Below are 144179 nucleotides of genomic sequence, written 5' to 3' on the forward strand. Positions count from 1 at the left end.
CCGATATCGCGCGGACGCCTCTCCCCCGGCCTCGGGGGTGTGAACGTGTGTGAGCGAGAACGAAGGCTCCGAAAGCTGGCGTCTCTGCGCAGCAGCTTCGGGTCCCGCGGCAGCAGCAGGCGCGGCAGCAACCCCCGCAGCGGCAGCAGCCCCAGCGCCGGGAGGCCAAGGCCAAGGCCGGGCTCGGCGCCGCTCTCGGAGTAACAGCCGCGGCTTCGGAGGCTGTGGGGGCGCAGCTTCCTCCGGCGGGGGGCCTTCGCGTCGGCGGCCGCGGCCGCGGGGCCTCTGCTGAGCGCCCGGGGTCACCGTCCGCGAAGCCCGGCGGCGCGGCCCTCGTCCCCCTCCCCGCCCGTCTCCCCGCTCCCGTCAGCCGTCCTCTCCGCCGCCGCCTCTGCTGTTCCTCAGGCGGCCCGGCCCGGCCCGCCCGCCCCGCGTCCCCTCCGGCCGGTGCCTCTCCCCCCCGGCGGGCTGCCTGCATGTCTTTGCTGCCCTCAGCCCCGCCGCCACCGCCGCCGCCGCCTCCCCCGCCGCCGCAGCACCAGCACCAGCAGCAGCCGCCCCGCCGCCGCCGCCGCCGCCGCCGCCCGGACCCCGGCGCGCTGAATGCAGGTGAGGAGGGGGCGCAGGCCCTCCGCGACCCCGGTCCCGCGCGCCTGGCGTCCCCCGCCCCCCCCCGGCCCGCGAGCGGGGTCCGGGCCCTGCCTGTCGCGGCGGCTTCCCTTCGGGGCGGGCGGGAGCGAGGCCCGCCCGTGGGTGTTTGTGTTTGCGTCTGCGGCCGCGGCTCGGAGGGGAAGCATCTGTGGGGGCCGCGCGCGCGCGCGCGTGTGAGTGTGTGTGTGTGTCCCGGCCGCGGGGAAATGGCTGCTGCTGCTCCTCCCGGGCCAGACGGAGAGAATGAGGTAGAGTGTTTTTGTGCCTCCAGTACACCCGGAGTGCCGGGAAGAGCCGCGCGTCCCCGGGGACATGAGGTGGGAGAGGGACAAATGCGCGTGTGGGTGCGCGAGTCGGGACTCGGGCGGGCGGGCGGGGAGGCGGCCCGGGGACCCAGAGCGAGTGGGTGTGTGTCGGGCGTGGGGCTGACCCGCGTCGCTGTCGGCGGCGGCGGAGGTTCCGGGGTGTGTGTGTGTGTGGGGGGGTCCGCGCCCAGGGCCCGGGACTCTGGGGGCGGATTTCGTGTGTCCGGGACCCCCGAGTGGCGTGGCCCCCCGGTGTGGCGAGGCTCCGGGTGCTCGCCGGTGGGAGCTGCCCGGCCTCGGCCCGGCCGGGGAGGGTGAGTGTGCGCGCGGCGGGCGCCGGGCGGCCGGGCCGGGAGAGCCGCGGGTCCGGGCCGCGCCGCTGAGCCCGGGGCCCGGCAGGAAGCGCGCCGGCCTGCTGCGCGGCCTACCCGCCTCGGCGCCCGCCTCCCGCCAGCCTCCCGCCAGCCTCCTCCGACGCCTGCCGGGACGCCTCCCGGGACGCCGGGCCCGCGGGGGCCCAGCGCGCTGCCTCGGGCCTGGGCAGGTGAGGGTCGGAGGCGGGACGCGCCGATCGCCGTCGCCTCGGCCGCCTCCGCGTCTGCTGAGGAGAGGCGAAGGCGTGTTTTGGCGTTGGAGCTGCCAGCCCCGGCCCCCGCCCGCGGTGGGACCCGAGGGAAAGTGAATGCAAGCGGTGCCTCTCGGGGACGCGCGGCTCGAGCTCGCCGCTTCCGTCTTTCCCCGGAGGCGGGTGGAAGGCTGAGGCGGGCTCGCCGCCCGCGTCGCGGATGCTCTCGCGGGGAGGTCCGTGCGCCGCTTTTGAGGGGAGCTTTTCCTTGCGAGGCGGAGGAAGCAGGGGAGCCCGGCTTCCCGGCCGCCGCGCTGGGGCCCGGGCGGTTTTGTGCGTTCGGAATGGTTAGATCTGCCTCCTGGGGAGAGGCGGGAGCGCGCCGCGCCGGGCGGGTCGCGCGGGAGAGGAAGTTCCCGGGGCTGTCAGCGGCCCCGACCCGGCCGGGTTAGCGGCCGCGACGGCTGTGTCGGGGGAGCCCGGCCGAGCCGTGCGCGCGCCGGCAGCCGGCACTACGGTTACCCCCGCGCTTTCTGTCCGGGTCTTCCGTGTCCGGCCGGAGCGCGCGGACCAACAAGTGTCGCTCACCGTGTCCGGAACCCGAGCGAGTAGCCTTTCTTGTGGACCCGGTGTGTGCTCTCGGAAGGCCGCCCGACCGCGGTCTGGGCGGCACTGGGCTGTGAGGACACGGCTGCCGGGAGGTGGGCAGTGCCCCGTGGACCCCAGCACAGATGCTTTCGCGAGGTTCCCGCTCATCTGCTGTACCGCGCCCTCCGTCCGTGTGCGCGGACTGAGCTCGTGCAGCTGCAACCCCGGCGTCTCGACCAGATGATCTTTGCGGACCGGGCTCTGCGGAGTGGCCGGCAGCTCCGGTTCCAAACCCGGTCTCCCAAAGCGTGCCAGGCCGCTCGCTGGGAACGCCGGCGGAGGGACGCGGAGGAGCGGAGAGCTGTCCCCCGCGACGACTGCGGGAGAACAACGTAGGTGGCTGCGTGGGAAGACGGGCTTGTTTCACAGGCCTCGGAACTCTGGCTGGGCCACTTTTCCTAGCTGTTTGACCTTAGCAGGTCTGCAGACCTCAGTCATCTGCTCTGTAATAAGGAGATAATACATTTATAGTAAGGTTGTCCTGAGGGTCGAATGAGAAGACACGTTTGGCACATAGTAGATGCTTAGTTAAATATTCCTCCTCCTGCAGCCCTGGTTGTGGGCACCGGAAACCGTTTGTAAGTCCAAGTAGCCATCTGACAGCTGAGAGCAATTTTATGTAACTGTAGGTTAAAAATCAAGACAATAGAACATTTCACAGTCCTTTGGTAATATCTAAGTTATATATAAACAACTTTTAATGTTGTATTTTTTGTCTTTCATAGAAACGAGACTGTTACTAAAGTGGCCTAGTATATTAGTTTATAGAGACTATCTAGTCATACTTCTTGTTCCCCATATTTTTGAATAGGCTATCTCTCAGTTTCACTGCTTTTTATGAATTTTGGCTATATACCCCTAGAAGAAATTGTTTACACTCTATGTAGCACATATATTCCAATACAATCAAGCATTAAAATGGATCAAGAAACTAGAGTCTAATTTACCTTTATAGATTCACAAAGAATAGTGCCCCAAAAATTGCTGTGTAATTCTTTTAGTTCACATTGACTGATTTGGTAAACATAAACCTCTTCGAATATTTTCCTGAATGGTTTAAGGAAAAATCCTCAGTTTTCAATAGTTTTTCATTTTTATTCTGTGTGGAGTAGTAAATGTGCTGTTCATTTAATTTTAATTGTATTCTGATGGGAAAAAATAATGGAGTTTAGTGTAAAGGCAATGGAGAGGTTAAGAAAGGATTTTTTCTTTTTTTCTTTGGTGAAGGCAGGGTGAAGAGAATGTGGGAGGAGTTTCATTGGGTTAAGTTTGTACTATCTCTGTTTACTGATGACACGTTTCCCAGTTAGGCCTTATTTTTATTTATATCAGCAATATTAAACTTTAAAAAAATCTGTAAAGTACTAAAATTTTAACACTTTTGTGAAGGATAGTAGGGAGAACTTTATTAGAACGCAAAATGTCATGGTTTTACTAAAGTATGTGTCTTCTGAGTATGTGTGCATTTACAACAAACAGAATTATCTGCCATATGGTTGTATTTGAAGGAAGAATTCTTACCTTAAGAATTATAGATGGTAATAAAAGTAAAGAAATAGATACACTGAAAATATGGATAGTTTTTAATACTTTAAGAACTATAAAATAGAAATGAATTTTGCCTTTAGCTAGATATTAGATATTACAAATTAGACATTTATGAATTACAATGTTTTAAAATACTTTGTATTTTTTCCCAAATTTTTTAATTTGGAAAATTGAGAAGACATTTCTTTGTAATCATGAAATCATGAAAATATACTGAACTAAAATATTAAGACCTGTGGACAGTAAAGTTTATTAAGAGTGGAACTTTTAATACTGTCATTGTTTAAAGTAATTATGTTACAAAAAAATCAAGGTGGAAAATTGTTTAGATTTTAAAATTTAGTGTTACTTAAAGGGCTTTTAAACAATCCTTCCAAAATAACCCTTACAAATGTCTTTAATTAGGGGGAATTGAAATACTTCAGACTTTGTGCATGTCTTACTTTGGATAATGCTAATTAGGTAATAAATACACCAGAATTTCAGTGGCTTAACAGATGTAAGTTTGTATTTTGCTCACATGTAACAGTTCTCTGCAGGTGTTCCTGGTTAGCAGGCTTGTGGCTTTCCTCCATGTGGCGTTTGAGGGACCCACACTCCTTAACATCTATGGCTTTGGCATTCTTGAGGGCCTTGGAGCCTTGAATGTTACTTACAGGCCATTTCTTAAGAACTACCAGACTTAAAGTGACAAACATCTGCCCACATATGACTGGTGAGAATTTGTCTCAGAGCCTTATTTGAATGTGAAGGGGATAGGAATGTAGTCCCCGGATGGTGGACAGTTTAGGGCATTTCATGATGTTGTTTTAGATGGTAGCATATATTTATGAAATTATGTCAGAAAGGTGAGTTATAATCTTAAAAATTGCTTTCCATCTTCAAAAAGTAAAATTGGGGCCGTGGAGGTAGGAGGGTGAGAGAAGGAAGGAGTTAAAGCCACAAAGGAGGAAGAGCTCTCTTCTATGAGTTTGAATGACAAGTGAAATCTATCTGTTTAAGGATTCAGATTTTATAGAGAACATAACAGTTGGATTTTATAACCTTCAGTAGGTCTCTCCTTTACTATCTAGCTATCAACTGTCATTGTGATCTGCTGGGTTCTGGCTCCTTGAGTTTTTCTCTTTATACTTTGAAATCAGTTGACCTCAAATTTCAATTTCTGGTTTAGGGTTTCATGGGAAACACGGTTTTGAATTCTCACTTTCTCTTTAAGATAAATTATTATTATTACTTTATACTTTAAGGAAATATTTAGGTGGACCTAACTTGTTTTATTGTTTGCTGTAGCTGTTCTTATAATTCTAGAGTCATTTTATTTTAAAGATTTTATTTATTTATTTGTCAGAGACAGAGGGAGAGTGAGCACAGGCAGACAGAGGTAGAGGGAGAAGCAGCCTCCCTGCCGAGCAAGGAGCCTGATGCGGGACTCGATCCCAGGACGCTGGGATCATGACCTGAGCCGAAGGCAGCCGCTTAACCAACTGAGCCACCCAGGCTGACAGAGATCACAAGTAGGCAGAGAGGCAGGCAGAGAGAGAAGAGGAAGCAGGCTCCCTGCTGAGCAGAGATTCAGGGCTCGATCCCAGGACCCTGGCATCCCAGGACCCTGACCTGAGCTGAAGGCAGAAGCTTTAACCCCCTGAGCCACCGAGGCGTCCCTCTAGAGTCATTTTAATTAATATATGCGAGATTTCCCTGAGAACAATAAAATCGAGTAAACAACAAAGGTTTAATTATTAACTTGTGCTGCTGTTTCATGATAAATGCTACAACTTTCTTTGATTAACTGTGCTGACAGTGAGACTCTAATATATTAAATCAATTTTATCTCTGGACAACTTCAATTTTAATTGAATCATAACTTATTCTTTCATTACCTAGCATTATTGTAATGTGAAACCTTACCTCTATGTTCTCCCTCACTTATTTTTATTCTGAACAGTTTGGTTAAGTATCTGAGGAGTTTAATATATATCTGTATTCCTCCAATGGAAGATTTTTGAGTAGTCTTGTTAACTTCTCCATGGTACAGATTGTTAATATTTTGTATTTTGAAAATTGACGCCCTTATTTGAGGGCCCATTCCATATCCATTATTATACTCGGTTCTAAAGTATGAAAGAAGTAGAAGACTTGTAAAGCTTGTAGGTTATGCGGAAAGGAGATAAAACATATAATTTAGTTATTTCAAAAACAATGAATGAACAAACCCAAGTCTCTACAGTATAAACTGTTTGTAGACATTCTGAGAGAGAGTAACATGAAATGGAATGGTGGGTGGGCCAGGGACTACTTAAAAAATTGAAAGGGTTGTTTTTTTTTTTTTTTTTGGTAACAGCTTTTTTGAGATAGAATTCACTTAAACCATAGAAGTTGCCCATTTAAAATATGTAACTCAGTGGTGTTTAGTATATTCACAGTTTTGCAGCCGTCATCTTAATTTTAGAACGTTTATATCACCTGAGATATAAATCCTGTATCCTTTAAGAATACCCTCCCGTACACCTATACTGCCATACCCTTATTTCTGGGCAATCACTGATTTGCTTTCTGACTATATATGTCTTTTCTGAACATTTTGTACAAATGGAATCTTAACGTAATGTCTTTTATTACAGGCTTGTTTCACTTACCCCATTTTCATGGTTTCTTTTTTCTTTTTTTTTTTTTTTTTTAAGATTTTATTTATTATTTGACAGAGAGGGACACAATGAGAGAGGGAACACAACCAGGGGGAGTGGGAGAGGGAGAAGCAGGCTTCCTGCTGATCAGGGAGCCCCATGCGGGGCTCAATCCCAGGACCCTGGGGTCATGACCTGAGTCTAAGGCAGACACTTAATGACTGAGCCACCCAAGTGCCCCCATTTTCAAGGTACCTCATTCTTTTTATGGCTGCATAATATGCCATCATACGGATATATATTACATTTTGTTTATCAGCTAATGGACATTTGAGTTATTTCTCCTTTTTGGCTATTATGAGTAATTCAGTTATGAACATTCATAGACAAGTTTTTGTGTACATAGTTTCAGTTTTCTTGGGTATATGCCTAGGAATAGAATTGCTGGATTGTATGTCTCTATGTTTATTTTCTCTTTCTTTATTTTTTAAAGATTTTACTTTTTTAGTAATCTCTGCACTTAGTGTGTGGCTCAAACTCACAACCTTGAGATCAAGAGTCACATGCTCTACAGACCAAGCAAGACAAGTGGCCCATGGTGCCTCTCGTGTTTAAACTTTTGAGGAACTTCTGTTTCCCAAAGCATCCTCACCATCGCACGTCCCTACCAGCAGTGCATGAGGGCTCCAGTTTCTCCACATCCTTGTCAACATTTGTTACTATCTTTTTGATCAAGGCTCTCCTCGTGAGTGTTAGGTAGTATCTCATTGCAGTTTTGATTTTCATTTCCCTGAAGAGGCTGAGTGTCTTTTCATTTTTTTATTGGCCATTTGTACATATATTTTTTGAGAGGTATGTATTCATATCCTTTGCCCATTTTTTGTTTGTTGTCTATCTTTTGATCACCGAGTTGTAAGAGTCTTTTATATATTACAGACACAAATATTATAGATACAAATATTTCCCCAACTTGGTGAGTTATCCTTTCACTTCCCTGATGATGTCTTTTAAAGAATAAAAGTTTTAAGTTTTGAAGAAAGTCTAATTTTTTGTTGCTTGTGCTTTTGATGTCATGTCTAAGAAATTATTTACTAATCTAAGGTTGTAGAGATATATCCTTCTGTGCTAAGAGTTTTTCATTTAAAAAAATTCATAATTTTTTATAAAGATTTTTATTTATTTATTTGACAGAGAGAGATCACAAGTAGGCAGAGAGGCAGGGAGAGAGAGAGGGGGGAGCAGGCTTCCCGCTGTGCAGATCGCCTGACAAGGGGCTCGATCCCAGGACCCTGAGATCATGACCTGAGCCGAAGGCAGAGGCTTAACCCACTGAGCCACCCAGGTGCCCCGAGTTTTTTAGTTTTAACACATATTTAAATTTTTTGATCCATTTTGAGTTAATTTCTGCATATGATCTGATATAGGGAGTCTAACATTGTTTTTTGCATATAGATACCCAGTCCCAATACCATTTGTGTAAAAGACTGTTCTTTGCCTATTTAATTGTCTTGTCATTTCTCTCAAAAATAAATTAACAATAAACAGAAGGTTTATTTCTGGACTTAGTTTTATTCCATTGATCTCTTTGATTTTCCTTATACCAAGTACTGTCTTGACCACTATAGCTTTGTAATTGAGAAGGGGGAGTCCTCCAAATTTGTTCTTTTTAAAGATTGTTTTGGCTGTTTAGGGTGTTTCCTATTTCCATATGAATTTCAGGATCACCTTGTCAATTTCTGCAAGGAAGCCAGCAGGAATTTTGATGGCAGTTGTGTTAAATCTGATCAATTTGGGGAGCATTGCCGTCTTAATAATACTAAGTCTTCCTACTCACAAACATGGGATCTTTCCATTTATTTATTTTCTTTGATTTCTTTCAACAGTATTTCGCAGTTTTTAGAGTCTAAGTTGCTGCATTTATTCCTAAATATTTTATTCTTTTAGATGCTATTATAAATGGAATTGTTTTCCTAATTTTTTGAAGGGGTTCATTGCAAGTGTATAAAAATACAATTGATTTTTGTCTGTTGATCTTGAATCTTGCAACCTTGCTGAGCTTGTTTATTAGGTCTAATATTTTAGTTCATCCCATCGCATTTTCTGTGTAACAAGGGTCATGCCACCTGTAGATAGTTTTTACTTCTTTTCCAATCTGGACATGTTTTATTTCATTTTCTTGTCTAACTGACTTGGCCGAAACCTCCATTACATTGTTGAAAAGAAGTGTGAAGAACAGATATTCTTGTCTTGTTCCTGATCTTGGGGGAAAGCATTAAGGCTTCCACTATTAAGTATGATGTTAGCTGTGGGGTTTTCGTAGATGCTCTTTGTTAGGTTGATGAAGTTCTGTTTCTAGTTTGTTGAGTATTTCTCTCATGAAGGGATCCTGGGGTGTTAGGGTTGAGTTTTGAGGGATATGAAGGAGGGGATTACAAAATTGAAGATACTCTGTCAAGTCATGTGGTAGGTAATAATGCTTAACTTGTTTGAGAAAGAGGAGCTAGCTTTCACCACCTCCTTTTCCCTCTCCCTTACTGCCTTCCTTCCCTGCTCCTTTAGTGTCCTCTAACTGCCTTCCCATTGCAGTTATATATGTATGGATGGATGTGTATGCCATCCATATATGCATTTGGAGGTCTCTTAATTTGAAGATTTTTATGGATGATTCAGCTTTCTTGAGGAGTGGAGAATATTGTTTCTTTTGAAAAACATTTAGTAAAAACTTTTTTTTCTGATTACATTGGTAGCTAGTTTGGTGGGAGACACAGTTAAGCAGAAAACTAAATCATAAATGAAGAACTAATCATAGGATTAAAAAGATGGAAACACATTTTTGTAATGATTGACTGTATGGTTAATGAAGAAGTCCATATTTACCGTGAATCTGTCAACTGACTTTTTCCCAAAATATTTCAGCATGAGTGGTTTTGTTTTTTAAGTTTTCTAAAAAAAAACTTGATAGCTTTCTTGAGAAATTCTGTTCTGCAAAGTAAGGTTATGTTTCATTTGAAGTGGTGATTACCCTTTAATTTTTGGAGCTTTAATTGTGTACATTCTGATTATATGTATGTGTGTGTGTGTGTGTGTGTGTGTGTGTGTATATTTTAGATTTTACTTATTTATTTGACAGACAGGGATCACAAGCAGGCAGAGAGGCAGGCAGAGAGAGGAAGGGAAGCAGACTCCCCGCCGAGCAGAGAGCCCAACGTGGGGCTCGATCCCAGGACCCTGGGATCATGACCTGAGCCGAAGGCAGAGGCTTTAACCCACTGAGCCACCCAGGCGCCCCCAGATTAGAAAATATATTTTGAAAAGATTTATTTCTCCTCATGTTATACATTGCAGAAGTTAAATAATTTTGGGTTAGCCAAGAGTCTTCCTGTTTACAAGTCAGAATTAGAAAGTGGTAATAGATTTTTTGTTTTGTATTCTCTTTTGTAGCAGGATGTATTTCATTTTTTTTCCAGACCACATTAAAATCTCATTACAGATTAAAATGTATTTTTATTTTTTTTTTGAAGAATAGTTCACTTTGTTCTGTGAGGGACTCATTCGTACTGAATAGATGCCAGGTGTTTTGGGGCTTTCAGATTGTTTATTAACAGAAGAAAATAGTGACACTAATTGGCGACACAAAGTTGAAGTTACAGCACTTTATCTTCTTATATTCATCTTTTGCAGAGAGAACCTCTGTCTGTAATCTTACAGTTTAGAATCTCTTTCCCTTCCCACGTTACTTAAATAGATTCCCTAAATGAGTAACCTAGATCAGTTATGTAATACCAGTTACAAATACTACTAAGAGAATAGAACTAAATATAGGGATACTAACTGTAATGTCTCTCTGTACAATGACTTTCTTGAGATCTTTATGTATATATTCATTGCCGTCTGATCATAATGTTTATATTTAAGGCCAGAAAACTGGCAAGAGTGTGTCTGCTGTAGGTTCCTGTCAGTGCAGTCTTCTGCGATTTATGCAATAATATATTGTGAAGATACAGAATATACAGAATATGATCTTGAAACAGCACAAGGATTTTAATCACTTTAAAGTATATTTTACTTAATAAATATTAAGTCTGTACTGGCTACGAGCTGTTGTATTCAGGGTTCTGGGCAATAAAGTTTGGAATGTAATCTTTTTTTTAATTTTTATTTTTTTAAAATTAAAAAAAAATTTATTTGACAGAGAGAGATCACAAGTAGGCAGAGAGGCAGCCAGAGAGAGAGAGGGGGGAAGCAGGCTCCCCGCTGAGCAGAGAGCCCGATGCGGGGCTCGATCCCAGGACCCTGAGATCATGACCTGAGCTGAAGGCAGAGGCTTAATCCACCGAGCCACCCAGGTGCCCCTGGAATGTAATCTTTTTTTTACTAAGAAATGGAACAGATATTTATTGGACTGCTGAGATCTAAGGATTGTGAAAAGCCATCCCCTTCCCTTAAAATAGTAATCTGAATTAGTTTTCATGAAAATCCTGTGGAGTATGATTATCATTCATTAGGTGGTTAATAATGTGAGCCCTTGGATCCTTCACTTCCTAGCTCTTGGGGAAACTCCCTTCTCCATATTTCAGTTTGCTCATGTGTGATGGGAGATAATGATAGTTCTTGTCTTGCAGGGTTGTTGTGAGGATTAAATCAAGTATATCTATAAGATGCTTAGAACAGTAGTATGTGGCACATCCTTAGTAAAAAAACAAAGCTTAGAACTCAATATAATTTAGCCATTTCTGTTTCTTATTATTAGGATCCATACAAGTTAAAAAACAAGTCCTAAGTATTGGTGAAATCAGTGTTTAGAATAGGATCTGTTGGACTCCAAAATACTTACTCTTACACTACTTATAAGGGATCTAAGCCCCCAATAAATAGAAAGTCTAAGCAGAATATGCTAACTAACAAAGACCATTAAGTGCTGTATCATAATCTACAAGGATGAAGACGAGGTAGAAGTTGATCTCTCCGTATGGTTAGGAGGAGGAAGGAAAGGAAAAAGGTAGTGGACACTGTAGCATCCGTCTTGCTTGTTCTCCCAGCATCCATTATTGCTTCTTTAACTTCTGCTTCTTTGTATACACTGTCAACAGAGAAATCATTGCAAAATTCATTTGACGGTGGTTAAGTTTTCTTAAAATCCTTCAGTAATAGTAATAGTTACTATTTTTTGGTTACATCCTATGTGCTAAGGACAGGAGTTGGTGTTATGTAAAGGGCCTTACGTAGTAAATATTTTGGCCTTGTGGGTCACATTAAGATCTCTAACCTATATTCTTTGTTTTTTATTTTTTATTTTTTGTAGTTTTAATTTTTTTTTTTACCAATACTTTAAGATCGTAAAACCATTCATTGCTGGCAAACCAAGCTGTAGTTTGCTGACCTCTCTACTAGGAGATTTACATGAATTCTTGTTAGAATCCTGGCAAAATTTATATTATTAATCCCCGTTTTATAGTTGAGCATACTGAAGCTCAGAGAGGCAAATTTGATGAACCGCACATAACAAGGAAATGATAGAGCTCAAATTCAGATTTAGGTCTTTGGAATTCCTAAACCTGTGTACTTTCCAGGATATCCTGCTGCTGCTTATTTTTTTTAGAAGGAAGTGGAGATTTCATAAGATTATGTGTAAGACCCATCATGATCTTGTCCTACTGTACTTCTCCAGTTTTATCATTTTATTACTCCTCTCTCCTGAACATACTTCCTAGGCTTGCCATGCTGAGTGAGTTACAGCTTGGTCTATGGTTTGTATGTGCCTACAGTACTTTACACGTGAGGACCTCATTAACTTTTTAAATAATTTACCTTATATTATTCCTACTTGAGAAATCTTGCTTGATGATACTTCAGTCTTTGTTTTACGTTCTTTCTCTGTGCTTTACTAGCATCTTGTGCATTCCTTTTTCATAACCTTTGCCATATTGTCTTGTATTTACTTGGCTTCTGTTTCCACTTTTCCATTAAACTGTGAGTTTTTAAGGGCGGAGATAACTCCATGTGTAGCCCAACTGTTTGTAGGGGTTAAACCCCTACTGTGTATCAGTGTACCGAGTGTTTAGTATATAGTAGAGTCTTAGTTACTGTTTACTAAATGAATGAATAATCAAATGGGATTGCAAATGGTAGAAATGACATCAACAAATATGTAGTAGGAGAAAGGCCAAGTCCAGCTTCAAGTATGAGAGGGAAATTGAGTTAATTTCTGGTTAACTTCCAGAGCTTCAGTGACAATAAGGAGGCTGATAAGGCAAATTGGAACCTGATTATTAGGGAGGGGTTTGAATGCCTAGGTAAGGAATTTTAGTTTTATCCCGTGTTCAACACTAGAGCAGCGGGTGGTCTTTCACATCTATAAATTGAGATTCTCTTCCTAATGCCTGAATTTTGTTACAATGTTGTTTTAGATGATACTTTATAGAACATAGCTATATATTACTTTTGATTAATAGTGCAAGTATGGTTCTAGAATCTCATAATTACCAATATGACTGTTAAATGCACTGGTAGCATTGAGTGATTTTGAGCAGGTTGGTGGCAGTTTGGAATAATTATTTAAGAAGATTATATGGTTGAGGTATGCAGAATCAGTTGAGATTAGAATGGAAGGAGGGAAGCTTTTTTTATTTTTTTAAGATTTTTTAATTTATTCATTTGACAGACAGAGATCACAAGTAGGCAGAGAGACAGGAAGTGAGAGAGGAGGAAGCAGGCTTCCCACTGAGCAGAGAGCCTGATGCGGGGCTCGATCCCAGGACCCTGGGACCACGACCTGAGCCAAAGGCAGAGGCTTTAACCCACTGAGCCACCCAGGCGCCCCGGAAGCTCTGTTTTAAAGAGTTAAAATGTGAAGTGATAAGTCAAGAAATCTCTTCTCAGTTGGGATAGCTAGAGCTTTTAATAAAGTGACAGTGGTGATTCAGTGAAGGAAGAAGTCAGAGATGACTGAGAAACCAGAAGACAATTTGGCAGAGACAATTTGGGGAAGAAAATTATGAATTCTGTTAGACAAATTAATTAAAATTGGGATGATTTCTGTTTTTCCCTGGATTTAGGCACTAATTGCTTTATGCTTGAATAATTAGAATATCCTTGTGATTGGTGGCCCTTCCTGCCTCTAATGGATGAGTGGTATATTTGGATATAGGTGAATGTTTGGTGGCATGGACCCTTTGGCAGACTGGAGACGGCTGTGGAGCCTTTTTTAGAATAATGATTTTAAGTGAATGAAAGAAAATAAGATTAAAAAGGAACCTGTTACATTAAAGTAGTAAAATTTATAAAAAATTTGTGATATATGTGCCTCTTTATCAATACATTTAAATTGCAAGATCTAGTAGTGAGTATAATAACATAATTTTGAAGTAGTGGTACGTACGGATGATATTTTGAGATATCTGTAACAACTGTAATGTGATACGGAAATATAACTTGTGTTAGTGACCAAAATCATAGGTACTGCTAATATCATGGCAGGTGTCTTAGCTCTAATTAAAAGAGGTACTATATTTTCATTAGACATTAATGAAAATGGTGATGTAATTTATTTCTTACGCAAATTTATAGATTTCCTGAGGTTTACGGACCCCCCAGTTTAGTAATCTTTTGCTTGTATTTCCTGGTTTCCATCTATTTTGTGTATTTTTGTTACAGTACTGCCCCTCCCCGCAATATTTTTTCATGTCTGCTTTTGGAAATACATGTCCTTATATAAAAAAAATACTGAAGAGCATAATTTCCTGGTCATCCTATCTCATTGCAATCAAGACTGTTAGTAGTATTGAACCATTGTCTGTTTCTGGGCAATATGTGTATATAACCCAAAAACATATATAAGTAGAATGATTCTGTATACTGTTTTTTACATTTGTTTTCTGATTTAACAGCATATTACAGTCATTTTTTTCCATCAATAGATATGAAGCATTTTTTAAAAAGTGAGAGATCACCATAATATTGAAAATCACTGTTTTAAAATAAACACTTCAGTGGTTTTAGTATTTCACGGTTGTGAACCATCACTTTTTTTTTTTTTTTTGGTGATCTATCACTATTAATTCTAGAACATTTCCATCACCCTCAAAAGAAACCTTATCCTTATTAGCAATTCTTTTTGGCCTATTTCTTCATCTGCTGGCAACCACCAGTCTACTTTTCCTCTTATGGATTTGCCTATTCCAGGCATTAAATATAAATGGAATCATACAATATGTGACTTTTTGTGTCTGGCTTCTTTTCACTTAGTGTAATGTTTTTAAGATTATTTCATGTTGTAGCATGTAATAGTATTAATTTTTATGGCTGAGTAATATGCCGTCATATGGGTATATCATATTTCGTTCATCTGCTCATTAGCTGATAGGGTTGTTTCTACTTTTTGGTTATTATAAATAATTCTGCTATGAACATTCATGTACACATTTTTGTATGGACATCTGTTTTCAGTTCTCTTGGGTATATACCTGAGAGTGTAATTATTGGATCGTATGGCAGTTCTACTTTAATTTTTTGAGAACTGATAAACTTTTTCACAGCTGCAGTGGCAGCATTTTACATTTCCACACATTATGCTTTCTGAGGGCTGAAATGTAATTCATTTATTGATGTCCTATAATTCAGTCCCCTACTGATTGGCAGTTTATTTCCTTATCTTGGACATTTATCAACACTCATGCAGAGAAAAGATTCATACATACACTTCACACTTACTTGTTTATTTATTTATATTTATTTATTTATTTTCAAGAGGGAGGGGGCCTTAGAGGGGAAGGGAGAGAGAGCATCTTAAACAGTGTCCACACTAAGCATGGGGCCCAGTGTGGGCTTGATCTCACGACCCTGAAATCACGACCTGAGCCCATATCAAGAGTCAGATGCTCAACTGACAAAGCCCCATAGGCTCCCCTTTCACACTTTTTTAAAGGATAAATTTCTAGATGTGGACTTGCTGGATTAAAATGATTGCACATTAAAATTTTGATACATCTTGTTGGGTTACCCTTTAGAAATGTATAGAACTATATTCACATCAGCTGTGTAATGGGTGCCTGTTTCCCAAACGTATATTATTAATCTTTCCTATTCTGATAATAAAGTCATATGTTTTTTAAAATTTGCAGTTATTTGATTAGTTGGGGGGCTGTATTTCTTTTCACTTTTTTTGAGCCAGTCTTTTGTGGTTTGCCTGATCATGACCTTTACTCCCAATATTTATGTTGGGGTGTTTACATTTTTTTCTTATTGATTTGTAAAAGCTGTTTATATTTTAGAAACATTACCTCATTTATCCATTATAAATATTACAGAGACTTTACTCCCATTTCTTTTTGATCTTCTGACTGTATGACTTGGCTCTTTGCCTTACAGACATTAATTTTTTTTGTATCATTTAATCTGTCATTCTTTTGTTTTTATGGTCTTGAACTTTAGAAAAGTTTTCTGCGCTCCAAGATTGAAAGATTATTATTCTGCATTTTCCTCTATATATGTTTAGAATTAAATCTGTCACAGTTTAGTAGAAGAATCTTGGATGTTGTGGTTGGAGTCATGTTTCTAGTCACTTATTAACAATGAAGTGTTGGATGTTTTACAACCTCTCTGGTCTTTGGCTTCCTTATTGGTAAAGTGGGAATAACACATAGTTTTAATTTTAGTGACGTTAAATGTGATAATGTGTGCATATCATCTAGCACAGTATTTGAACACAGGCTGGGCATTCAATACATGTTTTCTTACCTCTCCCACTCAAACTCTCTTCCTTCAACCTATTTATAATCTGATTGGGAAGATAGGGAAGGGCAGGTTTTAAGAAATAGAGTGTGGTCCTCAGTTTTTTTAATCAGAGAAATTATATAGGATGAGCTGACTAAAAAGGGGATTGAAAATTGATTTAGTAATATTGAAGTCATTTATGGGGTTTTTTTGGTCATTTATGTTTAAGAATAACGGTTTTCATTAGAGTGATGAGAGAGCCATATTTTAATAGGGTGAAGACTAAATAAAGCCATATGGGACATTATCCATCATTATATATATCTTAGAAAAATAGTTGTAACTCTTCCTTTTTCTTTCATTGTTAGGATGCTAGTAAGAGGACAGGGATAGAAATACTAATACATAGTATATGTATATGTGTATAGACAAGTTATAGACAAGTTATAAATTATAGAAAAGTTTCAGTCACTTTTACTCTTAGAATTACAGTACTCTTAGCACATTTCACAGTTAATCCATCAGACCAGTCAGATACTACCTCTCCATTTGTATTTTATTCTTCTTGGTAGCCCCTTATGGAATTTGTACACATTGTTCATTAAGTTATAATTATTTATGAACAGTGTAGAATATCCTTTGTGTATTTTAGAAAGAGATGGGAAATACATAAATGTTTATAATAATCATTGTTTACATTTTTCTTATCTTTCCTAGAGGATAAGGTTTTTAGGGCAGTGAACACTGTTCTAATAATTGAAATAATGGATATTTGACAGATATTTATAATGCATTTTTTTGACAAATGTTTATAAAGCATTGCACTTTCCTCTTTTTATAAAATAACCTCTAAATAAAGTATCCTTTTCCTGGAAAATTGCTAATAATAATATTTAGATTTTTCTCAAGTGGAGAAATAATAGACATAGATTATATGTAATTGGGGTGTGTTTTTTTTTTTTTTAAGATTTTATTTATTTATTTTACAGAGAGAGATCCCAAGTAGGCAGAGAGGCAGGCAGAGAGAGAGAGGAAGAAGCAGGCTCCCCGCTGAGCAGAGAGCCCCATGCGGGGATCGATCCCAGGACCCTGAGATCATGACCTGAGTTGAAGGCAGAGGCTTTAACTCACTGAGCCACCCAGGCGCCCCTGTAATTGGGTTTTAGGAAATGATATCAAATTCTATTCCTTGACTCTGGGGAGCTGCCTCTTGTTCCTAGTATGTTGCAAGTATACTGTCCTCATTTTGTCAGCCTCAAAAGAAGAAGGAAATTCTGTATTGGTTAGTTTAGGAGGAAGGTAATGAATTTAAGTAGCAAAACAGGAAATTTGTTTCTCTGTGACCTTTGAGTTTGTGAAGTTGGCATTTTGACTGCAGGATTGAAATTCAGAAGAGTTTTATATTTAGTTTGCTTTGTTGCTTTTGCAGAGTTATCTACCTGCCAGGAAAAAAAGTAGGAATCCAAGTTAAAGACTCTGCTACCTTTGTGGGAAATGATGAACAATACTCTCCTTTTGCTGACAAAATCTGGGTATCTGTGTTTTACAATGGCTGGTTTTGCTTTCACATAGGGCCAAAGTATCCTTTTCCTGGAACCAAGCTTGACTGAAAGCCTTTGTAAGTTCTTATTCTTTATCCTTTTAAGCAACTATTTTAGGAACTATTTTAAAGCTGACACCCCTTCCCTTCCAACCTTTTCCGCTTAGTACAAAGCACCACTTTCTTGGCAGTCATCTGTGAGTAGAGTGGTACTCTCCTAGGCATTTATGCTTGCCAGAAAGTTAAGGATTAGCTCTGTTGTTTGATGCTATCTGTTTGGGATCAATGTGAGTCAGCATTGGCTCTGCCTTTTAAATTCTTTCATGATTAAGATGCTGGCACCTTGGAACCCTGTCCTGGATGGAGCTTTTCTTTGTGCCTTATCAAGTTTTAGAATTTGGTTACTAAGGTTTTTTTCTGTTTTACTCTGCTATTTTTTTTCTTTTCTTTTTTTCTCTTTTCTCTCTCTTTTTTTAAAATAGGCTCCATGCCCAGCTTGGAGCCCAACGTGGGGCTTGAACTCATGACCCTGAGATCAAGACCTGGGCTGAGATCAAGAGTTAGACGCTTAACTGAGCTGTCCAGGCACTCCTACTCTGCTATTTTTAATGGAATTTTGTACCTTTAGATATGGCTTTTCCGAATTGTAAACCCTGGTTCTCAGATATATCAAACTAGTTTTAACACCTTTTAAGTGTGTATCTTACTGAGTATATCTGATGCTTAAGCATTTTTATTATGTGGTTCAGGTCAAAGGTATGGGATAGTTACTTTGGGTACTTGCAGACTTTGATATCAGTCAAGATTTAAAGACTTAATTATTTTCTAAATAAATAGAAAAGCTAAAATAATTAGAAAACCTATTCATTATGAAGAGAGATTCATTAGTTAAATTCTTAGCTTTTGATACTATCAGATTCAGTTTTCTAGCAACAGAAACCAGTTTCGTGGATTAGTGTTTATATTTTCTTGATGCATATTCTTAGTTTATACACACATGATTTTTTGCTTCTATACATAAACTCAAGACATTATATTTGTGAAATATTAAATTCTTTGGTTTTATTTATCAGTAGAGATGGAAAGCCTGAAATTAGAAGGTAGGAGAAGGAAAAAAAAGTGAATTACTTTATTTTGTATGAAGTATTAGAATGTTACTTTAGGGTTTCTTTCTTTTTTTTTTTCTTTCCAAATTTAAACAAGTTGGTTGAGTCCAGTTTTTCTAGTGGATTTGTCAAAGTTGTTAAGAAGTCTCAATTGTTGATGTGCTTACTTTCTAACAATGTAGCTTATCTAGGTGATCTGTGATCTTTTTACAGCTGCCCTTGCAATTTGTCTCCTAGTCTGAACATATTTACTCTTGACATATTTACTCTTTGTTTAGAGCAGCAAAGATGTTTTCATTTCTGGTAGGTTTGAAGACACTGCTGTGGATTCTTGTTTATGCATCTTTTAGTTTGCCTAGCAAGTTGATTTAGAATGCTTTTCTTTGGTTAGTACTTCTTACTGATTAGCAGTTTTAGGAGAATGCTTGAAGTAAATTTTCTGATATTAATTGTAGACGTCCTTGTGAATATAGTGCTCTTGCTTTCGTTTTTGCCTTCTCCCACTTAACTTTAGTAGGTTTACTGTAGGAAAGAAAATTCAAATGAGGATTTTCAGGAGTCGGATACAGTGACCTTTGGTGATCAGTATGCTAAGGAGAATGCTGGAGGATAGACAAATGACTTTCCATGTTTATCCTTGAACACATGCCAGATGTATTGGATAGCTCTGTCTTGACTACATAATAGCATCTCGAGTATGTAACAGGGTGGAAACTTTGTTCTCCATCTGTGGTTTTTTTCTTGCTTGCCTGAATATTTTATAGCTGTCTTTTTAAGAGGGATGTGAATATACTCTTGGAGTTAGGCTGACAGTGAATTTGGAGGATAGGAGTACAAATAGAAAAAATTCCAAACCATTTTTTCTTGTTTATTTTGTATCTGTTTTAGTGAGGAAGTAGGAAATGAAAGAAAGGAACTGCTAGTGTGAGAATTCATTAAAGAAATGGGAAAGTGGTTTCTCTTGTATTATCTCTAAGTTTGTTGAATGGTCAGCTGCACAGTAATAGGTGTTATATTTACAGCTCCTCCTGCTTCTCTAACATGAGAGATGATGAAAACTCCGACAACCTAGAATAGTTGTGATATTGGTGAATTAATAATGCATGAAAATTAATAGATGGTACTTTTTTTGAGTTAATTCTTGTATGTGGTATGAGGTAAAGGTTGCGGCTTGTTCGTGTGAATATGACAGTTTTGTTCCAGTACTGTTTATTAAAGATTCCCCTTTCCCTTACTGAATTGCCTTGGCACCTTTGTTGAAAAATTAATTGACCTTATATATGTGAATTTACTTTTAGACTCTCTTCTGTTCTCTCGATCTGTTTATCTTTTTGCTAATATCTCATTGCCATGATTACCATAGCTTTACAGTAACTCTTGAAATCAGGTAGTGTAAACTTTTAATTTTGTTTTTACTTTTCAAAGTTGTTTACCTATTCTAGGTCCTTTATACTTCCATATACATTTTGTTTTTATTTATTTATTTTTAAGATTTTATTTTTAAGTAATCTGTACGCCCAGTGTAGGGTTTGAATTCATGACCCTGAGATCAAGAGTTGCTTCCTCCACTGACTGAGATAACCAGGTGACATCCTCCATTTACATTTTAGAATGAGTTTGTCAATTTCTGCAAAAATTACATGCTGGGATTTGGTTGAAATTATTATACTGAATCTGTAGATCAGTATGGGAAGAATTAACATCTTAACAGTGTTTAATCTTCTGTTCTGTGAAGATGATGCATGTCTCCATTTATTTAGCTCTTTAATTTTTGTCAGTATATGTTATAGTTTCCAGTGTTGAGACTTTGCAAACTTTTTTTTTTTTTTCTAATCTGAATATAGTTGACACAATGTTCTATTAGTTTCAGGTGTATAGCCTAGTGATTTTATAAGTTTTATGGATTATGCTATTTTTCCGCATTTCTTTTCATATTAATCCCCAAGTATTATATAATTTTTGATGCAAAATAGTATTTAAAAAATGTGTTTCTGGGGCACCTGGGTCAGTCGGTTAAGTATCAGACTCTTTCTTTTTTTTTTTTTTTTAAAGATTTTATTTATTTATTTGACAGAGATCCCAAGTAGGCAGGAAGAGAGAGAGGAGGAAGCAGGCTCCCCATGGAGCAGAGAGCCTGATGTGGGGCTCCATCCCAGGACCCCGGGATCATGACCTGAGCCAAAGGGAGAGGCTTTAACCCACTGAAGCCGTCCAGGTGGCCCAGTATCAGACTCTTAATCTTAGCTCAGGTCTTGATATCAGGCTCGTGAGTTCAAGCCCTTGTGTTGGGCTCCATGCTCTTTGTGAAGCCTACTTTAAAAATCAGTTTCTGGTTGCTTTTACTTATATATATATTAAATAATATAGATTTGGGGGGAAACACTAAATAACTTATTAGTTCTTGAATCTTTTTTGTAGTCTCTATAGGCTTTTCTGTATATATACAAACCTGTTGTCTGAGATCTAAGATGAGTTAATTCTCCTCCTGGGCTCAATGCCTTTTATGCTTTTTTCTTGTCTAATTGTGTGGGCTAGAATATTCAGTACAAAGTTGAAAAGAAGTGAGAGCAGACATCCTTGCTTTGTTCCTGATTTTAGCAGGAAAGCATTTAGAGATTAACTGTTAAGTATGATGAGACCTGTAGTTTTTCGTGTTTTTTTTTTTAAAGATTTTACTTATGTACTTGTTAGACAGCGAGAGAGGGAACACAAGCCAGGGAGTGAGAGAGGGAGAAGCAGGCTTTCTGCTGAGCAGGCAGCCAGATGTGGGGCTCAGTCCCCAGACTAGGGATCATGACCTGAGCCTAAGGCAGAGGCTTAACGACTGAGCCACCCAGGCCTCCCCCTTTATTATTTAAATGAGAGTTCTTATTAAAAAGGAATAGTAGTTGGATTTTTCAGAATGCTTTTTAATCTGAATATTAGTGGATTATATGGATTTTTTTTTAAATGTTAGACCTTGTTTTCCTGAGATGATCACCACTTGGCATGATGTATTGTCCTTTTTATAGATTTTATTTGCTACAATTTTACAAGAACATTTCATGTGCTATCTGGTTTTGATATTATGTAATGTTCACTTCCAACTTTATGGAAGAGCCTGTGTAGAATCATATTGTTTCTTCCTTAAAGGCTATCCAAAGTTGAAAACCACTGGACTGTATATGATCATCTGTTTCTACTTGTAAAATTTTAATTCTTTTCTCACTCATAAAGAACAACTCATGTCTTATTACTTGATGAATGGACCTCCTTGGAGATGGAGTAGAAAGAAGTAAGTTAAGTTTTGCTAGGTAAAGCATGGAGCAAGTTGATGTTTGATTTGGATTTTTTTGGTGAAGCAGAATGATTCCAAGGAACTGTGAGGAGAGGGAAGTCAGGATTTCATAGATTTAGTGGTATGCTAAGTGTTGGTTTGGGCTGGTTTGAAAGAGCTAGTTGCTAATTTTTCAGGAATTTTGCAAGGCAGTTATCAAATCCAGCCTATTAAAAATTAAATTACGTAACATAAAATTAAACCATATTAGAAACAAATCCTGGAAACTCATCATCTTCTACTTATTTTGCTATATTTTACTGTTAAAATTTTCAGGTTACTTTTTTCTGAAATCAGTATGATGATACATTATTAGGCATCCTGTTAACAGCTTGAAACCTGCCTTTCAAAATAAGGGTAATTTTGTACCACAAAACCACATGGAGATATTTGCACCACAGAAATAGACACATGCTACAAATAGAGATTAAATTGTTGATTGTCTAGTCTTAAGAAAGTGATGAGGAAATATTAATAATACAGCTTATTATTTTTCATGTATCAGTACAAATCAGTTATGTTCTTAGGAATGAAGAAAATCTCTGCAAATTATAAAATTTTATTTGAATTAAGATTATTGAATAATCAAAAAATAAATAGTGAAGTGTTTTTGGTACTATGTTATTAAAACACCCTTTTAAAAATAATGTTTATGTTTTAGTTGTGTGTATGTATCTATATTCTGGAAAGACTATGGTTTTGAATCTCTAAAAACATTTAGCATTTCCTTTAGATGCATTATTTTTCAGTTTTAAAAAAGTACCGTTACATATATATATATATATGTATATATATATATATGTATGTAACACAGTATTTTTATATATATTCATATATATATGAATAATTTATAGAGGAAAATATACTACATTCATAGCCTACGTAATGCTCAAGGAGAATCAGGTTATTTCCTTAATCAAAATACGGAAAAAGCTTTAGGAGAATATTATGGGTGTAACAGATGAATAAACCTTAGAGAAATTGTATGCCGTAGTATTACTTCTGTGGCTTTAGGCTTTTAATAACTAAACATTTCACAAAAATACTTAAAAATACTGTCTTTGATCAAAGAAAATATGGATGTTTAAATGGACAGTGATCGCTTTACGTAACTCATTAATTGTGAATCTAAGTTCTTTTTAAATTACCTTTCTTATTGGCAGAATTCCTTTTATTTATCTTTGTATTTTTTTATCTTTGTATTTTTTAGAGTACAAGATTGTTATTTATCTTGAATTTTTGCAGGTGTCTCTAGGTAATATATAACTTTCTCGGTATTGATAACATGCTAAAATGAGCAATCAAGCCATGGCAAGATATAGAGGAGCCTTATATGCATATTACTAAGTGAAAGAAGCTGGTCTGATAAGGCTAGATAATGTATGATTCCAGCTATATAACATTTCTGGAAAAGGCAGAACAGTAGATGCAGTCAAAAGATCAGTGCTTGCTAGGGATTAGAGGGGAGCGAGGGATGAATAGAGTACAGAGGATTTTTAGGGCAGTGAAATTCTTCTATATGGTGTTACAGTGGTAGATGTCATTATAGATATGATGAAATCCATAGGATGTAAAATATCAAGAGTGAACCCTTTTGTAAACTATGAACTTTGGGTGATGATGTGTCAGTAAAAGTTCATTGATTGTAACAAATGTACCACTCTGGTGCTGAAAGTTTATAGTGGGGGAAGTTTTATCATGTGGGGGACAAGAAGAGCTTATGGGAACTCTCTAGTTTCTGCTCAATTGTGCTATGAGTTAAAACTTCCCTAAAAAATGAAGTTTATTAATTAAAAGTCCTTTCTTCATATTGTAAGAACAATACATTAACAATGTATAAAAGTGAATATAACTAAATAAGAAAAATTACCCATAATCCTATCATTCTTTCCTACCTCTTTTCATACATGTTGCTACACAATTTGTATATATAGATGTTGTTTTGTTACAAAGATGGGGTTATGGTATATGCAGTCAGTTTTTGTTCTGAGTTAATGATACATCTTGAATGCTTTCCTATATACTTAGATGTTAAATGATTTTTAAAAATTGAATTAGGGCCCATCCACAATTGGAGAATAGACTGTTCTGGTTTATGGAGGGATGCTTTTTACTAAATAAAGATTACCAGTTTTCTGGTTAGGCTACAAAAGTATAAATATCCACACTATACAGATTGCAACTTAATGTTTTTCTTTGGGATTATTTATTGCAGACTGTAAATTAGCACAGATGGTAGGTATTAGAATCAACTGAGAGAATCCTGGGTAAATAATTTTTGTAGTATTTTATATTTTATGTAACTCTGAAAAACTCATTGCTTAAGTCCATGTGTTTAAATAAATAATAGAATTTTCCAGTTATTGTTAAAGGAAACTTAGAGTAGTTATTATCAACACGAAATAGTTATTACCAAATTACTGGTTTTATTGGAAGCTAGTTCTTATCTTTAAAGCAAGGAGAATAATTGACCAAAGTTAATTGTACTAACATTGTATCGAATATATAACCTTTTAGTTACTCTCCTACATATTTTTGTCACCATTTTGAAATGACTGGCATCACTTCCTAACCATCACTTGAGAGTTATTTTTCACTTACTCATATCAGAACTGTCTCCTAAAGAATATGGGGTTTTATTATTTGGTATATTTCTTGTACTCTAATTTCCCATCTAAAAAGAGAATCATGAGGCAACTGAATTTTAGGATTTTTTTTTTCCCCTTAAGGCAGTTCATTTGTCTACCTTAGTTTTATGGAACTGAATTGCTATATTTGATGTATTTATGTATAAAAATTAAATTGCAATGTCTTATTAAATAAGTATTAGACATTTTATGTTTTTAATGCAACCATTCATGTATACATTATAGTGTTTTTCATTAAATACATGTTAATTCTGAAGTTTTTTTTTTTTTTTTAAAGAATTATTTATTTGAGAGAAAGAGCACAGAGTGAGTGAGAACACAAGTCAGGGGAGAGGAAGAGGGAGACTCCCCAATGAGCAGGGAGCCCAACATGGAGCTCAATCCCAGGATCTTGGGAATATGATCTGAGCCCCAGGCAGATGCTTACCTGACTGAGTCACCCAGGTACCCCTAATTCTGAAATTTTTGAATGGGAATTTCGGATGGCCTAATAAACATTTCTAAAATTATGACCAAGTATCGCTGCGTAGGAATTTTTCATTAACTCTCATAAAGCATAAATTTGGGAGTTCATTGTTTCTTCTGAGGTATAAAATCATTCTTTTAGATGAATGGTCAGTCTAGATTTCCTACCTTACGTTTATTTCTTGTAGTTTTTCATATGTATTTATATTTCACATATGTTTTCAAAATCTGATAGATTTATTTTAGAGCTAGTAGATAGGCTAGTTGCTGACCCTAAAGAATCCTGAATTTAGAGGTTATTTAAGTGAAGTCTCTCAATTTCAAAGAAGATTATGAGTACACATTTTAGAATTGGATCTTACGCTAACTGGATCTGTTCACTACATTAATAATTATAATTGTGCAGGCTAAAAGTCTTGGGTTAAATGTGATGACAGTGCTGTTCTGTAATTTGCTTTTATGATGGGAAGTGACAAGAATATTTTTGTATTTCATATATGTATAGGGCTTTTAAGGCATTTATAATTTCTGTAAGAATGTGACAACTGACTCAGTAGAAGATATGGGTCCACTTGGAAGTATGACTAGAAGAAATGCTGTTGAGCAGAAGAAAGTAGAAGGGAATGAAAGAAGGAGGCAACAAGAATTAATAGTATCGTGTTTATTATTAGACTCTCTTATGGCTGGCAGGCATTTATATTAGGAAAACAATCTATTGGAAGGAGTCCGGAAAGCAAAACAGATTTTTGAATTTCCCATGATTTTTTCTCTGCTCTCCTATACAATACAATTTCTCTATACTCAGTGTGATAATTTTTAGCAATCCTTAACTGTTTGTAATCCCCCTCTCCTCTATGTTTTGGGGGCAGGGGAAAGAGAGAGGGAAGGATTTTACTTCACAAATGACCGAGGTCACATAAATCCTGTTGGCGTTTATTAGTCAATAATATAGTTGTGACTCTTTGACATTAAGTAAGTTAATTCCACAGCATTTTACTTATGTAATTTTACTTGCTGGTCAATTAATGCTGATTTTAGGCTAACATATTTATAAATGCCTCGAGGAGAAGTTAGAGATAGGGAAATCCTACATCGTGTTAGCTTATTTTCCTTTTTTTACTCTCAGCACTTTCTTGGATGGTAAAGCAATTTTTTTCTCAGTTTATTAGTTTATTATTTATTAGTTTATTTCCCGAGTGTATTTCTGGTGGTAATGTTACAAGTAATTATAATTAGCCAGTATATCTAGTTCACATCACAGAAAAATTCCCTCATTCCTTTTTCAGTCTATCCCTCCTTCCACCCCTAGCCCCTGCCAGCCACTTACCAGTTCACTGTCCCAATAGTTTTGATTGTTCTGGAATGACCTATAAATGGATTCATCGAGTATATAGTCCCTAAGGAATTGAGATAGAATTGACATATAATGTTCTATTAGTCTTAGTTGTATGGCATAATGATTTTATATATGTATATATTGTGAAATGATTACCACAGTAAGTCTAGTCAACATCCATTACCACATATTTTTTTTTCTTGTGATGATAGCTTTAAAGATCTACTCTCTCTCTTTTTATTTTTAAATGTGCTCTACAGCTGATGTGGGCTAGAACTGATGACCCCAGGATTAAGAGTCTTATGCTATACCTACTGAGCCAGCCAAGTGCCCCTAAAGATCTGTTCATTCTCTTAACAACTTTTAGATGTTTAGCACAAGATTAACTATAATTACTATGTTGTGCATTACATCCCAGGACATGCTTTTTAACTGGAAGGTGTACCTTTGACCTCCTTTACTTATTTTGCCCATCAGTCTATTCTGCATCTATAATTCAGGATTTTTTTTAGATTCCATGTATAAGATCATACAGTATTTGACTAATTTCACTTAGCATAATAACCTTTAGAGGACAACCATGTTGTTGCAAGCGAGAGGACTTTTTTCCCTTTTTATGGCTGAATAAAAATCCACTGTGTTGGGGGGTGTCTGTGTGTGTGTGTGTGTGTGTGTATTACACCACATTTTCTTCATGCGGGTATTTGCCAGTAGATGGACACACAGTTTGTTTGCATGTCTTGGCTGTTGTAAATAATGCTACCGTGAACATGGGGGTGCAGATATCTTTTTGAGATACTGATCTTGCTCCTTTGGATATATACCCAGAAGTGGAATTGCTGGCTCAAGTGGTAGTTCTATTTTTAATTTTTTTAAAGATTTATTTTTTTATTTGGGGGAGGCAGAAAGAGAGGGAGAGAATCTTAAGCAGACTACAGGCTGAGTGTGGAACCCCACTCAGGACTTAGTCTCAAGTCACGACTTGAGCTGAAACCAAGGGTCGAATGCTTAATCAACTGCATCACCCATGCTCCACCTATTTTTAATTTTTTTGAAGAACCTCCGTACTGTTTGTTTTTTTTTCTAGTGGTTGCATCAGTTTACATTTCTATTAACAGTACGCAAGGGTTCCCTTTACTTTGCATCCTCGCCATCACTTACCTCTTGTCTGTGTGATGATAGTCATTTTGATAGATGTGGTGTTGTCTCATTGTGGTTTTGATTTGCCTTTCCCTGATGATTAGTGCTGTTGAGCCCCCTGTCCTGTATCTGTTGGTGTTCTTGAAAAAATGTCTATTCAGATTGTTACCCATTTTTTACTTGGGTGGTTTTTTTCAGTTGAGTTGTGTGGGTTCTTTGTATATTTTGGATATTAACCCCTTATTAGATACATGATTTGCAAATATTTTCTACCATTCTGCAGGCTTTTTCATTTTGTTGATGGGTTTCCTTTACCAAGCTGAAGGTTTCTTTTTTTGATGTACTCCCACATGTTTGTTTTTTGTTGCTTTTGATTATGGTATCAATTCCAAAAATTGTTGCTAAGACCTGTGTCAAGGAGGTTCCAGGAATTTTATGGTTTCAGTCTTATGTTCAAGTCCTTAATCCATTTTGAGTTGTTCTTGTATAGAGTGTAAGATATAGATCCAGTTTCATTTTTTTCATGTGCCTATTCAATTTTCCCAACATAGTTTGTTAAAGAGGCTGTCCTTTTCCCATTGTATATTCTTAGCTCCTTTGTTTTAAATTAATTGATCATATATATGGGTTTATTTCTGGACTGTCTATTCCATTCCATTGATTGACAAGTCTTTTTATGCCAGTACCATGCTGTGTTGATTATTATAGCTTTATAATATACTTCATAGTCAAGGAGTATCTTGTTTCCAGCTTTGTTCTTCTTTCTCAAAATTGCTTTAGCTGTTAGTGTCTTGTGGTTCCATACAAATTTTAGCATTACTTGTTCTATTTCTCTGGCAAGTGCCATTGGAATTTTGATAGGGATTATTTTAAATCTGTAGATTATTTTGGTGTTATGGGCATTTTAACAATATTAATTTTTCCAATTCATGAGCATGGATTATCTTTCCATTTCTTTGTATCATCTTCAGTTTCTTTCATCAGTGTCTTACAGTTTTCATTGTAGTGATCTTTCATCTCCTTAGTTAAATTTTTTCCTGGGTATTTCGTTCTTTAATGCAGTTATAAATGGGATTGTTTTCCTAATTTCTAATAGCTAATGAATGTATAGAAATGAAACAGTTTCGTATATTCTGTATATTGCAACTTCATGAGTTTATTAGTTGGACAGTTTTCTGGTGGAATCTCTGGGGCTTCTATATCTAATGTCGTATTGTCTGCAAACAGTTTTACTTTCTTTACGGTTTGGATGCCGTTTACTTTCCTTGCCTAATTGCTTTGGTTATAACTTGCAGTACTGTGTTCATTAAAGATGGCAAGAGTGAGCTTCCTTGTCTTATTCTTGATCATAAAGAAAAAGCTTTCAGCTTTTGTCATTGAATATATTTGCTGTGGGCTTGTTATATGGCCTTTATTATGGCGACATACATTATACTTAGCCTTTTAAGTATGGTAATAGTATTTTTAATTTAGCATAATGCATTTTACATTCATTGTTTTTGTCGTTAATTCTATCCTTTTTATTACTGAGTAGTATTTCATTGGGTGACTGTACCATAGTTAGTATTTAATTGTCAGTTGGAGGATATTTGAGTTGTTTCCAAGTGTGGTGGCTTATAAATAAAGTTGTTGCAAACATTTATGACAGGTTTTTGTGAATGTAAGTTTTTATTTTGCTTGGCTATATAACTAAGGGTGGAATTGCTGCTTATATAAGAATATGTTTAACTTGGTGAGAAACAACCAAACTCCCTTCCAAAGTGGCAATACTGTTTTGCTTTCTACCGGTGAAATGTGAGAGTATATGTATGTATGCATGAATGTGTGTGTGTGTGTGTGTGTGTGTGTGTGCGCACGCGTGTGTATGCATGCATGCATGAATATATTTATAAAAATATAAATGAATATGTACATGTATATATAAACATACACACAAGGATGGGTGTTGATGTGTCTTTGTTGGCCATAGGTATTGTAAGTTTTTAATTTACTCATTCTAGTAGGCTTGTAGTGATATCTTATTGTCGTTTTAAGTTGCATTTCTCAAATGCCTACAGTTGAGCATTTTTTCCATATGCTTATTTTTTATCTGTGTATCTTCTTTGGTGAAGTGCCTGTTGAAATCTTTTGCCACTTTCTTTATTAGGTTGTTTTTCTTATGATTTTGTTTTGAGAGTTCTTTATATATTCTGGAGTGCTTTTTCAGATTTGTGTTTTGTATATACTTATATTCAGTCCTGGGCATGCCTTTTCATTCATCTTTCAAAGAGGAGAAGTTTTAAATTTTTGTGAAATTCAGTTTACTAGTATTTTTCCTCAATGGAGCATACTTTCTCTGTTTTATCTAAGAAATATTTGCCTAATTCAAGGTCGTAAAGATATTTCTTTTATGTTTTCTTCTGCAAGTTTTATGGTTTTGGGTTTTACATTTAAATTTATGATCCTTGTAAGCTTGTTTATAGTACAAGATATGGATGGATGCTTATTTTTGCACGTGGATGTCAGGTTTTTCAGCAAATGCTGGTAGAACAACTAATCTCTCTGGAGTTACCTTTGCACATTTATGTAAATCTATTGGCTGTATAGGTGTGGTTCTATTTTTAGTTTCTCAGTTCTGTTCTTTCGAACTATATAAGTCTACCCCCTCATCCATACAAAACTGTCTGGATTACTAGATCTTTATAGTAAGTGCTAACATTAAGATAGTGGGTACACACAGGTTTTTATTTCTTTTTCAAAAGTGTTTTGGCTATTTTAGATTCCTCTGTATAAATTTTAGAATTAGCTTGTTGATTTTTAAATGGGGAAATAGTCTGAAGAAGAGGTGACAGAGGACTTGAGCCATGAAGTGTGGATAGGCATTGAAAGAAATGAAAGTGTATATATCATAGGAAATAGAAAACAAAAGTTACACCAGAAAAAGTGGAAAGATTAAAAGGGGAGGAAGAAATCATAGTCCTGGAAAAATTGATGTGAAAATTCTAATCTAGTCTAATTACCTCTTGTTTTATGCAGGGTAATTAGATTGTATTCAGTGTGTTTAGGTAGGTGGGAGGGAGTAATAAGTAAATACAAGAGGCATTAAAGCATAGTGAGTGTTAGGTAGAGACCAAGACCTAATTTGGAATGTTAGCGTTATAAGCTTTGGTTAGTCAAATTGGATGCTGATGAAACAAAATGAAAGTCATCTAAATATTTTGGAATTTTTTTTTAAGATTTTATGTATTTATTTGACAGAACACAAGCAGGGGGAGCAGCAGGCAGAGGCAGAGGGACAAGCAGGCTGTCTGCTGAGCAGAGAGCCCAACACAGGGCTCGATCCCAGGATCCCAGGACCCTAGGATCATGACCCGAGCCAAAGACACGCTCAACCGACCGAGCCACCCAGGCACCCCTATTTTGGAATTTTGAAGTGATTGATTTATAATCCCAGGTCTCTGTTTTTCCTTTTAGTGTTTATTTGTTTTGTGTTGTTGCTCTTGTTTTCTGGTATCCCACATATGAGAGAAAATTTCCAATGTGTAGAAAAAGAGTTATATTCTGATTCTTTTTTTTTTTTTTGGTCCTCATAGTACTTTAGCTGACAAGTAAACTGTGCCTTTACCCCTTTATAGAATTAGAAGTTTCCTTTAGCTATCATTGTGGGTTACCATATTACCTTTAGATAGAAGTATAGCGACTGTTATGACATCTCATTTTCATCCAGGGGCTTTATTGTCATGTATGCCTGTGCATTTTGTTTGGGTAGGTAACTAGTTTGGTTTGGGATTTGAAATAGATTCTTAAGAATAAACCAACTAGAAAGAAAACCTATTGAATTCAAGTATTTTTATTTTTTTAAATTTATCTTAAATTTATTTTTTTAGTACTCTCTACACCCAACATGGGGCTAACCTCATGATCCTCAAGATCAAGAGTTGCATGCTTTTCTGGTTGAGCCAGCCAGCACCCCCAAGTCCAAGTATTTTTAAAGACCTAAACAGTCCTCGTTACTAAACAGTTATCTAAAAATTTGGTTTCTCAATTAGGATCATAGAAGAAATAATGTCTCTGGGTTCAGCAAGTATTCGCTATCACCTTATATTAAATGTACTGGCAAGTTTTAACCCGGTTGTCTTTGGTCTGTTCCCCAGTTTTAAAACTTGCCATGCTTGTTGTGGGACTGTACTCTCTCCACCTGTCCTTGACCATTGTATAGATTACCTGCTAGAGTTGACCCTTGAATGACTTGGAGGTTAGGAATGCCAATCCCCCATATATTTAAAAACTCAAGTATAACTTTAGACTGCCCTAAAACACAACCGGGACAAGCCTACTGTTGACTGGAAGCCTTACTGGTATAAATAGTCGATTAACAGTTATATGTGTTACATACTTATCCTTACGATAAAGTAAGCTAGAGAGAAGGGAATGGTATTTAGAAAATTGTAAGGAGGAGAAAATACATTTATGGTACTATTAAAAAAAGGTCTGCTTAGAAATAGAACTAAGCAGTTCAAACCCAACGTTGTTCAAGGATTAGCTTCATTACCCTCATCCTTTGTGATCAGGATGTTTTATTTTCCCTTTAGTTGTACTCTTTCAGCATAGTGACAAGAGGGAGTAATGCAACTACCTGATAAGAGTGAAAAGGAATTACAAGAAATGCCACATTCTTTATAGCATTGTTTGAAAGTAAAATATATATTCTATAACTTTATTTTTCAAGTAGTGCTATGAAAATGGTATAACCTACATGAGGGCAAAGATGTTGGTTATCTTGTTTACTGTAGAAGTTTTAGTGCTTGGTGTAATACATGGTGGTAGTAGACCTGCAATAAATATTTGTTGAATAAATGTTAAACTGGTCAGAAACATGAAATTCCAAAGATCTGAGATTATTTTTTTTCATAATCATGTGTGATATTACTGTTCTAAAACATGGGTTTGTTTTGCTTTGTTTAGAATAGTGTTTAGTGTTTTGTTTAGAGTGGGAGATACTCATGAAAACTTTGGGGTTCTTTTTGAATGTTTGCATTATTATGATCTGTGGACTTTAGTTGAATATGTCATTGCAGACAAATGTAACAGTATGATCTTACTATGTGTAGTGTTATTTGCTGGGTACTGTTTTTTAATATCAGATGGTGAGCCCATTCAGGGAAGGTACAAATTTTATGTGACAATTATAATGATTAAGAGTTGTATACAGGGGGCGCCTGGGTGGCTCAGTGGGTTAAAGCCTCTGCCTTCGGCTCAGGTCATGATCCCAGAGTCCTGGGATCGAGCCCCGCATTGGGCTCTCTGCTCGGCGGGGAGCCTGCTTCCCCCTCTCTCTCTGCCTGCCTCTCTGCCTACTTGTGATCTCTGTCTGTCAAATACATAAATAAAATCTTTAAAAAAAAAAAAAAGAGCTGTATACAGATGGGGCGCCTGGGTGGCTCAGTGGGTTAAACCTCTGCCTTCGGCTCAGGTCATGATCTCAGGGTCCTGGGATCTAGCCCCACATTGGGCTCTCTGCTCAGCAGGGAGCCTGCTTCCCCCCCTCTCTCTTCCTGCCTCTCTGCCTATTTGTGATCTCTGTCTGTCGAATACATAAATGAAATCTTTAAAAAAAAATAAAATTGTATGTAGTTAAAAATAGATACTGGTGAGGAAATAGACACTTCAGAAATGTTGCAGCTCCATGATTATTTTGCTTCATTAAAGAAGGTAAACTTAGATTTATTTTTTCAGAAAGGAAAATAGTCTTTTTTTTTCTTTTTTTAAAGATTTTTATTTATTTATTTGAGAGAGAGAGAGACAGTGAGAGAGAGCACGAGAGGTGAGAAGGTCAGAGGGAGAAGCAGACTCCCCACGGAGCTGGGAGCCCAATGCAGGACTCGATCCTGGGACTCCGGGATCCTGACCGGAGCATAAGACAGTTGCTTAACCAACTGAGCCACCCAGGTGCCCAGAAAGGAAAATAGTCTTAATGCTTAAGACCAGATGGGAAGCATGGATGTTAGGTGGGTTATTCACTAAATAACATAATGTGTTTCATAACCTTTGGGAATAAATGCCAGTATAAGAACAGATTTATCTGAGAATATTTAAAATGTATAAATCATTGACATCTTGCTCTAAAATGTAGGCAGAAATATCTAATGTGGGCTTAATTTTATCTTCCTCCAGGCTCTTGGGTGACTCAGCTGGTTAGGCATCTGCTTTCAGCTCAGGTCATGATCTTAGGGTCCTGAGATCAAGTTCCGTTTTGGGCTTCCTGCTCAGTGGAGAGTCTGTTTCTACCTCTACCCCCCCCCCCCCAAATGATATCTCTTTCTCCCTCTCTCTCTCAAGTCAATAAAATCTTTAAAAATTGAATTTTGTCTTCCTCCAACTTTGGGAATTTGCCAGCAGTCTTTCTGCCAAAGATTGCTTTGCAAACTGTAGTTGAGATGACCACTTAATATTTGTATGGAAATAAATATGTGTCTAATGATTTGTATTTCAGAGTTGAGTAGTTAGAAGTCTCTGATTCATTATGAAGTGGTCTATGATAGTTGTAGTATTATTTCTTTCTTAGACTGAATTCTAAATGAAATAATAGTAATTGTGGTGAACTATAGACTTGGATAAAATGACCTTAAATTTAGATAGGATGGTGAGAGGGAAGCCCTGGTTTAACAGAAAAAACATACATCTTTATATGTATTATACTGGCTGTTCTTTTTTTAAAGTTGCTCTAGATAACCACTAATAATAGAAGTTCAGTTCTAGCCTTTAATTGTTTGCTCTGATTTGGCTCAGATGAGTTTTTTCGTTTGTTTGTTTGTTTTGGAAGGGGAGAAGTTAAATTGTGTTATTTTTTAGCCTCAGATATAAACTCTGAGATTTGGGATTCCTTAGTAATAGTATATTTGGGTGTATTTCATATATATTTTATAATATGCTATTCACTAAAACATGATATATAAGCATTTTGCATTTTATTTATGGTTTTGGAAAATCCAATTTAAATTTTTCTAGGGAAAAGTAGCTCAAGTGCTGCGTATAATTTTGTTTGTAACTGGGGGCACCTGGGTGGCTCAGTTGGTTGGGCTGCCGACTCTTGATTTTGGCTCAGGTCATAATCCCAGGATCTTAGGATCAAGATTGGGCTCTGCTCACAAGGGAGTCTGCTTGAGGATTCTCTCTCCTTCTGCCCCTCCCCCTGCTCGCTCTTGCATGCTCTCTTTTTTTTTTTTTTCTTAAAGATCTTATTTATTTGGTGCACCTGGGTGGCTCAGTGGGTTAAAGCCTCTGCCTTAGGCTAGGGTCATGATCTCAGGGTCCTGGGATCGAGCCCTGCATCGGGCTCTCTGCTCAGCGGGGAGCCTGCTTCTCTCCTCCTCTCTCTCTGCTTGCCTTTCTGCCTACTTGTGATCTCTGTCAAATAAATAAATAAAATCTTAAAAAAAATTTTATTTATTTGACAGAGATCACAAGTAGGCAGAGAGAGGGAGGAAGCAGGCTCCCCGCCGAGCAGAGAGCCGGATGTGGGGCTTGATCCCAGGACTCTGGGATCATGACCTGAGACGAAGGTAGAGGCCTTAACCCACTGAGCCACCCAGGCAGCCCGCATGCTCTCTCTTTGTAAAGTAAATAAATCTTAAATATTGCTCATCACTGAAAAAAATTGGAGTATATTTTCCATACAGTTTGTATTTAATGAGTTTACATGACGTTTTTTCTGTGTAACAGAAGACTGAGAAATAAACTAATGAGAATCTTCACTGTGTGGTAGTGATTAATCAGTCTTAAGTGGTGGAGATTATGACTAGTTTACTTTTAGTTTACTTCATGTAGGAACGAAGAAGTACGACGTAATTAGATTCTTGGTCCAGGACTGATGGTAACTCTCAGAAATTTTGCAGTAGAATCTGGGGGGGTCATGTAAGTGATACCCTAAGGTTCAGTGAATGAAAAGTGGATGGCAGGTTTAAAGAAACTTATGTAGTTAGCATTTGGGGAGTTAGGTGGGATATTTTTTATAGCGTTGGAACAGGGTTGAAGACTGGGAGGTTAAACAAGCTGTGTTGCGAAAGGGGCTTTTATTGTACTCCGTTACATGAGCAGGATCCCTAGTATAAATTAGGTTGATGTAACAGTAGGATCTTTTGGGAACTGATATAAGATGTAAAAATTAGAACCCATGGAAAAACCAATTTAAAAACCGACTTGTTTCATCAGTTTGAAAAAGAAGATAAGGAATTAGCTGTTAGGCTTTCCAAAATGAAACATTCCTATTTTTTGGATAGAAAAATATCAGTATTTGGATAGAAAAACTCAGTATTTAAGCCTTAGAACGACCTATGAGACTATTGGAAGCCACACTGTCAGTGTCAGCGTTTAGAGAGTTAAATTACATTTGAATTATTTTATATTTCACATTATTTTAAAGTAGGTTTTTGTGGTATGTCTCCAATGTGAAAAGTTGATGCTGAGGAACTGAGGAGGGAAAATAAAGCTGAATAGGAGGCTTCAGTATTAATTGAATTAAGTTCATGTATAACTTAATTAAGTTACCCAAATTTGAATTCTCTACATCTTTGGTAGCATATTTGAAAACCTGATGTTTGAGACAGTAATGATCACCAGAACTATAGACTCTACTAAATTGCTTGTTAGTTAACCCAAATATAAGATGTTACAGCCTTTTTTTTTTTAAGATTTTATTTATTTATTTGACAGAGAGACACAGTGAGAGAGGGAACACAAGCAGGAGGAGTGGGAGAGGGAGAAGCAGGACTCCCGCCAAGCAGGGAACTTGATGCCGGGCTCAATCCCAGGACCCTGGGATCACACCTGAGCTGAAGGTAGACATCCAAGAACTGAGTCACCCAGGTGCCCCTAGATTACAGCTTTAATCAGACTCTCCAAATCTATATTCATTTTGCCTTAAGTGACTTGTATTTTCATTGGCTTCCTAATCAAATTTGAAAGAGATCTCTGACCCCTAATATGACAGTATTAATATTACTTTGGTTTTACATGTAAACACTGGTGAACATTTCATGGATTTGTTTTGCGGGTACAGATTTTGTAAATTTTAGTGGAATTAGGAAGGTGGAAATTTATGAAAAAAAAAAAAAGGTTTTGTAAAGTAGCTGTTTTCAAAATTAGAATTAGAGGGCCAAGAAGATACAGCAATTATTGACCTGTCTAGATTATTAAAATATTTAGGGGAGTTGAATATGTGAGTTAATTACCATTTCCTGGGATTGATTTTTAGAGAAGTATTGACTGAAAATTGTGAGGTGAAAAAGGCAGGAAGAATGAAATGTGGCAGATTTTAGGATTATAAAGCATATACTCTTCCACAAATATATATTAAGTCCCTACTTTGTGGTAGGAACTATATAGCAATAGAAAAAGGATATGCCTCCACACAGAAATAACTCATAGTCCCCTTAAGGTACATACCATGACTAAAAGCCACATTAAGTTGACCTCTGATCCCATGCTCTATCGTTTATGAAAATGATCTAAAATTAATGAAACAGGGTTTTTTTTTTTTAAAGATTTTATTTATTTATTTGACAGAGAGATCACAAGTAGGCAGAGAGGCAGGCAGAGAGAGGAGGAAGCAGGCTCCCCGCTGAGCAGAAAGCCTGATGTGGGGCTCGACCCCAGGATTCTGGGATCATGACCTGAGCTGAAGGCAGAGCTATAACCCACTGAGCCACCCAGGCGCTCCTTGTTTTTTTTGTTTTGTTTTGTTTTGTTTTTGCATATGTTGCTGTCTTTATTTTTTACCCATCTGCAATGTAGTGAATGGATTTGTAGCATGTCATTGAGTTTGGATCTGTTTGATTTGGCTTTGCTTAATCTTGTGTTTTTGTGGAATCTTATATTAGCTTGCAGAAGTACTCACAGAGATACACGTGCCTTGTGCACAGTGGAAATTCTGAAAACCTTGTCATCTAAAAATTTTATTTTAGAAATGGGACACCTAGGTGGCTTGGTTGGTTAAGCACCTACCTTTGGCTCAGGTTATGATGTCAGGGTCCTGGGATAGAGTCCCACATCATGCTTCTTGCCCAGTGGGGAGCTTTTGCTTCTCCCTCTGCCTGCCACTCCCCCTGCTTGTTCCCTCTCTCTCTCTCTCTGACAAACTCTTTAAAAAAGGAAAAGTATTTTACATAGGTTGAATGTGGTAGAAGTCAATTTTTTGTTTCCTGTGGAAAATGATCCTATTCTTTGTGCTGTGCAAAGATCTGGGATATGTATGGGAAATAAAGTATGCATTAGTATTAACCAAATTGTGTGGTAAGATTAAAGCAGAGGGCTTAACCTGGGAACTTGGAAGCAAATTACTGTTACAGGTGAAGAAATCTGGAGAACTTTCTCTTTTCACCTTTTGGTAAAGGGAAAGTGACTATTTTACCTTCAGAAATATGAAGAGTAGATATGGTGTAGGAAACTTTGATTGTGTTCTTATGAGCTAGCTGTATTTTTGAAACAACGAGGATACCACTAATTTTTCTTTATTCTCTGTATGTAACGAATTTCAGATCACCTGAAAGTAAATTCCATTGAATTATAAGTTCTAAACTCTACTTGGAAACACTCCCATATTTAGGCATTTGGTTTTGGTGTGTGTGTGTTAAATATGAACAAAGAACCAACTACAAAAAAAAAATAACAAGGTGATTTACAGATAGCATGCAGGATTTTAATTAGGCTTGGGGCTTTGTCATTTGCTTTTCTTGCTACCTCTGAGCTCAGTTTTATTTTCTGCCAATTATTAAGCAGTAATTCTTGTGTTGGACCCCTTGAATGGTTACTTTTAGGGCCATTTGTCATATGCTTCATACATTGCACACTTGAGGACTTTTATACCTAGTTGTCATCGCTCATGATCGTTTGGTGATTATCCTGGCAGTTACGTGAACAAGATTATATGATATTAGTTTCCGTTAAGGTGTCCATGTAACTCCATCTTCAAATTTGGACACTTTTTAAAAAAACTATTTTTAATTAGTCTCCACGCCCAGTGTGGAGGCCAGCATGGGGCTGAACTAGGACCCTGAGATCAACACTTGAGCTGAGGTCAAGAGTTGGACACTTAAATGACTAAGCCATCCAGGCGCACTCTCCACCCAAGTTGGACACTTTTGAGAGTGAAAAGGTCTTACATTACTTAAGAACATCAGATCAAGCCAAGACTGGTTCATACTAAGAAAATATCATTATATAGGATGCTTTTGACTACCAGTAACAGAAAACACAACCTGAACAACAAGTGAAGTATATTGGCTTGTGTATCCAAAAAACCCAGTGTTTGGGAGCCCTGTGTTATGATTTGGTGGGGGCTCTTTTTTTCTCTATTTTCTAGACTTACTTCTATGGCTGGTTTCCCTTATAATTGTCGGATGGTTCCCAATAGCCATGTGGACTATATTCTTCTTTCATGACTAGCAGGAGAGAGAAGACTGCTCCTTCCATAAACATAGAATGAATCTTAAGCCTCGTGATTATTAGATACTTCTGAACTAATCTCTGTGATAAGAGGAATGTCATGTGTTGATTGTCTTAGATATAAGATATTTGAATATCACTGAGGCAAGAGCATGAATTACGCTGATATTCTTTGACTAGTCGGAGTCCATTCAGAAAACTGGTATAAGGTCAGTCAGTTTAGGAAAGCAAGACAACTAAAGGAAGGAGAAGGGAATGGATGTTTGGAATAGAATGGATGTTTGGGAAGCAGCCACAAAGTTCAGTGTTAAGTCCAGTGTCATTGTTTGCATTTTCCCTTAGGCATCTGTTAACGGAGTTTCTGCAGGAGTCAAACACTGCAGATGTGTTTTCCTTATAGTGAGAATTTGTAGTATAAAATGACTTAGTAACCTGGCAAGGGGAGATAAAAAGAAAACTTACCATTCCATTTTTCTTTTTTTTTTTTCTATAAGACTGTAGTAATTGATGATCATCTTTTTTGTTTGTTTAAACAGACTAATAGGGATGCCAAAGGAAAAATATGATCCTCCAGATCCTCGAAGAATTTATACCATCATGTCAGCAGAGGAGGTAGCCAATGGGAAAAAATCTCACTGGGCAGAATTAGAAATCTCGGGTGAGTGGAATCTTGAAGCATTTAATCTAGGATATAATAGTAATAATGAACATGAGTTGAATATTGTCATATTTATTTCTTTGTTGTACATTTTAAAATATGTGAACCAACTGAGAAAATACAGGATGCAGAAGTACTAGTGTTTAGTTTATCCGTGACTAAATATCTTTATTTCTGTTCATTCTTTTGAGATAATACCTTGGGCCAGGTTGGCATCTGTAATTGAGGACATTGGGAATTCAGTTTCTCAGTAAACCAGGTTCTTTTATATACTAGATTTTGTTTTGGCTATTGTAATTAGTTTTGCAAATTGAAATCTTTGCAATTCTTCTGTCATCCTAGTTTTGGCAGAGTAGGAAATGTAGAGGCTATTGGTTTATTCTACAAATAACTAATCACTATGTTACGTGACCTTTCATGTTTAGGATTTGTTAAAATAGAATATGATTTCTAAAACTTTACAGTCCCAGTCTACTAGTGGAAAAAAAAAAAATCAGACAAACCCAAACTAACACCTGACTAGTAATTCTCGAAATTGTCAAAGTCATGAAAAACAAGGAGAGAGTGAGACTTTGTCACGGACTGGAGGGGACTAAGATATGATGATGAAATGGTAAAATGCTATCTTGAATTGATTCTTAAAAAGGTGTAAAAACTGGTGAAATCCAATAAAACCTGTAAATTAGTAATGTATCAATAAAAGAAGTAATGTATCAATGTTAGTTTCCTAGTTTTGACAGATGTACGATGGTAATATAAGAAGCTAACAGTAGAAAACTGTATGAGATGTATACAGGAACTCTATTATCTTGGTAACTTTTTTGTAAATCTAAAATTATAAAGTTAAAAGTATTAAAAATAGAATATGATTACTGCCTTTCTTTTATGAATTGGTACAATACAGATAATATGTAGAATGTTTTTTTTTCCTCCAGTAGGCTTTCATTTGGAAGTGTTAACCACATTATAGTGTCAATAGCAAGAATTACCTGTACATTTAGCTAAAAGGTAACTGGGTGGATAGGTGATTGGTAATGAGCAGAATGAATATGAGTAGATCCTAATGGATTAACCCAGGGTTTCTGAACTTGGCCCTGCTGACATGTAGGGCCAGACAGTTCTTTGTGGTCGGGGTCAGTTGTGTGCAGTTCCTGGTCTTCACCCACTAGATGCCAGTGGCGCCACTCGTCTCTTTTTTTAAAGATTTAATAGACATTAATTTCATGGTAGACATGATACTGGCATTTTGACAGTGAAAATAGTTATCCAGCAATTTGGGTCCTTAATATGATAGTTTTCCATATAAATGTTTAAATATAAGTTAGTATTAACATACGTAACATTTAAATACATGTGAGTATTAGCATGAAATATTGCCATCTTGTAAAGAATTCCATTAAAACACACATGGGATAAAAGATTGCCATAATACATATCAGTGGAGATCTTTAGGACTGTAATTCACGTAAATTATAATTTTTTAAATTGAAGTAAAGCTGACACACAGTGATACATTAGTTTCATTTGTACAGCGTCGTGTTCAGCAGTATTCCTGGCCTCTACCCACTAGATGCTGGTAGCATTCTTCTAGTTTTGACAACCGAGAATGTCTCCGGATTGCCAAAGTCCTTTAGGGAGTAAAATTGCCACTGATTGAGAACCACTTGATTAAATCCTAGGTACAACTGGAATAAGTTTCTTTTGCCAGAGCCTCTCTTCACTTGAAAACTTTCGGTCCTATAAATACAAAATCCTAGCTGGCACATTAAGCCTGCTTTTATACAGCATAAAGAAACCTGTGAGAGAAAGAACCCCGGACAGATGTAAGCTTGAGTTTACTGGTTGGTAGCTAGCATTTACTGTTTGAGATTTTGTGCCCTCTCTACCTGTCATTGCTCTTTTAATCAAAGTCTGTTATTTCAATACTGATATAAAGTTAAATTCTATTTTACTTTTGTAATGTATATAAAATGATCTTCTTATAAATTATTAAGATAATACACATTTTAGAGCAGCTGTGGCTGGGTGATTTTCCTAGGTTTATATAGCTAGTAAATGGTAAAAGTCCGGACTCTGAAATAGGTTTTCTGATACGTGTTCCATAATTGAGCTGTCGGATGCTGACTGATTGCTAAAGCTTAAAGTTTGACCATTTCACTTGAGTATGTTGCATTTAATGCAAAATCTTAAACCAGATTTGTTAATTACACCATCAGAAATCTGGGGAAAGGTAAGTCCTTTAGGGGTAAAATGGTTTTCTAGTGATCAACCTAAGGTTGGCTCTAAATCTATTACTCTTATCTTTTTTTAAGTTTGTAGAATAACCCAGGCCCAAATTATGGATAAATTGTGCACTACATACTTTTTGTAGAGTATGTAAGAAATACTTTTGTTAGGACTGCACCTTAAAATAAAATTCAAGACTATTCTATCATAAAAGCTTAAGTCAGCCCCGTGTTTTTCTTGAGAGCTTATCATCACCCTGACTCCAAGGGTCTCATTATGGTACATCTCATTTAATGCATGGAAGGTTCATGAGGAAATAATGGTTGTCAGGCAGAAATGGCATGAAATTAAAGAAGGGCCAGGTGTGTTTGGAAGCAATCAAATGGCATTAATACAAAATTAAACGTCAAAGATAAATAGTATCTGTATACATTGTAGTCTTTTTTTTACTCTTCACTTTTTACTTCTTAAAGTTTAGTCTTTGTCTTAGGCGTTGAATTTAATGCTTCAGTATTTTGCCTTTTAGGTAGAGTGCGGAGCTTAAGTACATCACTTTGGTCATTGACACACTTGACAGCACTGCACCTAAATGACAATTACCTTAGTCGCATTCCACCTGATATTGCCAAGCTTCATAATCTGGTTTACCTGGATCTGTCATCCAATAAACTCAGAAGTTTACCAGCAGAACTAGGAAACATGGTGTCTCTCAGGTAAGAAAATATTATAGAAAGGACTTACTATATAAAATTCTACATTTACCAAATAAGAAAATTATGAGATAGTACTCCTCTTACAGGAGGATTTCCGTATGTGTTTAAAAATAAGTGATATAAACTGTCTAAACATGGTGCTTGAGTTGGCTTCCACTGAATATTTCCTTTAACTTAAAGGTTTCTAGCTAGAATGTGCTTATATTTCTTTTGACACACTTGAGGTGGGGTGGGGTTGGGGTTAAAATACTAAGTCTCACTTGAGGCTCAGGTGTGTGATAAGATAATTGTAAATAATTGGGAAAATATTCTGTTCTCGTAGTAACTTTTAGGAACATATCCCTGTTCTGTAAGGCAAAGTATACTTATATATCACAACTCTTAAAGGAAACCTTTAAAACTTGATAATAAGTGGATTTATTTCTAGTCTTTCAGGATTCTTTGAGAATTTCTTCATAGGAAAAAATTGTAGGTCCCTTAAGACCTTGTATAAATGTTCTCAGTATCAACAGGGATTGTTTGTCTATGTTTATATGCTGACAAGTAATTTTTTAAAAATTTAAAAATTTAAAAAATTTAAAAAAATTTTAAAATTAAACATATATATTGTTTTAGAATCTTGCTCCTCACCATCTCCTTATTATATGTTTTTGTTGGTTTTCTTTTCTTTCTTTTTTTTTTTTTTTTACGCACTTTTTAGCTGTCTAATGAGGGGCTATTCATTTCGTCTGTAGTCTGGCCAAAATTTCAAAATCATAAATGTGGATCTTATCTGTATTATCCTATTATCTGTATTATCTTATGTTTTATTTTCAGTGTTTATGTTCTGTGTCCGTGATTATTCATCATAGTATCTTAGTGTGATTACAGTTATCAGTTATAAAAATTAATAAAGGTGATTGGCTTTTTTTTTCCCTATGAATTAGACTGGTATCAAGGATAGGGGTTGTCTTTGGGTACTGAGAATACCTGTCACTCTGATTTGTATCTCATGGACATTTGGGTAAGAGAAAAGGGGATGGATTTAGCCCGAGAATGATATACAGTTCTTACAACTTTTTAATAATCTGTGTTAGAGAATGTGTAAATTATAGAAACACTGTTAACAGTTGTTACACATTTTGTGGTACTTTAATATTACACAACACTTTTGGATTAAAAGTATAAAAAATGCCTTGAATGTAAATGTCACTCATAGTATATTAAGGAAGGTTAAGAAAACAATTATGTATTAATAAATATATATTTATATATTAATTTATTATGCATTATATATTATATAAATACATATTTTATATAAATTTTATATATTTATATTAATAAATTATATATTAATAAAGTTTGATATATTTAAACAGTTTTTATTTATTTATTTTTAAAACAGGGAATTGCTTTTAAATAACAATCTGTTACGGGTTTTGCCTTATGAACTTGGTCGGCTCTTCCAGCTACAAACTCTAGGTTTGAAAGGTGAGTGATTTTTTAAGAGATGACAGGATCTCAGTATTGAAGTGTTTGTGAGCCTTTTAAAGCTAATTTTGGTTATAGTATGGGTCAGGTTTAGCATAATTTTGAGAATGTAAATATGCTTTCTTTTGAAATAAAGTGGGTTTTCATTATCAAATTGAGTTTCAGAATTTCAGCATGCTGCCATCATTTTAATAAACTTGTATAGGGAGGTTTTTTTTTTTTTGTATGTCATGTTTAATTTTCTAAGAAATCTGATATTAGAGGAGATATTTTAAATTTAACATTCTAGTTCTCCCCACTGCCCTTTTGAAGGAATGACTCAATAGAGTAAATCCTAACCAGAATGATCCATGTCAAGTTTTGATAGAGTAGATAAAATAGCATTGACATATCAGATAGGAGAGAGAAAATGATAATGGTAAAATGAACTATACCTAACAAGTTTGATTATTCTTAATAAAATGTATCAATCCACAATATATGCTCCTTGATAATCTCATCTTAATCAGCTTGGAATGAAAGTCCTTCTTAATTCATATAAATACTAAAACTTGTCATAGTTTCCTCTTATAGCATAGGAAGAAGAGTTTATTTTGAATTCAGAGGACTAAATACAGATGTACTGTGTTGGTTAAACATTTTATTCTGTGCTCTTGAGGAATGAACATTAACCAAAGCCCTACAAAGTAAACACTTGTACTATTTTCCTTCTTCAAAGACAGTTTGAGTCTCTGTGAACACGTTCTGTTTGCTTTGCTTATGTCATATAATGGACTATTAAGAATGAAGCTTCAATATGAGTAGAAAGAATCCTGACATTTTTGGTTGAAATGACAGAAATGGTATTAGACTTCTTTGTACAGTTAACCTTTTGTAAATTACATAATTATATGAATGGTCTGTCCTGTGTTCTTAGTTTCTCTCTAGGACTTCATTGATATTTTCTGTTACATATGAAGTGATCCAGAGGATACATCGTAGGTCTAAAATATTTTCTTGAGGTTGAACCCAAAGCAACTGTTGGGTCACTTCACCTTAATCTATGTATGATAAACCTTATTCTTATAAAAATAGTTGAAATAACCAGCTAGAGTTGGAGTGGGAACAGGTCAATTCTTTTCTATTAAATAATATTATGGAATTGTTGTCATTTTTTATAATCTTAGATTCATGAAGTATGAAATTTCACTGTAATACTGATTGTAATAGTTTTTTTGTTTCTAAGAACAACATACTGTTTCTTTTAACACCAATTAGAACAGCTGTTTTCCTCTTGCTAATATTGATGGAGAGCACATCAGTGACAAATGAATAATTTACTGTTGAACTCCGTGATTTACCCTTTGTACCATGTGATGTTCTGAAAAAGCAAATATTACATATCCTGCTGTTTCATAACTCTATTCTGTGTTATCTCACATAAAGATAGATTCCCATAAACTTTATACTAAGCATCAACTGAATGAATCATTCTGAATATCTATTACTTCCTCAGGACTTCATTCTATTTTACTAGTAAAAAATATTTATCCTCCAAGCTACTGTTTTTGCTGGTCTTCAGTCCTGGTGTCATTTTTGTCTACTGAGTCATATTTGTTAAAATCTCTTAGGCTGCTAGTCCTTGAGATTAGGTACCATCTTTGCCTTGTGAACTGTAACTTACCTTTGTTCATGCCAGTAAATAAATTCTTTTCATTAAACTACAGTTTGTTGTATGGTAAATACCTATATGCATTTTTTTCCTCTTCTTTGAGAGTCAGTTTTTCTGGTAGTGCTACTTTCCATTCGGGTGATCTGGTATAGAAAAGCCAAGGACCTTTTAGAATGAAGGAAATGCAGCCATTTCTGCCATTTTTCAAAAAATTGAGATGGTAAAAACAGGATTGGTTTTATGAAGCAATGGAACAAGTAAAATGTCCCTGATGAACATAACTTTATATTCTTAGGAAGGTAAAAATTGAAATAATTTCCTAATCTGTTTTAGTAGCCACAGAGTGGTACTTTGTGTCTAGAAAAGGGGAGGGAGTAGAGTGGAGCATTTAAAATGGCACTGTGACTTATTTAAAAGAAACAATGCACAACCTCGGAGATGCCATTTTGTCTTGAAACTGAAGAAAAGAACACCTTTTTCCTATTTCCTTGTCTTCCCCTGAAGCACAGATAGGGAAATATTGATAGTAAGTTTGATCATCCTAGACTAACAAGCTGATTTCTAGAGATTCTACTTTGACATTTAAGGAGTGTATGTGAAGGCTATGTGCAGTGTTTGAGGAGTTAGGATAAAAAGGCCAATTTAAAAACTACAGGCTTGGCCAGTCAAGTAATTTGGAAATGTTCTGTTAAGTCACTTAAAGGAAAAATCCAGAGTGTATTAATTTTATAGAAGAAGGAAGTAAAAGCAGTTATTCCACAGTTATTTTAAATAATTTAGAACTATGTCTTAAGGTGTAAGGCAATACTTTCTTTGACAGATGGGCCAAAGGGTTGTCCTCACGCATTAAACATTGAAGTTGCAGGTTGTGAACTATTTAGAACTTCAGCAGTTGTAAAGATTTCTAGCTTTCTTCCAAGAATTACTTATCTCCCCTAAAATAAAATGGACCATAGCAGTAGAAACTTCTTTTACTTGTGAAATTTTTTTCATGAAATATAAAAGAATAACGTGTTTTTTATTTTATTTCATTTTTAGTGTTCCAGAATTCATTGTTTATGCTTCATGCAATACATGTCCTCTGTAATACCCACCACCAGGCTCCCCCAACCCCCTACTCTCCTCCCCTTCAAACCCTCAGTATGTTTCTCAGAGTCCACAGTCTCTCATGGTTCATCTTCCCCTTCAATTTCCCCCAACTCACTTCTCCTCTCCATCTCCCTATGTCCTTCGTGTTATTCCTTATGCTCCACAAATAAGCGAAACCATATAATTGACTCTCTGCTTGGCTTATTTCACTCAGCATAATGTCTTCCAGTCCCATCCATGTTGATACAAAACTTGGGTATTCATCCTTTCTGATGGAGGCATAGTACTCCATAGTATATATGGACCATATCTTCTTTATCCATTCATCCATTGAAGGGCATCTTGGTTCTTTCCACAGTTTGGCGACCGTGGCCATTGCTCCTATGAACATTGGGGTACAGATGGCCCTTCTTTTCACTACATCTGTATCTTTGGGGTAAATACTCAGTAGTGCAATTGCAGGGTCATAGGGAAGCTCTATTTTTAATTTCTTAAGGAATCTCCACACTGTTCTCCAAAGTGTCTGCACCAACTTGCATTCCCACCAACAGTGGAAGAGGGTTCCCCTTTCTCCACATCCTCTCCAATACATGTTGTTTCCTGTCTTGTTAATTTTGGCCATTCTAACTGGTGTAAGGTGGTATCTCAGTGTGGTTTTGATTTGAATCTCCCTGATGGCTAATGATGATGACCATTTTTTCATGTGTCTGTTAGATATTTGTGTGTCTTCTTTGGAGAATTGTCTGTTCATGTCTTCTGCCCATTTTTTGACTTGATTATCTGTTTTGTGTGTGTTGAGTTTGAGGAGTTCTGTATAGATCTTGGATATCAGCCCTTTGTCTGTAGTGTCATTTGCGAATATCTTCTTGCGTTCTGTGGGTTGCCTCTTTGTTTTGTTGACTGTTTCCTTTTGATCTTGATGAAGTCCCAAAAGTTCGTTTTCGCTTTTGTTTCCTTTGCCTTTGGAAACATATCCTGAAAGAAGTTGCTGTGGCCGATGTCGAAGAGGTTACTGCCTATGTTCTCCTCTAGAATTTTGATAGTTTCCTGCCTCACGTTGAGTGAGGTCTTTTATCCATTTCCAGTTTATCTTTGTGTATGGTCTAAGAGAATGGTCAAGTTTCATTCTTCTACACATAGCTGTCCAATTTTCCCAGCACCATTTATTGAAGACACTCTCTTTTGTCCACTGGTTATTTTTACCTGCTTTGTGGAAGATTATTTGACCATAAAGTTGAGGGTCCATATCTGGACTCTCTACTCTGTTCCACTGGTTTGTATGTCGTTTTTGTGCCCGTACCATGCTGTCTTGGTGATCACAGCTTTGTAGTAAAGCTTGAATCAGGCAACGTGATGCCCCCAGTTCTGTTTTTCTTCTTCAACATTTCCTTAGCAATTCAGGGTCTCTTCTGCTTCCATACAAATTTTAGAATTGGTGATTCCAGCTCTTTGAAAATTCCATGAGTGGAATTTTGATCAGGATGGCATTGAAAGTATAGATTGCTCTAGGCAGTATAGACATTTTAACAGTGTTTATTCTTCCAGTCCGTAAGCATGGAATGGTCTTCCATCTTTTTGTGTCTTCTTCGATTTCTTTCTTGAGTGTTCTGTAGTTCCTTGAGTACAGTTCCTTTACCTCTGTGGTTAGGTTTATTCCCAGGCATCTTATGGTTCTTGGTGCTATAGTAAACGGAATCAATTCTCTAATTTCCCTTTCTGTATTTGCGTTGTTAGTATATAAGAAAGCAACTGATTTCTGTGCATTGATTTTGTATCCTGCCACATTACTGAATTGCTGTATGAGTTCTAGTAGTTTGAGGGTGGAGCCTTTTGGGTTTTCTATATAAAGTATCATGTCATCTCTGAAGAGAGAGAGTTTGACTTCTTCATTGCCAATTGAGTACCTTTTATTTCTTTTGGTGTCTGATTGCTGTTGCTAGGACTTCCAGTACTATGTTGAACAAGAGTGGTGAGAGTGGGCATCCGTGTTGTGTTCCTGATCTCAAAGGGAAGGAAGGCTGTCAGTTTTTCCCCATTGAGGATGATATTTGCTGTGGGTTTTTCATCGATATATTTTATGAAGTTGAGGGATGTTCCCTCTATCCCTATACTTTGAATCATTTTAATCAGGAACGGATACTGTATCTTGTCACATGCTTTTTCTGCATGTTTTTGTATTCATGAAATGAAAAAGAATAACCTACAATTTAAAGAAAAGATGAATAACTGGATACCCATTATATATTTGCAGTAAATTTTTAAGAAATGCACTTTGAAAATCTGTCAGTTACACATTTTGTGGTACTTTAATGTTGCCAGCATTCTTGGATTAAAAGTATAGAAATATGCCTTCATATAGTAGGCAAAGTACTCGGTTCTGTGTTCTATAATGAGCTTCTAGAAATTGATAAGAGAACAATCTAGTAGAGTGTATATAAGAGGATATACATGAGGCTTTAAAACATAGGAAGTTCATCAACTTATGCATAATAATACAATGTAAATTGGGACTACTCAGCTTTTATTTATTAGATTGGTAGAATTTCAAAAATCTGTTGAATTACTATTGGTGAGATTTTGGGAAATAGGCACAATCACTTCTTGTTGGTATACATCCCCTGCATCTTACAAGTTTCCTGTGTGCCTTTTCATGATTACATTTTATCCCTTTGCCCAGAGGTTACTACTGTCCTGAATTTTGCATTAGTCATTCCTTTACTTTTCTTTCAATTGAACATTGATGAGCACCTACTATGTGCCAGATGCTTGGATTATATATGTAACTATTACCAGTGTTTTAACCTTTATGTAAATAAATGAGATCCTACTGAATATGCTTTTCATGACTTGTTTTCAGCTCAATGTTTTTATGATTCAGCCATGTTCATGCATGCAATTGTAATTTAATTGCTGTGTTGTACTCCGATATATGTATTCATTCCACAGTAGATATTTAGATTATTTGCCCCCTTTTTTGGGCTAATATAAGCAACGCAGCCATGAACATTCTTGTATGTATCTCTGATAGAGCTCCTAGGAGTGGAATAGTTGGGTTGTAGAGATCTGCTTTTACTTCCGGAGCTCTGTTAGGCAATGCCATAATGTTTTGCAAAGTAGTTGTACTGAAGTACACTCTCAAAAGTAATAACAGTTTTCATTTTTCTGTCTTCTTCTCAAAACATAGTATTGTCAACTTTTAAAAAAAGTTTTGTTGGTTACTGATTGTGAAATAGTTTCTAGTTCTCTTAAATTTGTGTTTTCTTTTTCTTTTTTTTTTAAATTAATTTATTTATTTATTTGACAGAGATCACAAGTAGGCAGAGAGGCAGGCAGAGAGAGGGGGGAAGCAGGATCCCTGCTGAGCAGAGAGCCCGATGTGGGGCTCGATCCCAGGACACTGAGATCATGACCTGAGCCGAAGGCAGAGGCTTAACCCACTGAGCCACCCAGGCCCCCCAAATTTGTGTTTTCTTAATTGCTAGTAAGATTAAACACCTTTTCATATAGTTATTGGCCATGTTTCTTGTTTGAAGTTGCTATTGATGTCTTTGCTCATTTTTACTTCAAGTATTTATTTATAGAAATTTTTAAGTTTTGTGTGTTTTGTATTGTAAATGTCTTCTACTCTGGCTTTTCTTTTTGTTTTCTTAGGTATCTTAATGAGTAGGTTTGATATTTTTATTGTAGTTGAATGTAAAAATCTTTTCTTTTATGAAGTCATAACTTGTGAAAGAAATCCTACCGTACCCCACATCAGAAAAATGTTTTGCTATATTCCTAAAAGTTCTATAAAGTTTTACTCTTTGTAGTAAATTCTCTCAGGCATTTGAAATGAAAAAAAAAATTTTTTTAAATTGAGGTGTAGGTGGCATATTAGTTTCAGGTGTACAACATAGTGGTTTGACAGTTGTGTGTGTGTGTGTGTATACACACATTAAAAATGCTCACCACATTATGTTTAGTTACTGCCTGTCACCATACAACATTATTGTAGTATTATTGACAATATTCCCTAATCTGTACTTAAATCCCCATGGTTTATTCATTTTAAGATTGGAAGTTTTTTTGTTTTTTTTTTAAGATTTTATTTATTTATTTGACAGAGATCATGAGCAGGCAGAGAGGCAGACGAAGAGAGAGGGGGAAGCAGGCTCCCTGCTGAGCATGGAGCCCTATGTGGGGCTGGATCTAATGACCCTGAGATTAGGACCTGAGCTGAGACCAGGAGTTGGCTGCTTAATTGACTGAACCACGAAGGCACCCGTGTTTGTGTGTGTGTGTGTGTGTATGTATGTATGTATGTATGTATTAAGAAAGCTCTAAGACCATCATGGGGCTTGTACTTAAGACTCTGAGATCGAGTCCCATACTCTATGGACTGAGCCAGCCATGTGCCCCTCTCTTGTTTTTTTTAGATTCCACATCTAAGTGAAATCATATGGTGTTTGTTTTTTTCTCTCTGATTTATTTCACTTAGCATAATTCCCTCTAGGCCCATTCATGTTTTTGTAAATGGCAAGATTTCATTTTTTTATGGCTGAGTGTTACTTCATTGTATGTATATCTATACCACATCTTTATCCACTCATCTATCATTGGTTACTTGCATTGTTTCTGTATCTTAGCTGTTATAAATAATGATGCAATTAACAGGAATGTGTATATCTTTTTTAAGGTCCATTGATTTCTTCTTCCTTTTTTTTTGAGTATACTTGACACAGAGTGTTATATTAGTTTCAGGTGTACAGCTTAGTGGTTCAACAGCTCTATAAGTTACATTGTGCCCACCACAAGTGTAGCCATCATCTGTCACCAGGTAACACTATTTAAATACCCCTGGCTGTATTTCCTATGATGGACTTGGTATTCTGCTGACGTAATTCATCCCGTACGTGGGGGCCTTCTCCCATGTGTCCGTCGGCGGTTGTCTGGCACCCGCCGCTTTGTGTTTATAGGACTGATTCTGCTTTTTGTTTGTTCATTTGTTTTTGTGTTTTAGATTCTGCCTGTAAATCAAATCATATGGTATTTGTCTTTCTCTAACTTCTTTTGGGCAGCATGATACTCCCTAGGCCCATCCACGTTGTCTGAAATGGCAAGATCTCATTTTGTAACATCTTAGTAATCCATTGTGTGTGTATGTATATGTGTGTATGCATACGTGTATATATGTGTGTAATAGTCCATTGTTTTGTGTGTTTATATGTGTATGTACATGTGTATATACACATGCACACACACACACATACATATACACACTACATCTTATTTATCCATCCAGCTATGGATGGGTACTCGGGTTGCTTCCATATCTTGGCTGTTGTAAATAATGTTGCAGTAAACATAGGACCACATACATATTTTTGAATTAGTGTTTTCATTTTCTGGTAAATACGCAAAAGTGGGATTACTAGAATTTATTGGGTTTCTATTTTTAACTTTTTGAGGAACCTCCATACTGTTTTCCATAGTAGATGTACCAATTTACATTCCTACCAAGGGTTCCCTTTTCTCCACAGTCTTGCTAATACTGGCTATTGTCTTTTGAAACTAGCCGTTCTGACTGGTGTGAAGTGATGGTTCATTGTGGTTTTGATTTGCATTTCTTTGATGATTAGGGTTGTTGACCAACTTTCATGTGTCTTTCAGCCCTTTGTATGTCTTCTTTGGAAAAATGTCTATTCAGGTCCTCTGCCCATTTTTAATCAGATTTTCTTTGGTGTTGATGTATATGAGTTCTATTTATATTTTGGATATTAACCCTTTATAGATATAGCATTTGTGCATATCTTCTCCCATTCATTAAGTTGCTTTTTTGTTCTGTTGATGGTTTCCTTTGCTGTGCGAAAGCTTTTTAGTTTGATATAGTCCCAGTTAATTATTTTACTTATTTTGTTTACCTTTCCTGAGGAGAGAGATTCGCAAAGATATTAAGACCAATGTCCAAGACTTCACTGCATACGTTTTCTTTTAGGAGTTTAATTGGTTTTTCTTAAAGAATTTGTGTAAGATTGAGCTAATGTGTTCCTTAAAATTTTGGTTGAATAATTCTGTAAAACTCTCATTGCCAGTTGTTTCTTTGTGGAAGATATTTAAGTACCACCCCAATATATTTGTAGTTTTAAGAACTATTGAGGATTTCTGATTGTTAATGAGTCAGTTTTGTTGGACTATATGTGTACTATTGGAATTTGTTAGCTTTTTAATTTTTCATGTTTATTTGCGTGAGTGTTCATAATACTGTCTTGATATAGTTTTAGAATGTTCTATTTATAGCTGTATCACCCCTCTTCATTTCTAAGATTGTTTATTTGTGATACTTTTTTCTGATGTAGCCTCCCCAGGGATTTGTCCGTTATGTTATTTTCTTTGAATCAATGTCATCTTTTATTTTTCAAAAACTGGTTCATTTCTGTGTTTCTTTATTCTGTTTTGTCTAGATATAAATTTCCCTTTTTTCTCTTTTTAAGTTGGATATATGGTTTAGTTTATACTTAGATTTTCTTATTTTATATTTATTTTGTATATTATATATGTATAATATATAAATGTATATAATATTATATATATTTATATTTATTTTAGATATGTATAATATATATAAATGTATATAATATTTTTATTATATATATTTATATTTATTTTATATATTATATATGTGTAATATATATAAATGTATATAATATTTTTATTATATATATTTATTTTATATAAGCATTTAAGTAAGGCTATAAATGTGCCTATTTGACCATTTTTGTTTTTGCATCCCACAATTTTGATATGAAGTATTTTCATTTTTGTTTTGGCCTAAGTACTTTTAATATAGGTTATCATATCTTCTTTGACCCATTAGTTATTTAACATTTCCATTCATATATGATTTTAAGTATATCTTTTTTTATTGTTAGCATTAAAGTTAACTGCATTATAGGCAGTTAGGGTAATCTGTATGAATCTATTCTTTGACATCTGTTGATTCATACTTTATGACCTAGTATGTGATCTAGTATGTGATCAATTTTTGTAAATGTTTTACTGCATCTACAGTATGTGATCAATTTTTTATGTGTATCTTTGACATCTGTTGATTCATACTTTATGACCTAGTATGTGATCAGGTATGTGATCAGTTTTTGTAAATGTTTTACTGCATCTGCAAGAATATTGTTTTTCTAATTATTGGGCATAGGTCTATATATTTGTCCATCAGATCAGATTTGTTGCTCAGGTTTTGTATATCTTTACAAATTTTTGACTCTCCTCTCTTAGTAATTAAGGTGATTAATGCTAAAATATCCACTAAAATTGTGGATGTGCTAATTTCCCTATGTAGTTTACTCAGCTTTTGCTTTATATCCTTTGAGATTATTTTATTAGGTATACCATGTACACCTATATATTGCTGTATATTTGCTGTATTGTATATATTGCTATACCTTCTGGCGAATAGAATCTGATATTAGGTAGTGATCCTCTTCCTCTCTTGTTAAGAATTTTCATCTTATGGTCTATGTTGTCTAATATTACAGCTGTGCAAGTTTTCTTTTGGTTAATGTTTGTCTAATATATCTTTTATCATCTGTTTACTTTCAACCTTTCTGTGTACTCATGCTTAGGTATATCTCTTACAAATAGTATATAGCTGGACTTTGCTTTTTTTTTTTCTTTGAAAGATTTATTTATTTGAGAGAAAGTGTGTGTGCAAGCAGGGGGAGGGGCAGAGGGAGAGGGAGATAAGCAGACTCCCTGCTGAGCAGGGGGAGCCCAGGCTGGGACATGATCCCAGGACCCTGAGATCATGAACTGAGCCAAAATCAAGGGTCCAGTGTTTAATCAACTGAGCCCTCCAGACACTCCTGGACTTTTTTTTAATCCATTCTGACTTTATTTTGTTTTTAACATGGGTTCAGATATTTTTATATTATACTATCCTACCTTTTGATACCACTCTTTGTGGTTATGTAGCATGAGATCTCCAACTTGTGATTATTTTTCACATTTGCCTTTATACCTTTAGATGCTTTACATTTCCATATAAATTGTAGAGTCAGCTTATTATTTCTGCAAAATATCCTGCTAAAATTTTTTTTGGGATTGTGATGAACACATAGATCAGTCTGAGGAGATTCAATATCTTAATCTTAGGACTTAAGATTGTGTTTTCCAATCTGCTAATACAGTATATCTCTTCATTTATACAGGTCTTCTTTATTTCTTTAATGCTTTTTAGATTTCAGCATGCAGATCTTATAAATATTTTGCTATATTATACTTACTTGATATTTTTGATGCTGTTGTAAATGATAGTGCTTTTTGAATTTCTACTTACTCATTGATACTATAGAACTAAAATACAGTTGATTTTTTAAATACATTGACCTGGGCTCTTGCAACATCTGTAAACTTTTACAAACTTTTAATATGTGAATAGAGACTGTTTCATTTCTTCCTTTCTGATACATATTGTTTTAATTTGTTGCCTTATCACATTGGCAATAGTATTAGGAGAGTATTAAATACATGTGATGACAGTGCACATCCTTGCCTTGTTTTCAATTTTATGCAAAAACAGTCTCTCACCATTAATTATATCAGTAGACAAGTTTGTTGGTAGATGCTTTTTCAGGTTAAATAAATTTCCTTCTAGTTCACTTTGCTTGAAGGTTTTTGTCATTGATGCAAGTCAAATATGATCCAATACTTTGTGTGTGACTAAGAGGTGATCTTGTAACTTTTTTTCCTGTGTTTATATGTTGAATTACTTAAATGATTTTCAGATGTTGAGCCAGCCTCTCTTCCCATTTTAAAACTGACTTGGTCATTATATATTCTCATTCTAATATATTGAAATGTATTATCTAAATATATACCAAATATATATGCTAGTATATATCTAAATATACATATCCATATGTATCTAAATATATACTATTTTGTTGAGAAGGTATACATTAGTGATCATAAGACATTGTATAGTGTTTTTCTTAAAATGTCTTTGATATGATTTCAGAATACTGGTGACCTCATAAAATGAGTTGGAAAGTGTAACTAACACTTCTTTTTTCTAGAAGAGTTTGCATAACATTTGTATTACTGCTTTCTTAAATGATTGGTAGAATTTTTCAGTAAAACCATATGCGCCTGGAATTTTTCTTTGTTGAAAGGTTTTTAACTACTAATTCAGTTTCTTTCACTGGTAAAGGACATTGAGATTATCCCTTTCTTAGTATAGCCGCTCCCTCTTTTCTGTTTGCATGGCATACCTTCTATTCTTTATTTTCAGTCTATTTGTGTCTTTGAATCTAGAGTGTATCTTTTGTGGACAGTGTAAAATTAATTGTTTTATTCATTTTGCTAATCCCTGCATTTTAGTCAGAGTTTAATCCACTTATACCTAATGTATTTGCTGATAAGGTAGGATTTTCATCACATTTTGCTATTTTGTTATCTTAGTTCCTAATCGTTCATCTGTTTCTCAATTAATGCCTTCTTTTTTTGTGTTAAATGAATATTTTCCAGTATGCCAATTTTATTCCTCGTTTCTTTTGCTGTATTATTTTGAGCCATTTTCTTAGTGATTACCCTGGGGAATTATAATTAACATCTTATTTATAGTAGTCTTAATTTGGATTAATATCAACTTAATTTCAGTAATGTTAAAAAAAACTTTGCGGGCGCCTGGGTGGCTCAGTGGGTTAAGCCGCTGCCTTCGGCTCAGGTCATAATCTCGGGGTCCTGGGATCGAGTCCCGCATTGGGTTCTCTGCTTGGCGGGAAGCCTGCTTCCCACTCTCTCTCTCTGCCTGCCTCTCTGCCTACTTGTGATCTCTGCCTGTCAAATGGGTAAATGGATAGAATCTTTAAAAAAAAAAAAAAAGACATGATTTAAAAAAGAAAACAACTTTGCATGTATATATAACTCCATTCAACTTCTCATTTATGCTGTTACTGTCATAAGTATTATCTTTGTATGTTGTGTGGCCATCAACATAGATTTATCATTATTGCTATATATAGTTGTCTTTTAGATTGAAAAGTGATAAAACCACTAATTATATTTATACTGTCATCATAGATACCTATGTAGTTATCTTTATTGGTACTCTTTATTTTTATCATACAGATTCAAGTTACCATCCAGGAATCCCTTTAATATTTTCTGTAGGACTGATATAGTCACAAACTCATTCAGTTGTTGTTTATCTGGGAATGTCTTAATTTTTCCCTCATCTAAGAAGGTTATTTTTGCTAGATACAGAATTCTTAGTTGGCAATTTTTTTCTTTCAGCACTTTGAATATATCATTCTCCTACCTTTTGGCCTCCATAGTTTTCTTTTTGTTTTTTTTTTTAAAGATTTATTTTTAAGTAATCGCTACACACATCATGGGGCTTGAACCTATGACCCCAAGACCAAGAGCTACATATTCTACTGACTGAGCCATTGAAATCTATCCAGTTTACTGTTCAGATTCTGACTTGTGCACAGCCTCAAGATCAGGAAGAGGTGAGAGCTTAGATTGTTTTTAGGTCTTTCCTGAGCATATGCAAAGCTGCCCACATTTATGGTTTTTCTAGATAACCTGGAATATGTCAGAACTTTACAAAGCCCTTATTGACATCTTACTCCAAAGCTTTTCCTTTTAAGCATTTAGGTTAGTTTTCTGTTTGGCTTACCTGTTTCAGTGACCTCAGGCAGCCATAAGTTAGATCATTTACCAGTAATGATTTCCACAAATGTACGTGCCCTTACACCCTCTCCCCCTTCAGGTGGAAGGCTTTTAGGACTTGGCAGGAGTCAAGGAACTACCAGCACACAAGTCAGATAATGGCTAGTCTTGAGAATGATGTTTTGAAAGGCTCTAGTTCAGTCTTGGTTACTTCAATGGTTTCCAGGCTGCCTTGGCAGTGAGGGCCCAGAAGAAGTCAAACTCAACAAATTACCTTACCCATATTCTGCCATTTTGCTCTTATGAAGGGGCAGATTTTTGGAGGTCCTTACTCTGCCATTTTTGGCTGAGTTTTCTATCTGTTTTGTTTTGAGTGATGTGTGATATTTTCTTTCAAGGAATTTGGTCATTTTTTTCCTAAGTTGTTGAACTTAAGAACAAAGTTTCCTTAGTATTCCCTGTCCTAATGCCTCAAGAACTATTCCTTATTTAATTCTTGATATTTATGAGTTGTGTCCTTTTTTTTCTTGATCAAGCATAGGTTTATCAATTTTCTTTGTCTCTTTTTCAGAGTACCATATTTAGGCTCAGTAGTAGTCTCTTGTTTTTGGTTGTAAATTTTATTGATTTCTGCCTCTTTATTTTTCTTTCTGGTTTCTTTGGTGTTTATTTGATCTTCTTTTTTTAGATTTTTTTTTTCTTTTTAAGATTTTATTTATTTATTTGACAGAGAGACACAGTGAGAAAGGGAACACAAGCAGGGGAAATGGGAGAGAGAGAAGCAGGCTTCTCATGGAGCAGGGAGCCTGAATGGGGGCTCAATCCCAGGACCCTGAGATCATGACCTGAACTGAAGGCAGGTGCTTAATGACTGAGCCCTCAAGTACCCCTTTTTTAAGATTCTTAATATGGAAGTTAAGTCCTTAATTGATATTTTTTCCAATATAAGAATTTAATGTTACAAATTTCTCTCTAGATACTGACTTAGGTTCGTCTTATAATTTGGTAATGTATTTTCATTTTAATTGAAACTTTTTGTGATTTTTATCTTTGAGCCACGGATTACTTAGAAGTGTGATGTTTAATTTCAAAGTACTTGGAGATTTTCTAGTTCTGTTGTTGATTTATAGTTTTTTAATGTCAGTATGCTCTTACTTCATTTCTTTAAAACTTGTTACAGTTTATTTTCTGGACCAGAATATGGTCTGTCTTGGTGACTGCTTGTGTACACTTGAAAAGATTGTATATTTTCCTCAGTATTACATAAATATCAGGTCAAGTTGGTTGATGTGTTTTTCTGATCTCCATCTTTACTGACTTTGTTTATTACTTCTTTTGTTGATAACTAATGGAGGAGTGTTGAAGTCTGGAACACCGTTTTGCAGCCTTTGAAAATACTATTCCACTGTATTCCAGCTTCCATTCTTGCTAATGAATTTTACTGCCATTACCATGTTTTTCGTTTTGTTTTTGTTTTAAGTAATTAGTTATTTTCCCTAATGGGTTTTAAAGGTTTCTGCTTGCAATTGGCATTCTCTAGTTTGCAGTACAAAGTAAAATGAAATCCTTTCATATACTTCTTTGTATACATTGGGCTTCTTCGGTCAGTTTAGTCATTTAAAAAAAAATTATGTTTTGAAAGTTTGCTGTCTTTTTCTTTTAAAATAATGCATTTAAATAATGCATTTCTCACTTCTTTCCAAACTCTTTTTCTGGCTAGGACTTAGACTAGCCATTGTTTATTGTTTGCTGCTGTTGTGTGTCAGAACCTAAAATTTCCTTCAGTTTTCTTGTTTTTTCTCCTTTGTTGCCTTTGTGTTTTCCTAGAGACTCTGAGGCTCATAGTTCTATTTACCATAATTATCTTATTACACAGGAGCAACACTCAAGCGGTTTTAAGATGTGGAAAGAGAGGAAGAGTCCTGTAGTTTTATGATTAGGTCTCAGTCTTTTAATGGGCCTTTGAGGTAGATCTGTTCCTTCCTACTTTCTCTGCCCCAAATCAGGTTAGAGGGGGGAGTGTCGGGTATTTACTTGAGATTAAATGGTAAAAACTGACCTGATTATATTCTGCTAAAATAGTTTTCCTTGCATGCAGGACTTGTTAATGGGGAGCATTATTGCCCCCAGAAACACAAGGGGAATTTTTTTCCAGTTTTTATATTAAAAACCTAGTGGGGCTCTTGGAAATAAAACTCAGGGACCTGTTGGAGGCTCCTAAGATTGGGTGTCTTTGATTTTTTTTTTTTTAAACTCACAAGCTAATTTTCTCCAAGCCTCCAGCAATTTGTCCTTTATGACTTAAAATGTGTCCACTGATCCTAGTTCTATTCCTGGGTTCCTGTATCTGGACTCTTGCTGCCGTTCGGCTGTGATTTTCTGTATTTGCTTGTTTGTGTTCTGACAGCAGTTTGCCTTATGACTTCAATTGTGGGGACAGGAGTGACTAACTCCCAAGTTCTTTATATATTGAGCCAGAGACCCAACTCCTGTTCTTTATTTCTAGTGCTCCAATTTCATACATGTTAAGATTTCTTATCCAATGTATCTATGACTGTCTCCTGCTTTTTATCTTTCTGACTCTTGGTGATGCATATTCGGTAGTTTCTTTGAAAGTATTTTTTTCTGTTCACTAATTTTATTTTTAGTTGTGTCTGATGTACTGCCTAACTCGTTGATCATAGTTTTTTTTCCCCACATAGTACTTTGAGTTATAATTATATATAGTAAAATATCCCAATATTTTAGTATGCACTGTGTCTAATTTTGATAAAAGTATACACGTGTTACCACTGCCTACCTTAAGATATGCCTATATCTTCACACCGGGAAATTTCATTTTTCATATGAAAAATGATCAAATGATCTTCTGATCATTTTCATTTCATTTTCATTTTTCTCTTTCAAGTCATTTGGAAACTGCCAACCAGATTTTCACCACAGTTGGAGCATTTTATACTTCTACTAGCAATATGAGAGTTCCAAGTACCCTACATTTTTCTTTTACATTTTTGGTCAATATTTTTAAATTTTAGTTGTTCTGCTGAGTGTGTGTTGAAGATTTTGTTTGCTTCAGTAGTTAAAACCTTTGTTTCTGGAAGTTCCATGGTTTTTGTCTTTTCAGAACTGTTTGCAAGACTGTTGTTCCATGCCTATCTGACTTCCTCTTTTATTTCTGAAGGGAATATATAAACTTAACAATAGCTTGTTTTTTTTTAATATTTGATACATCTGTACTGTTAGTACTCAGATATTCCTGATCATCATCATGAAAAAATTCTTATTTTCCTCTCATATTTTACCAACTCATGTTTGTACAAGGTTTTCCTTTCACTTAAAATGTCTTCCTTTCACCATATGTAATATAAATATTCTAACTAGGAAGAAAAAAGATTTTTTTTTTTAATGATAGCATTCATTCTTTCTCATATAGGACTGTTTGTCTTTCAGTTAGAATATTGTCTTCAGAGATAAAGTAGAACTTATAAAGGTTAATTCAAGGTGCTGAATTGTGATATTACTTCAGAATTGACTCAGATTAATTATATGTTTATATATGTGATTTTGGCAAACATAAATTGTAGGTATATAGTATAAACAGTGAAATCTGGAAAGAACATTTTTGAAATTTTATGACTATCTTAAAGTATTTCTTTAGATTCACATAATTTCTTTAAATTTATGTAACAGATTAAATACTTTAAAATTCACTTTACAAAATTAGTATTTTATTGTGTACATTTGTCTGTCTTACAGATTTTATTTTTGTGTTCTGCTTTAGGCAATCCTTTATCACAGGATATTCTCAATTTATACCAGGACCCAGATGGAACCCGAAAGCTACTGAACTTCATGCTTGACAATCTTGCAGGTAACTCTTAATGATCAGTCAGTGAACTCTACATGAATTACTACGTGCTAATATGTCAGATGCTCTTTGACCTTTTTTTTTTTTAATAGCTTCTCAGTTTTAGATTTTCTTCTGTTACTGTATCCCATGGTAGTGGGACATTCTTTTCATATACTGAGTGGTTTCTATTTACCAAGCAATATATTAGGAGCTTTAGTTAAATTATCTCATTTAATTTTTCTTAGAATCTAAGAGGTCCGAATTTTTACTGATATTGTACACATGCAAGTTCTGAGATTCAGAGAATAAATTAATTTTCCCAAGTTAACACAACTGATTAATGCCAGAGCTGCAAACCCAAGATTCTCTTGCTCTTAATCACAGATATGTAGTTATTAATTATTTGAATTTGATGGAGATTACATGGATCACATACACTGTACACACTTTTTGTGCATGAAATTACAGTTTGATTCACTACACAGTTGTGGAGATTTTGTGAGCAGGATTTTGATTAAGAACACCAGATCTGTCTGACTAAAATAGTTGTATTCCAAATGGAAATTTTTCTCTGTAAGAAATCTTTTAAGTATTGACACAACCTTTTTTTTGCTTAAGTACTCAGAATATGAGTAAAAGTATGTAGATGCTTAAATTCAGATCTTTTTCTTAGAATAATGTCTTTCTAAAATACAGAATCCTGAAACAGAGCTAGAGAAATCTAGATTCTAGCATGAGGCCATCATCACAGTATGTTGTCTATACCCCCCGCTTTTTTTTTTTAAAAGAGAAGTGTGAAATTTAATTTTTATTTACAGAACATACACTCTTTTTAATTCTCTCTCCATTATAGAAGACACCTACATAAAAATTTTTTTTAAAAAGTAATATTTACAATAATGTAAAACCAAATTAGTATCATGTAACATTTTTTGGCTATAAAGACTAAAATTTGGTGGGAGAGAGATAATAAACTTAAGAGAAGTCTTTTCAATAACAAATTAAGAATATATGGCTAGGGACGCCTGGGTGGCTCAGTTGGTTAGGTGGCTGCCTTCTGCTCAGGTCATGATCCCAGCGTCCTGGGATTGAGTCCCACATCAGTCTCCTTGCTCGGCAGGGAGGCTGCTTCTCCCTTTGCCTCTGCTGCCACTCTGTCTGCCTGTGCTTGCTCTCTTGCTCTCTCTCTCTCTCTGACAAATAAATAAATAAAATCTTAAAAAAAAAAGAATATATGGCTAAAAGTTTAATTTAGCTATGTATGTGTACACTATTTCCTTTCTGCTTTAAAAATACATATCTCCATTCTCTAAATAGATGTAGCCACTTGATCCATTGATAGGTGTATGTGTGTGTAATTTTTAAGGAGTTCTTCATTGCTTTAGATACAAGTCATTTGTTGGTGTATATATTGCTGGTATCTTCCCCCATGCTGTTGTTTGCCTTTCCTCTTTCTTAATTTGTCTTTTGATGAACAGAAAACATTTTAAAGAATTGAATTTATTGATCTTTTCTATTATGGCATTGCTTTTGTGTGCTATTTAAGAATTTTTCCCTACCTCAAGCTCAAGGATATATTTTCCTGTATCTAAAAATTCCATCTTTCACTTGTAATATTTAAAGCTAGTATCTTCCTAGAATTGAAATTTGTGTAACACAGGAGTCAATTTTCATAACTTTCCCATAATACAGATTAAATTGACCTTGAGTCACTTACTGAAAAGACTGTCCTTTCATTACTGCTTTTTATTGCCATCTTCCATCATAAATTGTCATTGTATGTATGGGTTTATTTCTGATGTTTTGTATCCTCTGTTCATTTCTAGTAGTCTTTATGACAGTGTAACAGTGTCTTTAATTATGGTATTTTTATAAAATGTCTTAAGTTTCAGTAGAGTAGGTCTTCCCTCTTGACTTGATTCTGAAGTCTAAGCTAGTTTTAGGCCCGTGCTTCCTTTACCTTGTATTTTCATTAAAATTGTTGGAATTGGCTTTTCAAATTTCTCCCCTCCCCAAAAGATAGGGATTTAGGTTGAGAATATATTGAATCTGTAGATTGCTTTGGAAAGAATTGACATGTTTACAGCACTGCATCTTTTAATCTAACAGTGTTGAATATTCTTTGATTTATTGTGCTTTCTCTAATCTCTCCCACTATTGAGTTTTAGGTTTCTGTGTAGTGGTCTTCACATTTTTTATTACATTTTTTCTAGGTATTGACTTTTTATTTTATTTTATTTTTCTCTCTATAACACATACATTCCCCAATGTCCATCACCTAACAAAGCCTAGGTATTGACTTTTTGATTGCCTCATAAACTGTCTTTTCAGAAATGAATCTTAATAAGGTTATTATTGCTTATTTATGGAACATAGTTGGGTTTTATATATTTATTGATGTTAATATACTTTGCTGAACACTTGTAAATGCCTTTGGTAAATACATATTCAGCCACTTTGCTAACCTCTTTTTAATCCTAATGTATTTTTATTTCAGTTTCTACAATTGTATAATTTGTGAATAATGACACTTTTATTACTCTCTAATTCTTGTATATCTTTTATTTCTTTTTCTTTTCTTATTGCACTTGCTAAGATCACCAGTAGTGAAAGTACTTGCTAAGATCACCACTACTGAAAGTAGTGATAATTTGTCTAATTCCAAAATTTATTAGCTTTTATTAATTAAAATTAAATGTTAACTTCACCATTATATAAGTTAAGGAATTTTATCAGATTAATAAGTTTTCTTCTGTTCCTAGTTTGTTAGTTTCTAATTTTTTAATATGAACAAATGTTTAATTTTTCAAATGCTCTTTCTCTGTTAAGATGAAGATATATTTTCTGTTCTTTATCTGTTACTTTGGTAAATGCATTGGTTATTTTCATGTTATACCACCTTTCTCTTCTTAAAATAAATTCAAATAGGTTGTAATATAGTTTTTTATATATCCCTTTATGCAGTTTGCTAATATTTTACTTAGGATTTTTCACATGTGAGTTTGAGTGAGAGTGGCTGATATTTTCCTTTTCTCACTATCCTTGTCATGTTTTAATAAAAAGATTATACTGGCATCATAAAATTTATTTTCTGTTATTTGAAAGAGTATTTGAGTTTTTTTTTTTAAACATTTTATTCATTTATCTGACATAGAGCATGTGTGTGCATGCATGTGTGGGTCCGAAGTGGGGAGGGCCAGAGAGAGAGGGGGAGGAGCAGGCTCCCCACTGAGCAGGGAACCAGATGTAGGACCCGATCTTAGTACCCTGGGATCATGACCTGAGCTGAAGGCAGATGCTTAACTGAATGAGCCACCCAGGTGCCCCAAGGTGTTCTTACTTCTTACATGTCTTATAGAATACATCTGAGTCTGGGGTTTCTTTGAAGGAAATTCTCAATTACTGATTAATTTCTTTAATAACTATAGTACTGTTCGGATTCTTCATTTCTCTATCAGTTTCTGAAAGTTGTGTTTGTTTTTTTGTTTTGTTTTGTTTTGTTTTTATTTAATTTTTTATAAACATATATTTTTTCCCCCAGGGGTACAGGTCTGTGAATCGCCAGGTTTACACACTTCACAGCACTCACCATAGCACATACCCTCCCCAATGTCCATAACCCCACCCCGCCTCTCCCAACCCCCCTCCCCCCAGCAACCCTCAGTTTGTTTTGTGAGATTAAGAGTCACTTATGTTTTATCTCCCTCCCAATCCCATCTTACTTCATTTACTCTTCTCCTACCCCCTTAACCCCCCATGTTGCATCTCCTCTCCCTCATATCAGGGAGATCATATGATAGTTGTCTTTCTCCGATTGACTTATTTCGCTAAGCATGATACCCTCTAGTTCCATCCACATCGTCGCAAATGGCAAGACTTCATTTCTTTTGATGGCTGCACAGTATTCCATTGTGTATATATATCACATCTTCTTTATCCATTCGTCTGTTGATGGACATCTAGGTTCTTTCCATAGTTTGGCTATTGTAGACATTGCTGCTATAAACATTCGGGTGCACGTGCCCCTTCGGATCACTACGTTTGTATCTTTAGGGTAAATACCCAGCAGTGCAATTGCTGGGTCATAGGGTAGCTCTATTTTCAACATTTTGAGGAACCTCCATGCTGTTTTCCAGAGTGGTTGCACCAGCTTGCATTCCCACCAACAGTGTAGGAGGGTTCCCCTTTCTCCGCATCCTCGCCAGCATCTGTCATTTCCTGACTTGTTAATTTTAGCCATTCGGACTGGTGTGAGGTGGTATCTCATTGTGGTTTTGATTTGTATTTCCCTGATGCCGAGTGATGTGGAGCACTTTTTCATGTGTCTGTTGGCCAACTGGATGTCTTCTTTGCAGAAATGTCTGTTCATGTCTTCTGCCCATTTCTTGATTGGATTATTTGTTCTTTGGGTGTTGAGTTTGCTAAGTTCTTTATAGATTCTGGACACTAGCCCTTTATCTGATATGTCGTTTGCAAATATCTTCTCCCATTCTGTCAGTTGTCTTTTGGTTTTGTTAACTGTTTCCTTTGCTGTGCAAAAGCTTTTGATCTTGATAAAATCCCAATAGTTCATTTTTGCCCTTGCTTCCCTTGCCTTTGGCGATGTTCCTAGGAAGATGTTGCTGCGGCTGAGGTCGAAGAGGTTGCTGCCTGTGTTCTCCTCAAGGATTTTGATGGATTCCTTTCTCACATTGAGGTCCTTCATCCATTTTGAGTCTATTTTCGTGTGTGGTGTAAGGAAATGGTCCAATTTCATTTTTCTGCATGTGCCTATCCAATTTTCCCAACACCATTTATTGAAGAGGCTGTCTTTTTTCCATTGGACATTCTTTCCTGCTTTGTCGGAGATTAGTTGACCATAGAGTTGAGGGTCTATTTCTGGGCTCTCTATTCTGTTCCATTGATCTGTTTGTCTGTTTTTGTGCCAGTACCATGCTGTCTTGATGATGACAGCTTTGTAATAGAGCTTGAAGTCCGGACTTGTGATGCCACCAACTCTGGCTTTCTTTTTCAATATTCCTTTGGCTATTCGCGGTCTTTTCTGGTTCCATATAAATTTAAGGATTATTTGTTCCATTTCTTTGAAAAAAATGGATGGTACTTTGATAAGAATTGCATTAAATGTGTAGATTGCTTTAGGTAGCATAGACATTTTCACAATATTTATTCTTCCAATCCAGGAGCATGGAACATTTTTCCATTTCTTTGTGTCTTCCTCAATTTCTGAAAGTTGTGTTTTTTTGTAATTTGCCCATTTTATCTAAATCTTCACATTTATTGACATAAAGTTGTTCAGAATATCTTTTAATGTTTATTTGATATATAGTGATGTCTCTTTCCATTCCAGATATTAGTTATTTATGTTGCCCTTCATGCATAGTCTTGCCCAGGTATTTATTGATATTTTCTTTGAAAAAAAGAACCAATTTTTAACTTTATTGGTGTGCTCTTATTTTTAATATCAGTGATTTTTTATTTTTATTCCTTTGCCTTTCTTTGGGTTTCCTTTGCTGTTCTTTTTCTAACTTCTTAACATCTAAATCATTAACTTTTAGACTTTCTTTTTTTTCTCAAAGTATTTACTTATAAATCTTTTAAACATGGCTTTTAGCTGCATCCTTCAAGTTTAAATTTGTATTATTTTCATTATCATCCAGTTTATATCTATCTATATATATATAGACATTAAGATTTTATTTCAGAGAGTGAGAGCAGGGAGAGCATGAGCAGGTAGATGGAGAGGGAGAGGTGACTTCCCTGCCTAGCAGGGAGCCCAGTGCAGGACTCGATCTCAGGACCCTAGGATCATGATCTGAACCGAAGACAGACACTTAACCGACTGAGCCGCCCAGGCACACCCAGTTTATATTTTCTAATAGCTCTCATCATTTATTTTTAGATGAATCATTTAGAAGTATCTTTATTTCTAGGGGAGATGTTTTCTTTGTCATTGATTCCTAGCTTAATTTCATTGTGGTCAGAGAGTACTCTAATTGATCAAAAATTTTTAAATGAGTTATTTATTAGCCAGCATATGCTTAATTTTTCTAAATGTTAAGATGCACTGAAATAGAATATGCATTTTGTAGTTATTTGGTATTCTATAAATATTAGTTTTAAGTTTGTTTATTGTTTGAATAAGACATATATTCTTGGTACTTTGTTTTTATTCATTATTTGTAGACATGTGTTAAAATGTCCCCCTTTGTGGATTTATTTCTTATAGCTCTTGCAGGGATCAAAAGGATTGATTTTTTTATCATTATGTAATCACCTTCTTTGCTCCTAGTATTTCTTTTTAATTACATATAATGAGGGTATATTTTCATGTGTTTCATTTTTCTGGTTATTTGAAGTGTTTTATCAGCTCCTGATGCTATTCTTATTACTTTAATATTAATATGGCAAATGAAAATATGTAGCTATGCAAGTTCTTTCTGGTTAGAATTTGCACTGTATACTTTTTTTCTGTTCTTTTATGTTTAAACTTTCTGTTTTCTTATATCCTAGTAATTCCTTCTGTCTGGTTTTATTTGTTCTTTTTCTTATTTGAAGGAAAAACTTAGTTTGATTTGAAATTCTTCCTTTTTATAAGTGCAAGCATGTATAGTTCTTCCTCTCAGAACTACTTTAGCTGTACCCCACAAATTTGGATATGTTTGTATTTTCATTCTGTTTGATGTATTTTTTTTTAATTTTTTAAATTTATTTTCAGTGTAACAGTATTCATTGTTTTTGCACCACACCCAGTGCTGCATGCAATCCATGCCCTCTCCAATACCCACCACCTGGTTCCCCCAACCTCCCACCCCCCGCCCCTTCAAAGCCCTCAGATTGTTTTTCAGAGTCCATAGTGTATTTTTAAAAATTTCCTTTGAGACATCCTCTTTCACTCATTTATTATTTAGAAACATGTTGTTTAATTTGTTCTTTCTGTTATACTTGTCTGATTCCAGTTGGAAAACATAGTCTGCATTATTTTAGTTCTTTTAAATTTTGGGGGGTTTGTTTTACTGTTGGTGAATGGTTCTATAAATGTAAATTAGATTAGATCATGTTCCTTGGGGGTGCTATTCTATTCTTCTTTATCTTTTTAAATTTTTTATCTAGTGCTGTTATAAATACTGACATTATCCTTATCCATTCTTCCATTGAAGGGCATCTTGGTTCTTTCCACAGTTTGGCGACCGTGGCCATTGCTGCTATAAACATTGGAGTACAGATGGCCCCTCTTTTCACTACATCTGTATCTTTTGGGGAAATACTCAGTAGTGCAATTGCAGGGTCATAGGGAAGCTCTATTTTTACTTTCTTGAGGAATCTCCACACTGTTCTCCAAAGTGGCTGCACCAACTTGCATTCCCACCAACAGTGGAAGAGGGTTCCCCTTTCTCCACATCCCCTCCAACACATGTTGTTTCCTGTCTTGCTAATTTTGTCCATTCTAAGTGGTGTAATGTGGTATCTCAATGTGGTTTTAATTTGAATCTCCCTGATGGCGAGTGATGATGAACATTTTTTCATGTGTCTGATAGCCATTTGTATGTCTTCATTGGAGAAGTGTCTGTTCATATCTTCTGTCCATTTTTTGATATGATTATCTGTTTTGTGTGTGTTGAGTTTGAGGAGTTCTTTATAGATCCTGGATATCAACCTTTTGTCTGTACTGTCATTTGCAAATATCTTCTCCCATTCCGTGGGTTGCCTCTTTGTTTTTTTGACTGTGGTCCATATACACTATGGAGTATGATGCCTCCATCAGAAAGGATGAGTACCCAACTTTGTAGCAACATGGACAGGACTGGAAGAGATTATGCTGAGTGAAATAAGTCAAGCAGAGAAAGTCAATAATATATGGTTTCACTTATTTGTGGAGCATAACAAGTAACATGGAGGACAAGGGGAGATGGAGAGGAGAAGGGAGTTTGGGGAAATTGGAAGGGGAGGTGAACCATGAGAGACTATGGACTCTGAAAAACAATCTGAGGGTTTTGAAGGGGCGGGGGGTGGGAGGTTGGGGGAACCAGGTGGTGGGTATTAGAGAGGGCACGGATTGCATGGAGCACTGGGTGTGGTGCAAAAATAATGAATACTGTTATGCTGAAAAAATAAAAAATTAAAAAAAAATACTGACATTATAGTGTAGAAATTCCCAACTGTAATTGTAGATTTGTCTGTTTTTCTTTTCAGCCATGTCAGTTTTTGTATCGTGTGTTTTGAAGGTGTATTGTTTGGTGTATACATATTTAGAATTACTACATTCTAATGTGGTTGTTTGAAACTTTTATTATTATGTAGTGATCTTCTTCGTTTCTAGTATTTTCCTTGCTCTTTAAAGTCTGCTTTAGCTGCTGTTAATATAACCACTCTGCTTTTTTTTTGTTGTTGTTTAATACTGGCATGGTGTATCTTTTTCCATCCTCCTTCAACTTTACTATGTCGTTGCATTTGACATGAGTTTCTTGTAGACAATATACAGTTGAGCCATGTATCACATCTTTATATCTGTCCTGCTAGGATTCTGCTCTTTTAATTTGTATACTTAGATAATTTAATTTAAAGTAATTATTGATTGTAGAACTTAAGTCTTCCATTTTCTTAGTTGTTTTCTGTTTGTTTCCTCTGTTTCTCCTTAGTTTATCTTGTCTTGGTTTCCTGGGGGTTACTTAAACATTTTTTAGAATTCTACATTGTTTTATTTATACTATTTTTGAAACTTAGAGTTCTGATTTGCAATTCTTTTCTTAGTGTTGCTCTAAATATCACAATATACATATTTAGCATAGTCTCCTGATAATGGTGTTTTATCAATTAAAGTGCATTATTGTTGCCTTACTTCCATTTATGTGCCTTTACACTCCCCACTTTTTATTAAAATGTAATTGTCTCTAATCTTTCCTCTACCTACACAGAGTATCACACAGATGTTATAATTTGTGCTTTAACCATTAGATACATTTTAAGAGGCTTGGAAAGGATAATCCATTGTGTTTAGCCCTAATTTTACTCATTGCTTGTTCTTTCCTTTCTGATGTTCCAGTTCTTCTGTTATCATTTCCTTTCTGTTTAGAGAGCTTCCTTTAGCCACTTTTTAAGGGCAGGTCTGCTAGCAACAAAGTTTCATGTTTTTTTTTTTTTAATAACATTTTTATTTCCACTTGATTTCTTTAAAAAAATTTTTTTTTCTAAAGATTTTTATTTATTTATTTGATAGAAAGAGACAGTGAGGGAGGGAACACAAACAGGGGGAGTGGGAGAGGGAGAAGCAGGCTTCCCAGCAGAGCAGAAAGCCCAATGCTGGGCTTGATCCTAGGACCCTGGGATCATGACCCGAGCCAAAGGTAGATGCTTAATGACTGAGCCACCCAGGCACCCTATTAACATTTTTTTTTCTTTTTTTCAAGATTTTATTTATTTATTTGACAGAGAGAGAGATCACAAGTAGGCAGAGAGAGAAAGAGGGGGAAGCAGCCTCCCTGCTGAGCAGAGAGCCTGATGCGGGGCTCTATTCCAGGACCCTGAGACCATGACCTGAGCCAAAGGCAGAGGCTTAACCCACTGAACCACCCAGGCACCCCTAAAAATGTCTTGTTTAAAATAAAATCTTTTTTAAAGACTTTATTTGAGAGAGAGAAAGTGAACACAAGCATGGGGAGAGGGAGAGGAAGAGGGAGGAACAGGCTCCATGATGAGCAGAGACTGGATCCCTGGATTCAGAGATCATGACTTGAGCCAAAGGCAGACACCTAACCAATGGAGCCACCCAGGTGCCTCAGTTTTCCCTTGATTTCTGAAGGGAAATTTTTCAGGATACAGAATTTGTGGGTTGACAGTTCTTTCTTTCAGCACTTGAAAATGTGCCACTTCCTCTGGCTGCCATGGTTTCAGAGAAGAAACCCATTGTTTCCTGATAGGTAATGTGTCTTTTCTCTTTGATGTTCATGAGGGTTTTTTTGGTTTTGTTGTTTTTGTTTTGGATTTCAGCAGTTTATGATGTCTCTTCATGTGGATTTCTTTCCATTTATTCTACTTGAAGTTTGTTCACCTTCTTGAGTTTGTAGGTTTATGTCATTTACCAAATTTGAGACATTTTAGCCATTATCTCAAAATACATTTTAAGCCCACATTCTTTCTTCTCTCCTTCTGGACTCTGATGATACGAGTCATAGAACTTTTATTACAATTCCACAGGTCTCTCAAGCTCTGTTCATTCTCTGCCCACCCCCACCCCCAGTTTAGTTTCCTTTTTACTATTCAAATGGAATTCTCAGATTCACTCTTTTTTTTTTTTTTTTGGTTGTCTTTATTTTCGTGCCCTCCCAGTGAGTTTTGTTATTTTGATTATTGTATTTTTTAGTTGAGTAATTTCACTTTGGATCTTTTCAAAAAGTAGAACTGCTTCTTTGGGCTTTCTATTTTTTCACTTGCTTCAAGAGAATTTGTAATAACTCCTGGAAGCAGCTTTATGATGGCTGCTCTAAAATCTTTGTCATTGTCAACATCTGAATCTTCTCTGTGTTTGTTTCTGTTATAGTCTTTTCTCATTTAATTTGTGATAATTCCTGGTCTTTGGTATGACAAGTGATTTTCACTTGTCTCCTGGATATTTTGAATGTTATGTTTGGAGACTCTTGATAAAATCATATCTCAATTTTAGCAGGCAGTTGCCCAGTTTGAGTTTAGCATGTGGGTTCTGTTGACTCTTCTAGGCTTAGCTGGCACCCTAACGTGGGCAAACCAGGCTTATTGCTGCTGGTCACTGAGGTGGGGTGGGTTGGCTCTCTTGGGCTTTGTTAGAGAGACTGCCATTAGCATGTTGGATTACCACTGCCACTAACTGAATTTCCCACCTAATACTTGCTGTACTTCTTTTTTGGCTTCACTGGCCAGAGAGATCAGGATTTTCTTGCTGTCCCACTCCCTGCCCCCAATCTATTCTGCATGGCTCCAGGGCTGGTTGCAGGGCTGTGTAGCACCTGGTGTGGCTTGTATGGGTGATAAAAATGGGAGGATTACTGTTTCATCACATTTTAGGTATGATCCTGAGAGACCTGTTACTGTGTTAACTGCTGTCTCTTCTGTTCATGAGAACAGACTTCTGTACTGATCCAAATTCTAGTACTGTTTCTAGGAGCGTATATATCTATTAAACAGTCTTTATTTGATGGTTTGTCCTAAACTGATGTTGCAGTTTCATCTTACATAAATTTTAAAGTATATGTCACACATGAATATATTAATTCTCCTTGTAAAAATTCCTGTTAAGACTAAAATTTTATTTGACCACTACCTTTAATTCCATGTACCCTCCATGGTAAGTAAACATGCTTTTAAGTTGGATGTGTGTTCTTGTAGATATTTTTATAGACATTTACATATAAAAATTGTACCAGTAGAAATGTTATGAGATTACTTTTCATGCATGTTTTTAAAATGTTTTCAAATAAAACATACTCTATTTTATCATTATATATGTATTTAAAGATTTATTTGAGAGAGTGCATGCATAAGCAGGGGGAGGGGCAGAGAGAGAGAGGGGGAGAGAGAGAGAGAGAGAGAGAGAATATCTCAAGCAGACTCCCCACTGAGTGTGGAGCCCAATGCAGGGCTTAATTCCAGGACCCTGAGATCATGACCTGAGCTGAAATCAAGAGTCATCTGCTTAAATGACTGAACTACCTAGGTGCCTCATCATTATATATTTTCTAGTTGTTTCTGCTCAGTATTAATGGTATAGCTTTCCACTTTAGCATACATGTATTTATCCTTTAAAACTATAGCATAGACTTCTGTAAAATGGATATTAGTCATTTACCCTTGTGTTTGATGCTATAAACAATAGTGCAATGAGTATCTATTTGAATGCTTCCTTAGCAGATAGGGCTGATCCCAGGAAATAGAATAGTTGAGTCATAGGGATAAGGATGTTTAGATTTTTAAAAGATGGTCCAGCTTATTCTCTGAGATAGCTCCCGGTTTATAGTTATACCAGCTATATATGCAAGTATTCATATCTTACCACCATCATCAATTCCACATATATTAAAATTTTGGGGACAATCTGGATTAAAAACATGCTCTCTCATCTTTTTATTTTTCCTGGTTACTGATGAGATCCAGTGTTTTTTATAGGATTTTGGCTGTTTGGATATTGTTGGTGAATACTATGCATTTTACTTATACTGATTTTTTATGATGTATTAATTAAAATATGTTAGTAAAGTTTTGGGAAGTACCAGAATGTCAGCATCATCTTACTTATTTTATTTTGAGGATTTTTTGATTTCTGAATTTTTAACCATTTACTGATAAGGAACCCAACAGCTAGGAAGTTCCTTCTTTACTCTTCATTGTATTTATATATTGGGCTTTCCATTTTTTAGATAGTTGGTATAATTGTGGCATGGCACTCCTGGCAGGCATAATTTTTTCCAGGATTCAATATGTTGATTCAGCTGGATGGTTTGTTTGTCATCTTATGATAGCCTTCATTCCTTTCCTGGCAAGATATGGACTATGCAAAATGATGTTCAATTCCACGTTGTGAAAAGTACGGATGCTAAAACATGTATCCCTTAGATCGGCTTTTGGAACACCAAAATCGTTAGTAAAGTGAAACTTATAAAGATCATAAATACTCTGATCAAAATTTCTGTGGCTGGATAAAGATAAGAGTGTTTTGTTTTAAAGGAATACATTTCTCAGCCACTATATTCCCTGGGAAAATCTGCAAACTTGAATTTAATTGTCCTGTAATTGTCAGTGTTCTTAAAAGGAAAAAGTAAAAGTGTAGTTAAATCTTAACTTAGTGAATTTTCTCTCATCTGATAGTTGGGTAGCTTTTAGTTTAATGGTATTGATAACCATATCTGAGTAATTAATGTTTAACCAGTGCTTTCTTTTTTTCTGTATAATGTAGTTCTAATCTCTTGTTTTGCATGGATGTTATAAAATAAAATTTGAAATTAGGAAATAAAAGCCCCATTATAAAATTCATTAATTTTTATTATGCATTCACATGTGTTTTTTCCTATTTATTTATTTATTGACATTGGTCATTTGATTTTTAAAAAATTAATGTAATATTGGGTTCAAGGGTACAGGTCTGTGATTCATCAGTCTTACACAATGCAAAGCACTCACCATAGCACATACCCTCCCCAGTGTCCATCACCAAACCAACCAATCCCTCCCACCCTGGTCCACTCCAACAACCCTCAGTTTGTTTTGTCTCCCTCTCTGGTTTCATTTTGTTTCATTTTTCCCTCCCTTCCCCTATGATCCTCTGCCTTGTTTATCAAATTCCTCATATCAGTGAGATCATATAATAATTGTCTTTCTCTGACTGACTTATTTCGCTTAGCAAAATACCCTCTACTTCCATGCATAATATCCTCTGCTTCCATCCATATCATTCCAAATGGCAAGATTATGTATGGTTTTTTTGATGGCTACATGACATTTCATTGTATGTATCCATACAATGAAATGTGTGTATATATATATGTATGTGTATACACACACACACTACATCTTCTTTATCCATTCATCTGTTGATGGACATCTGGGCTCTTTCCATAGTTTGACTATTGTGGACATTGCTGCTATAAACATTTGGGTGCACGTGCCCCTTTGGATCACTACATTTGTATCTTTGGGGTAAATATCCAGGAGTGCAATTGCTGGGTTGTAGGGTAGCTCTGTTTTCAACTTTTTGAGGAACCTCCTACTGTTTTCCAGAGTGGCTGCACCAGCTTGCATTCCCATCAACAGTACTGTAGGAGGGTTCCCCTTTCTCCACATCCTCGCCAACACCTGTTGTTTACTGACTGGTTACTTTTTAGCCATTCTGACTGGTGTGAGGTGGTATCTCACCATGGTTTTGATTTGTATTTCCTTGATGGCAAGTGATGTTGAGCACTTTTTCATGTGTTTGTTGGTCTTTTTGCAGAGTTGTCTGTTCATGTCTTCTGCCCATTTCTTGATTGGGGGATTATTTGTTCTTTGGGTGTTGAGTTTGATAAGTTCCTTATAGATTTTAGATACTAGCCCTTTATCTAATATGTCATTTGCAAATATCTTTTCCCATTCTGTCAGTTGTCTTTTGGTTATGTTGACTGTTTCCTTTGCTGTGCAAAAGTTTTTTAGATAGATGAAGTCCCAGTAGTTCGTTTTTGCCCTTGCTTCCCTTGCTTTTGGCGATGTTACTAGAAAGAAGTTGCTGCAGCTGAAGTCAAAGACATTGCTGCCTGTGTTCTGCTTAAGGATTTTTGATGGATTCCTGTCTCACATTTAGGTCTTTCATCCATCTTGAGTCTATTTTTGTTTGTGGTGTAAGGAAGTGGTCCAGTTTCATTCTTCTGCCTGTGGTTGCCCAATTTTCCCAACACCATTTGTTGAAGAGACTGTCTTTTGTCCATTGGACATTCTTTCCTGCTTTGTCGAAGATTAGTTGACCATAGAGCTTAGTTAGTTGACCATAAGGCTCTATATTCTATTCCATTGATCTTTGTGTCTGTTTTTAGCCAGTACCATACCATCCTGATGATGACAGCTTTATAATAGAGCTTAAAGTCCCGAATTGTAATGCCAACAACTTTGGTTTTCTTTTTGAACATTCCTCTGGCTTTTCATGCTCTTTTCTGGTTCTACATAAATTTTAGGCTTATTTGTTTCATTTCCTTGAAAAAAGTTGATGCTGTTTTGTTGGGGAATGGGTTAAAGGTGTAGATTGCTCCGAGTAGCGTAGACATTTTCACAATATTTGTTCTTCCAGTCCATGAGCATGGGCCATTTTTCCATTTCTTTGTGTCTTCCTCAATTTCTTTCTTGAGTATTCTATAGTTTTCTTAGTACAGATTCTTTGTGTCTTTGGTTAAATTTATTCCTAGGTATCTAATGGTTTTGGGTGTAAGTAAATGGGCTTGACTCCTTAATTTCTCTTTCTTCTGTCTTGTTGTTGGTGTAGAGAAATGCAACTGATTTCTGTGCATTGGCTTTATATCCTGACACTTTACTGAATTCCTGTATGAGTTCTAGCAGTTTTGGGGTAGAGTCCTTGAGGTTTCCCACACAAAGTATCATCTGCAAAGAATGAGAATTTAACTTCTTTGCCGATTCGGATGCCTTTTATTTCTTTTTGTTGTCTGATTCCTGAGGCTAAGAGTTCTAGTACTATGTTGAATAGCAGTGGTGATAGTGGACATCCCTGCTGTGTTCCTGACCTTAGGGGAAAAGCTCTCAGTTTTTCCCCATTGAGAATGATATTTGCTGTGGGTTTTTCATAGATGGCTTTTATGATATGGGTCATATTATGATATGATATCCCTACACTGTGAAGAGTCTTAATTAAAAGAGGATGCTGTACTTTGTCAAATGCTTTTGCAGCATCTATTGAGAATATCCTATGGTTCTTTTTTTTTTTTTGTCTCTTTTAGTGGGCATCTCCTTTGCCTGATGCTTTATTTTTTTAAATCATTTTTAAAATTTATTTTCAGCATAACAGTATTCATTGTTTTTGTACCACACCCAGTGCTCCATGCAGTCCGTGCCCTCTCTAATACCCACCACCTGGTTCTCCCAACCTCCCACTCCCCCACCTCTTCAAACCCTTCAGATTGTTTTTCAGAGTCCATAGTCTCTCATTGTTCACCTCCCCCTCCAATTTCCCCGAACTTCCTTCTCCTAATTCCCCATGTCCTCCATGCTATTTGTTATGCTCCACAAATAAGTGAAACCATATGATAATTGACTCTCTCTGCTTGACTTATTTCACTCAGCATAATCTCTTCCAGTCCCATCCATGTTGCTACAAAAGTTGGGTATTCATCCTTTCTGATGGAGGCATAATACTCCATAGTGTATATGGACCACATCTTCCTTATCCATTCGTCTGTTGAAGGGCATCTTGGTTCTTTCCACAGTTTGGCGACCGTGGCCATTGCTGCTATAAACATTGGAGTACAGATGGCCCTTCTTTTCACTACATCTGTATCTTTGGGGTAAATACCCAGTAGTGCAATTGCAGGGTCATAGGGAAGCTCTATTTTTACTTTCTTAAGGAATCTCCACACTGTTTTCCAAAGAGGCTGCACCAACTTGCATTCCCACCAACAGTGGAAGAGGGTTCCCTTTTCTCCACATCCCCTCCAACACATGTTGTTTCCTGTCTTGCTAATTTTGTCCATTCTAAGTGGTGTAATGTGGTATCTCAATGTGGTTTTAATTTGAATCTCCCTGATGGCGAGTGATGATGAACATTTTTTCATGTGTCTGATAGCCATTTGTATGTCTTCATTGGAGAAGTGTCTGTTCATATCTTCTGCCCATTTTTTGATATGATTATCTGTTTTGTGTGTGTTGAGTTTGAGGAGTTCTTTATAGATCCTGGATATCAACCTTTTGTCTGTACTGTCATTTGCAAATATCTTCTGGTTCTTGTTCTTTCTTTTATTAATGTATTGTATCACATTGATTAATTAGTGGATGTTGAATCAGCCTTGCAGCTCAGGAATAAATCCCACTTGGTCTTGGTGAATAATCCTTTTAATGTACTGTTGGATCCTTTTGGCTAGTATTTTGGTGAGAATTTTTGCATCCATGTTCATCAGGGATATTGGTCTGTAATTCTCCTTTTTGATGGGCTCTTTGGTTTTGTGATCAAGGTAATGCTGGCCTCATAAAATGAGTTGGGAAGTTTTCCTTCCATTTCTATTTCTTGGAACAGTTTCAGGAGAAGAGGTATTAATTCTTTTTTAAATGTTTGGTAGAATTCCCCTGAGAAGACCTCTGACCCCAGGCTATTGTTTGTTGGGAGATTTTTGATGACTACTTCAATCTCCTTACTGGTTATGGGTCTGTTCAGGTTTTCTCTTTCCTCCTGTTTCAGTTGTGGTAGCTTATATGTCTCTAGGAATGCATCCATTTCTTCCAGATTGTCAAATTTGCTGGGGTAGAGTTGCTCATAATATGTTCTTATAATTGTTTGTATTTCTTTGGTGTTGGTTGTGATCTCTTCTCTTTCATTCATGATTTTGTTAATTTGGGTCCATTCTCTTTTCTTTTTGATAAGTCTGGCTAGGGCTTACCTATCTTATTCTTTCAAAGAGCCAACTCCTAGTTTCGTTGATCTGTTCTGTTCTTCTTTTGGTGTCTATATCATTGATTTGTGCTCTGATCGTTATTATTTCTCTTCTCCTGTTGGGTTTAGGCTTTATTTGAAGTTCTTCCTGAAGCTCCTTTAAGTGAAGGGTTAGGTTGTATATTTGGAAAAGGCTTGCTTGTAGTGCTGTATTCTTTTGTCTTATGACTGCCTTTGTTGCATCCAAAGGATTTGAACAGTTTTGTTTTCATTTTCATTTGTTTCTTTGAATTTTTAAAATTCTTCTTAAATTTCCTGGTTGACCCATTCATTCTTTGTAGGACACTCTTTAGCCTCCATGTATTTGAGTTCTTTCCAACTTTCCTCTTGTGATTGAATTTTACTTTCAAAGCACTGTGGTCTGAAAATATGCAGGAAATGATCCCAGTCTTTTGGTACTGGTTGAAACCTGATTTGTGACCCAGTATGTGATGTACTCTGGAGAATGTCTCATGTGCACCAGAGAAGAATGGGTATTCTGTTGCTTTGGGATGGAATGTTCTAAATACATCTGTGATGTCCATCTGGTCCAGTGTGTGATTTAAAGCCTTTTTTTTTCCTTGTTGGTCTTTCGCTTAGATAATCCATCCATATCAGTGATGGGGCTGTTGAAGTCCCCTGATATTACTGTATTATTGTTGATGTGTTTCTTTGATTTTGTAGATTAATTGGTTTATATAATTGGCTGATCCCATGTTAGGGGCATAGATATTTACAATTGTTAGATCTTCCTGTTGGACAGATCCTTTAAGTATGATATAGTGTCTTTTTGCATCTCTTATTATAGCGTTTGGTTTAAAATCTAATTTGTTTGATATAAGGATTTCTACCCCAGCCTTCTTTTGATGTGCATTAGCATGGTAAATTGTTTTCCACATCCTCACTTTAAATCTGGGGGTGTCTTTGGGTCTAAAATGAGTTTCTTGTAGACCGCCTATTAATGGGTCTTGCTTTTTTTCATCCATTCTGATGCCTCGTGTCTTTTGATTAGTGCATTTAGCTCATTTACATTCAATGTAACTACTGAAAGATATGAATTTGGTGTCATTGTATTGCCTGTACGGTGACTGTTACTGCATATTGTCTGTTCATTTCTGGTCTATGTAATTAATTTTATGCTCTCTCTTAGCTCAGAGGACCCTTTTCAGTATTTCCTGTAGGGCTAGTTTGGTGTTTGCAAATTCTTTTAGCTTTGTTTGTCCTGGAAGCATTTTATCTCTTCTTCTATTTTCAATGACAGCCTAGCTGGATATAGTATTCTTGTTTAGTGCTTGCCAGTCCTTTCTGGCCTGCTAGGTCTCTGAATAGGTCTGCTGCCATTCTAATATTTCCACTGTTGTATGTTACAGACCTCTTGTCCCAAGATGCTTTCATGATTTTCTCTTTGTCACTGAGACTTGTAAGTTTTACTATTAGGTGACGGGGTGTGGTCCCATTTTTATTGATTTTGAGGGGTGTTCTCTGTGCCTCCTGGATTTTGATGCCTGTTTCCTTCCCCAAATTAGGGAAGTTCTCTGCTATAATTTGCTCCAATATACCTTCTGCCCCTCTCTTTCTTCTTCGTCTGGGATCCCAATTATTCTAATACTGTTTTTGTTTTATGGTATCACTAATCTCTTGAATTCTCCCCTTGTGGTCCAGTAGTTTGTCTCTTTCTCAGCTTCTTTTTTGTCCTGCATTTGGTCTTCTTTATCATCAATTCTCTCTTCAGCCTCATTTATTCTAAATGTTAGAGCCTTGATTTTTCATTGTACCTCATTAATAGCCTTTTTAATTTTGACTTAGATTTTAGATTTTTTATTTCTGCGGAGAGGGATTCTCTAGTGTCTTGTATGTCTTTTTCAGGCCTAGCTAGTATCTTTATAATCATCATTCTGAACTCTAGTTGTGACATTTTACTATTGTCCACATTGATTATATCCCTGGCAGTTTGTACTGCCTTTTGTTCTTTTTTTTTTTTTTTTGAGGTGAGGTTTTTCAATTTTTTCATTTTGTCTAGAGAAGAGTATATGAATGAAAGAACATAATATTCTAAAAGGGTAACAATGTCCTAGAACAATATATACTAGCCAGGTCAGAGGAGACCCGGAATTGGTGGGAAAAGAAAGAGGAAAAAAAAAAAGAATATTTTTTTGAATTATTCTTCTTTCCTATTTTAATGAACATCTTATCCAATCAATTTCTTTTTTAAAAATATTTTTAAAATTTTCATCTTTATAGTCATATTCTATCCCTTCGTTGAAATTTAACCTATTTTTTTGTATAAGTTTTTCTTTCTTTAAAATTTTGGGATACGTTTTTTTTCTTGCAGCCTGATGGCTAGTGAATAGAACAGACTGACCTATTAGATCTTTGGTGTGTTTTGGTCTCTTAGAAGAAAGTGCCTATGAAAATTTTAAAGAAGGAAAAACTTACATATATATAAAAATAAGGGTAAATACGATGAAGGGATGAAATATGAATGTAAAGATGAAAATAAAAAAGATTTTAAAAAGGAATTGAGAAGTTGGTTGATAGAAGAAAAAAAAGAATGGGATCAGGTGGGAGACTAGAATAAAGCCTTATACTAGATTGGGTTATATTTTGGTCTGTTAGAAGAAAATGTACCCCAATATTTAAAAAAAAAAGAAAAACAGATAAACACAAAATATAACTTAACTACAATGAAAGGATAGAATAGGATTGTGAGGATGAAAATTTAAAAAATATTTAAAAAAAGGGATTAATAAGATGGTCAAAATAAGAGGAAATATTAAAAAATAACAGAAAAAAAAATTGTAAGGCTGAAGAATCATGGGAGAAAAGCCATGAATTCTATGTGCTGTATTCTGCTAGCGCTGGAGTTCTGCAGTTCTCATTGATTGGCAAACTTGGTCTTGGCTGGATATTCTTGCTGATCTTCTGGGGAAGGGGACCTGTTGCAGTGAGTCTCAAATGTCTTTGTCCAAGGCGGATCTCCTCTTGCCAGAGTCCAGGCTCAATAATCTGCTTGGGTGTGCTCATGGTAGCTTTTGTTGAATGAAAACTTTTGTACAGCTTTGGAGGACGGGAATGAAGATGCCAGCCTCCCAACCTCTGGCCCAGGAGGAGTTGAGAATTCAAGGCCCCACTCCTCAGTGAGCCCTCAGAGAAAAGCAGTCAATCACTCCTGTCTCCCTGGTCTCTGGTGGCACTCCCTGCCAACCTGGCCTGTGACAGAGCCTTTCTGTCTCTGGCACACAACTCCATTTGCCGTCTCTAGACCCAGGTGATTCCTGCAGTGCCCGCCCATGCTGCTCCTTCCAGGAGTACAAGGGGAGTCTCCCTGCATTTGCTGCTTGTGGGGTCCCTGCTTGAAGAGTAGTGGCCTGACTGGAGTGTGGATCATGACTTACGGCAGCCCTGAGGTGACAGTCCACTCCTCAGCTCCGTCTTTGAGCAGGCTTCCCCACTCCAAGACCTGGGAGCTATGCCACACTCAGGCCTCCCCTGTCTTTCTGTGACTCTGATGGTCCTGAGACCACACTGTCCCAGTAAGGATTCCACCCCCACTTAGCCACTGGAGCGACGTCCCTCAGTGGAGCAGACTTCTAAGTTATGATTTTGTGCTCTGCTGCTCTATCACTTGCCATGAGCCAGCTGATGAGGCTCCTTCCCACACAATCTGTCTTCCCATATATCATCCTTATATTCATGTCCTACCTTCCAGAAGGTGGTTGGTCTTCTGTTCTTAGAATTGCTGCTATTCTTTTCTTTGATCTCCTGTTGAGTTTGTAGGTGTTCAGAATGGTTTGATAAATATATCTGAATTCCTGGGACCAGATGAAATTTACTCTACCATCTTATTCCTCCTCTCTTTTTTTCTATTTTAACACTATTTGAGTATTTCAGTTCATTAGTATTTTGGAACTTCACATAGCTTTGATTTCTCAGCAGGGAAATTATACTATTTACATTTGTAATTAAGACATAAGAGCTTACTTAAGATTGTGGGTTTTCTTTCTTTCTTTCTTTCTTTTTTTTTTTTTTTAAAGATTTTTACTTTAGTCAGTGTGTATGAGCAGGGGAGGGCCAGAGTGAGAGGGAGAGAATCCCAAGCAGACTCCTTGCTGAGAGTAGAGCCAAGGCTGGGCTCATCCCAAGACCTGGAGCTGAAATCAAGAGTCAGATGCTTGGGCGCCTGGGTGGCTCAGTTGGTTAAGCGACTGCCTTCCGCTGGTTGAGTCCCGCATCAGGCTCCCTGCTCAGCAGGGAGTTTGCTTCTCCCTCTGACCCTCTTCCCTCTCGTGCCCTCTCTCTCTCTCTCTCAAGTAAATAAATAAAATCTTTAAAAAAAAAAAAAAAAGAGTCAGATGCTTAATTGACTGAGCTACCCAGGTGCCCTGATCTTAAGGTTTTAAAAAGGTACTTCTCGTAAATACTGTGTAAGTGGAACTGCGAATAATGAGTTTCCTAATGTTCTTTTCATATATTTATTATGTGTTTTCTGCTTAGGTCTGCTCACACTTCCTTTGGCTGCTAAATCTTCTTTGTATTTCAATATTAGATTTTTAAGTCAGTTGTGGGCCACTATAGCTGAAGAGAAAACAGAAATTGATTTGACATTATAAAGTAAATGATACTGATTTTAGAAGCACATGAAAATAACTTACGTTTAAGAAAGATTTTTCTCTCCCCCCACCCCTCAGTTCATCCAGAGCAGCTTCCTCCGAGGCCATGGATTACATTAAAAGAACGAGACCAAATTCTGCCATCAGGTAAATAGTTTTTCATATTTTTCTTGACGTTTTTTGTTTTTTTTTTGTTTTTTTCAGAAATACTGGAAATGCCATGTGGGCTTTGGGATACAAGTATAACAAGCCTTCATTTTATGTCCACAAGGTAGATGAGCTTCAGAAAGTACTGATGGGTAGATTTGAAATTATAAAACCCACATTAAGGCCAAGTATAGGAATCTCCTTTATCTTTCACAGTGATGTAGCTCTTGGTTTTACAATTATTCCTGTAAATGAAGCCTTACAAATAAGAAAATAAATGAAGCCTTCCAAGTGACCTCTTCATTCAGGGTATTGGGTCAGTTAAATAGTTAAATAGGAAAAATGAAAAATAACTCTTTTCTGAAAATTTTAAACTACTTGGGTACTTTATCTTTCTTCAGTGGTTAGAGTGGTAACACTTTTGAAAGGTTAATTTAGACTGAGTCTGTATTTGCTATATTGGAAACAAAATATGGTACCAGGCCGGTGGTGGTGTAGAAATGGTAGAGCATGAGCGAGTAAGCAATTTAAGGATATAGTTTAGCATTTCTAGAACTGCAGTAATGTAAGAAATATAAACCTTTTATCTCTTTGTGGAGACTAATAATGATTTGACATCATTTATAGTGCTTCTTACTGCTTATTAGACATTTTAGTATTGGGAGTTCTGCTTTAGGTTATGAATTAGTATTGCTCCAGATGCTTTCTTTTTAATCTCAAGAGAAAGTTTTCATTATATCTAATTTCATTTTAAAATTAATAATGAAAATTTTACTGTTTTAATACCCAGGTTGGATCAGTCACTGAATACCGACACATTAGTAATTTTTAAAGGGTAAATCATAGAACTTATTATGTACTTCTAAAGCCCTTCTGTTTGTGTGCTTTTTTAAAGTAAGAGGATTCAGAAAAAATTATTTGCTTTGAAATTGGGAAATGTATGAAATATAACATCTTCATGGTTCTTTTGTGTTTTAATAACACTGATAGATAACAGCATAAGCAGTACATTTCTGTGTCTTCCAGGGGCAGTAATTTTAACACTACCACACTCTTAGAGTCACAGGATGAGCCTGTTCTAGGAGGCACTGTGTTGTTGGTCCATTTCAAGAACACTTGTATTAACAGGATGCACATTGATGGTCTGAGTAAAAGGAATACCTGAGGTTTTCTGCAGAGTCTTAACTTGGTGGATTTATTTTGTTTAGCCTTCCCTAATGCATAATTAATTGTTTCCTTTCTGATTTTAAAAACTCTATTTTCTGATTCTTCAAAGTAATCCTTTCTTGAGTACTAGTGAACATAATCTTGAAGAAAAGCTCTCCTAATACTGTATACATACATTTTCATTAAGAAAAAGAACAACGGAAACATGATCTTATCAGTTGTTGAATTCTCCAAGTAATGTTTTTTTGGGTTTTTTTTTTTTTTTTTTACTGAGAAACGAGTATGGATTTTCCTTGGGATGTATTGTACTTTCCTCAGTAGAATCTGAGTGCTAAATAAAGGAGCTTTTACTTCTGGTGAGTAGGGAGATGTGTATAATACTTAGGATTTATTTTGTAAGAATCAGTACCATATAGTGAAAAAGCTAACAGTGTACGAAATGGCCTCCAGTTTGATCCCCAGGGGACTATTGAACCAAGTTTCTCTTAATACTTTCCCCATTATCTGAATCTAACCAACTTCAGTCAAGTATTATTACTTCATTATTGGGATTCCTCACCTTTTATTCAAGTATGTGATTCACAGCCATTGCTGTGCACTATAATCATTTGGGATGCTTTTTTAAAAATATGTATATCTAGACCCTAAATATACTAAGTTACTTAGTCTTGAGCAGGGCCCTGGGAATGAGCACTTTTAAAAAATACTGTACAGAGTGATTCTAATGGGCATCCTGGATAGAGAATTACTGATAAAAATCAGGGCTTTTAAAATTAATGTCCATATGAATAACCTGGAGATTTTGTTAGCTTGCAGGTTCTGACTTAGTAGGTCTTTGTGGTACCAAAGAGTCTGTATTTTTGAGTTCCTAGGTGCTAACGGATGGTTTGGGTCTTCAGAGCACGTTTTTTGGTAGCAAGGTTATAAACTGTGTTCTCCTGTTAGTTTGTTCACTGTCCTTCTATAGTTCAGGGGTATTTTAAAATGAGAATTCAGTTTCAAAAATGAATATATGATTTGGCAGAAATAATTCTCTTACAACTAAACTTTGTTAGCGTTCTGGCTCAGAGTGATAAGAGCAGTAAGAGGCTCCCCAAAGTATTAAATAATGGGTATTTTGTTAGTAAAAATGAAGTTAGAGTCTTTTAATGAACAAAACTAAATTCACTTTTGTTCCAGTTAAATAAAGCTTTGCTCAAAAAATTATGTGCAAAATATTAGTATCCTGACTTAGAATTTAAATTTTTATTAAATTTCCTAAAAATCTAAAATGTGAACTATAAGTCTAATTCTAGTGAAAGAACTTTGATGTGACGGACTTCAGTGAAGTCTTAGTAGATAAAGTTGAACAGAATTTTGCCGAAGGCATTTCACAGTGATGACATTTGGGACGGGTTTGTGTGCCATCTGTGCTTGTGCAGGTATACATCTGATAACTTCTCTTTGAATTCTTACCTAATTCTCTCCCTTTTGTCTTTTGTTTCCCCTCCCGTTTCTTAGCATCATTCACGGTTATGTGTTACAACGTGTTGTGTGACAAGTACGCCACCCGGCAGCTCTACGGCTACTGCCCGTCCTGGGCATTGAACTGGGAGTACAGGAAGAAGGGGATCATGGAAGAAATTGTTAACTGTGATGCAGATATCATCAGTCTTCAGGTAACACTGCAGACATCACTGGTCTGAGGGCACCTGGCTGGCTCAGTTGGGGGAGTAGCAGCTCTTGATTTCGGGGCTGTGAGTTTGAGATCCACATTTGGTGTAGAGATTACTTTAAAAATAAAGTCTTAAAAAAAATTTAAAAAAAGGAAATTCAGTTGTCTGAAACTGAAGGATGAACTCAGTAGATTTTACTTCCGGGAGAGAGTCTGTGCTCAAAACAACTCAAAAGGACTTGTTTTCTCTCCTCCTAAAAAGGGCAATTTTAGTAAGCAGATAAGGCATTTCCACGGTCGAACTGTTCTGCTAAGTACAGCCACCTGTACTCACTTGCTATTAAGTGAAAATAATCTCACCCATTTTTCGTTTCTCATCCATTTAACAGTCCATCTTATGAACAGACCACTGGTACTGCTGAAAGAGAAAACGGCAGAAGGCTGTGTCATTTAAGAATGTGAATTTAACTTATAATGGAGTCTTTAAAAAATATTATTTGTCCGCTGTTCCTTAATGATAAACATTGTAAACACAAATATTGTGCTATAAATCATGCAGTTTTGCATTATTTTAAAAACTGTCTCTGAAATGGACTTTTCTGTTTTATAGCACTTTATTATAATGAATTTAACTGAAGAAACACCTTTCTGTTGAAATACGTGTTTTAGCACTTCAACACTCAACTAATAAATAGCCAAGATTTCTAGGTAGTATTTAATAACTTTTTTCTTAGCAACTTTCAAAGCATATTACATGTTTATGAAGGTATTTTAAAATTTTAAGTGTTAGAATTTCATAGCTGCTTTTTAGCACAGCCCGAGAAGAAAGGTATTACTTTTTAAATAATTTTTTTGTACTAGAGTAGCTTGAAAATATATGTTGTCTGTGGTTCATATGACTTCCTGGGAAATAATAAAAATCTTCAAGAACTAAATTTTCTTCTGAACATGGAGAACTGACAGAATCGTGGGGGAGAAGGAGGCAAAGTTAGTTTTCTTCTTTTTTATTTAGTATTTGTAGTAATGATAGCCTTACATTCTTCTAAGTATAGTTTGAAGGATAAAAACATAATTTAAAAGGTATTTTTTATTGTAAAGGTAATACCATAATATAAAATGTTCATTCTAGAGAAATTGAATATTTTGAAAAAATAATGGAGGAAAACCCTAAAACTTCTGAAGTATTTGTTGTATGCTTTTTAAAATTTATTTACAGATCTATTTTCAAAGTAAAGTTGAGATCATACTATTGCACTTAATGTACTTTCCATATTACTAAAATTCTTCCAAGCCCATTCATTATATGAATATATATTTATTGATACAGCATTTTCCCTACTGGTGACCATTTAGGCTATTTATTAGTTTTTACCACTATAAAATCATGTTATGAGATCATCGTACAGAAATTATTATCTTCACATTTAATTATTTCATTTGGAAAGATTAAAAACATTTTATGGGTCAAAGAATAAAATAATCTAACTTAAAAATACTGGATTAACAGAGACTATTGGGTGATTGGTGTTCAGGTACCTTAAATTCTTTAAAGTTGAACTTTTTGTTGATTGATCTTAGACTTCTCACTCTTGGGTATCATTCCTTTCCATTGCAGTTGAGAAAGAGAAATAGTTTTGAAAATTACCCCTCTAAATTAAACTTACTATTCCTTACTGCTTAACCTATAATATGTCCAATTTTATCAGTTTTAAGGAATTATTGTATAGTAGAATGAACTCTAAATTGGAACTAAAGCGATTTGGGACCAACTAGCTAGTAAGCAAGAGAAAATCAGGCAACAGTTCAGGTTCTTTCAGGTTTAAAAGCTGCTGTTATCAAATGACTGCTGCTAGTGGTAAGGTAGGAGAGATAATATTTGTTCTGTGAATTATTTTAACTTAGTCACAGCTTACTTAAACTGCTAAAAATTTTTATATCTTAATTAAAGTTCTGCTCTGTCATTTCGATGACAACTTTTCTTTCACCTCAGGAAGTGGAAACAGAGCAATACTTCACTCTCTTTCTGCCAGCATTGAAGGAGCGTGGATATGATGGATTTTTTTCTCCAAAGTCACGTGCCAAAATCATGTCTGAGCAGGAGAGAAAGCATGTGGACGGTTGTGCAATATTCTTCAAAACAGAAAAGTGAGTTAAGGAAACAAAGCATAATAGTGTATACTTAACTTCTTTAACACACAAATTAACAGTAAGCTAGCTAGAAAGCAAGAGACGTAAAAATTTAAACTGTTGGTAATGTTATATTTCTTAGAATGTATTAGAATAATGTTTATTATACTTTATGCTTTATTGCCGAATTACACTAAAATTTTTGAGAGGTATATACTTGAATATGTTGTGTTATCATATTTCCAAATATATTTTCATGAAGTAAAATACTAGTTCTGGTGTTTAAAAAAAAATGTGTAGTGCTTTTTTAGGATTTTGAATGAGTGATCTGAGTTTCTTTCTGTGAGTTTTGTTTTGGTAGTTGGCTTTTTCAGAATCATTAATTTTGTTAACCTTTTTCATCCTTTCAATTAACATTTCATTTATTTAATCATTTATTCACTAAATGTTTACTCAGCATTTATTTGCTTTGTGACCGGTGCTATGCTAGTCAATGTAGACATAAAGATAGACAAGACATAGTTCCTAATCCCACTCAGAGCTCTGGTCTAGTAGGAAAAGGTAATGACATAAGAAAATAAAAATAAAATAATATATATATGAGATAGAGATTTGCATGGATGAGGGAGGGTGGAAGAGAGACACAGCTTGTGGAGCTGGAGAGTTAGAGGATTGACTGAGACAGAACAGTGGAAAGCAGCCATTATCAAACACAGAGAAAACATGATTTGTGTTTTTTCATTGCTGTTGATGTACTTGATTAAAGTAAGTAAAAGTTGAAAATGTTATGAATCTGCTTATTAAAATACATAAATGATCTTGTGGAAAACTTTGTTATCTTGTTGCATTGGGTTTAGGAAACTGCATTTCCAACTTGAGGATGTAGAGCCACAACACTCAGAAATCTGTCTCCTTTTGAGTGCTGGCTGAGTAGCTTGTTGATAATAGACATATTTAGTTATCATCTTGAGGAAAAGAGAGAAGCATATTTTTTGCCTCAGAAAGGCTGCCAATTTTATAGTGGAAAACACAAAGGAATCTTCATTAGAAGACTGAAATGCATAAAATCTGATAGAGGTGGAATCCCATGGTTAATAATTTGGGTTTGACATAGACAGGGAATCATCTATGTATAGGATAAGCATGTATTATTTTCCAATATTGCCCCCTTTTTAATACCAGTTATAACAAAAGAAATTACATGTTTTTATTGATACAGGCATATTACTAGCATATTATGTTAAGCAAACAAATCAGTGAATTTGAGAGGTACTTGGCCTTTTTCTCATTTATTTGTACCTATTTTCCTGTCTTTTCCATGAATTTTTATTTATTCTGTGAATTTTTAATAGAGATATTGTCATTTTGGCTAATAATTAGTGGATAGGCGTACAGTATTTGAGGTTAGAATATGCTGAATTCTTGTAGTTGGTTGGTGATTTTTTTTATGAATTTCAGAATAACAATAGATATTACTTTTATATACTGTTAGGCCTTTTATGGATTCTCTCACTGAATTTTTAAAGCAACCCTCAGAGCTAGGGTTACAGCTGTATTCTCATTTTTATACATGAGGAGACCAATGTACAGAAAGTAGCGTGGCTTCATAGTCAGTCCTTTTAACCATGGTACTAAACTGAATTTTTAGGTTTCTTATTGAGCTTCCAGTATTACTTGTACTTCTTAAAAGTTTACCTTATTTGGAAAAATTGCTTTGAATTTGATGTTTGTTACTTATATTCATAAGCACATTTTCTTGAAACACCATAATTGGAAAAAGAGTACTGGTAATATTGAGATAAAACATCAGGTTCTTTTTCCATTTGCCACTGTGTCTTCCCAAAGGGAGATAATGTAGTTTTTATCATTCCCATCACAGATTGAGAAGAAAATCTAAAATGCCTTGATAATTTACTAGAGGTAGTTAAGATTTTGAACTAACAGTTATAACTGTTATTTAGGAAACTTTAAGCAAAGTATTTGAAAATCGAAGCTTGAATTATTAAAAATGCAGTGAATTAGTTAAGAGGTGTACACAGGAAATACTTCAGTGCATCATTTGGTTTTCTTTCATATGTCAACTCTTTTTGCTTGATTAGTAACATGGATCCAGTAACAGATGAATACTTTGAGTATAATACCTTATTATATTCTTTTGTGAGCAGTATCAAATACTTGTTGTATGAGCTAACTGTCCAGTGCCAAACTATTTGAAATTTAACACAAAGTATACTACCTTGCCTTTATTCTATTCTGTTCTTCAGATTGGAGAGATAATAACAGTGCAAAGAAAAGAATTGTGAAGCCAGGTGGTTCTCCTACTTCTGTAGCTATATAATCTTGAATGAATCACTTCCTGTTCTGGGCTTATTTCCTCATTTGTATTTATTTGTATGTTACCATCTAAGATAATTTCTTTATGTAGTTAACAAAACTGACAAAGTCAAAAGACAGCTGTAGGAAGAGTAAGTAACCATAAATAGAAACTATAATAATCACTTTTTAGCAAAATAGTGTAATAAAAATTTCTATCCATTGTGATGAAAGAATAGGTAGGGAATGAATTAGTAAAGAGTGGGACACAGATGACCAATTTTCAAAGAGCTAGAATACAGTAAAATAGTGCTTGCATCCTATTCATTGTAGTTTAATCTTCAGGGCTTCAGAAGGTACTTCAGGATTTGGCAGGACCTTTTGGTCATCATTACAAACATTTTTTGGGTAGTTAGATGCATGGAGATACCAGAAAAAAGAAGTTTCAGTTCATAAAATGCTAGAAGTCAGCTTTTGCTTTGTCCTTTATCTCAGTAGCTATTGCTATCTTCAGTGCAAAGTATTTTATAAAATACATTTGTGTTTTGTTGTTGTTGTTGTGTGTATATGGAAAGACTTAACTATAGATAAGTATTTTAAAGTTTTTTTTTTAAGATTTTATTTATTTATTTGACAGAGATCACAAGTAGGCAGAGGGCAGGCAGAGAGAGAGGAAGAGAAGCAGGCCTCCTGCTGAGCAGAGAGCCTGCTGCGGGGCTGGATCCCAGGACCCTGGGATCATGACCTGAGCCGAAAGCAGAGGCTTTAACCCATTGAGCCACCCAGGCGCCCCTACATAAGTATTTTAGACTCAGAAATTTAAATTTCCTTTTGCCATATTTTGTCCTATAGACTTAGTGGTTAGCAGAAGTGGGCTTGGATCCAGATGCGCAATTTGAAGAAACTGAAAATGGAGAAAAATGGAGATGAAGCAAGACCTAGATACTAGACTCACTTGCTGTTCCTGAAGTTAATAGTTCTGATCTGATCATGCTTTGTTTCACATCAGTGAGAAAGGGAAAGATGAGATAGTGTTAGAACAGGTGACCATTACACTGTGGAGAAGCAGTGTCTTCCAACAGGAGGTCTTAGAACTAGTTGTCATGGTGCTCATTCCTTGCTTTGTTGTCTCTGCTTTCTAACCTGCTTCCAGTTTTAGATTAACCAGGTGAGGCCTAGTCTTTGCTTTTCCTTCCTATGTTATTATAGTAATTCTGTGCTTGAGAAGAGGGTATCCAGAAGTTACAGTATCATTCCAGAATGACCTAATGTGATAATTCCTTCTTACTGGTTTCTCAGATACGGATATCCTGTGTCATCGATGGTGGTTGCATTTAGAATTTGTGTGATTTTTTTTTTAAAAAAAAACAGATTGTGATTTCTGTTTTTTAAAAAAACAGATTGTGATTGTGTTTCTGTTGTTCACTGTCCCATAAATTTAATCTGGAACATAAAATTACTCTTTTGTGCCACAAGGGGCATAATATAGATAGTAATAACTTTCACCTAATTTGAGAGGTTTCTTCTGGGGCTAAAATCAAGAATGTAAAAATGGTTTCACTTGTTCAAAGAGTTGTACAAAGATTGGTAGGATAGTGCATATCTACTTTTCTTCCCAATTCATCCCAGTGTCTAAGCTTACTTTTTTTTGCAAGTTCTTTTCTGGCATTCCCATGATTATCTAAAGGGACCCAAGAACACATTTTATAGTATCTTCACCCTAAATATACAAGAAACACTTCTGTTTGGTTTAGGCTTAAGAGTGCTGGCATATGATCCAGAAAGGGTCATAGTTTGCTTTTGTGTGGTTATACTCATTTCTTGACTATGTACCTTTCAAGTTCGTTTTGGCTTGTAAATGAAGTCAGGGAGGGGTCTATTGTTTTGCTTGCTCGTAGTTGGCATTCATTGTCCTTTCTCTATCATTGATTTAATCACATCACAGCCCATAAAATCACTTCCGGATCACAAGCTAATAAGAAATTGAGTTATCTCATTGTTCTGTTTGATGGCTCTTTTGGACATGTTCTTCCGGTATTTGAAACATCCAGCCTAATAATCTGCCTCAAATCCTGTAAGAAGGGTGGGATCTTTGTTTTTTGATTCTAGCAATCTTCAAAGGATCTCACTATGCCCATTTGACTTTCTATAAAATAAGACTTTCACAAAGGTATAAAGAAGAATTCCTTGACTAAAATAGCATGAGGATTAATGCTTATAGCATCTGTGTACTCGATATGGAATAGAAATAATAAAATGAAATAGAGACAAATCGTAAGATTTTACATATTAACCAAAGATTGATAGTTTGGATTAGTGAATGGAAAGTAATTATAAACCAGTATGTTTTATCCAGAACTAACATCTAATAGAAGGAATGAGGAAGACATCTCTGTATGTCAGAATGTTACCTGTAGATAAATTTGAGGCAGAAAATGGAAACAGTGGAGTGTGTTTGGTTATGTGTAAGAGGGGAAATTAAGAAATAGTATTGGTAAGATAGTATGAATAGAATATGGATAATTACTTACTATACTATAAATGTTTTATAAATATAGTATAAAATAAACACAAAAACAAGACAAGGTGTAGGAGACTACAGCTACCTCCCCTAGTGCTGGAAATTTTCTTAAGGCAGAGTAAATGAAAGTTCTTACCCTGCAAGAAGCCTATCTTGCTCTTGCTTAATTCTAAGTGTAAAGAAGGAACTTTCTTTGGTTCCTTAGTGCTCAGCTATCTCTTTGGTTCTTCAACTACTGGTGAGGTGGCACCTGGGTGGCTCATTTGGTTAAGCATCCAGCTCTTGGTTTCAGCTCAGGTCATGATACCAGGGTTGTGAGATGAAGCCTTGTGTCTGGCTCCACATTCGGCTTGAAGTCTGCTTAGGACACCCTATCCCTCTTCCCGTGTCCCCGTCCCCTGATGTCTGTGTGCTTGCTCTCTCTCTCTATTAAATAAGTAAATATAAAAAAACCAAAAAGCAAACTACTGGTGAAGCTGAAATGATAAAATTCAAGAGTATGACCTAAGGGCCAAGGAAGGGAGTATTAGTTATAAGTATATATTTTGTTTAGGAAACCTCATTTATTTTTCTGAACTTTTTGAGACCACAGATATTAAAAACCTGATACTTCAAGAAGATTAGGAAGTTGTAAAGTCAAAAGTGAGGTGATACAATCATTAATTATACCAATTAGAAAGATAGGTATTTGTGCTTGAGAAGAGGGTACTGTCCCTTCAACTCTTGAAGGCATAGGTGGAAGACTTAATAAACGAAATAATTGTTCAGGATTCATTTTAAATGAAGAAAAGTCAGTAACCAAACATGTATTTTAACAAGAAGTTGACTGAACCTGTGATCTTTGCCAAGAAACTAAGAAAAATCAGAGGCTTGGTGAAAATGCTAAGAATGGTATTTTAAATACCATGCACTTAAAGAAAGGGATATACCCATTGTGGATTGTGTAATCATTAATTGAGGATCAAGGTATAGGACAGCTGTATCTCTTCTATTTTACTTTTATGATCTCTATAGAGATTGTCTTCAAAGTGGGAAGACTAAGACCAGGCGAAGAGGAAATTGGTAAGGCAAGAGAGTCACTAAACTGCCTGAACTAGTTAGGTTTCCAAATCAAGATAATGATATCCCATGGTACTAAAAAATCTTGTGAAAGTATGCCTGCGGAACTGGCATGGGCAATCTATTGTGAATGTTGCAGTGTAGGAGAAGTTCCTAGGATACTGAAGATGAACAAACGACCTCATTTTTCAAAAAGGTAAGGTAGTTTGGTGTTCCCTTATGGAAGGGAACAGGGAAGAAATTGGGCAGAGAACAGAGGTGTGCAGCAGGCCTCACGGCCTCAGCTGACCCTACCTGTAGTTTTGGAGCTGGAATGGCCTGTCAGAGTTAACCCAGGAGGGACCAAAATCCCTAAACTTTTATGTTTTGCTTTTGGTCTATAAGTGGACGTACACCACTCCTAGAAGTACTTGACCTTGGGTGATGTAGCTCTCTGCAGCTAGAGCAATTCCTGAAAGATTGTTGAGGAATCTGGACAGTGTGTTTCCATATTCACCCCTTTGCAGAGTTTTTGCAGATTTTAGGACCGATATGTATCAAGTACCTGTCACAAGTCTGGATACAAAGTAGATCCTCAGTAATGGACAGTGTGTATTATTTTTATTGTTGGTTCTGTCCTATTGAGAATTTTGATTATTTCAGAGAAGACCATTATGTACACCTAACATTTATGAAAACCAAAAATGGTAGGGATATTTAAACCTTCTGGGGGAAAAAAGAATGAAATTTCAAAGTGTCCTTAATCAGTAATTTCTCTGACATCAGCAGTAGCAACTTTTTTCTAGATAGGTCTCCTGAGTCAAGGGAAAAAGAAAACAAAAATAAACTTTTGGGACTATATCAATAAAGTAAAAAGTTTTTGCACAGCTAAGGAAATAACAGAACTAAAAGGCAAACTACAGAATGAGGAAAAGTATTTGCAAATGACATATCAAATAAAGAGTTAGTATCCAAATATATAAAGAACTTACACAACTCCACACCTAAAAAAACAAATAATCCAATTAAAAGATGGGTAGGAGACGACAGACATTTCTCAAAGAAGACATACAGATGGCCAATGGGCTTATGAAGAGATACTCATTGTCACTTATCAGGGAAGTACAAGTTAAAACTACAATGAGATATCACCTCACACCTGTCAGAATGGCTAAAATCAACAACATAAAGAAGATGTGGTCCATATATACAATGGAATATTATGCCTCCATCAGAAAGGATGAATACCCAACTTTTGTATCAACATGGATGGGACTGGAAGAGATTATGTTGAGTGAAATAAGTCAAGCAGAGAGAGTCAATTATCATATGGTTTCACTTACTTAGTGGAGCATAAGGAATGACATGGAAGACGTTGGGAGATGGAAAGGAGAAGTAGGTTGGGGGAAATCGGAGGGGGAGACAAACCATGAGAGACTGTGGACTCTGAGAAACAAACTGAGGGTTTCGGGGGGGATGGGGGGGATGGGTGAGCCTAGTGGTGGGTATTATGGAGGGCATTTATGGCATGGAGCACTGGGTGTGGTTCTAAGCATTGAATTCCGGAACACTGAAAAAAAAAAATAAAATGAAAAAAGTAATAGCTCAAATCAAGAAGTAATTTAAATGTCTACCACAGAATGTTAAATAAATTATGGTGTATCTGTATAGTGGACTATAATACAATCGTAAATATTAAATTTAAATAATATTTAATTTTATAAGCCCTTATCCCTGATAGAGTATTTATTAATAAACCAAAACATAAAATTATGGAGTATTATAATTGTATAAAAATATTTGTATGCAAATGCATGGGGAAAAGTCAGTGGGAAATATATTGACTTAGTGGGGATATTTGGTTGCAGGTAACTTTAAATTTTCTTTATATTTTTCCTTGTTCCCAAGTCTGTATAATACATTTATTGTATGGTCATTTTTTTCCCCACTTACTTGTTTTTAAGCATCTATGGAATGCAGGACTGGTTTAAGAGTGAAAAAGTCCAGGAAATTTTGGTTGTATCTTGGTTCTTCTTTGGATTATAATTAATATTTCCCCAAATGCAGTTTCAGTCTTTATTAACAGGAATACAGTTTAAAATGAAGAAGGCACTAGTTCATTTATGCCCAATTCTAGGTACTGTACCTTGGGTAACCTTGAGTTGTTCAAATGAACATATATGTCCTAATCATATAAAGAATTGGCCATTTCTTAGGAAAGGTGTAGTGGAGTGATATTTAAAGTAGTGTAAAGTTATGCTAGTTTTTTTTTTTTTTTAAAGATTTTATTTATTTATTTGTCAGAGTGAGCACAGGCAGACAGAGTGGCAGGCAGAGGCAGACGGAGAAGCAGGCTCCCTCTGAGCAAGGAGCCCGATGTGGGACTCGATCCCAGGACACTGGGATCATGACCTGAGCCGAAGGCAGCGGCTTAACCAACTGAGCCACCCAGGCGTCCCAGGTTATGCTAGTTTTTATTCTGTATTCTTTTAAAGAAAATATCTTGATCTAGGTTCAGTGGAAGAAAGGTACAGGGAAACAAATTTTAGTTAAGACATTTCTAATTATTAGATGCCCCCTTCCCTCACAATGGCCTGGCTTTGGTAGAAGTAAAATATTCCAATACTAAAAACATTACCATTAAGCAGGATTTTTACACTTTCCTACAAGGTTCCTGTAAATAAGCCTTAAGAGTTCTGTAAATATTTATAATATATTTCAAAAACTAAATACAACTAATTAAACTGTAATTTTAAAATAACATATTCACTCAAATGTTTCAAGTACCAAATTTTAACACTTGGAAATTAATAACATGTTTCAAAGGTGCTGCCTAGTTGACTTGTTTTTGTGCATACCTCTGAATCAAGTTGTTCCTGCTTGCTTAGGTTTTCTGAGTTCAAGGTCAGTCAGTTATTTACTAATAATATCTGTGTGTCTCTGTGAATCAGGATTTTTTTTTTTAAGATTTTTTATTTATTTGACAGAGGGAGACACACAGAGAGAGGGAACAGAAGCAGGGAGAGTGGGAGAGGGAGAAGCAGGCTTCCTGTGGAGCAGGGAACTCCATGTGGGGCTCCATCCCAGGACCCTGGGATCCTGACCTGAGCCGCAGACACTTAGCGACTGAGCCACCCAGGTGCCCATCTGTGAATCAGGAGTTTTTTTAATACTCTAAAACAAAAATACAGAAATAAACTGGAGACAGAGGTGGATATAAGATTATAATCATCAGTACCTTCTGATTTAATATTTTTATATTCATCAAAACAGATTCGTTGTTTTCAGTGACTGATTTATTTGAACAATACTATTTTGTTTTATGTATGGGAATTTTACCAGAAACTATTTGAAAAAGATGTCTATTGCTAGATGTTTAGAAAAGTCTGATATGGAGAATGGTCATATCTACCTGTAGAACATATTTTGAATCTTCCTTCTTCTCTATTTCTCTTGCCTTAGTCCAAGCCACCAACATCTGTCATTTATACAACCTCAAAAACTTTGTTCGATCTCACTTCAGCTCCTATAATCATTCTCCACAAAGTAGCTGGAGTGATCTTAAAATTTAAAGTAATATCATGTCCTTGCTTAGAACCTTCCATTGTTGCCTTTCGTCTCTAACATAATTTCATACCTTTCCATTCTCTTCCATCCCACAAACGTGCAAAGGTCTTTGCTGCCTGAGGATCTTTGCTTCTTCCTTAACCTGGAATGCTCTTAATTCCATTCTTCACCTTGGTAACTCCTCATCCTTTGTGTTTCAGTTTAAATGTCACCTCGTTAAAGTAGAGGTGAAAACTGTGTTCCTTTTTATCACTCTGGGTTAGAAATAAGCATTTGACCTGACTTTATTCTTCTCTGTATGAGAAGTGGGGCAGGGAGAGGAGTACGATTTCATCTAGCACAGTGGCCTGCAGCATAGTAAGATTTTAGTTTATATTTATAAAGATATGAGTGCATGCTTCTGTTTCAAAGCTGGGGGAGGATGAGATGGAGGCCTGTTGAAAGAGTAAAGGTGTCTTCTCTCCACATACTATTTAGTGAAAAGTAGTATGTTTAGTTAGTTTTGGCCATTTATAAATATTTTACAGATCTAATAAAACTAGGCTGAAAGAGTTGTTAAATGGCTTGACCCAAAGCAATGTGACGTTTTCATATGTATGTCATCAGTATGACTATGTCAGTACTACACTCAATTCTGTTAAGTCCTATAAATCTACGATTATTAATTTGGAAGTAAAGAAAGAAAATACTATCCATGCAGAAACTGTGGTCACTTGGAGAGTCATTTTTCACCTTATAGAAGCTGTTCCCCTGAAGCCTTACATACATGTAATGCCAGCTTTTTAGTAAAGGCCAGGTAGAAAAATTGCCTTCTTAGTTGAGATAAGGGTGTGACAAATCTTTTGATGGGGTCAGAATAAAACTGCAAACAGAGTAGGTAGATTTTACTCTGTTCTTTGTCATTAATCTGCTAACTGAGTTAAGGTTGTGTTCACCTTTAAATACCAGAAAGTTCTAACAGCAATTTAAAGAAATGGAAGAAGGGCACTTTTTTCGCACAAGTCCGGATATGGTAGTCCAGAACTGCTTGCCAGTCCATAATGGGTTGGCTTTTGCCCTCCTGCTGCTTACCACAGGGATAAAGCCATAAAAGGACATATGCCTTTGCTAGATGGCACTTCTAAGAAAGTTTTTAATCACACGTCTTACGTTTCACTGGTGGAAATTCATCGCATGTCCCCTTGCAGATGGAAAATGACTAGGGAGACAGTGAATAGTGTGTATCTTGTGCTCCCTCATCTAATGTCTTTTAGCACGATAGTCCAAGTACCTAATACCTAATACTAATTAATGCATTGTGCCTTTTAGATTTACCTTGGTGCAAAAGCATACAGTGGAATTTAACCAGGTGGCAATGGCTAATTCAGATGGATCCGAAGCTATGCTGAACAGAGTGATGACAAAAGATAATATTGGTGTCGCTGTGGTATTAGAGGTCCACAAAGAACTATTTGGAACAGGTGAGTACCATTTAAAATATTCTTACTAAAAATAACCACCATCTTGTGCTTTCCATTTCAGACAAGTGCGTAGATTCTGCCTTATTTGTCGCACAGTGATTTTTTGGTCTTTGAGGAAAGTTAGGGGAGATGGGCTGGAAAATAACACTAATTATGTAAACCATCATATATATATCTAGGGATATTACTTACCAGATAATCTGTAAAAAGGAAAGTCTTTAATATGCCATTATTTCCGAAAGGTTATTTGAAGTAGGAAATGCTGAATTTGGAAATTATGATGAGTTGGTTCTCTTTTTAGCCATATTTTTAGCTTCTTGAGTGTGAAATCTTTTGTCTTTAAGGTTAAGTACTTGGCAAGTTTTCTCTAATTTCTTTGTTATATCTCCGTCATTGTCAGGGTAAGAGCGGGATCTTTTATCTACCTGGTACTTAGCTTTTGCGTTTTAGATTATTTATAGCTTCTTTCAAAGTCAGAAACTCATTATGTACTTTGCATATTGAGACCTTTTTTTCCCCTTTATCCTGCCTGCCTTTGCACATTTCATTGTTTACTTAATTAGTATATTTTAGGCAAGAGCAAGAAGATGTTAAGACCACATTAGGGCTTTATTTTTAAACTTTTTTTCTGTTCTTACTGTAGAAGAAAAGATGTTTGCCTTGAGTATTGATTTGAATTATTCAGACCATGCCTATCTGTCAAACCTCCCTTTTCTCTTTGTTATTTTATCCATCATCAGATAATCTTTGATAAGATATTTTAAATTTTTCTTCTTTTTTGGTCTTTCCATTTTTACCTACTTTTATGTCCTTTCCAGTCTTACTCTTTTCAAAAGTTAGTTACCTCTTTTTTTGGTAACTTCAATTCATGAAAATTGAATTTCTTTTGGAGTTTTATTCTCCTTTTAGTATTCAGAAAAGTAATTAGAAATTATACAGCAGATACTTACACATTTTGAAATACGGCTCTTATTCCTACAAGAGGAATTTAATATAGAAGGTGCTGATGGCTCCGTTGTTTTTAATAGTTCTTAATATTTAATATAGTGAACATTTAATGTACAGCCAGAAGTGACACTACAGAATTTCTAGGAAAAGAGTGGAGCATAGAGAATTTTCGCTATAAGATTTTATCTTGTCAAATTGCTTTAAAAATGACTTCCTATATTTGTAAGTCATATATCCAATAAGGGGTTAATATCCAAAATATGTAAATAACTCATAAAGCTCAATAGCAAGAAAAATGAATAATCAGATTAAAATATGGGCAGAGTGTCTGAATAGACCTTTTTTCAGGGAAGACAGAGATGACCCAACAGGCACATGAAAAGATGCTCAACATCACTAATCATTAGGGAGATGGAAATCAGAACCACAATGAGTTATCACCTCATACCTGTTAATATGGCTATTATCAAAAGGACAAGAAATAACAAGTCTTGGTGAGGCTGTGGAGAAAAGAGAACTCTTGCACATTGTTGGTGGGAATGCAAACTGGTGCAACCGCTGTGAAAACAGTATGGAGGTTCCACAAAAAATTAAAAATGAAAATCCTAACTTGAAAAGAGCTATACACCCCCATGTTATTGCATCATTATTTACAATAGCCGTGGCATGAAAGCAGCCTATGTGTCCCATCAACAGATGAATGGATAAAGAAAAGGTTGGATATATACCCAGTGAATACTGTTCAGCTGTAAAAAAAAAAAAAAAAAAAAGTCTACCAGTTGCATTGATGTGGATAGACCTTGAGGGAGTTATGCTAGATGGAATAAGTCAGAGAAAGCGAAATATTGTATATCTTCACTTATATCTAGAATCTAAAAAACAAAACAAATGAACCATGACAGCAAAACCAGAGCCACAGATACAGAGAATATACAGTGGCGGTGGCCAGAGGGGAGAGGGATTAGGGAACGAGGAAAAAGACTGAAGGTACAAACTTTCATTTATAAATAAGTCATGGGGATATAATGTATGGCATGAGGGCAGTGCACTTGAAATTGATGAGAAAGTAAACCCTGGGGCTCCTGGGTGGCTCAGTGGGTTAAAGCCTCTGCCTTCGGCTCAGGTCATGATCTCAGGGTCCTGGGATGGAGCCCCGCATCGCATCGGGCTCTCTGTTCAGCGGGGAGCCTGCTTTCTCCTCTCTCTCTGCTTGTCCCTCTGCAGGCTTGTGATCTCTGTCAAATAAATAAATAAAATCTTTAAAAAAAAAAAAAGAAAGTAAATCCCAAGAGTTAACTTTATATGGTGACAGATGGTAACTCATTTTGCAATGCATGTAAATATTGAATCATTATGTTGTACATCTGAAAGCAATGTAATGTCAATTATACCTCAATAGAATTTTTTTTAAATGTCTACTTCTGTCACATATAGCAGACACTTCAGTTACTTGTTTATACTCAACATTGAAGATAATTATATCTTAGTAAGGTGAAAGGAAACTTAATTTTATCAAAACAGTAGACTTAAAAATTAGGTCTTTTTCTGCAGAGTTTTATATTTTCAATAGAAAAATTTAAGAGATATTTCTACAGATTTTTTTTTGTAGTTTTAAGATTTTATTTAAATTCCAGTTAGTTAAAATACAGTGTAATATTAGTTTCAGGTGTAGAGTTTAATGATTCATCACATACTTACAACACCTGGTGCTTATCACAAGTGCCCTCCTCAATACCCATCACCATTTAGCCATCTCCTTCACCTCCCTCCCACCCCGCAACCTCAGTGTGTTCTCTATAGTTCAGAGTCTGTTTTCTGGTTTGCCTCTCTTTTTCCCGCATGTTCATTATCTTTTTTTTCCCTTAAATTCCACATATGAATGAAATCATGCAGTATTTGTGTTTCTCTGACTTAGTTCATGTAGTAGTGTACTCTCCAATTCCACATCATTGCAAATGGCAAGATTTCATTCTTTCTGATGGCTGAGGAATATTCCTGTGTGTGTGTGTGTGTGTTTGTGTATACACACCACATCTCTATCCATTCATCAGTACGTGGACATTTGGGCTTTCCCCATGATTTGGCTATTGTAGATAATGCTGCTATAAACATTGAGGTGCACGAATCCCTTAGAAGAACTACTTTTGAATCCTTTGGCTGAATACCTTATAGCACAATTGCTGGATCATAGTGTAGTTCTATAGAAATTTTAATAGAAAATGAATTGTGCACGTTTACTAATACTGCAATAGTGCAAAAGCATATAAAATAAAAAGTAAGTTCCTTATTCATACTCTGTAGGAGTAGCTCTTGCTAATTTCTTACTTTCATTTCTTATTAGTAATTTCATTACTAATAGAGACTGTATGTATATGTATGTATGTATAGTTTAAATGGCCTCATACCATGCACATTGAACTTTGTGTTTTCAGTATTTTATGGATGTCTTTCTCTGTACCTGTTAACCAAGTTTTATTTTTACAAATTTTAATGTTTTGTCTACTTTGTTTCCCATTTTGACAGTTAATACTTATTTTGACAAAATTTATAAAGCAATTTTAGGGGGAAGAAAGAACCTTTTTTAGTTGAATATCTCACTTTCCAAATGAACCTAAGTACCAAAAAAGTTAAGCATCCCAAAACCAAAATAAACAGTAAAAAAGCCAGGTCCAAAAACTGTGTGTCCAGATTTTTGAGAGCACATTATTCTTGTGTCTCCTTTTTAAAATTACTCCCTTTGGGTGTTTAGTATGAATTTGTTTTGGTAGGAAACTTTCTTACTTACTTAATTTGTACAAGATAATACAGTGTTATTACCTTTTGTTGATCCATCACTGATGTGCTCAGGAAATGCAAGGTGAGTGAGTACTGGGCAGTGGGAAGAATTTAAATTAAGGTTTAGGTCATTCAAGTAACTGAAAACCTGCCTCACTAAGTGATTGTGATCTTTAAATGACAGAGATATTTAAAGTGCTTGTTTACACCAAGAACTCAGCAAGTCAAGGAACTATAATCAAATGTTGATTGTATCATGATATAATTCTTAACTTGGGCATATAGAGCAGAAATTGGCAAACTTTTTCTATAAAGGGCCAGAAAGTTAACATTTCAGTCTCTGTGGGCCACATACAGTCTCTTTCACAGTCTTTCGAAGATATTTTTGTAGACTTCTTTGAAAATGTAAAAGCAGGGTTAGCTCATACAGGCTGTACAGAAACAGATGGTAGCCCAGATTTAGCCTGTGGCTGCGGTTTGTCTGCCCTGAGCTAGAGGAGTAATTCCCATGTTGGGATTACCAGAATCTTAGCATTTTAGCTTCTAAGAATTACATTATGAGATAAAATGGAAGATACAAATTAATGGAAAAAAAATGAGGGGCTCTGGGTTTTTGGGAGAAAACCTTAAGATAATTGCTTTTTTGAGACTTAAAGCATAATCTTACCCTCTTTTTTCAAATGTTTACATTTAGGTATGAAGCCTATTCATGCTGCAGACAAACAGCTGCTTATAGTGGCAAATGCCCACATGCATTGGGACCCAGAGTATTCTGATGTGAAACTCATCCAGACCATGATGTTTGTCTCAGAGGTTAAAAACATTCTGGAGAAAGCCTCTAGTAGGCCTGGCAGCCCAACCGCAGATCCTAATTCCATCCCGCTGGTGCTATGTGCAGATCTTAACTCATTGCCAGATTCAGGTATTTATAACATCATTTCCTCATTCCTCTCAGTTTTGCTTTAACTGCTAGTTGAAGAGCTAGATAGCTCCCAACTTCTGAGTGAATTTCTCTGCCAGATTAAGGGAGTGTATTAGTATGCATCCAGGGATGATAGGCTCTTGGGTAATTGAGAGTTTAATATAGAAGCTATTAACACAAATGTGTACGGGGTTAAGGTACACAAAGTAAGGGGTGGTGCAGTCCTCTGCTACTAAGGGAATTAGGGACCTTTACCACATCTACACCTAAAGGTTTAGAAAATGGTAGGAGCTTTTACCAGAACTTGGAAAAAGTAGTTATAAGAAGAGGATTATGTAGTAGGAGTGAAGGCAGAGCCATCAATAAAATGGGAGTCTCACTCTGCTCTCCTGCCAGTCTGCCCATGACCAAATCCAACCGGCAGGTAGAGTGGGAGGAGGGGTTGCAATTGATTACATCAGCCTCCTGAGGCACAGAGTGCAGTGGAGAAGAGGCAACCAGGAAATATTCAGCACGGGTAGTTTAATAGGGTTGCAACTTTTCAGTGAATTCATTAAGATAAATTACTAATATTTGGTGCAAAAGACTGATCCATGTTCTCCTTGGATTTGACTTTACTTCTAGAGCTCCACTAAACTACTTTATGTCCTAACTTACATTATTTTAGATCTCTGGAAAAATTAATTTCTGCATTTTAGGTATTAAAGTTCAATGTAAAACATTTAAGTATTGCTGTTTTGCTATTACTAAATTTTTTATATGTTCAATAAGCTATTTTAAATTGTTTACTCTCTCAACAGTAAATGTGACATAATGCAAATACTTGCAATTGGAAACTCATAAGTCACAAATCTCCTCAGTAAATAAATGTTATCTTCAATAAATACTTGTCTTCAGCACCTAACCCAGTTGGCACCTTAACCGTGTCTTCCTTTCTTAGTCCTTCTTTTGAGTTGAATGCTCTCAAGTACAAGTTTCTGCTGCTTCATTTGCTTTCTTTAAGCCAGGGAGCTGTCATCTGACAGCACAGCATGGTGAGCTGATTCTGCAGCCAGACCACCAGGGTTGGAACCTGGTTCTACCACTTACAAGTGCAGTCTCTGAGTTCCTCATTTTTAAGTAAGGGGATAACAATTTCATCCACCACATAAAGTTGTGAGTTTGTTAAGTGTATAAAGCACTTGGAACAGTGCCTAACATGTAGTAAGTGCTAGATAAGTGATAGTTGCTTTTCACATATTCACAGTACTGATACTGTGCTCATGATATGTTGATACTGTGTTATATGCTCAATACTATGTTGATACTGTGCTCATGATACTGATACTTAACTCATGATATGTTGCTGTCATTCCTGATCACAGACAGAAAGAGATGGCTAACAGTCTTCACTAATCATCATCAAAAGGGTTCTGATATAGTTCTCATATTTGCTTGTTAAATGGAAGCAATGTATTTTTCGAATGCTTCCACTCTTTTTAGCTCTTTATACATATCTAATATTTTTGACCAAGTAGCATACAATGTCCCTTATAGTATGAAACTGAAAGAGCCTCACTGTAGTTCAAAATAAAGAATATTTTCTACCTAACCTAGACATAAAAGTGTTGAAGATTCAAAATCTATTTTTGTTGTAAATGACTTTTTATTATGTATGCTGTATTTTACATATTCCCAAAGTTGTTAATTGACTGCATAGAATAGTGAAATACTAACGAGATATAGTGGTTTAGGATAATATTCTAAAAGCCTTCAGGGTTAAGACTTTCTTGGTGAATGCCACCGTGGGCTCAGGGAATCCTCTTTAGCTTGAAGAACCATTAAGAAACCTGAAGATACTTCTGGATGATCCTGATACTTTGTTCTGGAATAGTGAAATACTCTTCAGTCTGATTTAACCATATGAAATTGTTGGTGTTTGATTTTTTTTTTTCTTTTTAGCAGTGACAACCACAAAAAGGCAATTGCATATGGCTCAACCTAATTAAATCATCCCGAACCTGGTATATCCACCTGACAACAAAATTTTGGTCATAAAGTCCTATAGAAGGTCTAAAATGCTAAATGGTAGTATTCCTTCCTTCTTTACTAGGTGTCGTGGAATATTTGAGCAACGGAGGAGTTGCTGACAACCATAAAGACTTCAAGGAGCTAAGGTACAATGAGTGTCTTATGAACTTCAGCTGCAATGGCAAGAATGGGAGCTCAGAAGGGAGAATCACACACGGCTTCCAGCTGAAGAGCGCCTATGAAAATAACTTGATGCCTTACACCAATTACACCTTTGATTTCAAAGTGAGTGACCGCCTCTGGGCTGACGCAGAACTTATTTCAAATACAAACATAGGACAAGAAAGATAAATATTATTTATAATGCTTACTTGTATAATCTTCGGGAATTTTTAGATTCTCAAAATGTCTTGACTAAGTATGCTTCTAAATGTCAGGAGATTTGTTAGCTTTGTTTTTTTTTTGTCATTACTGATTTGAGAACTTTTTTAAACCTTCAAATTTTCACATTTGAAGTAATACTGATAAATAACAAAAACTTCCAAAATGCTTAGTTCAGAACACTTTATATTTATTAATATAGTTAACCTTCACTTGTCCATACCATCCCTAACTTTCAGTAAGGATCTAAATAATAAGCAACCTGATACGGGTATATGGGTAATTTGACCTTGAATGAGTTTACATAATAGTCTCTCAAAATTTTCTTTCTACTTTCCATTGATGTCTTATTTATCTTTAAATTTTCTGAGTTTCTTTGGGAGATGGGGTTAGAGATGGTTGTACTTAGGGTCTATTTTATATATATATGTCCACGTAGTCAAATTAATACATTCCCAGGCAGTGGAACACTCCAGGTTAATGAAAAAGAAAGATATTTTTTCAAAATAAAAAAATTTAGAGGACCCATGTACAGGACAAATTGTTCTTTAGAAAGATTGATTGTAGTGGTTTTCTGTAGGTAAGATTACTTTCCCTTTGCTATTTATCTGATCAGTCTTTCTGACTGTATGTAACTCCTCCATTGTACCTCTGTTTGACTTTCTGGCCCTTCAGGCATCTATACTAAAATCTTACACTATCTTGAAAAAAATGCAGATGTTAGAAAGTGGTTTCATGTAAGAAGCCTAGAGGGAATATAATAAAAATACCAAAGTAAGTTTTCAAAATGGCCTTTCACATCTCCAATAACCATTTTATATTTTTGGTGCTTGTTAGCCCCTTTTTAAGGAACAAATAGGAAGAAGGGAAATCTGTGTGATGTTATTAGTTGACTTTTGTGCTCATGAGGTGGAGGAAAAAATTGTGTAGAGTGAATTGAATCTGGTTTTAGTATTTTTGATGTTAGAGTAGAGTAGTTAGTACTGTCCCAAGTGATAGTTCGTTTTATTCAGTTCAGTCATATGCAGTCATGTGCTGGTAGACATTTAGTAACCAGCTTTCTGAGAAAAAGAAACACTAACTCCAGGTGCTTGCTGATTTCTGTGGTGTAAGTATTCCCATTCTGGTCGATTTCAAGCTCCCAACATATTACCATCGAATTCAGAGTGGGGATGAGGCACTAAGAAAGCAGGTACTATCTGACTGTAGCACACCCCTGCTCTTGTGCAACCTTAAAGGAAAACCTCTAGACTTCATAGCACATAGTTTACCATAGGTTGATTTCTATCCTTGTGACTATAGTGGTATGTAATACATCTCTGCCAGCGCAACTCAGAGTATCTGAATCAAAGTTCCCCACAATAAATGTTGCAGCTCTTATTGCTGTTTTAGTATGCGTGTGGGTAAAAGGACCAGATCATTTCTATCACATCTAGGCTTTGATAAATGTTATTTTTCCTTGTCCATCAATGGAAATTAGAGAAACAAAATTTGGGATATTAATCTGAGCCATCTTTCTTAACCATCTGCATTGTTTTAAAATCCTTTGTTGATATTTCTTCAAAAGATTTTACATGTGTTAATAATTGAATCAAAAATCTTATTGAACCATTTTCATTGTCCAAGGAAGTACAGGTAAAGAACCAAAAGTGCATGACTCAGAGAGTGTTTGATGTTTGAGTATGCAGGATAGGATGAGACAGAAGGATAGGGCTGTAAATCCGTGAGAGACAGGTGTACATGGGAAGATAAATATACTGGCTGACTTGATAGATAGATGGGTGGGATGGGAGGTGGGTGGGGCTGGAAAGATAGGATGACCAGAGGAAAAACGGGGCATACCTAACAACAGAGAATGAAGCTTTTAGTCCAAATAACAATGAGTGTTTCAATTTTATGTAAAGCGTTTTATGCCATCCTATTATTAAAGTCAATCAGTAAAAAAAGGATAGGTAATATAAAATATAATAGGATCATGTAATTAGCATTACATACGGATCTAAATACAGTATTCTGCCATTGGGTCAGTAGAGTGTTACATTTTACTCGTTTGGCTTAGCATTTGTTTCCTTTCTTGGTCCTTGAATAATTTAGAAATGTAGAAAAGTGATGTTTAGAAGTCAGATTCCTTTAATCTAGAACTAACTGGGGAGATACCAAAGGGTGGGTAAACAGGAGAATTACTTGTAGACCAGGTGTCTCATAATAGCTAACAGAATCCGGGCCGTAGACTGTGTGGCTTATAAATAACAGAAGTTCATTGCTCACAGTTCTGTAGGCTGGAAGTATAAGATCAGGGTACCGGCATGGTTGGGTTCGGATGAGGGCCCCCTTCGGGTTGCAGACTGCTGTTTTCCTATATCCTCAAGTGGCAGAGAGTCTAAGAGAGCTCTCTGGGGCCTCTTTTTATAAAGCACTAATTCCATTCTTGAGAACACTACCTTGATGACCTAATTAACTCCCTGAAACCCCACCTCCATCATATTAGGAGTTAGGATTTCAGCATGTGAAGTTTAGGGGGACAGAACCTTTAGACTGTAACAGCAGATACATTGAATTAATAGCTTAATTCAGACTTATCGCTGCTGCTGTTCTCTATCCCACCAATCTAAGGGTGTGGCTGAGCCAGTTAATGCAAGTAGTAAATCTTTCTCTATTCCATTATGAGATTTACAGTATATAATTTTCTAACATTCTTTTTATAAGACAAACTTAGCATAACGCTAGCTCATAAATTATTTCCATTATTCTTACCTTTTTTTCAAATACGTTTCTATAGACTTATTACAGTCTTTTCTATTATAAAGATTATTTTCCTTACATTATAGCCTTTTAAAAAGTTTGAATCAGAAAAAGGTTAGGAATCATTAGTCTAATAACCTACTTTTTGGATATGGCAGTATATAAATGTAAATACGTATGTACAGATATTTGGATGAGTTTGCAGATATGTCCTTGCTAAGGGTTCTGATGAAGAAATTTTGCTCTGGATGTTTCACACTGAGAAAATAGTTATAAGTGATGCCTCCAATTAAATATGTCTTACTTTCTAGAATGTTTAACATCTTCTTGAGGCCTGTGTTTGCAAAGGATTCTGTAAGTCTAGCAGTTGATCTGCATAATGGCACTCTAATAAAGTCACTAGGTTTATCCAACCTATGTAACAGAGTATTTCAGTTGTGTTTCTTTTACTTTATAGTTGAAGCAAAGGGGGGGGGGGTCTCATAAAGGCAAATAAATCCACCCTGACCCTTGTGAACCCTTTTCCTAAAATGTCACTGTAAAACTGGGCATGAGCCAAAATGAAAGGATAATACCTTATACAAATATCATTTCTTAACTATTTGAACTTGGAGTATTAATGGCAGAAAGTCCTTTTCTTGGATTCAAGTAGGTACCTTAATTTGTACCTTAATAGTAGGTTATGGTTTCTAAATGTTGAATGAGGCCTTCTTCCTTAAAAGAACAGTGTCGTTATTTTGGTCTTGGTCATGTCAGAACCAACAAACTGAAGTAATTATTTCCAAATTTCGATAATACAAGTTTTTTTCATTAAAGTTTTTTCTTTTTTTTTAAGTAGCCCATTTCATTGTGATAACATTTAAAATACTACTGGAACTCATTATGTGTAGCATTTCTAAATAGATACTTCCATATCTGGAAATATTTCTCCACACTTGGGCTCAGGCTCTCTTGATATGGCTAGGAAGAAATTTGACTATAATCCCTCCTTCCCTTTTTAAGTAGGCTCCATGCCCAGTGTGGAACACAGTGCAGGGCTTGAACTCATGACCCTGAGATCAAGACCCTGAGATTAAGACCTGAGCTGAAATCAAGAGTCGGGTGTGTGTGTATATATATATGTGTATATGTATACACGCGTGCGCGCGCACGCACACACGTCCCTGCTGAAATGTTTTGGGTAAAGAATCCAGAATTTGTGAAAATGAGAACACGTGAAAAAGAACACATTAGAAAAATTAACTGTATGTAGTATTTTGTACATATGTGGCATATCTGGGAAAGCTGAACTAGAATTGGCAAATCTGAAACATGCTTTACCATGACTTCATTCAGGTGTATTTGGATATCTTGATGTGCAAGTAACTGAAAATAATGCCAGTTAAGATTAAAAAGTTAATTTGAGTCCTACCTTTTTGTGATGCATTTATATAAAAACAGCTTGTTGAAATTGATAGATTTCGTGTAGTTCCCATAATGTTTATACTGATGTATTAGATTTCACTTACCTAAGCAAGCCATTTTTAAAGAAGATGCCTAGACACAATATGGTGTGTTTAGCTTAGTCTGCTTACCACTTGTACACAAATGCAGGGCTTTATGACTAGTAGAGCCATGTATTTTCCTGTTGAGCCCTCTTTATTTCGTTAATACCCACTGAAGACTTGAGTCCTATTTGACTTGTTGTCGCGACAACAGGTTCCGAAAGTACAGGTTACTCAGGTATTTGGCTTTTACAAATCATGGATTGTTCTTTATAGATCTCGAGTTATTCTTTCTTTCTAAGCATTTATTTTTCTTTTTCCCCAACCTCCCATCTCTTTCCAGGGCGTGATTGACTACATTTTCTATTCCAAGACTCATATGAACGTGCTTGGTGTCCTGGGGCCTTTAGATCCTCAATGGCTGGTTGAGAACAACATCACTGGGTGTCCGCACCCTCACATCCCTTCAGACCACTTCTCACTGTTAACACAACTTGAACTCCACCCTCCACTTCTGCCTCTTGTCAATGGTGTTCATTTGCCTAATCGGAGGTAGTGGAGTACTGCCCCGCACCGACGGGGGAGCTGTTGCTATGGACCTGTACAGTTGTAAATCAAAGTATGTAGGAGTGAAGTATGGCCATCCTTAAGCTGCTTCTTCAGGTTCCTTTCATTATGTGTTTGCTCTAAGATTTTGTACATTTTTGTGCATATTGGTATCATTTGGCACTAGGGCTGGAACCAAAGTATTACTCTTTCCAAATTTTTAATTTAACATATTTTTAAATTCGACCTTCTTCATTATTATATTAGGAGTCAACATTCATAATTAATCACCAATTCAAGGCCCAACAAGAGTGTATTTGTTTTTCCAAAACAAATACTTTCTTTTGAACGGTTTCAAATGAGCCAACCATTTTTGTAAAAGGCAATTTTTAAAAACTATAAATATGACATTTTAAACTGAATGATGGCATGCCTTACAGGAAAAGTTTCTTGGATTTCTGTTTTCCATTATAACAAACTGATTTTTGGCTCCCCAAGTCTTTTGCACATTAACAAAGCACTTAAATTTGCTAGATCTGTACATAAACTATGATACAGCCTTTAACCATAATATGAAAAATAGAGAAATTAAAGATGGTTGCACAATATGCTTTCAAAATCAAGCATTCAACAGCACATGACAGTTTGTTGGGCAAGCGCTGGTTATTTTTTTTTTTTTTTGAGGAATCACTCTGTATTTAGTTCCTCTATTAGTTATAACCTCATTAGAAGTATTAATTTTAAGCCTTTCTGTCCAGTTTATTTATTGGGAAATAGTGGGTAATTTCTACTGCCACACATCTTGAAAATAGGATATGTTATATTTTAGGATGCCCACAAAATTAGTGTCCGGTATTTTTCATTATTCTCATCTACCTTTTTCTGTCTGGTTGTGCTAGAGAAACAGATATTATATGATCTGTATAATAATTTTTGCTGTTATAGTCAAATGTTTAAAAAAAAAAAAACCAAACTACTGAATAAAACCCCCCGATCCAAGTTTTAAAAGGGAAAAGTGATACAAATATCTCATGTGTTTCCCGAAGTAGACAAGTGGCTATTAGTTTTGGCTTTTTGAGGTAACAGTGGAAAGGATTTGGTGGTGGTGGGGGAGAAAGAACAGGGAGTAGCTGAAAACCTCGGATCATTTTCCTGACTCTAGTTGCCAAATGGCCATTATATGCTTTTAATCTTTGTTTCCGTTGTCTGTCAGGGTTGAATTAAGAAGCTACTGGTTTATTCCCAACTGTCAATGCTCTTTAGAAGTGTTGGAATACTTTTTTTGCCCAGGAGGGGCCAGTTAAAAATCTGTGACTCAAGAGGCAGTGAACGTAATACTGTTTTCTGGGGGAAAAATTGGTTCGCTACTTGATGTTAATTATGGCACAGTTAACAGGAAAAGGTTGTGTCTGTGTTTTTAAGTTTTTCTTTATTCTGCTTTTTTGCTGCTATAAGAGTTTTCTGAAATTTATATTTTAAACTTTTCATGCACTTTACTGTTTCTAGTCTCAAAATGTGATATTTTTAATAAACAAGAAATTTTCCATTATGTGAATGAAATTTTAAAAGAAAATAGCCTATATTTGTGTCTCACTAATATATAAAGTACAGGTCAAATTTAAATTATTTAATTAGTTTTAAATATATACAATTTGCCTCCTCTTTCAAACCTAACATCTTAGGCTGTTTTATTAGTCTTAAATGATGCATTTCCTTTGGTCCTTTTATACTAATTTCTTCCATAGTAAATTAATCCGGCTGTATGAGATAATATTTCCCCAGAAGGATAATTTTAGTGGGACGTGGGTGGTGGGATGATGTAATGTCATATACGGGATTGCATCAGAAGGGTTCTGTAAAGCCTAAACTCCCTTTTAAAAGTGCCTAGTGATAGAGGCGTTGTTTGTCATCTATTATAATTGGAATGTCATTGTAGTTGAGTGAAGTTTGATGTAAATAAAATATTCTTTTAAAAATGGTAAAGTACCAGAATAAACAAATAACAAGGAAACAACCATTAAGGTGACAGATTTTCCTCAATGTGCAGGTATCCCTTCTTATATACCTCAAACATTCAACATCTAGCCATGCAAATTGATTACCTGAACCATAGTACTGGAAAGTAGAATAGCATGAAAAACTTAATTTTGTGGACATTACCTTTTTTTGTAATCAGCTACTGTATGTTTTATTTTAAATCTTTTGTTTTGGGTGGGTTTTCTGCTCTGGAGGTATATGCACTAACAAAAGATTTTCCTCCTTTCATATACGCATGTTAATTAGCAATGTGAGCAATATTTCCTACCATACTTCACTCCCAATATTTTTTGAGATGTTTGTATAAAATGGAATTTAAAGTTCACTTATGATTGTATATGAACCACAGAGGAGCCCATTTATTAATAAAAAACTTTTTTAATAGTTAAATGTAGAGGGAAAAAATAAAAAAAAATTGGGAAACATTGTAAACAGCTTAAGTTTATTTTGTGTATGATCGAGGCACTCTGTTGCAGGAAGGTGTGTAATTGGGTTCTCTCTGCTTCCAAATGCACTCTTTCAAACCATTCATTATCCTGTGTATTTTTAATGTGGTTTTAGTAAATGTTGGTAGTAGCTCTGTTGAAGTAGGTAATTGTGTTATGTTTTGGGTGGCACACACACTTGGGGCATGGTAACCCAAATTTCATGTGCACGGTTTCCCTTTAGCCCACTGCCCAAATTTCACACACCTTTCACCCTTTGTTCCCTTTGTAAAAGGAGTGGTATCTGTTTTGAGCTGCCAATTCAGATGATCAGAAATGCTGCTCTCCTCAGTATTGTCTTGTTACAATGCATGCCATTTGGAACTTTGGCAGTGAGAAGCCAAAAGGAAGAGGTGAATGACATATGGTATATATTCAATGAAAGTAAATATTTATGCTTATATACTTTCTAGTTCTCAGAATCTAAGTTTAATAAGCTTTATGCCATTGGGGCTGCTGCATATTTTATCTGAAGCTAAGAGAAAATTCGGGCATTTTTAGGTTGTGATAATGTGTTTTTGTTTTAACTGTTAAATATGATTTCTGATAATTGTCTAAGAACTGGAGTGTTCCTTAAATTTATTAAAACAGTGTTGTTTGGGGAAGGGAAAATTGCACTGTTTGCTATTACAACAGTCATACAAGTGCATGTCAAGTCACCCACTCTCTCAGGCATCAGTATCCGCCTCATAGCTTTACCCATTTTGATGGGGAATATTGCAGCATCCTCAGGACTGACATCTGGGAAAGGCTCAAATCCACTTACTGCTCCTTGCTTGTTGACTTTGTTTTAAAATATTGTGCCTGGTGTCAACTTTTAAGCAACAGCACTGCCTAAAAGCAAGCAGAGAACAGAATCCCAGCACCATTCTATAGGCAACTTTTTAGAATTCAGATATAGTAAATCTGTTCAAGATTTATGATGTTTTATGTAAAAAAAATTTTGTACAACGTAGCTGAATATTTTTGTTTCATTTCTTTGATGTAAGGCGTGTGAACGTTCGTTTGAATATCACATGTTAAAGTCAGGTAATGGCACAATGGGTTCTGAGACCAGCTTCCCGCCCCCCCCCCATTTGCCTTGTTCCAAGCTCTTTCTTTTCAAATTGCTTTTCTGATATTCATAGGCAGATATTTAATTTTACTAATAAGCGTCCCGTGTGAATGTATTAAAGAAGCCACTGTGTTTTAGTGTTGTAGTTTGCAGAAATATAAAGCTTCTTTTCTTATCTGTCCCTGTTAGTCGGTGTGTTACAGTTATGTATTGAATCACAGAGAAGGGAGAAAGTTGAAGGATACCTAAGGCTCATATCACTTGATTCTTTGGTGGGTTGTATTAGAATTGAGGATGTGGCACATTAAAACTGGAACATAGGCAAACAACTGTGTTCCATTTTAAAATTGTATCTCCTAAGTATCTCTTATTAAGTGGGTGAAAAATTAAGTTTGTATTTGCATTTCCAAGAGTTTCTAAAAATCACAAATGCTATCTATACTTTCAAATCAAATAGCAAGAAGTAGAGAAAGCACAAGACAAAATAGATTAAATATGTTCTTTGATGGAATGAGAGGCATGTGGTTTTCATTCCTAATACAGGGCTAGGTTTTCTAGCAAATTGACTGTGTCCCCGTACTTACCAGTACTTATTTGTATTTAAGTCTTATATTCTGAGAGATTTTAATAGCTTTGTAAAATGTACTGACTGAGCAGTAGCTTTGGTCACAGAAAACATAGTTTCTGATACATTTGGCAGGCCATAGAATAATGGTTATATAGCAAGCAATGACTTTATGGCACGTTTTCAAAAGTACCACTCATATATACCTATATTTTGACAGAAATGTGAATTCTCACATTTATGAGGTACTCTCTTTCTCTCTGACCTGCCCTACCCTTAAAAAAAAAAACAACTTTCTAATGTGCAGGTTTGTTTAACCTTTTCCTTCTGAATTATGTCATGTTTATAGAACTCTGAGAATTCTAGGTAGATAAATTAACTAGGAAAAGTAGAATATTTTTCTAAGCCAGGAACTCCAACTAAAGTTTTCAGTTTGTTGGCAGATGAGAACTTTTATACTTATGGTTGCTTTGATTTTATTTTTTTATGGCATCATGATCACCAAATTCAAATTAAGACTTAAATAAATTAGTACACCCTTAACCTGGCTTATTTACCAAAGTTGAAATCTGTTTCCAAAACAGGATGGCAAGAGCATCTTTCATTTTACAGAATGATTTGGAAATGTTTATTGTATAAGCATCATCATAAAGCCTCTGGGGAAGAAGAAAAAAGAAAGCTCTTCAAGCTATACTGCAGGGTGTTCCAAATAAGATCCATGAAAAGAAAAAAAATTTCTTTTCAGGAAGGTGGTCAGGGAGAGCATGCATGTTTTCTTATTTTAACCAAATGCCTTCTTTATGTAAGTTTCTCTGTTGCATTACTCAAGTCCTACAGCAAGAAGTAGGGAGATAACTAGGAAAAACAAGCTTGGTTAACCTACTTAGTAATTCCTTTTGGCCTAAGTTTGTTTGGGTTTTTCTTGGAACCAAAGGAAAACAAGCATGTTGAGGTTTTATTCAGCATACGTTATGACATGGAAGTAATGGAATGTTTTTAAGTAAAATTTTGCTTTCAAAGCATATGAAATAAGGACATTTCTGTCAACTAAATGTTCATTTTTTATGGCACTTAGTATAAACTCAGTAGCATTGTCCCAAAATTAGAAATTGTGTTATCAGAAACAATAAATCACATTTTGAAAGGGGTATGTAAATGCCAAGTGATATGACTCTTTTGGCATAGTACCTTGGTACATACAGCTTTCCGAAACTTTGAGAAGTCATAGTTTGGCACCTGTTAGTAGTTCTTTGTTTCAACAATCTCCCCAGATTTAGATAATTTTCCTACTTGTGTATCTGTCACTTTTAACTCTAAAAGCATAAGAATCATGGTAACCCTCTCAGAAGTGGTCCGTCCTTGCTCATTTTAGTTTTGTGTTAATTTCTAGTTACTTGACATATAACTGTATTTTCTTTGAAGCTAACAATGGTTATATGTACCACATTTGTTTAGTTAGTTATCTTAACTCACACAATTGGCTCAGCATCGATGTGTCAAACAATGGCTTTGCTTCTTAACAGGCTTAGTTTCCTGCTACTTGTTTCAGTCTTGATACAGTAAGTGATGCAGTAGTCTGGGTGTGTATGTATTCAGAAGCTGTACTGTTCTTTCTCTGTGCTTAACTTGCTAAAAATATATTCCCTTACCTGTGAAATTCCTGAGCGGTGCTCTGCCAACTTTTTTGGGGGGGTGGGGGGAGGAGTTTGGATGGCTGTATTACTGCACACTGGATCTGGAATTGTTCAGTGTTGTGAGTGGCAAATTTCTTAAACACCAGCAGCACTGAGAAGTGCACTATGGGCATTCGTACAGTTGTCCAAATGCAAGCATTTCTTTCATCCAGGAGAAGTTGAGGAATAGAGTACATTGGAGTCCTTGGAATATTTTGAGGATGAGCATTTCAAACTTCGGCTTTTTTACCTCTGGATGGGGTGGTATGAAGGGAGTTTTGTTTTTGTTTTTGTTTTTTAAGAGAACGTGTGTGTTTGTACCTTCTCTTTCGGAAAGGCCAGGGTGTTGATCACATTCACTTTGGGTTAATTTATATCTTCCATCGTGATTTCTTTCAACCATAAAACAAGTGCCAACTAAATATCCATGAGACGATCTACTCTTCAACTCAATTTACCATTTGAATAGGGAAAGGTTCATTTATTTTCATTATTTGGCATTAAGTTAATAATTCATTGTTTTGCCTAAATTTGAGTCATTCTGTGGCCTATAAAGTGTTTTTGTAACTAATTTAATGGTTGGTAAGCAAAGCACTTCAGTTTAAAACTGAACAAGATATTTTGGTAATTTTTCCCCTGAATACTTGGGGGTTTCTACTGATACTATTTCAGAACAAATTCTCCTGTTTTAGGTTGTATATTTACTTTGTTTTTGTCCTAAGAAAAAGCCAAGCACTAAATCAATTTGTTACTGTGTTCCAATAATCAGTTTAAGATCTAAGATTTTCCTTTCTTTTTCTTTTTTCTTATGTTCTTTTTTTTTTCATTCATTCTCTTTTTAATTAGAAGACTTAATGAAGTGCCATGTAATTATAGCTTACTAGTGTTTAATGTTTAATAGACTGGTTCTGTGGTGTCCTAATCATTTAACACTCTGTCATCCTTGGAGAAAGTGGTTCTGCTCTTACTGAACACATTCTCTCTGACAAAATCACCAGCTGCTTTATTTTTCTATTTATTACAGTTAAACAGTTGATGAGATCTGAAACTTGAGCAAACTGCTCAGCTGAGATGTTTTCACAATAGACACTGTACAAAATGTGCGTGCAAAAGGACACAGTTGGGTGGTAGTATTTTTTCATTAATGTGAACATTGACTAAACAAAGCAGTCCTGCCTTTTAAATCTTGTGGCAGCTCAGAGGGAGGTGCTTAAGAACCTTAACTACTATGTCAGATGACAAAATACTTTTTTCCATTTTGGAGATTGGGTACTGCTCACACATGATGTATAGGGCTAAATATATGCTTGTTTCCTTGCACCTGTGTATTTCCTCTTCTCTCCCTCCCTTTCCTTCCCCTGTAGGCAATAAATGGCCATTTTGCAACTGCATACCTTTGTCTTGGTTTTTTACTGTACTTGTGCAGTATGTGTCTGCTTTTAGGTCAGTACGTCTCTTGGAAAGTGAAGTAAGAAGCCAAGGTAATTCAGGCAAAAAGTTACAAATTCATGCTACTCCCCCCCCCCCCCATGAAAGCTATATTACTGCTTAAATAGTACTTTGTTTAGAATAGATTTGGAAGTTAGGCTTAGTTATGGCTTGCTTTGGCTGAAGAAATCTGAGCAGAGGGACTCAGAAGTGAGGCTTTAAGACCCAGTGTGCAATTTGCCGTATTCCCTTTTCTTGCCTTGGTGATAATAGAAGTGTATATTGAGATTCAACTTTCCATCCTAAATCTTTGACTTTGACGAACAGAGCTCGCCTGCTGACCTACACAGAAAGAGAAGTGAGAGAAACAACAGCCAAATCTCAATGTCTTCATAAAGTAAAGTTTTGTTATTGCAGCATGATCTAGCCCATCCTGACTGATATACAACCATCAGATCTGCTGAGTTACCAGCAGTAATCTGTCTCAATTAGTGGACCTCCCAAGACCTAGAATAAACTCATTCAACAAACATTTCAAGTATCTACTATGAACAAAGTGCTTTGGTGATATAAAGTTGGACAAGTTCCATATCCTCCCAAGAATTCACTTTGCAAACACTCTTTTATGACGTAAAATATTAAGGTGTTATAGTAAAGGTATCTTAAATTTTTAGAAATCTTGGAAGGGGGGAGGGAAAGGCTCACAAATAGCTATTTTGAAACTGTTTAGGGATATTCAGTTGAAAAGTGATTTTAAGATATGGTGTGATTGAGACCAGATTATTCTCGAAGAGCATAAAACAAACAAAAAAACAGCTGTCCAGTTTAATAAGTGCTTAGGGAAGGTAATGGAAGGTTTTGTGGAAACAGATTGTGAGCATCAACAAATATCTAGCTCATTGCCTGGTCACTGGCCATTTTTACCGACCCCAGGGATCCTTTCTTTATAGAGGTCCTGACACTGGCCAGCCTTTAGGAAGCACTCCAAAAATAGAATCACTTCAAGTGTATCTCAGAGGGACCAGATTTCAGGACAACTGGCTTATTAAGAAGATACTCCTAAGATAGAGGAATCAAGACACTAACCAAGTGTCCTTGCATTCCATCATGTGACCTTGATAAAAATGTACCATTAATGGTAAAATGGATGTAAGAAATCGAATCTCATGAAATGTTAGAAAAATCAGACACCAAGACGAGTTTGCATGCAGGTAATTTATTTGGAGAAATGATCCCAGGGAAGAAAGGGGGTATAGGAATAACAATAGAGAAAGAGGGAAAGCCAAGTCAAGAGTGCAATATTGAGCCAGTCACCTCTCTGGGCAACTGGGACATAAACTTGCCACTGACCCTTAATGCACTCAAAATTGTCTTCAATGAGAGAGGAGAGAATTTGTGGGCTCCCATGAGAAAAGTGTGTTAATTCTTTTTCCTGTCTGTTTGTACATCTATTAAATTCACTAAGTAGGTTCCTGCAGGAATCCCATATAATAATAGTGGGGAAATGGAGTGGGCGATGGTCCAGAAAGCAAAAGGCGAAGTGCTATTAAGTTACACTTGTGTGCAACTGGTCGCCAAGCTATGATGGCAGTAAGGAAGTGAGCTGAGAGGATGTGAGGCATCTGAGGACTGACATAATGACGTGGTGTAATCTCAACAAAATACGGAGGAGAACAAGGTAGAGTCCACTGCTGCAGCTGATTCTGAGGCTATGATGAATAGCTGTCACCCTCTCTCTTCTGTCAGCATTCCAGATTTTACTCAGCTTTGCACCAGTGCACCAGTGCTTCTAGATTGCTTTCCTAAGGTTTGGCAACCAATACCTTCATCCCAACAAGATGTTTTGTGCTTGTTGGGCATGGTTGCTTGAGTTTGCCAGCCATCGCTGGACGCGATAGAAGCAAGAGCTGTCCGTGAATCACTTGGGTTCCAGAAAGGCTTATTCTTGCCTCCCATTGTGTACCAGCAACCTTACTTTTTCATGCCAGAACAATGAATCTTTGTACACTAGCATTGTGAGCCTGAAATGACCCCTTCCTGGGGACCTCCAATGCCTGGAAGATATGTGGGTATTAAGGCTCAGTCTAAGTCCACCTCAGAACCTCTGAAATGCCATCCCATCCCAGAGTTTCCCACATGTTGCACATTAATCTCTATTTCAGAGTATGCTTCCAAAGGAACACAACCTGCCACACCAAATTTCAAGAAATCATGCCAGCAGCTATTAGGACTGACTTTTTACTAAGACTAAAATCTTGAATCACAATAGAATGCCACCATATCAATAAATTATTCCTTCTGCAGTCTTAGGTATCTCAGATTCAACACTTTCAAGATCCACTACTGTATGTTTCTTCAGTCCCTGGACATAGTGTTAGGTCTTAGAAGTCTTTGGGTGTGAAAGCTATTTTTCTTTCAGTTTAAGTGCTATATACGTCTGTTCAGTTGGTACTGTGATGTCACCATAATTACTGATCTCAAATTCAAAGAAGGGAGGCATGGGTGGGTCTTAAGGAGGACAAACAGTCTTTTGAGGCATCTTTCACAAGTAAGAACTTTGCAAGTTATCCAGGCAAAAGGAGGTTTCTTTTTCTAGGAAGGGGGAGGGCCCTAAGAGTTCAAGGACATCTGGGGATTTGAGCTTCTCTGGCTTTTTACTTGTTTTAAAAAATTTATTTGAGAGAAAGGGTGTGAAGGGTGGAGGACAGGGAGAGAGAATCTCAAGCAGACTCCCCGCTGAGTGCAGAGCCCAGTGCTAGGCTCGATCTCATGACCCTGGGATCATGACCTGGGCCAAAATCAAGAATCCGAAGCTTAACTGACTAAGTCACCCAGGTGCCTCTTCTCTGGTTTTTCTATCACATGTTCCTATCCCAGCGTTTAGAACTTCACTTTGCAGAACCTTGAAGATTATGCTCATCTTTGTTGTGGCTCTGCTACCGTTACACACATCCTGTGTCTGATCTTTAGCACTGTTTACCCCATGGCTGCTGAAATAATCATTAAAGCACTGTCCTGGGTGTATCTGATTTTCACAGTATGTCTTGAGTTGAAATTGGCTAATCTGAGCCTGTCATTTTCTTTTTTCAAGATGTCCAAAGTAAATCTTGAGAGCCCGACAACCTCACAGTCCTTATACTTAAAACTGCACCATATGGTATAGGTGTTACTGCTTCCCCTGTAAACTGGTGCTTCTCTGCCCCCTGTACTTCAAATCCACCACCAGTGAAAGTGCACTGGGGTCATCCACAAACAACGGAGTGACTAGAGAGTGATCCAGATCCAGAAGCATCTGCTTTGTTGGGCTGCTTCTGTTAATGACTGTCTTGGCCCAAGTTTCTCCAAAGAACAGAGTCCGGGAGATCTTCCTTGCAGGTATTTGATGTTGAGATGTGGTCTTAAGAAACAAGAGTGGGAACTAGGAAGAATTAAATGGGGAAAGAACACGAGCCCATTCGATGGTGTGCTCTTCAGCTGATTACTTCTGTGAGCAACTAAGGCTTGAACTTACCAGGAGCCCTCCAAGGAACCAAGTAAAATGCACCTGTGAATGTCCACCTGAGGAGTGGAAGAGGAGAAGATTTATCCAATGGCTGCTCTACCCTCGTGGTCAGCGGTCATTTACCTGGATGTTATTAACTCTCTCATCTGTTTTTTGAGAGCTTTTATCCTCAAATATGATGTGGTGGGGGATCTTGAATTTTGTTAAAACAAGTCAAGGAAATGTACTTAAAATCACAACAGCAAATGATAAAGTTCTTATTAAAATAAACTTAAGAGTAGCCCTGTGTTTTCTAAGCGTATTCTAAGTACTTGCATCTCTTTATTGTGGATCACGGCAAATATGTAAATTAATATAAAAACTAGAATTTACTCTTACATGATTTGTTTTGTACCAGGTACTATTTATTTGCTTTATATACATGAAATCATTCAATCTTCACAACAGCCCAGTAAAATATGTACCATAATTCTCTTAATTTTTTCAGGTGAGGAAACTGAGGCCCAGAGAACTTAGTAACTCAATAGCTGTGTGCTCTTGGTCATGAGTTGGTGTAGGAAATGAGAAGGGCCTTGGCAGCAAGCGTAGGCTAGAGTGCAAGTGGCCCTTCCTATTGGTCTATGCAGACCTATGGCATTGAAGGTCCAGCTGCTGCTACACAATGGGCACAGGGAGGGATATATTTGGCACCCAGGGGGTCTACTTGGTGACTCTGGGCATTTCCTTGCTCCATTTTGTTGTGTAACTGACAAGTGCAAAAATCATGACAAAGGCATGGTAACCAAATTCTAGGTTAGCCCACTAGATCAGCCACCGAGAGCAGAGATGCTGGTTGAGAGTGACAGGAAGTTTAGTGTTGGTGGGTAGTGGAGGAGGGAGAGGATAGGTATCAACTGTACCCCAGAACAGCTGCAACACAGAACTAGTTCATCTCACTTAACTTTCCCTTGTAATTCTGGGGGCAGAGGATGGAGATGCTTTCAAAATGTATTATACAAGACAAGTGACTGGCTCAAGGTGGTGCTCTGATTACTGGTAACTCTTAAGGACTTTCATCTGGGAGTGGGATGTCCACTGAGAATATTCCTGAAAAGTACCCCAGACAGAGGAAGGACAGCTGCCTTGCCAGACGTCATGCCCTGTTCTGGGAGGGGATACCTATCTGTGGCTAGGTATCCGTGGCTGGTGAATGTGGGGTTAATGAGTTGAGCCTCCTCACATAGACCTGTGACAATTCTGAACGGATGTGGCCAGCTCCAGAGCCCTCATGGCAATGGTCAAGGTCTTTGTTGTGACTGCATTTCTTCCGCCCCCGGGTTTGATCTTGGACCTCTCCACAAAACTTCCCGAGTGCCAGTCTCCATCTCGCAATCTCTTTTCCTGGAATATCCACAGGGTGGGTAATTACCCCAGTGCTCTTGGATTGTAAGAATCTTACTAAAGAAGACTGAAGCACTTGACATATATGATAAGTTCCTAGTATGTATGTGTATATTTCATAAATATATGTCAAACACTTAAGGATGTGCAAAACATAGAAACAAATATGTAGACCTTATTTAAAGGTCTGTAGATCTGGGGTATCTGGCTCAGTCAACTGAGTGCTTGACTTTGGCTTTTTGCTCGGGTCATGATCTCAGGGTCATGGGATTGAGCCCTGCATAAGGGCTGTGCTTCTGTGCTCAGTTGAGAACCTACATAAGATTCATTTCCTCTATTCCTCTCCAGCTCATAAGCACCCTTTCTTTTTCTTTCCTTTTTATTTTCTTAAGGAATCTTAAGGAAAAAAAGGTGTGTAGGTCAAATGGTATAATTTATGGGGATTTATGGTCTCTTCATATGGATTTGGTTTGGAAGTACCTATAATAAGAGATTGCATTAGTTAGGATTCAGTTGAAAAAAACAGAAGATACACTCTTTCAATCAAGATGAGTAGAATATAGGGCATGAGTTAAATGGGTGAGGAAAAAATGTTGTCAAATAGTGCATTGTAAGGCAAAACAGGGATTAACAACATCTAATAGCCACTGTAATGTTTAAGCCACTGGAAATCAGGAGAAGATGGGGTTACCGATCAGGAGTTAGAACGGTGGCAGGCACTGCCTGTGGGAGGTGGTGTCACAAAGGGGGGAGCTATCTTTTAAGGGCTGGGGTCACGGAGAAGACCCAAGTGTCTGCTGGAATGCTACCTGTAGCAGTAAGAGAAAGAGAAAGATGCCGGCTTTCTCTTCTTCCTTACAGTTCTCTACCATGTCTCTCCTTGGCTGAACTTAACCAGAAGTGATTGGCAAAGAAGACTGAAAAGTATTCACATGGTATATTCAGAATAAAGACTGAGAAATAGGTGTGGAAACAAGCAAGCAAATTATCAGCATGCACTTTTTTTTTTTCCACTCAGCATCTGTTTTCATGTTTTAATCAATCTTTTTTTTTCATGTACTTTATTTGCATTACCTTTTTTTTATTGTGGTAAAAACATAACATTTTCTGTCTTAACCATTTTTTAAGTGTTCAGTACTGTTGTATATATTCATACTGTTATGCAACAGATCTCTAGAACTTTTTCACTTTGCAAACTGAAACTATACCCATTGAATAATAATTTATTATTCACCCCCCTTCCACCCAAACTCCTCCCCAAGCCTCTGGCCACTTCCATTCTATTTTCTGTTCCTATTTAACTACTTTATTTTTTTTTTAAATTGTATTTAAAAAATATCTTTATCAACCTATAATGTATTTGCCCCAGGGGTACAGGTCTGTGAATCATCAGGCTCACGCATTTCAAACATAACCATAGCACATACCCTCCCTAATGTCCATAGCCCAGCTACCCTATTCCAAGAACCCTCAGTTTGTTTTGTGAGATTAAGAGTCTCTTATGGTTTGTCTCCCTCCTGATCCCATCTTCTTTCATTTTTTACTCCCCTACCCCCCACAACCCGTGCTCTGCCTCTCAAATTCCTCATATCAGGGAGAGCATATGATAATTGTTTTTCTCTGATTGACTTGCTTCACTCAGCATAATACCCTCGAGTTCCATCCACATTGTTGCAAATGGTAAGATTTCATTTCTTTTGATGGCTACACAGTATTCCATTGTATATATATGCACACCACATCTTTATCCATTCCTCTGTTGATGGACACCTAGGTTCTTTCCACAGTTTGGCTGTTGTGGACATTGCTGCTATAAACCTTCTGATGCATGATTGCCCCTTCAGATCACCACGTTTGTATCTTTAGGGTAAATATCCAGTAGTGTGATTGCTGGGTCATAGGGTAGTTCTATTTTCAACATTTTGAGGAACCTCCATGCTGTTTTTCAGAGTGGTTGCACCAGCTTGCATTCCCACCAACAGTGTAGGAGGGTTCCCCTTTCTCTGCATCCTCTCCAACACCTGTCATTTCCTGACTTGTTAATTTTAGCCATTCTTACTGGTGTGAGGTGGCATCTCATTGTGGTTTTGATTTGTATTTCCCTGATGCCGTGTGATGTGCAGCACTTTTTCATGTGTCTGTTGGCCCTCTGGATGTCTTCTTTGCAGAAATGTCCGTTCATGCCTTCTGCCCATTTCTTGATTGGTTCTTTGGTGTTGAGTTTGATAAGCTCTTTATAGATTTTGGATACTAGCCCTTTATCTGATACGTCATTTGCAATTATCTTATCCCATTCTGTCAGTTGTCTTTCGGTTTTGTTGACTGTTTCCTTTGCTGGGCAAAAGCTTTTGATCTTGATGAAGTCCCAATAGTTTATTTTTGCTCGTGCTTTCCTTGCCTTTGGTGATGTTTCTAGGAAGAAGTTGCTGCAGCTGAGGTTGAGGAGGTTGTTGCCTGTGTTCTCCTCAAGGATTTTGATGGATTCCTGTCTCACATTGAGGTATTTCAACCATTTTGAGTCTATTTTTATGTGTGGTGTAAGGAAATGGTCCAGTTTCCTTCTTCTGCATGTGGCTGTCCAGTTTTCCCAACACCATTTGTTGAAGAGACTGTCTTTTTATCATTGGACATTCTTTTCCTCCTTTGTCAGAGATTAGTTGACCATAGAGTCCGTTTCTGGTCCATTTCTGGGCTCTCTATTCTGTTCCGTTGATCTATGTGTTTGTTTTTGTGCCAGTACCATACTGTCTTGATGATGACAGCTTTGTAATAGAGTTTAAAGTCTGTAATTGTGATGCCGCCAACTTTGGCTATCTTTTTCAACATTCCTCTGGCTATTGGGGGTCTTTTCTGGTTCTATATAAATTTTACGATTATTTGTTCCATTTCTTTGAAAAAAATGGATGGTATTTTGATAGGGATTGCACTAAATGTCTAGATTGCTTTAGGTAGCATAGACATTTTCACAATATTTGTTCTTCCACTCCATGAGCATGGAACGTTTTTCCATTTCTTTATGTCTTCCTAAATTTCTTTCTTGAGTATTCTATAGTTTTCTGAGTATAGATTCTTTGCCTCTTTGGTTACATTAATTCCTAGGTATCTTAGGTTTTGGGTGCAATTATAAATGCTATTGACACCTAAATTTCTTTCTCCTGTCTTGGTGTTAATGTATAGAAATGCAACTGATTTCTGTGTATTGATATTATGTCCTGACACTTTACTGAATTCCTGTACAAGTTCTAGCAGTTTGGGAGTGAAGTCTTTTGGGTTTTCCATAAAGTACCATTTAATCTGCAAAGAGTGAGAGTTTGACTTCTTCTTTGCCAATTCGGATGCCTTTTATTTCTTTTTGTTGTCTGATTGCTGAGGATAGGACTTCTAGTACTATGTTGAGTAGCAGTGGTGATAGTGAACATCCCTCCCACGTTCCTGACCTTAGGAGAAAAGCTCTCAGTTTTTCTCCATTGAGAATGATATTCGCTGTGGGTTTTTCACAGAAAGCTTTGATGATACTGAGGTATATACCCTCTAATCCTACACTATGAAGAGTTTTGATCAGGAAGGGATGCTATACTTTGTCAAATGCTTTCTCAGCATCTATTGAGAGTATTATATGGTTCTTGTTCTTTCTTTTATTAATGTATTGTATCACATTGATTGATTTGCGGATGTTGAACCAACCTTGCGGCCCAGGAATAAATCCCACTTGGTCGTGGTGAATAATCCTTTTAATGTACTGTTGGATCCTATTGGCTAGTATTTTGGTGAGAATTTTCACATCTGTGTTCATCAAGGATATTGGTCTGCAATTCTGTTTTTTTGCTGGGGTCTTTGGTTTTGGGATCAAGGTGATGCTGGCCTCATAAAATCAGTTTGGAAGTTTTCCTTCCATTTCTACTTTTTGGAACAGTTTCAGGGGGATAGGAATTAATTTTTCTTTAAATATTTGGTAGAATTCCCCTGGGAAGCCATCTGGCCCTGGGCTCCTGTTTGTTGGGAGATTTTCGATGACTACTTCAATCTCCTTACTGGTTATGGCTCTGTTCAGGTTTTCTATTTCTTCCTCATTCCATTTTGGTAACTTATATGTCTCTAGGAATGCATCCATTTCTTCCAGAGTGTCAAATATGCTGGAATATAGTTGCTCATAATATGTTCTTATAATTGTTTGTAATTCTTTGGTGTTGGTTGTGGTCTCTCCTCTTTCATTCATGATTTTGTTAATTTTGTTCCTTTTCTTTTCTTTTTGAGAAGTCTGGCCAGGACTTTATCCATCTTATTCATTCTTTCAAAGAACCAGCTCCTAGTTTCATTGATCTGTTTGATTGCTCTTTTGGTGTCTATTTCATTGGTTTCTGCTTTGCTCTTTATGATTTCTCCTCTCCTGCTGAGTTTAGGCTTTCTTTGCTGTTCTTTTTCCAGATCCTTTATTTGTAGGCTTAGTTTGTGTACTTGAGACCTTTCTTGTTTCTTGAGAAAGGCTTGTATTGCTATATACTTTTCTCTCAGGACCACCTTTGTTGTGACCCAATGATTTTGAAAAGTTGTGTTTTCATTTTCATTTGTTTCTTTGAATTTTTAAAATTCTTCTTAAATTCCTGGTTGACCCATTCATTCTTTAGTAGGATGATCTTTAGCCTCCATGTATTTGAGTTCTTTCCAACTTTCCTCTTTGTGATTGAGTTCTAGCTTCAGAACATTGTGGTCTAAAAATATGCAGGGGATGATCTCAATCTTTTGGTACTGGTTGAGACCTTACTTGTGACCCAGGATATGATCCATTCCAGAGAATCCCATGTGCACTAGAGAAGAATGTGTATTCTGTGTCTTTGGGATGGAATGTTCTGAATACATCTGTGATGTCCATCTGGCCCAGCATGTCATTTAAAGCCATTATTTCCTTGTTAATCTTTTGCTTAGATGATCTGTCCATTTCAGTGAGGGGAATGTTAAAGTCCCCTACTATTATTATATTATTGTTGATGTGTTTCTTTGATTTTGTTGTTAATTGGTTTATATAATTGGCTCCCATGTTAGGGACATAGATATTTAAAATTGTTAGATCTTCTTGTTGGACGGACCCTTTAAGTATGATATAGTGTCCTTCCTTATCTCTTATTATAGTCTTTGGCTTAAAATTTAATTTATCTGATATAAGGATTGTCACCCCAGCCCTCTTTTGATGTTCTTTAGTATGATAAGTTGTTTTCCACCCCTCATTTTAAATCTGGAGGTGTCTTTGGGTCTAAAATGAGTTTCTTATAGACAGCATATTGATGGGTCTTGTTTTTTAATCCATTCTGATACCCTGTGTTGTTTGATTGGGGCATGTAGACCATTTACATTCAGGGTGAATACTGAAAGATACGAATTTAGTGCCATTGTATTGCCTGTAAGGTGACTGTTACTGTATATTGTCTCTGTTCCTTTCTGGGCTATTACTTTTAGACTCCCTCTTTGCTTAGAGGACCCCTTTCAATATTTACTGTAGGGCTGTTTGGTGTTTGCAAATTCTTTTAGTTTTGTTTGTCCTGGACACTTTTTATCTCTCCTTCCATTTTCAGTGACTGCCTAGCTGGATATAGTATTCTTGGCTTCATGTTTTTCTCGTTTAGTGCTCTGAATATATCATGCCAGCTCTTTCTGGCCTGCCAGGTCTCTGTGGATAAGTCAGCTGCCAATCTAATATTTCTACCATTGTATGTTACAGACATCTCGTCCTGAACTGCTTTCAGGATTTTCTCTTTGTCACTAAGACTTGTAAATTTTACTATTAGATGTTGGGGTGTGGACCTATTTTATTGATTTTGAGGGGTGTTCTCTGTGCTTCCTGGATTTTGATGCTTGTTTCCTTTGTCATATTAGGGAAATTCTCTGCTATAATTTGTTCCAATATATCTCTGCCCCTCTCTTTCTTTCTTCTGTGATCCCAGTTATTCTAATATTGTTTTGTCTTATGGTATCATTTATCTCTTGAATTCTCCCCCATGTGGTCCAGTAGTTGTTTGTCTCTCTTTTGGTTAGCTTCTTTATTTTCCATCATTTGGCCTTCTATATCACTAATTCTCTCTTCTGCCTCATTTATCCTAGCAGTAAGAGCCTGCATTTTTTCCAATTTTAGTATATGTGCTGCCGAAGCGAGCACGAGCCTGCATTTTTTATTGCATCTCATTAATAGCTTTTTTAAAATTTCAACTTGGCTAGATTTTAGTTCTTTTATTTCTCCAGAAAGGGATTTTATTTCTAGAAAGGGATCCTCTATTATCTTCCATGCCTTTTTCGAGCTCAGCTAGCACCATGATAATCATCATTCTGAACTCTAGTTCTGACATATTACCAATGTCTGTACTGATTAGGTCCCAGCCATTGGTACTGCCCCTTATTCTTTTATTTGTGTGTGTGTGATGAGTTTTTCTGCCTTGTCATTTTATCCTGATAAGAGTATATGAATGAGAGAGTAAAATACTAAAAGGATGGCAAAGACCCCAGAAAAATGTACACTAACCAAATCAGAAGAGACCCAAAACTGGGGGTAGAAGAAAGGGGGAAGAAAAAAAATATATATATATTAGATTGGTGAATAGAACAGAGCCACCAACTTGATTTTGGATGTATTCTGATCTCTTAGAAGAAACTATGTCCCAAAATTTTAGAGAAAGAAAAACTTATATTTATAAAAAAATAAGGGTAAACATGATGAAGGTTTGGAATATGAGGGTAAAGATGAAAATTTAAAAAGATTCTAAAGAAGGAATTGATAAAATAAGCTGGTTGGAAAAAGAAAAGAAAATAGGGGAGAATATGATCAGGTTGGAGCTAGATTTAGGGTTTATTTTGGTCTATTAGAAGAAATTATATCCCAAAATGTTAAAGAAAAAAACCCCTATATGTATACAATAAATAAGGTTACATACAATGAAGGGATAAAATATGAATATAACAATGAAAATTTAAAAAGATTTTTTAAGGAAATGTATTAGTAAGATAAAATATTTTTTAAAATGGGCGCCTGGGTGGCTCAGTGGGTTAAGCCTCTGCCTTTGGCTCAGGTCATGATCTCAGGGTCCTGGGATCGAGTCCCGCATCGGGCTCTCTGCTCTGCAGGGAGCCTGCTTCCTCCTCTCTCTCTCTGCCTGCCTCTCTGCCTACTTGTGATCTGTCAAATAAAAAAAAAAAATTTTTTAAATGTTAAAAGAGGAAGGAGGAAAAAAATAAAATAAGAAAAAATGAAATTAAAATATTTAACTTTGCAAGACAAAGGATCATGGGGAAAAAGCCATGAATTCTATATGTTGCTTTCCCCTAGCTCAGGAGTTCTGCAGTTCTCATTGATTGGTGAACCTGGTCTTGGCTGGATGATCTTGCTGATCTTCTGAGGGAGGGGCCTGTTACAGTGATTCTCAAATGTTTTTGTCTGAGGCAGAATTGCACCACCCTTGCCAGGGGTCAGGCTAAGTAATCTGCTCGGGTTTGCTCTCAGTAGCTTTTGTTCTCTGAATGCTTTCTGTAGAGCTCTGGAGGATGGGAATGAGCATGGCAGCCTACCAATCTCCCAACCAGAAGAGCCGAGAGCTCGGGGCCCTACTCCTCAGTTTGCCCTCAGAGAAGAGCAGTCAATCCCTCCTGTCTCCCTGGTCTCCAGCTGTGCTCCATGCTCACCTGGCCTGTGACCAAACATTTCTATCTCTGGTATACGGCCCAATTTGGTGTCTCCAAACCCAGCAGTGTCCTACAGTGCGCTCTGGTGCCGCTCCTCCCAGAGGAGGACGGAGGGGTGTCTTTCTAGATCTGCTACTTTTGGGGTCTCTGCTCGAAGAGCAGTGGCCCAACTGTGCCTTGGATCACAGTTTAAGGTAACCCTGAGCTGAGGACCCCCACTTTGGCTCTGTCTCTAACCAGTTTCTCTGCTTTGATACATGGGAGCTCTGCCACACTGAGATACCCCTGGTCTTTGTGTGACCCTCCAGGTCCTGAGACCACACTGTCCCCGAAAGGGCTCCATCACCGCTTAGCCTCCAGAGTGATTTCCCTCAGTTGAGCAGACTTCTGAAAGTTCTGATTTTGTGCTACACTGCCCCACTGCTTGTTAGGACCTGGACCCTCCCCCTGAGGTCTATCTTCCTTTTGCTTTGGGTTCACTTCTCCACATGTCCTACCTTCCTGAGAGTGGTCAATTTTCTGTTCCTACAACTGCTGCTCTTCTTCTATCTCCTGTTGAGTTTGTAGGTGTTCAGACTTGTTTGATAACTATCTAGCTGAACTCTTGGGACCTAATGTTATTTCATTCTCCTACTCCTACACCTTCTGGCTTCCTCCCCTCTTTGATTACTTTAAATACCTCATATGAGTGGAATACAGTATTTGCCTTTTTGTGACTGGTTTTATGTCATGTAGAATAATGTCATCAAGATTCATCCCTGTTGTAGCATGTGTCAATTTCTTTTTAAGGATGAATAATATTCCATTGTATATATGTTACAGTTTGCTTATCCATTTTTCTGTTGATGGACACCTAAGTGGTTCCTATGTTTTAGTGCTGTGAATAATGCTGCTATGGACATGTATATACAAATATTTCTGAGATTCTGCTTTCAGTTCTTTTGAGTCTGTACCCAGAAGTGGAATTACTGAATCATATAATAATTCTGTTTTTATTTTTTGAGGAACCACCATACTATTTTCCATAGTGGCAATACCATTTTACATTCTTGTCAGCAAGCACAAGGGTTCAAATATTTTCATATCTTCACCAACACTTGTTATTTTTGTTTTGTTTCATTTTGTGTGACAGTAGCCATACTAATGGGTGTAAGGTGGCAATGTCTTATTGTAGTTTTGATTTGTGTTTACCTAGTTATTAGCGATATTGAGTATCTTCTCATGAGTTTATTGGTCATTTGTATATCTTCTTTGCAGAAATGTCTATTTGAGTCTTTTGTGCATTTTATATTGAGTTGCTTGATTTTGAGTTTTGGGAGTTCTTTATATATTCTGGGTAGGAATTGTTGAGTTTTGGGAGTTCTTTATAATTGTTGAGTTTTGGGAGTTCTTTATATATTCTGGGTAGGAATTTCTTATCAGATATGTGATTTGCAAATATTTTTCTCCCATCTGGGGATTGTGTTTTCACTCTGTTGATAGTGTCCTCTGATTCACAGAAGTTTTTCATTTTGATAAAATCCAATTTATCTATTTTTGTTTTTGTTGCCTCTGCCTTTGGTGTCATATTTAAGAAAGCATTGTCAAAATCCAATGTCTTGAAGCTTTTGCCCTATATTTTCTTTTAAAAGTTTTATAGTTTTTGGTCTTTCATTTAGGCCTTTGGTACATTTTGAGTTAATTTTTGTATTTGGTATTAAGTAAAGGTCTAACTTCTTTCTTCTGTGTTAGATATTCATTTTTCCCAGCACTATTTGTTGAAAAGACTGTCCTTTTCCTATCAAATGATCTCAGCACCCTTGCCAAGAATCATTTGACTATTTACATGAGACTTTATTTCTGGCCCATCTCTCTGTTGTGTTCCATTGGTCTATATGTCTGTCTTTATGCCAGTACCATAGTGTTTTGATTACTGCAGCTTTGTAGTATGTTATGAAATCAGGAAGAATGAGTCTTCCAGCCTTATTCCATTTTTAAAAAAATGATTGTTTTGGCTATTTAGGATCCCTTGAGATTCCATGTAAATTTCAACACGGGCCTTTCTACTTTAAAAAAAAGTAGACTTTTTTAAAAAAAAAGTCTTTGAGATTTTGATAAGGGTTACATTGAATCTGTAGAACAATCTGGGTATGGATATATCCTAACAACACTGTCTTCCAATCCATGAACAACCACAATCTGTTGCTACTGTATAACAGGATGCAGCTATCATTTATATGAATATGCTTTTACCAATGACTTTCTTAATATTGTGCTGAGAGAAATGTCTCTGGACCCTTCATAGTGAAGGTATAGTTGGGGGTGGCTAAGCAGTTTGTACATTAGAATGTGCTCCAAATTCCCATCTCTAGACTCCTTGGCCTATGCTGTACTGCCCAGTATGGTAGGCACTAGCCTTATGTGGTTATTGAGCACTTGAAATAATAATTTAAAAAATATTTATTTGATTAAAACATGAGTACTAGAAAATTAGAAAGCATGTATGTGGCTCACATTACATTTCTATCTGATAGCACTGTTCTTCAGTGTGCCAAGCAAGTTCTGCCATCTCTATACCATTTTGGCCTGATTTTACTAACCTAAGAGTTGGTTAATGCCACCTCCCTGGTGCTTGAGCCAATACGTTGAACCCTGCATCCCAGGCAAGGATAGCTTTGTCAATAATTTCAGTGTGATCCAATCTTTATTTCATTCCTACTGAGTACTCTTAAAATATGTTTTGCTATGGTCTGAATGACTGTGTCACTCCAAAATTTTTATGTTTAAATTTTAACCCCAAAAGACGATGATATTAGGAAATGATGTCTTTGGGTGGTATTTAAGGCATGAGGGTGGATCCCTTGTGAATGGTACTAGTGCCCTATAAAAGAGGCTCTAGAGAGATTGTATGCCTCTTCCTCAATGTGGGGACACAATAAGAAGTTGCCAGGTATAAATTAGGAAGAGGTCCATCACCAGAAGTTGACCATGTTGATGACTTGATCTTGGACTTCCAGTCTCCAGAACTGTGAGAAATAAATTTCTGTTGTTTATAAGCTACCAGTCTTTGGAATTTTGTTGTAGCAGCCCAAATAGACTAAAACATATTCTCATACATGTTTCCCAGATATCTTTAAATACAAATTGACAGAATTCTGCAAGTCCTTTGGTGTGTTTGCTATCTTTTATTGGAGCAGGACCTGAACTTTTCCATCTGGTCTGTGTTGGATAGAACTCTTGTTGTGAGACTAGAGACAATGAGGGGTGGTTAGAATGGCATCTGCAGAGAATCAGTATTCTATTCTCAGGCAACAGCCATAAGTGAAATCATGTAAATGTACTCATGTAAGTGAAGATTGGTTGCCTCAGGTGAGGTGTTAAATTGACCAACTGCTTCTGATAGCTAGTAAGGTCCAGGGAGTTGGGGAGTTTGGAGTTTGCAGCCTCCACTCTGTCTGCCCAAATGTTACCATCCAAAGTCTCAGCAAAATACTCCTTTCCATCTAGGGTCCTTAACATAAAATACTTGATAATAAATTTAACTAATGTGCAACTTTGCAGCCTGTGTTATTAAGACTTGGGCTTGCTTCTCAGACACGTCTGTCCTATGGCTATAGGGCTATGGAATATGGCTACATAGCTTAAGATTTGGTGTTAAAAGTTCAAGGTCTTAGGCTTATTTTTGTGTACACTCTTCCCTGTTAATCACAATTCTTATTAATCAAAATTATTAAGATGTCAAGTGCATTAATTACTTGAACAAAGCATCATTTTTACCCTGTACTATACTAGTTTTCAAGAAGTCACAGGTTACATTTTAAGTAATTATGATGCCACTGCATGTTGAATTACTAGTGTAAGGAGGTCTTCACTGCATTCTAGTCAAATAGATGGCAATTCAATCCCAGTTCCATGTTGAATATCAGTTTCCTGTGACCATTCCTGGTAACAAGAGCTGTATCAGTAAGGAGCTTTTCAGAAAAGCAGAAACCACAAACAGAAGAAATTCAGTGCAAGCGATTGGTTACAGAGGTCATGGAAGAACTGAGAAGCCAAATAAGATACTGAGGCAATCCTGAAGTTAGGAAAAGCAGGAAACTGCTACCACTCTTTTGGTGGATAGGGTGTAGAGGGGACAGAGTGCTACGAAAGCTCTGAAACTGGGCTATCCAGTAGGAGCTGGAAACTCTAAGTGGCAATCTTACAAGATCTGAAATACATAAGAATGATTATCCCATGGGAGTTGGTGTTATGGATAAACAGCTACTGCCAGAGATACCACCAAGTCAGAGAAAGAGAGGGCAAAATACTTTGGCTCCTTCTCTTCTCCTACCCCCACATATTCCAGCAAAGCTTCCCATTTGCTAAACCTATTCAGGAGCCACTTGTCAAGAAAGCCTGAAAAATGTCGACACTGGGATACAGGCAGAACTAGGGAAGGTTGGAAGTAAATCTGAGAGTAAGCAGGCAGATGACCAGCACAAGAAGCATATCCCTTTCCTCTAATTATGTACACATTTGGTGCTGTGAGTGGATTCATAAAGATGAGATGATACAGACCTTGCTTCAGAAAAGCTTGCAAATATATGGCTATATTTATGTCATTATTTGAATACTAGATGAATTTTGTAGCATTATTTCCTGGTAGGGCTACCTACATATTTTTTATATCCAGAAGAAATTATCATCTTATGGGAACATGAAATTACTTAAAATAGCAAGCTTTTTTTTTTTTCTTTTAAAGATTTTATCTATTTATTTGACAGAGACAGAGACCGCAAGAGAGGAAATATAAGCAGGGGGGGTGGGAGAGGGAGAAGCAGGCTTCCCGCTGATCAGGGAGCCAGATGCAGGGCTCGATCCCAGGACTCTGGGATCATGATCTGAGCCAAAGGCAGATGCTTAACGACAGCTACTCAGGAGCCCCAAAATAGCAAGCTTTAATTTCTCAGCGTCCACAGTCTCTCATGCTTCATCTCTCCCTCTGATTTACCCCAATCCACTTTTCCTTTCCTTCTTCTCATGTCCTCCATATTATTCCTTATGCTCCACAAGTAAGTGAAACCATATGATAATAGACTTTATCTGCTTGACTTATTTCACTCAGCATGATCTCCTCCAGTCCCATTCATGTTGATGCAAAAGTTGGGAATTCATCCTTTCTGATGGAGGCATAATACTCCATAGTGTATATGGACCACATCTTCCTTATCCATTTATCTTTTGAAGGGCATCTTGGCTCTTTCCACAGTTTGGTGATTGTGGCCATTGCTGTTATGAACACTGGGGTACAGATGGCCCTTCTTTTTACTACACCTGTATCTTTGGGGTAAATACCCAGTACTGCAATTGTAGGGTAATAGGGTAGCTCTATTTTTAATTTTTTGGAGAGAAGGGGGTGGGGTGTGGGTGAGCCTGGTGTTGGGTATTAAGGAGGGCACATATTGCATGGAGCACTGGGTGTGGTGCATAAACAGTGAATCTTGAAACACTGAAAAAATAAAATTAAATTAAGAAAAAATAAACTTAGCATATGAAAAAAATAGCAAGCTTTTGTTTTTGAGTTGTAAAAGGAACTTTATTTGCTTCCAGTCCTGCTGTATATTATTTCTAAAAGAAATAAAAATTAGAGCAGTTGATTTTTTCCTTTCAATTCATAGTTCACATTAAATAAAACTGTCAGCCCTTCCTTTTGATTTATATCCCCCAGTTTAATTAAACCCTGCATTACTGGATACACCCAACAATGGAAAATTATTTAAAGTTGTGTGTAATATTTTCCAAAATGTTAAGATTCAAAAGTTTTTTTTGCCTTCCAAATTTTATATTTATCTCAATTATACTTGACAATCTGAAAACTATGAACATATCCAAAAATAGCAAGCTTTTAAATGAAATTCTACCTAAGTACTTCTCTGTATTCTGACTACTTTATACAAAATTTTACCTGTTGAGAAAATAAGAAGCCCAAAGAACAACATATACCTTCCCCCCTATAAGCTTGGCTTTCTTGGAATTTGTAACTACATAGCTATGGTGATCTATTTAAATTTAATAGTAGCACAAATATGGTACTAAACATACAGAGAAAAAAATAGTTCAGAGAATCCTGATTTAAAATATTTATTTCTCTGGAAACTTTATATTTTCAGTTATTTCCACACCTATAAAATATTCTATGGGAGAGGGAAGGAACTCCCTTCTTTTTAAAGTCTTATTCTTAAAAAAGAAAAAAAAAGTCTTATTCTAAGCCAACAATACTCTTGCAAAATTTTGCTTATGCCTTTAGTAGTTTGTGAACTGTACCAAAAATCAGATAAATTTGGAAAGTTTGGAAAGTTTAAATTCTATTTCAGACTTCAAAAAACAAACAAACAAACGAACAAACAAAGGGCTTTATGTTTTGAATATGTTGATTCTTTACCCTGCAATTGGGAAGTTAGATTCAGGGATTGACCTAAAAATCCATGGAACATCTTCCATCTTTTCTTCCCTAGTGAGAGGAGGAAAGATTTGTTAGAGAGGCTGACAGCATGAGAATGTTCTACTTCTTTTATTTATTTATTTTTTCAACCAAAATCTTCTTTTTAAAATTTTTTAAAATTTAAATTCAATTAGCCAACATATAGTACCTCATTAGTTTTTGATGTAGTAGTCAATGATTCATTAGTTGTGTATAGCACTTCTTTTAACTCTCCAGATTGGGTTTCTTCTCAAGACAACTGGCCAAGCTGTTGTTTCTGAAGAGTTGTAGATACTATCCACATGATCAGGTTCTCTATTTGACATGGTAACACCTTCCAATAGAACCAGGGAGATGTTTTTGGTAAACACCATAAACATCTGACTTTAAAACCACTTACAAACCATGTGACATTGAATACAGGATTCAATATGAAGAATGCAAAAATTAATGTTTCTTCTACTCTCTTGATGTAGGCCAACACATAGGCATACTTTTGGAAAAAAAAAAGAACTGAACCATTAGATTATGCATAGAATAAGTTAAGGAGGCGAGAGGATGCCAAAAACTAGGTTCTTTTTGCAACTTAAGTATTTTTGGAGTGTGGAAGTTTTTATCATCTTTGCACAGTGCACTCAATAAATGTTTATTAAATGAATTCATTAAGAAGACTTAGAAATATGACAACCCTTCAAATATTTGAAAATCATTATCATATGGAAGAGGAATGAATTTTTGAGACCCTCTTTAATAGCTTCCCTTTGTTTTTAATTTTCTACCATTAAAGACAAACAGACAATAAATTGGAGAGATTAAAAATGTTTGAATTTTACTATATAGAGACTTCTTTACTACTACTTCTGGAAACACCCTAGGAGAAAATATGGTTTCTGTAGATGACCAGGCTAGATGACCACCAATTGGCTTCCCAACTCTGACATTAAGAATTATAGGATCTCTATTAAAAAAAAAAAGAATTATAGGATCTTCAGCTTTCATTACTGTCCAGATAGTTATGTTCATATTCATTAATAAAAAGTGCCTTTAAAATATACAAAAAATTAAAATATAAGTGGAGCTGAAGGAAATGTAATGGCGAATTTCTTTATTTGACATATTGAAAAATAGTTCAAGTTTTAACTGGTTATAATTAAACCTCTTTCATTCTGCAGAAAGTTCATTTGATTTCATTACCCTCTTATCTTGAAAGAGAAGATGGGAAATAAATCTGACAGTGAAGGAAAGGGAAGACTCTACCCTTGTTCTTTGTTTCCCTTATGGCTCATTCACCCTTTAAGCCCTCTGGACCTGGAGAGGAGCATGTTAGTGGAGTAGTGAACCCAGAAACCAAAGGTCTGTCAACTCTTAAACATCAAATCAATGACCTTGGTCTTCATTTTCTTGTGCCTTTCTGTCACATTCAATCATGATAATTCTGAGAATTTTCCATTCTCTTGGTCTTTGTGAACCTTCAGAAGAGTTAAAAAAAAAAAACAAACCTCAGGAAAAAGCATTTCTTCCATATCTATCTTGTTCCTTTTCTTTCTCTCTGTTACTCTTGAATTATTCCAGGCATCAGCCCGACTTGCTTCCTTTCTTATTCATTATTCCAACCATCATTTTCACTTAGATGACTCCCTAATGTCTGCCTCCACCCCTATTCTCTTTCTTTATTTTTAGTCCCCTGTTTCTGACTGCCTCTTTGGAAATTCTTGGGCACATCTAATTTCACTGCATTCCAAATTTAATAACTCTTCCCATCATTAATTCTGCTCCTTCTCTTGTTTTTTTGGGCAGGGTGAGTAAAAGATTCCAGTCAAGTTTCGTCTAAGGTTTGGGGAGCCGTGGAAAGAAAGAGGTCAGTCAGATATATTACAGACGTATGACCAGTAAGACTTGATAATTATTATCTTTCTCCAAATAATATCCATTTTATTAAGTACAGACCCATTATTACTAGTTTCAGTTGTACAGAACATCATCAATAGACTGCTTACTTTGCATCTTATAGTTTTATTTATAGGAGACTTCTGAAAGTTCAATATTAAACTCTGTCAACTCTATTTATTATGAGTTAAGCTCTTCATTGGCTCGAATTCAACTTCTTCCATTTTGTGACTATCTGGACGCTTGATCTCCACAGTGTGGGTGGCCGTGTACGTGTGTATTTGCTATAGTCAGTAAAGGACAATGAAAACTTTATCAAGTGTGAGCATTCATAAAGATGGAAACCTTGCCAAGGAATTAATTGAGTCTATAACTCCTAGTGCCTCTCCTCTGTGTACTTCTTCCTCAAATTTCAAGCTACAATGAATGGAGTTTGCTGTTGATCTATACTGACCTTTTTTTCCTCTGTTACCTATGGGTATTCCTCTGACGTGATTACATTCTGAATATAAATGGAATAACTGGAAATGGTTCTTTGTCTGACAGGCTACCTTGTGTTTTAAACATCTGCTTTCTAAATACATATTAAAGAACTCCTCCAAGTAGATGCCTCCGAGTCTATCCATGGAATACTCAGCTGTCTGGAGGGACAAGTGTTATGTCATGTGTTCTCTGTGTTTCTTGCCCTGTCCTGCAAACAAATGCAAGGAGGAGAAATAAGATCTTTTCTGCATATAAGGCCTGAAAGTGCCTTATATTACCGTTTTTGAAAGCAACTATTGTATTTACTGCATATTTGCCAGAGTTAAACAATTACTATACAAAACCCAACCTTGTCTTCTGAAACTGCAGTGGGGAGACTGTCATCTTTTAATAGAATTGTGTTCATGGGCAACCAGCTTTTCTTTGGTGACAGTGCCCTATGTTTCCTCAGGGATTTAAGGAGGATATTCTTGGTAGAAAGTTGGAATAGGAGAAGTATTTGCTGTGTTCTGGTTTTCTACTCCCCTGATCTGTGACTCAGAGAGGTGCCAAGAAGAAGGCCTGGGATGACTTTGAGAAGAAAGGAGAGAAAGTAGTTTTTGTTGTTGTTGTTGTTGTTGTTATTTTAATGGGGGCATTGTTGAAGAATTGGTAATAGAAGAACGATCCAGGACCTGGTGGAAGCAATAAAAATGGTTTATCCCACCTGTATGCTGTGGGCTTATGCTACTTAACATGCTGTACCTACAACAGAGCTATTGTATTTGCACTGATTTGTTATTACTACAAATATGTAAAATTAGTTTTTAAATCAATAGCAATTCTTTCTGAAAAATTTTCTTTTCAGAATGTATGTGCAGGAAAAAATAATTGGGTAAAAGTACTTCAAAATGGTTACTATTTAATTCATTTTTATATTCTACCTTTTTTCCATCTTAACATTATAACTTAAGCACTTCTCCAGCTTAATAAATACACTTTAAAACCACAGAATATTCTAAAGCCATTTAAAATGTTTTAGCTGTGTTATCATAGGGCTGAATTTTGTATTGAATGAGTATATACGTTGCTTCTAGTATCTTGCTATTACATATCACTGAAACTAAGATAAAAGTGCTTTTCAATATCAAAACTTACTTTGCTGACACTGAGTGGAATTGCAGAGAAGCATAAAGATATTATGTGGTTTATACCTAGTCACATATGGAAGCTTGGGTTTCTAACCCATCTCTACTGTTAAAACCCAGGGAGCCAGGGGTTAAACGCCTAGCATATGGTGCTTCTCATGCTGCAGCTGACTGAGCATCCCAGGAATTTAAAGACTTGCTTAAACAGGGTTAAAACATGGCCTGTGGGAAGACAGCTGGTCTGTAGCAGAATTAGAGGTCAGGAGGTTAGCCACATTTCCCTGAAAACAGAAGACTCACAAAAGCCAGAATCAGTGAAAGCCATGTAGGGAAAGGAAAAAGTAGAAAGGTTCTATTTAAGGGAGTAATTGAATGAGAGGGTAGATGGTGTTAGGGTAGAACAGAGTAACCACTAAATGTGGAAGAGGGGGATGGGAGAATGAAGGAAGACAGAGACAAGGGTGGCAGAACACTGCCCCCACGACCTCCACTCTTGAGATGTGGAAAGAGACCATACCTCCAGGCCAACACCAATGTTCACTGACCTATGTTTTTGCCAGCATGTGGATGTGTGTTAGGAGAGCTTTGATCTTACCAGGCTATTCGACATTTAATATGACTCGTTCATTCTCTAAGAAGACCCAGTGGGATACTGTCAAGTTGGAAGAAGATATTAATGTCTTGTAATTAAAATCTCATCAAGGACAGTGGCTGACATTTACTGTAGTTCAAATTCTGCGGATGCCTTGAGGATTTATTCTTTGAGGAGTGCTATGATAGATATTATAGGGGTTTTAAGTGAAAAAAAGTAAGACATGGTCTCAGGTCTCAGGTAGTTTATTATGCAATACAGGCTTGCCAGATGGCAGAATTAGATTCACGAATGACTGTAATACAAGGTGAATAAGAAATCTGAAAAACTGGTAGGAAATTCAGAAGTAAGAGACAAGAATCAATGAGAAAGATAGTTTTTTTTTTTTTTTGGAAAGATGTAGGAAAATGTTAACAAAGATGTAAGAATGAATTACAAATGAAAAAAAAAAATCACATAAGCAAAGGCGCAGAGGGACCAACCCCTCCTAGCCCTGAAGTATGCACCATTATATACATCATCTTAAAGTTCTCAGAGATCTCTTTATGGAATAAGTCAGCCTATCCTCAACTTCAACTTCTTTTATAAAATAGTGTTTTATCAAAATATTTTGAATATTTAAACACTCAGTTTTTATGTGGCCTACAGAACGATATGAAGAAAGACCATGGGCTTTAATGCTAGACAGATTTGGAATCAAATTTCAATCTATTTCCTGGCAGTATAAACTTGAATAAATTATTCAGTCCCTTCGAGCATTTTTCTTATGTATAAAAATGGAGACTATAAGAATGAACTTTAAAGTTGTAAGAATTAAATAAGAAAATGTGTTAATGCATTTGCTTGGTAAGGGCTAGGCACCCTTGTCCTAACCGTCTTGACAGCCATTCGCTGCCACCTTAGTAACACCAGAGGGCGACATCATCCCATTCTTATATCAATGGCTTAGGGAGTGAGAGCCGCCTTTGCAGATAGGATTTTTCTAAGTGCCTCAGCAAGGGAGGAAGCAGAAACTGCATGGTAGAACATGAATAGGGCACTAGGGGATAAACCACAGAAGGACTTTGGAGCAGCTGTTTGCCACAGTGTGGGCAACAGCTGTGTATAAAGACACCATCTGAAGGCAACATTCTAGCCCTCTATTTCTGCCCAGATGGACTGGGAGAACTTCTGGTGCTGAGAGAAACAGAACCTTAGATTGGATATCTAAATGACCTGTTCGATTACTACTAGAAAACCACTGTGCTTATATGATATCTCTGAAAAGGCTGCTGGAATTTGTTTGCTACAGAGTCAGAACTATGGTGACCACCTATTCTGGTTTCCTAGTACAGTCCTGTTTTATGCCTGGCATAATTATTAGCAGTGCCCATTTTATACTTGAAGTGTCCCACTTTGAAGGATAAGTTACACGTCCAACCTACTCAGAACATTAGGAGAGATACTCACTAATAGTATGATCTGACCTTGTAAGTGTCTTTGGGTCAGGTTAAGACCATGCATGGACTCTGGACTCAGAAAGTGATAGATGTATCTGAGTTAAAATCCCTGCTTTGTCTGTTGGCAAGTTAGTTTCCTGATGGATAAATTAATAATAACAGGACATTAATGCATTGTACCATTTAATCCTAATTAAAGTGCTTACTAAGCATCTCTGGCATGGAGGAATACATGGCCGCTATCCTTGTTATTTTTAAGATTCACAATAAGACACAGACTATCACCTTAACTGTTTTGGTAGAAGAAGAGGTAAAGAAATTGAGGACCAAAATAAAATGACTTTTTCAAGGTCATAAGACAGTTATTTAGATTTTTTTTAAATTTAAATGCAATTAATTAACATAAATATTACTAGTTTCAGAGATAGAGCCCGGTGATTCATCAGTCTTATATAATATCCAGTGCTCATTACATCACATGCTTTCCTTAATGTCTCACCCAGTTATCCCATCCCCCATCCCCCTCTCGTCCAGCAACCCTCAGTTTGTTTCATATGATTAAGAAGCTCTTATGGTTTGTCTCCCTGTTTGATTTCATGTTGTTTTATTTTTCCTTCCTTCCCCTTTGGTCCTCTCTTTTGTTTCTTAAATTTCACATATAAGTGAGATCTTATGATAGTTGTCATTCTCCGATTGACTTATTTCACTTAGCATAATATCCTGTAGTTCCATTCATGTTGTTGCAAATGGCAATATTTCATTTCTTTGATGGCTGAGTAGTATTCCATTGTATATGTTTACCACATCTTTATGTATTCATCTGTTGAGGGACATCTGAGCTCCTTCCATAGTTTGGCTATTGTGGACATTGCTACTATAAACATTGGGGTGCAGGTGCACCTTTGGATCACTACGTTTGTATTGTTGGGGTAAATACCTAATAGTGCAATTGCTGGGTTATAGGGTAGCTCTATTTTTAGGTTTTTGAGGAGCCTCCATACTGTCTTCCAGAGTGGCTGTACCAGCTTGCATTCCCACCAACAGTATAAGATGGTGTCCTTTTGTCCACATCCTCGCCAACATCTGTCATCTCCCGGCTTGTTAATTTTAGCCATTCTGACTGATGTGAGGTGGTATCTCATTGTGGTTTTGATTTGTATTTCCCTGATGATGAGTGATGTTGAGCATTTTTTCATGTGTCTGTTGGCCATTTGCATATCTTCTTTGGAGAAGTGTCTGTTATATCTTCTGCCCATTTCTTGATTATTGTTTAGACATTGAGTTTGATAAATCCTTTATATATTTTGGATACTAGTCCTTTATCTGATAAGAAATTTCTAAATATCTTCTCCCATCCTGTCAGTTGTCTTTTGGTTTTGTTGACTGTTTCCTTTGCTGTGCCAAAGCTTTTGATCTTGATGAAGTCCCAGTAGTTCATTTTTGCTTTTCTTTCCCTTGCCTTTGGAGATGTGTCTAATAAGAAGTTGCTGTGGCTGTGGTTACAGGGGTTACTGCTTGTGCTCTCCTCTAGGATTTTGATGAA

General features: G+C 36.5%; 1 protein-coding gene across 5 annotated transcripts; it reads left to right on the forward strand.

Moving 5' to 3' along the window:
- Positions 1-423: 423 nt before the first annotated feature.
- CNOT6L (CCR4-NOT transcription complex subunit 6 like) lies at positions 424-118085 on the forward strand. 5 transcript variants are annotated; one of them, XM_032883681.1, is made up of 12 exons: positions 424-609; positions 39561-39682; positions 42435-42621; positions 44006-44091; positions 61281-61370; positions 83157-83225; positions 85893-86050; positions 88037-88191; positions 98921-99072; positions 103490-103717; positions 105810-106012; positions 110678-118085. In XM_032883681.1, the coding sequence occupies exons 2-12, from the start codon at positions 39571-39573 to the stop codon at positions 110888-110890; spliced, it is 1653 nt and encodes a 550-aa protein (XP_032739572.1). In that variant the 5' UTR covers positions 424-609; positions 39561-39570; the 3' UTR covers positions 110891-118085. The 5 variants fall into 5 exon arrangements, with proteins under 5 accessions (XP_032739572.1, XP_032739321.1, XP_032739233.1 ...); XM_032883430.1 differs by lacking the exon at positions 424-609 and adding an exon at positions 880-899; XM_032883342.1 differs by lacking the exon at positions 424-609 and adding an exon at positions 929-968.
- The last annotated feature ends 26094 nt before the right edge of the window (positions 118086-144179 follow it).

Source organism: Lontra canadensis, unplaced genomic scaffold, assembly GCF_010015895.1.
Source record: "Lontra canadensis isolate GAN:19392208 unplaced genomic scaffold, GSC_riverotter_1.0 scaffold1, whole genome shotgun sequence".
Classification (NCBI taxonomy): domain Eukaryota; kingdom Metazoa; phylum Chordata; class Mammalia; order Carnivora; family Mustelidae; genus Lontra; species Lontra canadensis.

Excerpts from the sequence above, each read along its gene's own strand:
- CNOT6L (XM_032883430.1), top strand. Across the intron at positions 44,092-61,280 it reads ACAAACTCTAGGTTTGAAAG|GCAATCCTTTATCACAGGAT; the intron begins GTGAGTGATTTT and ends GTTCTGCTTTAG. Across the intron at positions 83,226-85,892 it reads AGACCAAATTCTGCCATCAG|CATCATTCACGGTTATGTGT; the intron begins GTAAATAGTTTT and ends CCCGTTTCTTAG.